At 41.7% G+C, this 112,548-nt stretch overlaps 3 protein-coding genes and 1 pseudogene across 3 annotated transcripts; 3 read left to right on the top strand and 1 right to left on the bottom strand.

Annotated features, from left to right (window-relative positions):
• Positions 1–10,686: 10,686 nt before the first annotated feature.
• On the top strand, positions 10,687–35,265 carry LOC139474197 (salivary glue protein Sgs-3-like). Its single transcript, XM_071257098.1, has 5 exons — positions 10,687–11,018; positions 27,612–27,968; positions 28,801–29,232; positions 31,042–31,126; positions 32,215–35,265. Exons 1-5 carry the CDS (start codon positions 10,952–10,954, stop codon positions 32,510–32,512), a joined length of 1,239 nt encoding a protein of 412 aa, XP_071113199.1. The 5' UTR covers positions 10,687–10,951; the 3' UTR covers positions 32,513–35,265.
• A 4,350-nt stretch (positions 35,266–39,615) lies between these two features.
• On the top strand, positions 39,616–64,128 carry LOC139473828 (uncharacterized). Its single transcript, XM_071256590.1, has 7 exons — positions 39,616–40,302; positions 42,290–42,667; positions 51,848–52,216; positions 53,049–53,231; positions 56,428–56,478; positions 58,818–58,914; positions 60,832–64,128. The coding sequence occupies exons 1-7, from the start codon at positions 40,251–40,253 to the stop codon at positions 61,121–61,123; spliced, it is 1,422 nt and encodes a 473-aa protein (XP_071112691.1). The 5' UTR covers positions 39,616–40,250; the 3' UTR covers positions 61,124–64,128.
• Positions 64,129–72,579: 8,451 nt separating this feature from the next.
• LOC139474449 (uro-adherence factor A-like) lies at positions 72,580–112,267 on the top strand. The gene is made up of 21 exons (XM_071257480.1): positions 72,580–72,658; positions 76,404–79,627; positions 81,044–81,309; positions 81,546–81,732; positions 82,289–82,438; positions 90,197–90,298; positions 90,720–90,843; positions 91,444–91,554; positions 92,572–92,616; positions 94,570–94,655; positions 99,632–99,679; positions 99,826–99,890; positions 101,181–101,235; positions 101,552–101,683; positions 103,061–103,133; positions 103,612–103,757; positions 106,006–106,099; positions 107,928–108,073; positions 110,614–110,699; positions 111,362–111,565; positions 112,111–112,267. The coding sequence occupies exons 1-21, from the start codon at positions 72,580–72,582 to the stop codon at positions 112,265–112,267; spliced, it is 5,580 nt and encodes a 1,859-aa protein (XP_071113581.1).
• LOC139473988 (uncharacterized) lies at positions 84,397–86,089 on the bottom strand (annotated as a pseudogene).
• Positions 112,268–112,548: the final 281 nt, after the last annotated feature.

Here is a 112,548-nt window from a genome sequence, read left to right as displayed (position 1 = left end):
GTTGATCTCCTCGAGAGGAGTCAATGTTACTCTCTTCAAGAAAGGCAAGCAGATCTCCTCAAGAGGAGGACATCTTACTCCCTTCAAGAAGTCAATTAGATCTCTGTGAGAGGAGGGCATCTTTCTCTTCAAGAAAGGCAAGTAGATCTCCTCTAGAGAAGGATATCTTACTCCCTTCTAGAAAGGCAAGTAGATCTCCTCAAGAGGACATCTTACTCCCTTCAAGAAGGTAATTAGATCTCCTCGAGAGGAGGCCATCTTTCTCTTCAAGAAAGCCAGTTGATCTCCTCGAGTCTTCAGAAAAGGCAAGTAGATCTCCTCAGGAGGAGTATATCTTACTCCCTTCAAGAAGGCAAGTAGATCTCCTCGAGAGGAGGACATCTTACTCCCTTCAAGAAGGCAAGTAGATCTCCTCGAGAGGAGGACATCTTACTCTCTTCAAGAAAGGCATTTAGATCTCCTAGAAGGAGTCCATCCAACTTCATTCATGAATGGAAAGTAGACCTCCTCGAGAGGGGGCCATCTTACTCCCGTGGTGAAAGGTCGATGGTCATGACCAGGGAATAGATGATCACGAGGTGCTTGTGGAAGGCCTTTACAATTACTCCTAATGGCATAGTTATATAAACACCTGTTGTTGATCAAGGTTAAAGCTGTATCTAAAATATTTTTGAGAATCATTATTGAATAATGCATGAGTTTTATGAGTGCCTCATGGTTTAGTTTCTTGTAGATACGAAGTGATAAACATGTTGAGCTTTATGTTCTTTCAATACAGAATATCAGTTTACCCGTACATGGTGTTATTCTCTAACACTGTATATGCTAGTTGTGACAATACATACCACTATAACTGAGTGAGTAGGGTTTTACACCACTTTTAGCAATATACAAGCAATGTCATGGCAGAGGACAGAAATGGGCCTTACACATTGTACCCATGCTGGGATTCGAACCAGGGCCTTCAGCGTAATAAGCAAACGCTTGAACCACTAGGCTAAACCACCACCCTTAATATAGATAAAATCAATTTGATTTCTATTTTTGTCCCCAATTACCCGTGTCCCACTCTGTGCACGGCATGCCTTATAGTGGTAGCTGTCTTTCAACGTCCAAGTTGGTTGACATAGGCTAGACATGCGGTTCTATTTTTCTACAGTCCATTATGTCCGTGGTAGTGCCCTGTGTTGTGATGTGACTTCTGTTGTCTCTGTACCAGCGTATGTCTTGCTGCTGAAGCACACAGCTAGCTTGGATGTCATATATTACAATTCTAAAAGTTAACAATATGTGCCATGTATTTATTATTGGTTAACCAAAGTATTGAGGCAAGTACAGGAGTGGGTGAGTGGCTGGTTGGCTGGCTGGCTGGCTGGGTGAGTGGGTGGTTGGCTGGTTGGCTGGCTGGCTGGGTGAGTTGCTGGTTGGCTGGCTGGCTGGCTGGGTGAGTGGGTGGTTGGCTGGCTGGCTGGTTCGCTGGTTGGCTGGATGGATGGGTGAGTTGCTGGTTGGCTGGCTGGTTGGCTGGGTGGGTGGGTGAGTTGGTGGGTAATGGGGTGTGTATGTGAGTGGGTGGGTGGATAAGTGGGTTGATGGATGAATGGATGGGCGGGTGAGTGGGTGAATTAGTGGGTTAGTGAGTGAGTTGGTGGGTGAGTGGGTGAGCATGAGGTGTAAGAGGGTACATGCAAAGATTGGAGGAGAGAGACACAGACAATGAAACAGTTCTACATACAGGGGGGCTCTGGGTCCTTCCTCAGCCTGGTAAGTACTTGTCAGTCTACATTTAAGTATCAGGCTTCTGACAGTCGTGGAACAAGGCCTGGCCACTATTTCTTTACATATGACATAAGCATGCATCTACTTCATGTGTACTGTGAGACTGAATGGGCAATGATGGATACAAGATTTAAGATTAATATATTCTACATATAGTGAGATGTATAGCAGTTACCCTCTAGACACCACTGCTCAATGGTGGAAGTAATGTATACATGTATACTACAAGTATAATTATAAGCATGTGTTTTGTACATCTGCATACTACCAACAGCATGTGAGACATTGTATTTGTGTAGTGCAATACCCACGGTGTACATATCTCCAAAGTCAACTCCCTTGTTGCTTCCACAGTGATTGGATTACCAACAGACCTTCCTTCCCTCTCCGATCATTTTAGTTTCTTTCCTCTCCTACACTCCCCATGCCCCACCTTCTTCTCCCCCTGTAACAGGTGTCCCTAACCGTCTCTCTCCTAGGTGTCCATACATACCCTCTCCAACACCACCACCTTACCAGGTGCCCCATCCATACCAAAACCCAACAACCACCCTCTCCACTATTTCTTTTCCCAATGTAACCAGATGTCCACCCATACCCCCTCCTCAGCACACAAATCCTTCTCCCCATGTAAACAGGTGCCCCTAACCCTTACCATCACCACCATCATAACTAGGTGCCCCACCCATGCCAATACCCAACAACCACCCTCTCCACATAGCACCCACTATTTCTTCTCCCATCATCACAAGATGTCCACCCATACCCCACACTTATTCTTCTCAAGAGCCCCATCAAAACCAGGTCCCCCACCCACACCTTTACCCAATAGGCACCCTCCCTACACTTGTTCTTCTCCCACCATCACAAGATGTCACCCCACGCCCCACACTAATTCTTCTCCCCATGTAACGTTCACCCCCACCCCCCACAATAATTCTTCTCCCACTGGAACTGTGTGTCCATCCTTCCCCTACCCTGTCAATGTGTATTTGTGAATGATGACCATCAACACCGCACTCTTCTTGTGCATTTGTGATATGTGTCTCCAGGATATACATATTATGTTGTTGCTTTCTATGTCCTCTGTCAACTCCAACTTTAGCGTACATAGTGCTCATATAGCTTCACGAGGCCAGGGATACCGGATAAAGACTCGACCGTTGATTTGAATCCCTACACATTCAATTCTAAACACCACTTTTTTGTCATAGAGCTGAAAACTTCTTGTACATACTTTCTTTGACCTTATTCTGTCTTTGAGATGACCAAGTCATAATTCCCCAGTAGCTGACCAATCAGCGATGTCTTCCACGACACAGAATCTTCCAGCAATGTGGACAATCTGGCACAGCAACTTCCATTATCCAGTGTAATTTATTTCATCATAGTTATTGTGATGTCTTTCTATATTGTTCTTACCATTTATCATATCCAACAAACAAGTTCAGCCTAACAGCTGAAACCTCCTATCAACAAGAACGCTTCCATAATCATCACGAATCTCTGAGTGATTCGTTCACCACATGCCTCAGATTTGGAAACCACGACATCTTGAACTTGCACACAACCATCTGTTTCATTTCGACAAATATGTAGTTGGTTGTGTTTGTGTGTTGGCTCCCCTTCTGACGACCTCAAAATGTCTTATCATTTAATTATTATTATTTTTCACAATTTTTGGATGTCTCTTCATGCCTCAACTACGCTCAAATCATTTTGTGTCATAGCTTAGTTTTGAATCTTGTAAGACAATAAGTTACAAATAGTCATCCAGTCAAGTTACGCTCATTCAAGAGAGGAATTCAGAATTCAGTGTGAGAGATGGTGATGTCGCTTTCCAAACTTAGCTATGGTAGTGAATGAGAACAGAGTATCTTTCATAATAGTATGGAGATGAAATACGTATACTGGATAACAGAGGATGCCTTCTCGGGACCACATATTAAACAGCAGAAATAGCTTGAGAAATAGTATTCAAACTTTACATTTTGTACTATAAAACTTAGCTCATGTATTGAATTCTGTGTAGTGCTCAAATACACCATTGCCAAAAACAATCAGATATTTTGCTGACCTGCATATGTTGTTAAGTATTAAAGGATCCTACCCCCTGACATTAGTTAAGGTTTCATGAAATGACTCATCCTTGAGTATCATGCTACAACAGTTTCTCCATTGTAAAATGCCTAGTGTAGCCGATAGTAGATGCAGTAGAGCTGTGCAGTATCTGCCCAGACTGAGACCAAAGGTAGATGCGGTAGATCTTAGCAGCATCTGTCCGGTCTGAGACCAATGCTAGATGCAGTAGAGCTCAACAGCATCTGTCCGGTCTGAGACCAATGCTAGATGCAGTAGAGCTGAACAGCATCTATCCGGTCTGAGACCAATGCTAGATGTGGTAGATCTGAGCAGCATCTGTCCGGTCTGAGACCAATGCTAGATGCAGTAGAGCTGAACAGCATCTATCCGGTCTGAGACCAATGGTAGATGCAGTAGAGCTGAACAGCATCTGTCCGGTCTGAGACCAATGGTAGATGCGGTAGAGCTGAACAGCATCTATCCGGTCTGAGACCAATGGTAGATGCAGTAGAGCTGAACAGCATCTGTCCGGTCTGAGACCAATGGTAGATGCGGTAGAGCTGAACAGCATCTATCCGGTCTGAGACCAATGGTAGATGCAGTAGAGCTGAACAGCATCTATCCGGTCTGAGACCAATGCTAGATGTGGTAGATCTGAGCAGCATCTGTCCGGTCTGAGACCAATGCTAGATGCAGTAGAGCTGAACAGCATCTATCCAGTCTGAGACCAATGGTAGATGCAGTAGAGCTGAACAGCATCTGTCCGGTCTGAGACCAATGGTAGATGCGGTAGAGCTGAACAGCATCTATCCGGTCTGAGACCAATGGTAGATGCAGTAGAGCTGAACAGCATCTGTCCGGTCTGAGACCAATGCTAGATCCGGTAGAACTGAACAGCATCTATCCAGTCTGAGACCAATGGTAGATACGGTTGAGATGAACAGCATCTGCCAAATCTGAGACCAATGGTAGATGCGGTAGATCTGAGCAGCATCTGTCCGGGCTGAGACCAATGCTAGATGTGGTAAAGCTGAACAGCATCTATCCGGTCTGAGACCAATGGTAGATACGGTTAAGATGAACAGCATCTGCCCAATCTGAGACCAATGGTAGAAGCTGATCAGCATCTATCCGGCCTGAGACCAACGGTACATGTGGTAGATCTGAAAATCACTTTTCAAGTCTGAGACCAGTGGTAGAAGCTGAACAGCATCTGCCCAGTCCGAGACCGACGGTAGATGCATTAGAGCTGAATAGCCTCTGCCCAATCTGAGACCAATGGTAGATGTGGAGCTGAAAATCACTTTCCCAGTCTGAGACCAATGGTAGAAGCTGAGCAGCATCTGCCCAGTCTGAGACCAATGGTAGATGCGGTAGAGTTGAGCAGCTCATTCCCAGTCTGAGACCAATGGTAGAGGCAGTAGAGTTGAGCAGCTCTTGCCCAGCCTCCGACCAATGGTAGATGTGGAGCTGAAAATCACTTTCCCAGTCTGAGACCAATGGTAGATGTGGAGCTGAAAATCACTTTCCCAGTCTGAGACCAATGGTAGATGTGGAGCTGAAAATCACTTTCCCCGTCTGAGACCAATGGTAGATGTGGAGCTGAAAATCACTTTCCCAGTCTGAGACCAATGGTAGATGCCGTAGAGTTGAGCAGCTCATTCCCAGTCTGAGACCAATGGTAGAAGCTGAGCAGCTCATTCCCAGTCTGAGACCAATGGTAGAGGCAGTAGAGTTGAGCAGCTCATTCCCAGTCTGAGACCAATGGTAGAGGCAGTAGAGTTGAGCAGCTCTTGCCCAGCCTCCGACCAATGGTAGATGCGGTAGAGTTGAGAAGCACTTGCCCAGACCGAGACCAATGGTAGATGCAGTAGAGCTGTCATATTTCTATGCAATGTCAACCTGTTGATTACCACATGTCAACATGGATGTTCTAGACTAATAGTAATTCTTTCATGTAAACAAGCTTTATTAAAAGTACATTTACCTGTTTCCAGTTTGGATCACATGACCAATACCATGACTCCCATCCTATGATCCGGAATGGTAATAGCTTAGTTCTTATAACATCATTGTCAATCACCTTTTTGATAAGCAAACTGCTAGCAATATAATCACCATGCTGTCAAACCTAGATGTAACTATTCTTGTAATGATGTGTCTGTGTGTACATCCCCTTGGGGAATTAGGTTGAGTTGCTTCTCTTCTGCTGCTGAATAGCTATGGACTATCTAATGTCTCAACCTGTGCCTCAACTTGCTGCTTGTTGTATTGGATACACATAGCTCAAAGCCTTCCGCCATGTTTGATACTATATTACCTGATGTTCAGTGTATTCATATAAACACAATAAACAAACTCAATTTACATTACACAGTGTGTCAGTCTTGTTTCATTCCACACTGAGGGGTATATGATAAAACACCTCATCAGCTAGGGAGAGTCAGTGAATAAATGATTTCACACCACATTTAGCAATGTTTCTGCAACAGCATGGTGGGGACACCAGAAATGTTGTTTGTTTGTTGTTTGATGATGCATGCCAGCTTTATTCCAGCTATGTGTTAGTTGCCTGTAAATAATTGAGTCTGAACCAGACAATACAGTTATTGATGTTGTGTTTGACAAAGCGTAACAATCCATGCCGTCGGAGTACAAGGACATGCTATGAACCAAGTCACTGAGCCTGAGGGGCGGTCGGTAGCCTAGTGGTTAAAGCGTTCGCTCGTCACGCCGAAGACCCGGGTTTGATTCCCGACATGGGTACAATGTGTGAAGCCCATTTCTGGTGTCCCCCGCCGTGATAATGCTGGAATATTGCTAAAAGCGGCGTAAAACCATACTCACTCACTCACTCACTGAGCCTGACCACCCGATCCCTTTGGTTACTTCCTAAGACCAGCATAGGTGGCTGGAAAACAATTCTAACCTGGAATCTCCATGGGCACAACTGAAATGGGCTTCACACATATTAAGTCTGGGGACCCATGAAGATCCGGGGTAGAATAGGTCTTCAGCAACCCCTGCTTGCAGTAAAAGGCGATTATGTTTGTTGTAAGAGGCGACTAACGGATCGGTTGGTCAGACTCACTGACTTCGTTCATGCACGTTATCATTTCCCAATTGCATGGATCGATGCTCATGTCAATCACTGGATTGTCTGGTCCAGACTTGATTATTCACAGACTGCTGTCATAAAGCTGGAATATTGATGAGTGCGGCGTTAAACAACAAACATCATCATCATCAGATGTTCTGTCTAAAAATGATTTGCCACTCTTGCTTTTGATATTCTAAGCTGGATCTTCACTGGTCGTACATCTAATGAACAAATAAGAGTACATTGTGAAAAATCAGTAAGATCAACACAGCACGACATTTGGCTTTACTCTATCACATACTGTGAGACCTACAGGGGCACAATGTACAGTTCACCCGTGAAGATCCGGGGTAGAATAGGTCTTCAGCTTCTTGCTGTAAAAGGTGACTATGCTTGTCATAAGAGGCGACTAACAGGATCGGGTGGTCAGGCTCGCTGACTTGGTTAATGCATGTCATCGATCCCAATTGCATGGACTGATGCTCATGATATCAATCACTGGATTGTCTGGTCCAGACTCGATTATTTGCAGACTGCCGTTATATAGATGGAATATTGCTGAATGTGGCGTTAAACAACAAACCTACCAACCAACCAATAATGTACAATTTGATATCATTTGTTTTGTTGTATTGTCAAGATATAATAACAATGTCCACACTCATGTAAGCTCAAAGCACAAAATCATTATGCCCCAGTGAATAAATCAGTGTAGACTCAATTTCATTCTCAGCTTCTTAGTGGGTATACAACCCAAGCTGCCTGTGAGAAACCAGTAGGTCAACCATCACATTACGATCACAACCTAATGGGTGATGGACCGGCTGTGTTTTCAATGTAGAGGTTTTCAACTCATGCAAACACATTCTGATTTATTTCACAAAAATGGCAACTCACTGCACACACCGATCTGTCACAGTTTCAGGCTCAGTCAGGTAGAGAATGTGACTGCCCTCCCCAGTGTTAACACCAGCCATCCTACACACACAGCACCCCAATCCCCCAATCCCAGTTAGAGTTGGGATGTCTGTGTGTGGAGTCCCAGCTCATCATAAAGCTCTGTTGATTGATGGTGGGACTGACAAATACCACAGACAATGCAACCCTCCTCATGTCCATGGCATAACCCAGGTCATGTGACCTGTTCACAGTGTGCAGGTCTGTCCTGTTAAACGTCGGCAGATTTACGAATCCCCGTGAAAATCTTTCATTAAGGCGCTGTCAGAGTTTAACTGAAGGAGATTAACAGCGGAGTGACGGCAGAGCTTTATTTTATCCAACAACATCCGCTTTGACTGAGCTAACCTTCAAATTCCCAAGTACAGAAATCAGCCTAATGCACTGGTCAGAACTGGTTACTGTTGACAGTAACATATACTGTAAACCTGCAAAAATTAAATTGGTATCAAAGAACCCACTACCATTCAGCTCAAAATGAAGATAATTAACATTTCTTAAAACCATCCAAAGCAAACCTGTTCTGAATACCTCTCTTGTAAAATCTGTCCTTCAAACCCACTCCCAACCCTGCCTGATTCAAACACCCAGCCTGCCCTTCCTACGCCTGATAACTGGCCATTGGCAGTCAGGCTACAGTCATCAAATTACTGATGGTCTGCAGAGGCCAGTGTATTGATGGTCTACAGTGGCCAATGTTTTGATGGTCTACACTGGCCAATGTATTGATGGTCTACACTGGCCAATGTATTGATGGTCTACAGTGGCCAATGTATTGATGGTCTACATTGGCCAATGTACTGATGGTCTACACTGGCCAATGTTTTGATGGTCTCCACTGGCCAATGTACTGATGCTCTACAGTGGCCAATATATTTATGGTCTACAGTGGCCAATGTTTTGATGGTCTCCACTGGCCAATGTACTGATGGTCTATAGTGTCCAATGTATTGATGGTCTACACTGGCCAATGTATTGATGGTCTACACTGGCCAATGTACTGATGGTCTCCACTGGCCAATGTATTGATGGTCTACACTGGCCAATGTACTGATGGTCTACACTGGCCAGTGTACTGATGGTCTACACTGGCCAATGTATTGATGGTCTACACTGGCCAATGAACTGATGGTCTACACTGGCCAATGTATTGATGCTCTACAGTGGCCAATATATTTATGGTCTATACTGGCCAATGTATTGATGATCTACACTGGCCAATGTACTGATGGTCTCCACTGGCCAATGTACTGATGGTCTATAGTGTCCAATGTATTGATGGTCTACACTGGCCAATGTATTGATGGTCTACACTGGCCAATGTACTGATGGTCTATACTGGCCAATGTATTGATGGTCTCCACTGGCCAATGTACTGATGGTCTATAGTGTCCAATGTATTGATGGTCTACACTGGCCAATGTATTGATGTCTACACTGGCCAATGTACTGATGGTCTATACTGGCCAATGTACTGATGGTCTCCACTGGCCAATGTACTGATGGTCTATAGAGTCCAGTGTATTGATGGTCTACACTGGCCAATGTACTGATGGTCTACATTGACAATGTATTGATGGTCTACAGTGGCCAATGTATTGATGGTCTACATTGGCCAATGTACTGATGGCCTACACTGGCCAATGTACTGATGGTCTATACTGGCCAATGTACTGATGGTCTATACTGGACCATGTATTTATGGTCTACAGTGTTCAATGTACTGATAGTCAACTGTGGCCAATGCATTTAAAATGTACACTGGCCAATGTATTGATGGTCTACACTGGCCAATGTATTGATGGTCAACTGTGGCCAATGTATTTATAATCTACACTGGCCAATGTATTGATGGTCTACAGTAGCCAATGAATTGATTTTCTACACTGGCCAGTGTATTGGTGTATTGACACAATGGCAAATGTGTTGATACAGGTCCACAGAAACTGAAAACACAGCTTAATAAGACAACAGAAGGTGAAGCAGGTTTAAGTTTTATCACACTGTCCCCACAGAAAGATAATGAGGCTACTGACAAGTTACAAATGGTTTGTTTCCAGACTTAAGAGATGTCTACCCTTTTAAGTAGTGCACCAGGTAAGTACTGGTTTAATTCAAGAAGATATCAACTTTACACCACGCTATGAAATGAGGAGAAACAAGGGTCTGAGCTACACCACTGAAGGTGTAAAGTGCTTCAAGTACCCTCGTCTCCAGAATGAAAGTCCTCTCAAGGAGAGTGGATGACCTGGGGTCATGGCACACCACACACACACAAACACACGTGTGACATCATGCACTGAGACGTCCAGACCGAAATCTTGGAGCTGTGATGGGGATGAGGCCTTAAGACAGCAGCAGTCAGTGCAGTCAGGCCAACTGCAGTCACGTGGGCCTGTTTGAAACAGATCAACAAATCCTTGGATACATGGAAAGATCTGAAACTGACAGGGCAGCCCTTTCAAGATACCGAGAGGCCCAGTAAAGTGTGTAAACATCTCAAATATTGTGTACATTCATTCAAATATCTGAAATATTGTCCCCTGTTGGAAGTGAACACAGGCATTCCTGTCCATGTTTGACTTTTCGTAATGCAAACACGAATCAGTTGAAAGGGAAGCAAGTTGTGAGAGGAACATAATAATATCCCAGTAATGTTGTCAGCTCCACCTTCTCCGTGCCCCAATGTGTAACGGAGGCAATCCCTCCCAGTGCCCTGAATGGCTGCTGTGGTAATGTAAACTCAGCACCATCCTTGTCAACACGTGATGTAGACACAGCACTGCTCAGTCTCAACAGGTAACCAGCAGGCCAAGTAAACGGACGAAAACGTCTCCTATTCATTTAATACAAGTACGATATTCCATAAAGGACTAATCAGTCTACTCAACAAGTGCCGGAAACAATGTGAATATTACAGTTGGAGGTGAATGTGATGACACCTATCGGGTGAAACAACAGTGACAAAATCAATGTGACAGTTCTGTGTTTCCGCCCGGCTATATATCCAACTGGACATCATCGGAAGCCAACATGGATCTGTGGGACTGCCTCCTAGCCTTTCTGGCCATATTCTCTGCACGTTTTTCCCAGGCCACAGGTAGGTGTCTTTTGGTGACAACTGATTTGTTACTAACCTGTTCTTAATGTGAATATCAAGAAATACTATACATGTATAGATGTACAGAGGAAACACAGAACTACACATGTAATGGAAACTTCACATATGATTTGTTTGTTTGTTTAACGACGCACTCAGCAATATTCCAGCCATATGACGGCAGTCTGTAAATAATCAATATGGACCAGAAAATCCAGTGATTGACATCATGAGCATAGATCTACACAATTGGGATACGATGACATGCATTAACGAAGTCAGCTAGCCTGACGACCTGATCCCTTTACGACAAGCATGGGGTTCTGAAGACTATTTCTACCCCCGATCTTCACGGGTACTTTACATGTGATGAGAACTTGATGTAAATGTCAGTGGAACTACACACACTTACTTGATTATTACTCAGAAGGGAAACAACTCACTTTGTAAAGCTTGGAAACACCACACAATAATAAACATCACTCACTTCATGGAAACTACACACACACATCAGAGAAATCACACAAACACATAATAGAAACTACACTAACAAGATTGAAACATCACACATATTGGAAACTACACTAACAAGATGGAAACTAAACAAACAAGACGGACACCACACACACATATTGGAAACTACACACACATACAGGAAACTAAACAATCAAGATGGAAACTAAACATACAAGATGGAAACTACACAAACAAGATGAAAACTACACACACATACAGGAAACTAAACAATCAAGATGGAAACTACACAAACAAGATGAAAACTACACACACATAAAGGAAACTAAACAATCAAGATGGAAACTACGCAAACAAGATGAAAACTACACACACATAAAGGAAACTAAACAATCAAGATGGAAACTACACAAACAAGATGAAAACTACACACACATACAGGAAACTAAACAATCAAGATGGAAACTACACAAACAAGATGAAAACCACACACACATACAGGAAACTAAACAATCAAGATGGAAACTACACAAACAAGATGAAAACTACACACACATACAGGAAACTAAACAATCAAGATGGAAACTACACAAACAAGATGAAAACTACACACTCATACAGGAAACTAAACAATCAAGATGGAAACTACACAAACAAGATGAAAACTACACACACATACAGGAACTAAACAATCAAGATGGAAACTACACAAACCAGATGAAAACTACACACATACAGGAAACTAAACATACAAGATGGAAACTACACAAACAAGATGAAAACTACACACACATACAGGAAACTAAACAATCAAGATGGAAACTACACAAACAAGATGAAAACTACACACACATACAGGAAACTAAACAATCAAGAAGGAAACTACACACACATATTGGAAACTACACACACATACAGGAAACTAAACAACCAAGATGGAAACTACACACACATATTGGAAACTACACACACATACAGGAAACTAAACAATCAAGATGGAAACTACACACACATATTGGAAACAACACACACATACAGGAAACTTAACAACCATGATGGAAACTACACAAACAAGATGGAAACAATACACATATTCGAAACTACACTAACAAGATGGAAACTACACACACATACAAGAAACTAAACACACATATTGGAAACTACACACACATACAGGAAACTAAACAAACAAGATGGAAACTAAACAACAAGATAGAAACTACACATATCATGGAAAGTATACATATTTAAGGAAAAAAGACTACACACTTCACAGAGATTACTAGCAAACATCATGGAAACAACACATACATCACAGAACTTACACACAGACCAGCGATACAAGACTAACATACAAGACTAACAGATTACACATAGACATTACAGAGACATGGAAGACATAATTGAAACAACAAAACCTTGAATTTACTGCATCCTACACTTGTGCCAACAGTGTGTGATGATTAACGTAACATGGCCATTATGGACATGTAACCAACTTGGATACTTGATCATGATACAGGCAACCATCACTAATTTGGACATTTTGTTTTTCACAACTAATCTGATTAATTATGGGATACTAGATACGAATATCATCATATGTGACCCACCAGGAGAAAAGGTTTGTTTGTTTGTTTGTTGTTTAGCAATATTCCAGCTGAATGACGGTTGTCTGTAAATAATCGAGTCTGGACCAGACAATCCAGTGATTGATATCATGAGCATCAATCCACGCAATTGGGATCGATGACATGCATCAACCAAGTCAGCAAGCCTGGCCACCCGATCCCGTTAGTTGCCACTTACGACAAGCATAGTCACCTTGTATGGCCAGCATGGGTTGCTGAAGACCTATTCTCTACCCGGGTCTTCACGGGTCACTAGGAGAAACGAGACCTTGTGGGTGCTGGGATACACTTGTGACGTCATAAAGAAAGACGTTTGACAGACTGTAAGGAAATAGCACTTTTTTCTCTTGTAATGTGGGTAATGTTATAAAAACATTATTTCAAAGCATTTCAGCATACAAGTCTACTTTCAATTAAACAAACATTATATGTAAAAACAGAAATTATTACATAAACAGTCATAAGTTCGAAAATGGGACTTTGCAGAAAATGAGTCCAAATGATTGATACCATGTATCTCTGTAACAAATATGAGTTGAAGCTCATGAATTGTATTTCTGTGGTCCTAAGATACTGAAGTTTCAAAATAAAATAAGAAGTCAAAATGTGATTTTTCACCCATAAGGTCCCTTATCTCAATGTTGGTCACATGTATTACAGGGAAATGTCTCCGTGATCTTGTGAATGTTGACACAAGCATCACAGAGTTGTATGCAGGAAAATGTCATCCTTTAATGACATGACACTTTTTAATGGATAACAACTTCTTTCATTCTTTGTAACAATGCTTCAGGGCTACTTCTTGCCCCGTCATCAGGTGAATACTCAGTAAGCATATGGGGGTCAATATATATAAGGCTTAAATAAATAAAAGAATTGGTTCTCAGGCAATGGCTTTTGAAAATATAGTGCTGGTGGACGATGTTTTTTGTGTTTTGTTGTTGTTGTTGGTGTTGTGAAGCTAGTATGTAACCAAATTTTTTTCACAATAATTTCGGCGAAATCATGTTGTTCTCTAGTATTGTAGCATTTCACTGCTGGGCTTGTGTGTTTGTGACGCAAATTATTTTAAGATTTTAAGGGGGAAAATGGACATAAAAAATGAAACATGCGGCAATGACTTTAAGACGATGCAGGTGGTGCCTGAGAACCAAGACTACGCGTATTATTTTTTTAACCTAAACATGAAGGTATGTTTACACAAGACAAAGCAGGATTAATGTCAAAGAATGATAACATAATGACGAAGCCAATAAGATTAAAGGGGGTTGGGGTATGGTGGGTGGGGGTGGGTGGGGGTGGGTGGAGGGTGGTGTGGGATGACAGGATAATGATTAAAGCACAGTGAAGTACACACTGGGGGTAGGTAGATGCCTTGCTCCATTGTTATTGGCTGGCTTCTTTCTTTGGATTTCAATAGTCATCCTTATATTTGATAAAATGATTCAAAGATGCTTGCTAAGAAACAAGAATACTCACATTTGATCAAATGGCTGAATTATTTACTCAAATAGCACTTCACGCATTCAACTCCAGACCATCAAATCAATGAAATTTTCACAACAGTTTAACCTTCAGGGATTTTTTATGCATAAAAATTTGAAGAGATTTTCACACCAAGTAGTTATTCCGTGTATGTGCACAGCGTGTATTGCTTGTGACGCACACACAGATGCAACACCCTCTAACACAATGGACACCGAAGTGCTCTAACAGCCTTCAATCAGGTTTTGTTTACTGTAGCCAGCATTCAGGCCAGTCTCCACATTTAAGTCGCGCCAGTATTGGGAGAGCCTTTACACTACAGGACAGGATGTTTAGAGGAGGGGATTGCTCAGGCAATAAAAACCTTCAGAAGTTACACGTATGTCAAATTGTGTAAGAGGGGTGTTCAGCTTTCAGAAAGATATTTGCTAAAAAAATAGAGATGATTTGTTGCCCATCTTTAGAGAGTGATTGGACGATGTTTAACACCTCAGTCAACACTACATCTATATGTCACCACATTCTGTATGTAACTTGATTTTGACTAGACACACCAGTTGATGATGACAGGATGACCAACCATCTACAATATTTGGGTACTAAGAGACACACACAAACCAGTGGTTGAGCAAGAGCAACCATCCATAGTGGAAGGGACAACACACACAAACCATTCCCAAATCCCTTGTTAACATTACCGATTCCCTGGGTCACATTATCAAATCTCCTGTCATCATTACCGTATCCCTGGGGAACATTAACTAATCCCCTGTCAACAATTCCGATTCCTTGGGTAACATTATCTAATCCCCTGTCAACATTACCGATTCTCTGGGTAACATTATCTAATCCCCTGTCAACATTACCGATTCCCCGGGTAACATTATCAAATCTCCTGTCAACATTACTGAATCCCAGGGTAACATTATCTAATCCCCTGTCAACATTACCAGAACCCTGGGTAACATTATCTAATCCCCTGTCAACATTACCTATTCCCTGGGTAACATTATCTAATCCCCTGTCAACATTACAGAACCCCTGGATAACATTACCAATTCCCTGGGTAACATTATCTAATCCCCTGTCAACATTACAGAACCCCTAGGTAACATTACTCATTCCCTGGGTAACATTCCTAATCTCCAGTCAGCATTACCGATTCCCTGGGTAACATTATCAAATCTCCTGTCAGCATTACCGATTCCCTGGGTAACATTACCGAATCCCCTGTCAACATTACCAAATCCCTGGGTAACATTACCGAATCCCTGAGTAACATTACCGAATCCCCTGTCAACATTACCGAATCCCAGGGTAACATCATCTAATCTCCTGTCAACATTACCGATTCCCTGGGTAACATTATTGAATCCCCTGTCAACATTACCGAATCCCTGGGTAACATTATCGAATCCCCTGTCAACATTACCGACATCCCTGGCTTATCAGGGGATTCGATAATGTTACCCAGGGAATCGGTAATGTTGACAGGGGATTAGATAATGTTACCCAGGGAATCGGTAATGTTACCCAGGGGTTCTGTAATGTTGACAGGGGATTAGATAATGTAACATTATCTAATTTCCTGTCAACATAACCGAATCCTTGGGCAACATTATCGAATCCCCTGTCAACATTACCGAATCCCTGGGTAACATTATCTAATTATTGGGCAACATCTAATCCCCTGTTAACATTACCGAATCCCTGGGTAAGATCATTGAATCCCCTGTCAACATTACCGATTCCCTGGGTAACATTATCGAATCCCCTGTCAACATTACCGATTCCCTGAGTAAAATTATCGAATCCTTGGGCAACATCTAATCCCCTGTTAACATTAACGTATCCTTATACAATATGAGGTGAGGGTGGTAGGTAGCCTAGTAGTTAAAGCATGCGCTCATTATGCTGAATGCCCAGGTGTGATTCCCCACATGACTATAGTGAGTGAAGCCCATTTCTGGTGTCCCGTCATGATATTGCTTGAATATTGCTAAAAGCAGCATAAACATACTCAAGCTCTCACTTACACAAGATGACCTTAAAGTTAATCTTACCACAGGCAACATGTTCAACACTGGAACAGTGACATAAAAGGCGACTAAACTTGTTGTAAGAGGAGACTAACAGTGAGTCTGGCTGACTTAGTTCATGCATGTCATCGATCCCGATTGCGTGGATCGATGCTCATGATGTTGATCACTGGATTGTCTGGTCCAGACTCAATTATTTACAGACCACCATCAAATAGCTTGAATATGGCTGAGTGGGGTGTTAAACAACAAACAAACAATCAAACAAACAAACATAACAGTGTGTAGTTTAATGTGTAAGGGAAAAAACCCATACTGTTACAGGTCATATAAGGTGCAACCCATACTGTTACAGGTCATATAAGGTGCAACCCATACTTACAGGTCATATACGGTGCAACCCATACTGTTACAGGTCATATAAGGTGCAACCCATACTGTTACAGGTCATATAAGGTGCAATCCATACTGTTACAGGTCATATACGGTGCAATCCATACTGTTACAGGTCATATAAGGTGCAAATCTAGGATTTGAAACCACAACCAATATATCATGGCATGACTATGACAAATCTCAGTAGTAGATAATGACTCACTGAGTGAGTGAGTGAGTGAGTAAATACATGCAACTGTCAGTGCTTGTACAAGCAAATCCAATAATCAATTGGTCCTACAACTGAACCCAATTCTGCTACACCATAAATAATAATAAAACAAAGGGGTGAGGTGAATTGGGGCTTAACGTCGTGTTCAAGATTACTGCACTTATACAGCGACGTATGCATGTGTGGTGCTTGCTCTAGTCTGGCCTAATGCCGGTTTTATAGCGCAAGAACACTGAGACACTATGCTGCAGTTTACAGACTACAAACCAACCAGTCCTTGTTTTTTTCACTTAATGCCAAGCACCAGGCAGGGTTACAGGTGAGTCGAGGTGAAATTGGGTTTAACATCGCATCCAAAATTATTGCACTTATATAGCGACGTGCATGCACGTGTGTGTGTGGCTGCTTGTACTAGTCTGGACTGATGCCGATTTATAGTGCTAGCACACTGAGATACCATGCCGCAGTTTAACATGAATACCCCACTCAGACACAGTATACTGACTCTGAGCCGACCAGTCCTTGTTTTAGACCCTTAATGCAGAGTGCCAGACAGGGTAACAACAAGTACCATCTTTTAACGTCTTTTGGTATGACGTGGCCAGGGATTGAACCCCAGACCTTCTGCTCTTCGGGCGGACGCTCTACCTCTAGACCATGGAGACGGTTAGGCAGGGTAACAACAGGTACCATTTTATAATGTTTTTTGGTCATCCGCTCTATGCACAGAGGCAAAATAATGACAGGATATCAGGCTCCACTGGAAACAACCTACTTTTCTTTCTTAAAAGAGGAAATTCAAATTAAACATTGTTAAAGCTTGTTCACATTTGCCCATCAAGGTCCGATGCTCTGTAACACAGATGGAGGACTCTTTGATCATCAGACTCCACCAGCATCTGCATCTTGGCAAGGAACAAATCCAAATTACCTTGTCTTTATACAGATTAATGAAGACAAGTACACATTAAACATTGCTGACATGTTCTTATACACAGACACAAACTACCTGGAACCATCCCCCAATAGATCAGGCATGCTCAATTCATTAAGGCAACATTTGTATGTAGTTCGTCATGTCAGATAATCAGCCAAGCACACACACTCAGGGGGATACGTCGGATGGCCCACGGAGCTTGCTTTGGAGGATCACATCGAGGCCAGTTCAAGTCAAATATCCTTAAGCTGTAAAACAACAACAGTCTGGCCTTGTGGGTAATCCAGTGCTGTCAGCCATTGGAAATACTGTACCCTGGCAATGGCCTGTGTTTGAAAGTATCCAAGTTTACCGACATATCCAAGGTGACCCAAGACAAATAACCAGTAGCATTCCCTTTCACATCTCAAATCAGCTCACATATACTCAGGAAAACAAATAATGGAACACATTGCAACATGAATGTTGAGTGTTAAAGAAATGCTTATGTCAACAACAAGAGTCGGTGAATAAGTTGTCAATATATCTTACGCATTCTTACAATGGAGAATAATCTCTTGCTATCACTGGGATCATACTATATTCTATCACATTGTAACATGTCCAAGGTCAGAAAATAATGTCTTGTTCCAAGAAAGGTCAAAATGAACACAACAGCTTAATAAACAAAATAACAAATACTGCCATACTGGGTTTTAGGTAAATATACAAAATAATATTTTAAAAGAAAAGAAAAAAACAAAAAATGCATATAAACAGATGTATAAAAAGAGCATATTTATTTATATATATAATTTAAAAAACACTGCAAACTTTAGTGTAACATCCAGTGTCCACTTGCACAAAGCGATCTTAGCGCTAAGATGATTGTAACTCCCATACTTTAACATTGGCTTATGATAGTCTTAGCACTAAGATGGCTTTGTGCAAGTGGGCACAGAACATTACAAAATAATCCTAAGTAACACTCCGATTAGAAATCATGTTTGTACATTATGTGATATGCAAGATGTTGGTGATGACACCATTACATTTTTAAATGTACGTATTTAAACAATGCTCGTAAATTGTACATCCGGTGTAAATATAGGAATCAACCAAATATGTTTACATTCATAAAATTGCTTAACGTCTCAAAAATCCCTGTCCAGAAGACTCTTTGTGATAATGGCATCACTGTTAAATCTCCTGGCTAATCCTCTGTCTGTTTCCCCATCCATGTTATCTATCATTGCACCTCAAAGACCGAGGTCCTCGACCTCAAAGAACAATGGTCCTGTACTGTTCTGACGTTAATGTCCAAAAGACACTTTTAAAATAAAAGTCAAAACAGAAAATACATACCATTTAACAAGCATATTTTCAATCAACCGCAACAGAAGTTAGTGCCAGTTCATCTTTAACATTAGATAATAGTTGGTCCAGCCCAAACAACTGCGTGCTCCTGTGTATACCGGAGGTGGTTGTTTCCGACAGTATATTTGAGCGTTGAATCGTCCATATTGGAGAGGCACAAACACGAGAACAGCCTTAATTACCTTGCCATATTGATCTTATATCAAATCAAATGAAAGACTTTTCTGAGACAACATTATTCTGTTTGACAATGCTAAATAACTAATCTGACAAGGCAGTTGTGACTGCTATCTTGGGAAGAACCCACAGCTGAGAAATATGGTTAATTTTTTGTTGCACACATGCATCATGGAACATTGAATTGCTAATCCTGCTAATCCTGCACCCAGGACACATGCAGTGGCCATCGTGGGCCTCTCATAATAAACTAACTAACTAAATAAATGTGACAACAAAGAATCAAGCGTCAATCACTAAAAGTATTGTGATATTATGTATTTCAGTGGATCACTGTTACCGCGGCCGTTTGCCTCCCATATGAATTTCCTCTAACAGCAAAGCTGACCTGCCATGATAAGACTGAATGCTTTAAAGTTATGTCAACCCCACACCTTCAATTCACATACTGTTTTTCATAATTTCCAAAAACATGCCTTACTTACTTCTACTGCTGTCAGAATTTAGACATATAATACATATAATTACCCCAGGCCATTTTTGAACATTCTTCAACAAGAACAGATCAAAATAAAACTTTAAGATGATTGAATAAATCATGTACAATTCATTTTATTGTTATTTTTTTCTGACCTTCCAACCAATTTTTCACTGTCAAGATCTGTAAAAAAAAAAGAAAAAAAAAGAAAAAAAAGGGATGGCCTAAACAAAATTCCACGTGAATCCCATACTTCTCATACAATATTTACCATGTGACATGCCCCCAGTCAAATCAGCAATTAATCTCTGTCCAACACAAAACATCGTCACGATGCTGTCAGCTTTAAGGGAGCGCTGCAAGGAGAAAGTGCAGCAACAAAGAGCTGGTCCAATTACTCCTACAGAATGTAGTATACAAACAAAGCATAAAAAGGAAAGCAATTGTATGACAAACATCAAAGTTTATGTCCTGGTAAAATACGTAAATGTACAACAAACATTGACACTACTTTCGTAATTTTACATAACTGTAAACGTATTTATTCGAAAATGCAGAATTAAAGTCAATTTCACATAGCTTACCTGACAGCCAAATGAAAGCCCTGCAAACTTTGATCTAGTTTTGGACAAAAGAGGAAAAGATGTAGAGATGTAGAAAAGTTGTGATATATTAAGCAATCCTGATGAGTTCATGAACAAAGTGGCATGTCCATTATGCAGTTCCGGGATGAAACAGTGTGGTCAGTTTGAGTTCCGCAAACTTGACCATATACACTGACACAACCCATCTGCATTGACGATGTTAAAAATGTTTCAATATAAGAGAAAATGGCAATGAAAACGCAGTGATGACAGCCACTGCATCTATTTATGCCAAATACTTCGTGGGAATGCAGTGAACCACGTCATGTATGTTCCAGTGAAGGGACCCAAGAAGATAGGGGTAGAATAGGTCTTCAGCAACCCATGCTTGCTGTAAAAGGCGACTATGCTTGCCGTAAAAGGCGACTATGCTTGTCGTAAGAGGCGACTAAGAGGATCGGGTGGTCAGGCTCACTGACTGGTTGGATGCATGTCATCATATCCCAATTGCATGGATCGATGCTCATGATGCCAATCACTGGTCCAGACTTGATTATTTACAGACCTCCGCCATATAGCTGGAATATTGCTGAGTGCTGCGTTAAACAACAAACAAAGAAATCAAATGAAGGAACAAAAATACTGCATAGTTCACAAGAGCAAAGGCTATCAGAATTCACAAGTCAACGTTGAAAGTTGGTGTCATCAAAGGCTTGGATATATATTAATATTTTAACACTGATGATTGAATAAAGACTTGATTCAAATAATTAAGACTTTCATATGTATAACAATCTATTTAACAAAAGGAATATACTAGCATTGACCTCGTGACTGATAAGTATGTACCACAAAACAAGGAAACAACCTTCTTGTCACCACATAGTTTTGTTTCTAATACATACCGACACATATAACAATGTCACAATGTGGTCACTGCGAATTGCAACATAGCACAATACAATTGTAAGAGGCAATACTCATCCCATGATGTGAAAAAAAGTATTTTTTTCACGTCAATTTTTGCAATATTCCAGTTTTATCACGGCATGGGACAACAGAAATGGTATATCCTCCCAAAATAACTACACTACAATCCAAAACAACAAAGTTGATGGCCCAGTGACAAGCTCATTCCCTGTCTGTCCCCTTTATCCTGAAGTGGACAAACTAGTCTTACAACATACAGGTACAAAAACACTGAATGATTAAAATAGAATTATTTTGTCATGCGTCAGAAGATATCTTAAATTTAACTGAATTTAAATGAGTATTTCTATTATCACAATAGTAAATCTAAAATTTGAAATAATTTACAGACTAAACAGAGTTTAACTTTGCAAAAATTAATAATGTATGTAAATAATTCTTGAAATCAAATTAGACATTACAAAAGGATTGTAATAGTATTGTGGAATCATGATGCACGGTAAGTTTAACACTGTTGCCATCCATTTTATCCAATTGATGACCTAACAATCAAAAAAGTTATTGTTTCTCACTAATTAACCCAAAATTGCGACCATTTAGAAATTAAGAAATTTGAGTGTTTTCTTTTCCAAGACCAAAAACTTATTATCAATTAAAAAAAATACTTTATAAAGAAAATAATTTACTGCCTTCCATACACTCAAATGATGCGTAAAGCATACTTGGTAAACAGTTATTGTGAGTTATAAAATTGTTGTTACCCCGGTACAATATGAATATAATTGATTGAACAAACCAACTTCTAGTTAACATGAGAGCATCCTTCTCAGCTTAATCTCTTAGCTTGTGCCCATCCATCCCGTCCCAACTCCTGGACTGATCCACGACATCAGTCGGTAATTTGCCTTTGTTGTTTTAACGGAGTGTAGTGATTTGGCCATAAAGTGATTATGGCATGTAGTTGTTTTGGCAGACAACTGCAGAAATGGACTTCACACATTGTTTCCATCTTTGGAGTCAAACCCAAATCATTGTTGCCACGAGTGAACACTTTAACCACAAGGCAACAAACAGCCCCTATGATGTGTATGATGCAAACAGCCAGGTCCAAACCTTGTTAGCATCAGATCTTCATTTTAGTTGACTCACACATCAAGTGTGGGGTGACTGTCCGGCCTGAATCCCATCTTCCCAAGCCTAGGGAGTTAACTGTCTATAAAAGTCCAGTTTCCACCCTTGCCGAACTAGCCTGCAATTATGGAGTTACATTTTGGCTGGACATAACGAGTTTGTGCATAGTCCAATTAAAATTGCGTAACGAAATAGACATCCAGGTCATAAACAACATGGATTTCAGTGTGCAGATTTTGGTCAACTGCAGGATTTGCAAAGCATGTGTACCCCCAACTGGGTGTCAACAGATATTTTGCAAATTCTTTCATAATTTTAATCAATGTGCTCACATGATTTGATGCACTTTGCAGGGTAAGACCCGTTTTATTACAACACAGATCTTGATTGAGACGATCGTCTTAAATTGGCGCCGCCATTTTGTTTGAAACAAATGCAGTGATTTGAGAGATGGAATCTGATTGGTCAATATAGGAACATAGAAGGCACATAACTCGTATTAGCCACTGGGGGTGCTACGATGGAGCCTGGAAATTCCAGCCTAGTTCCGGAAGGGTGGAAACTGGTCTTCCATAGTCATCTAACTCCCTTGCCTCGGGAAGAGGGAATCCCATAGTGGGTGTTCGTGGGGAATATGTGAGATTTATTTGAAGGTCATCAGAAACATACATTATGTAAGGTTGTGTAAAGGAGGACATTTCCTTTTTACAGACCAGGACTTTTTGTGAAAATTACATGCTGCACAACATGTGCAGCTGCCATGTTTAGCTAACAGTGCACCAACTAACTCCAGCACGCACCATCAACAGTATATAACTGTAGAGCTTAGCCACACCCACACAGATCTATACTAATGTAAAGTTTATCTGGGAGTGTTATGACATTCCTCCACAAACACCAGACCTGTTTTCAACAGTCACGTTCAAACAGCCACCAACACGTATAAGAAAACCAGCCATTATGAAAGGTTATGTTTGAAAATGGTGTTTGAAGACAACTTTGTCCAACACTGAAGTCGGGTCCCAGAAAAACTTGCAGGGTAATTAACCTTTTAATTCAACTCCAGATGTTGGGATGGGAGCATATGATATATACTGGAGTCAATGTGTATTCAGATAGAGTTAGGATCAAATATATCCTCTGTAGTTAGCAAGGCCAAGATGCATCAAACTCTATCCATGAAGCCCAACTTAACGGAAACTGTCACTAGTTTGTAGGTTTGGAGTCAAATAGTTATCTTAAAAAAATTCAGTTCAAGTTGTGCAGTGGAAGGCAACGATCACGTGTCCACCTTCTGTCCTGACTCCACTTGAAATTTTACAATTGATGGGAAACTAAACGTGATTCTCTTATGATCTGTATGGGGAACTAAACGTGATTTTCTTATGAGCTCTATGGGAAACTAAACATGATTCTCTTATGATCTCTATGGGGAACTAAACGTGATTTTCTTATGATCTCTATGGGGAACTAAACGTGATTTTCTTATGATCTCTATGGGGAACTAAATGTGATTCTCTTATGATCTCTATGGGGAACTAAACGTGATTCTCTTATGATCTCTATGGGGAACTAAATGTGATTCTCTTATGAGCTCTATGGGAAACTAAACATGATTCTCTTATGATCTCTATGGGGAACTTAACTTGATTCTCTTATGATCTCTATGGGGAACTAAACGTGATTCTCTTATGATCTCTATGGGGAACTAAATGTGATTCTCTTATGAGCTCTATGGGGAACTAAATGTGATTCTCTTATGATCTCTATGGGGAACTAAACGTGATTCTCTTAAGATCTCTATGGGGAACTAAACGTGATTCTCTTATGATATCTATGGGGAACTAAATGTGATCGTTTATTGAATAAATGCAAATAAAGAAGCTATGGTAGTTACATGACCAAGAATGTAGGAAAGAATAACTAGCTTCAGGAGCAAGTACACACTTTACATTTCTAAGGACCACGAATATTGGTTTAACTAGTAGTATCCATAAAGACCACAAATATTGGTCCAACTGGTATATGTAATGACCACAATATTGGCCTATGACCATGAAGGTTAAATGGTCTTGCTCCAACGAACGAAAAGCCTACACTGACGATTGCAATGCATCATGTGTCAGAATCTATTTTCTGCACGTGAAACGAATGTTAGATCTGATATCTGCGAAGCACGTGGCGTTTATTTGATTTGTTCATGTTATATGAACTCAAACTATTTTTTGCTTTGTTTTTTATTATCTCTCCTCAACAATTCATGTTCTCAAAAAATTTTACACATGTAAAATTCACATATTTGTATTTTTATCAGTATTTTTCCAAAATTACTATTTAAAACATATTTATTACATTTATCGGGGTAACTTTTGTAACACTACGGATTCTCATCAATTGGAGAATAATGCAAGATGAGTAAGGATAAGAATTTATGAATGAACAACTTCTTTATTACAATTAAGAGCGACGTTTCGGAAACTTCTTTATTGCAATTAAGAGCGACGTTTTGGTGTAGGTTCTAACACCGTTGTCAAGCACTTGCTTGATAACGGTGTTAGAACCTACACAGAAACGTACTTGCTTGATAACGGTGTTAGAACCTACACCCAAACGTCGCTCTTAATTATAATAAAGAAGTTGTTCATCCACAAATGCTTATCCTTTCTTAGTACTCCAACTTCTAAATGCCTATCAAAGAAATGCAAGATGAGTATTGTGTGAGGCAATACGACCCTGACGGCCAGTCCCACAAACAATCAGTCCCTTGAACGTACAACAGGAGGGATGTAGGTGGTGCTTCTCTACCTCTCTACTGCTCTACTTCCCATGTGTCCTTTTCCATGGACATTTCATCAAAGCCATGCATTCCAGCATCCATGAAATGTTGATTTGTTAAACTGTAAAGGAATTAAGTACCCTTGTGCTAAAATGGGGATATCTGTCGAGGATGTGTAACTCAGCTGATACTCTTGATGCATAAGAATCTCCCATACAAATGGGACCCGAATCAGTGGAAAAATAGCAACAAAGGCTGGCTAACACAACATCCTCTGAATGCCGTTATGGATTAACCACTTCAAATGTGCAACATGCCTGTTGTCAGATCTATTGTCAACAGGATATGTTCCCAACAATTCATGGACAAACAGAAAAGTGTCCGTCACTTTCATCGTGTTTTACAGCTAAGATGGCTGCCTTGTCGGTGCACAGCCGCTCAAGCCTTGAACAAGACTTACAGCCATACATGGACCATCACAGTGTCCCTTTTGTCTGGTTAAGACAAACAAATAAACATACGCATCAGTGCTTGGCAAATACATGTGTGTGTTGAGTAATATGTTAATGTTTAGCAAAGCAAGTGGTGTACAATGAGAATAACAGATTATTTATGATTAAGATGTTTTGGAAGTTCATTCTAAATATTAACCATATTTTGTTGTTTGAAACTTGTTTGCAGATTAATCAATCTGTTTTCAGACAGACAGAACACAAAATGTTCTGTGATGTCATCAATGAATAGCAAAACTGTACTGATATCACATTGCTCAGGGGAGCTTCGTAAACAAAGTTGGTTGGTTTGTTGTATGACGCCGCACTCAGCCATATTCCATCTATATGATGTTGGTCTGTACATAATCGAGTCTGGACCAGACAATCCAGTGATTAATATCATGAGCATTGATCCGTGCAATTGGGATCGATGACATGCATGAACCAAGTCAGCGGGCCTGACCACCCGATCCTGTTAGTCACCTCTTACAACATGCATAGTCGCTTTTTACGGCAAGCATTCGCAAACAAAGAAAACACAGGAAGACTATGCATAAAATATAGTAAGGAAATATTTCACAAATATTTCTCAATCTCCACCATAGCCGAATTTGTATGGCACCAAACTAAAAATAGCCATCCAATCAAATTACTCTCCTGAGCAAAAGAAATTCAGTTCTATGTAAGAGATAGGTGCGACAGAGTTGGTGATTTAAACTTTCATAAACAATTTAATAGTGGCAAATGATTCCAGGGAACTTATCTTCATGGAAGGGAGCGTCTGTGTGTATGTATCTGGTTTGATGACGGTCAATGGTCCACCCAGTACTCTGTTTTAATATGTCTGGTGTTTCAGCTCTGTGTGTGTGTGGTGTTTCAGCTGTGTGTGTGTGTGTGGTGTTTCAGCTCTGTGTGTGTGTGGTGTTTCAGCTGTGTGTGTGTGTGGTGTTTCAGCTGTGTGTGTGTGTGTGGTGTTTCAGCTCTGTGTGTGTGTGGTGTTTCAGCTCTGTGTGTGTGTGGTGTTTTAGCTCTTTGTGAGTGGTGTTTCAGCTCTGTATGTGTGTGGTGTTTCAGCTCTGTGTGTGTGTGTGTGTGTGTGGTGTTTTAGCTCTTTGTGTGTGGTGTTTCAGCTCTGTGTGTGTGTGGTGTTTCAGCTCTCTGTGTGTGTGGTGTTTCAGCTCTGTGTGTGTGTGTGTGGTGTTTTAGCTCTATGTGTGTGGTGTTTCAGCTTTGTGTGTGTGGTGTTTCAGCTCTGTGTGTGTGTGTGTGGTGTTTTAGCTCTATGTGTGTCTGGTGTTTTAGCTCTGTGTGTGTGTGGTGTTTCACCTCTGTGTGTGTGTGGTGTTTCACCTCTGTGTGTGTGTGGTGTTTCACCTCTGTGTGTGTGTGGTGTTTCACCTCTGTGTGTGTGTGGTGTTTCACCTCTGTGTGTGTGTGGTGTTTCACCTCTGTGTGTGTGTGTGGTGTTTCAGCTCTTTGTGTCTGATGTTTCAGCTCTGCAGTCATCGGCATGCTATGGAACCGCCAATAACTTCCTGGAAATGAACTGTGAAGTAGGGACGGTAATCAAGGTGACACAGGTCCTGTATGGAGCTAAGCTGAAGGCTGACAACTGCCCAGTCCCAACTGTCAACACAAACCACGACCCAGACTGCTGCCACCTCACAGACACGACCTGTGCCTTTTCTCTCCCAGGGGGCGTCGATGAACGGACTGACCCCTACAAGGCGGTGTGTGCTGGTCTGACATCCTGCTTCATGCAGACCCAATGGCTGGACACCACCGGACACTGTAGTGAGGACTACATGTCACACACAAACTTCATGCAACTCACTTACATCTGTCTGAAGGGTAAGTACAGTCAACCTTGATTCGAGCATCTTGACACACTCAGACACAGACACAACTGGACACAAACAAACACTGACACAACTAGATACTGACACAATCCTTCACCGACACAACCAGACACTGACACTTAACAGGAGGAACGCCTAAAGTGACTTGAGATATTTTACTGTTGTAAAACTCCTCAGCATTCGGCTTCACATGGTGTCAACAAACCATAGATCAGAACAAACATGGGTAGCCTAGTGGTTAAAGCTTTCACTCATCATGACAAAGACCCGGGTTTGATTCCCAGTAGGTACAGTATGTGCAGTCTATTTCTGGTGTTCCCCGCTGTGATATTCCTGGAATATTGCTAAAAGCGGCATAGAACCATACTTACTCACTCACTCAAAACTAAGACAACCAACTCTGCACAGCTAATTGCAACACCTTTCATGTTGTCAGAACAGTATATGCTTTTTGTATTTGTTCATGATAGAAACCCTTTGATTTGGTTTGGTTTGTTCGTTGACTTACGCTACACTCGGCAATATTTCAGCTATATGACGGCGGTCTGTACATAATCGAGTCTGGACCAGACAATCCAGGGACTGACATCATGAGCATTGATCCACGCAATTGGGATACGATGACACGCATAAACCAAGTCCGCGAGCCTGACCACCTGATCTCATTAGTCACCTCTTTCGACAAGCATAGTCACCTTTTACAGCAAGCTGGGTTGCTGAAGACCTATTCTACCCCAAATCTTCACGGGTCAAAACGCTTTGAACATGGTGAAAAAGCATCTATCATATTTGATTTTACAGTTGTTATTTGTTTGTGTTGCCAGGAAACACCAGTCAACCAAACAATGTAGCAGCATCGGGCAAGCCAGTGACAACAGCAACAACAACAGCAACTACAACAACAGCAACTACAACAACAACAACCACATCAACAACTACAACCCCACCAGCAAAAACAACAAGATCACCAAGTACACTGAAGGAGGGAGGATCCACTGTGACTGAGACACCAGACTATGAGCTGTATACAGGGACCTCTCCCATTCCTGAACCAACTACAGTTGTAAAGCTAAGGTCAGATGGAACCAATAGACCATGGTCTGGGCCTGGGTCTAACTTGTCAAACCCTGGGTCCCGATCGTCCCCCTACATGACCTCCTCCCCCTCCCCTGGGAAACATGTGGAGATGGATGTGACCTTCACAACCACAGCGGTAACGGTCAAGTCATCATCAGCATCAACGTCAAGCTTTGCATGTGAGTACATGCTACGAGGTTGTCCTCAGTGTGAATGACTACAAACCTATTCCTTTGAAAATGTATAGGGATGGTAAATAAAAATATGTGTAATCATGACACATTTTGAAATTGTGTGAGTTGGAATTTAAGCAGCTTTGAACAGTACATCAATTAACGGAATGCCAGTTTAAGCACAAAAATGTCTGAAACTGGATCAGGTTGTGGACATGACCTACTTTGGTGAAATCAGTGCCCATTGGTCCATTAGGCAGCTAAGGGAGGTAATTTTGCATATGGAGTTGACACTGGGTCTGCCATTTCGCCAAACTGAAATTAATATGAGACTTTGTCACATGTTTGTTTGTTTGTTTGTTTGTTGTTTAATGTCACACACTGCAATATTCCTGTGATATAAGTCAGCGGGTCTGACCACCCGATTGTGTCAGTTGCCTCTTACAACAAGCAGTTTCGCCTTTTACGGCAAGCATGGGTTGCTTAAGACCTATTCTTACCAGGATCTTCACCACTGCAGGGCCTCATTCCCCAAAGTGATCTTAGTGTCACGACTATCCCAAGTCAATGTGAAAGTGTGCTGTAAATATAAGCACAAATGTAGAATCGCTTTGTGGAAGCTAGAGGCCAGGTTCTTCTGGGTTTTCTAAAGCTACAGTCATCAATATTCTAGCAATATCACTTCCCAACAATAAAAAATTGTCAGTAATTTCGTTCACAAAAACATCCAACTTTCTCATATTCTGTCTGAAAAGATAAGGATCTAAATTCACAAACATATTATCGTGAAAGATTCCATGTGTGCATTGACGCACTAGTTACACAGCATAAAACACACTCCATTCAACTTAGTGACCCTTGCAAAATAATTCATCAAGTCATGCCTGATATCACAATGACTCAACATTTCACCACATAACTTCCTGATGTGCATCAGATGTATATATAGTCATGAATCTCTTCTCAGAACTGCTTTCATGGGAAGAGAGCAAGCAACAGAAATGTGTGTGTCACATCCCCTGTCAGAATAGCTTTACAACCATACTGTCATTCTTCCTTGTAGCAACACACATATCATCATCACACACACACATATCATCATCACACACACACATCTCATCAACACACACATCACCAACACACACACACACACACCACCAACATACAGATCACAAATACACACATTAACACACATAACATCAACACACACATCACAAATACACGCATCAACAGACACATCACCAACACACACACATCACCAACACACACATCACCAACACACACACATCACCAACACACAGATCACAAATCAACACACAGATCACAAATCAACACACATATCATCAACATACACATCACCAACACACACATCACAAATACACACATCAACAGACACATCACCAACACACACACATCACCAACACACAGATCACAAATCAACACAGATATCATCAACACACACATCAACACACACATCACCAACACACACACATCACCAACCACAAATACACACATCAACACAGATATCATCAACACACACATCACCAATAAACACACGTCACAAATACACACATCAACAGACACATCACCAACAGACACATCATCAACACACACATCACTGACACAATTGTCAATGACACGTTACTGGAAATACTATCTCTAAAATAGGTTAATTGTTGAAATAGGTGGCCAAGCACAAGCTTCTGCTGCCTCTTCACCATGAAGCCTCCGAAGGAACAGCCCCACACCATATCACCTACATTGTACTTCTCTTTATCAATTGAAAATAATGACCAGCTATGTCACTTTTTCCAGTCACAACCGGAATGATGGGAGGAATGACGGCAGCCATTGTTGGACTGATGCTGACCATCTTCGGCTTCATCTTCTACTGGGGAAGGTAAGTGTCGGCCATAGCACTACACTAACAGCCAAATTATTATCTCTATAAGGACAATAGTAACAAAGGAAGATTGAATATGATGTCAAGATACGTCCACAGTTCCAGGACTATTATTCAGAGACAAAATAATATGGTCATTCATCCTCAGAGAAACAGTTTTGGGGGTCACTATCCCTGAGAGAAACACTTCCATTGTTTATTATTTTTTCCAGACAAAAGTAAATCCTGGGCTTAATTTTCTTAATTGTCCCAGGGAAACAGTTCCATAGCATATTTTCAACAAACATAGTTCCTGGGTTCCTGGATTTCTCTGGTTTAATATTTTCACTTCCCAAACTCATTATCCCAACAAAAATAGTTCCAGGGATTAATATCTTTATGAGAAACAGTTCTTGGGTTTATTTATTCTCAGGGAAAGAGTTTTAAGGATCATTATGCCCTTTGAGAAAACTTCCATAAGTTGTTATTCCAAAAACAGAAGTACATCCTTAAGATTTAATTTTCTCCTGGCTCACTTTACCCCAGAGAAGCAGTTCTCAGCCTTGGTATTAACTAATTTTACAACAACAGTTACCTTAGGCATCCATCCATTCATAATGAATTTTCACTTTCTAAATTTCAGCAATAGCACAATTAGCAAAGTATTTGCTTGTTGTTGAACAAAACATTGGCGATATTCAATTAAGTATATATTTCGAATGAAGTCAGCTAGTCTGTAGCAATTTAGTCTTGAAATATTCATGCAAAAATAGAGAAAATTGTGACCGACCCTTGTGTGAATGACGTGTTGATCGAAATAAGTTACTTCAGGGATGACATCATTGCAATCAAGATGTTGAAAAAATTAAAACCATGTAATTTTCATACGTTTTTATTTGCTGGAAGTTGGGACTGACAAAAATTAGGGGGACTGGTAATTTTTAGTTTCAAGTTTCAGTTTCAAGTTTCAGTTTCAAATTTCAGTTTCAAGTTTCAGTTTTAAGTTTCAGTTTCAAAAGCCAGCGGGAACACTGGTGTTATGTTAAGAAATCGAAATTGATACAGCTACTACACATCTGTCATTGATCTATTCACATCTCTTACAGGAGGAGAAGGAAGCTGTCCACCACCAAGGCCAACAATAGCAGCACCGTCTGGGACTTCCTTCTGGCTCACACTGTGGCTGCTCGCACATTCCGACGAGGCTACGACAACTTTAGCAACAACCGAGAGTCTGTTAGTTCAGAGACAGATGCAACAACAGGAAAAACAACATGGCTGCCCAACATACGCGTGGAACCAAGCCTTGACACACAATCTGTGACATCGGATGACAACTGCAGCATCGTGAACATCAACACCCTCGGCACGATCAGCAGCAGACATGACCGCTCTGAGGCATAGACCTCCAGAGACTGGTAGTTCTTGTGGGCAGAAGAACTACCAATGTCTGATGTCATCTCCACATAAAGAATCAGAACCAGATGCAGGAAAGTCTTGTTATTAACATGATTAACACTTTAAACCAAGGACAGATTGTGATGGGCAACAACTGTTGACAAAAATAGAAACTTTCTGTTGTGAGAACCGTGGATGGTTGTGAGTTTCTTCACTGACTTGACCCCACATGTAGCTCATCAAAGGTAGCTGTGAGGAGTTCCTACCCTCAAGGACAGGGGAGATCCTACCCTAAAGTACAGGGGAGATCCTACCCTAAAGGACTGGGGAGTTCCTACCCTAAAGGACAGGGGAGTTCCTACCCTCAAGGACAGGGGAGTTCCTACCCTCAAGGACAGGGGAGTTCCTACCCTCAAGGAATGAGGGGTTAGGAGCTCAATTATCCTCCATTACCCAGTGTATTATATCTCCCTTCTTTTTTGCTAAATACCCTGGACACATATGCCTCCACAGCTTCATTTTGAGCATGAGCTTCACTGATTCGAATGGCATGACTCTATAATTAGTCACCCAATCAAATTACTCTCATGCGTGAGAGAAATTCGGTGCAAAATAAGATAGGAGATAGGAGTTATCAAGATGGTGATGTCAATTCTGAAACAAGGCTATCGCTCTACATGTTATAGTAGTGCTGATAAAGCTTTTTAATTATTGAGCACATCCATGCACATTACAAATGACATCTAAGCACATCCAAATGACACACATGCGCATCCAAATGACACCATGCACATTCAAATGACATCTAAGCACATCCAAATGACACCCATGCACATCCAAATGACATCCATGCACATCCAAATGACATATAAGCACATCCAAATGACACCATCCACATTCAAATGACATCTAAGCACATCCAAATGACATCCATGCACTTCCAAATGACATATAAGCACATCCAAATGACACCATCCACATTAAAATGGCATCTAAGCACATCCAAATGACATCCATGCACTTCCAAATGACATATAAGCACATCCAAATGACACCATCCACATTAAAATGGCATCTAAGCACATCCAAATGACACCATGCACATTCAAATGACACCATCCACATTCAAATGACATCTACATACAAATGTTTACAAGAATTTCCATATTACATGGTTTACAAGGTGTACAGGTATTTTCATAAAATACATGTTTAAAAATTACAATGCAAAATTATATATTTCAGAGTAAGCTTAATTAAGCAAATTAAGAAAATGTAATGAAAGAAACTGAGCTTGGGGTGATTCTTTAAAAGATGAGTGTCAATGATGTTTGTCACTTTCCAGACTCATCTGCTTCAAAATGTTGTTTCTATTTCTAAAAAATTGTTGACAGATTCAGCATCAGTAAAAAATATTCAAATCTCAAAATGTTAAATTTGTTTTTTGATCCGTTAAAAACAAAATGAAGAAAATGCCTTAAAGGTCATCACCCACATTTGTCTGTGTATATATGTTTTACTCCTGTTTTTTGTTGTATATATTGTTGACATTGGGAGACCAAGTCTCATAACATGTTGGTATTGACTGTAAATACATCTGTCCAACAGATTGCTTTGTGCATACAGCTTATGAAAAGGTTAAGGTTTCAGATGGGCCTGATACACAGCAACTCGGAAAACTTCATTCACTGCCTAATATGTAATCAGTAAAATCTACAGAGACTGTCTCATGGCAGACCTGATCGAAATGAAGAAATATTCTACTTTGCTGTGTCAGGAGGACTAAATGGCAACATCTTGTATTTCATTTTTGTTAAAGAACTTGTTAACTGTGAATATGATATCTCATACATTATCACTGATTCTCAACATCGTTCGAGTGAGTTTGGCCTGATGCTAATGTGAACAGTATTTTAGAGACATCACTGCATGTTGCCTCATGAAAACCACAAGCCTGGATAGGATGCTGTCATACCAAGGATCATTAAAACCTAAACATATCATCCAGTGCATCCTGGCACAGCTATTGTGACAGTCCACAGTGAGTCGCAGTGACTTGGACTGCTGGGCCACCAATGCCTTCCCCACAACCAGTATCCTGGCACAGCTATTGTGATTGTCTACAGTGAGTTGCAGTGGCTTGGACTGCTGGGCCACCAATGCCTTCCCCACAACCAGTATCCTGGCACAGCTATTGTGACTGTCTACAGTGAGTTGCAGTGGCTTGGACTGCTGGGCCACCAATGCCTTCCCCACAACCAGTATCCTGGCACAGCTATTGTGACTGTCTACAGTGAGTTGCAGTGGCTTGGACTGCTGGGCCACCAATGCCTTCCTCACAACCAGTATCCTGGCATAGCTATTGTGACTGTCCACAGTGAGTTGCAGTGGCTTGGACTGCTGGGCCACCAATGCCTTCCCCACAACCAGTATCCTGGCACAGCTATTGTGATTGTCCACAGTGAGTCGCAGTGGCTTGGACTGCTGGGCCACCAATGCCTTCCCCACAACCAGTATCCTGGCATAGCTATTGTGACTGTCCACAGTGAGTCGCAGTGGCTTGGACTGCTGGGCCACCAATGCCTTCCTCACAACCAGTATCCTGGCATAGCTATTGTGACTGTCTACAGTGAGTTGCAGTGGCTTGGACTGCTGGGCCACCAATGCCTTCCCCACAACCAGTATCCTGGCACAGCTATTGTGACTGTCTACTGCCTTCCATCCTCTCTTTGAGACAGTTCATAAACCCTAGACAAATTGTTATACATATGGACACCAGAAATGGGCTTCACACATTGTACCCATGTCGGGAATCAAACCCTGGTCTTTGGCGTGACGAGCGAACGCTTTGACCACTAGGCTACCCGACTGCCCTGTGACATGCATGAGGTGATATATAAACATGTTTGTGTGTATCAGGCTGATCACAAACTCATTATTACATATGCAGAGAATGAAGTTTCTTATATGGAATAAACATGTTAATGCTGAATTACCTGAGTTTTCTTTCTTCTAATACATTGTGCATGCGTGAGTGTGAATGAGTCTGTGGGTTTGACGCAGATTTTAACAGTATTTCAGTTATATCACGTCACGGCATGTCACCTTAATTTGGGAGGCAAGCCCCAAGAGATGTGCTTACTACTTTGGTGAAACCCACGACAGGCCTGGAAAAATTATTTGGGTGAACTAGGATTGGAACCCACAATCATAGGAACAATAGACATCATTGTGTGCCTTAATAGCCCTAAGTGCAACAATCTCATTAAAATCAGATCTTAGTTCTCTCTAACGCTAAACAAAGATCTAAGGACACCCTATTACACCCAGAACGACCTTTCATGAACTTTAACTGACCAATGGAATAACTGACAAGAAGTCGACATTGGTCAATCAGAAGGCAGCTTTCTCGTGCTTTACGGCACTAATTTCAAATTGGCGACTACGCTTCGAAACATCTTTTGACAAATTCTAGATTAAAAATTTGAAACCTGAACAAAAGAACATTCTCGAATGGCTAATAGATGGTCTAGATTGTATGGATTCAGTCGTTAAGCCCGTAACTATCGTTCAGAATACCCCGTGTTTAGCAATCACATTCCAACTGTCACTTTCATGATCTGGTAAGCGACGCTCTGATTGGTCGGATGACACGTCGTTCTGACGTGACCCCTAATAGGATGTTCTCAGATCTTTGTTTTGCGGCAGTGAGAACTAAGATCTGATTTTAATGAGATTGTAAGTGCAAGAGATTAAACTCAGTTGATAAGCTGATGTTGACTCTAAAGCACTCACCGGAAAGAAGTGAGGCTCTCACAAATTGGCAAGGTAAAGAGCTGGATGCTGACTGGTGGTTCTATTGTCAACTAGTTGTGTGCAGTTGACAGTGAAGAGGACTTCTGTTGAAAATTCTGAAGATTAGTTTCGTGTGATTGCAACCAAAATACAGGATTTATGGCAAAGATGAAAAAGAGGTAGAGGCGAATTGCAACACCTTATATGAAGGGCTTGGACGAGTCCAAATTTATTACCCAGGTACCCACCCCCCTATTACCAGACCCGACCTGGATATCCGATGTAGGTCTCAAGAGATGGGTACAAAATGTCCCATAGGGAATAGTTTGACCGTAGCCCTGGACAAACATATAAAAGTCAAAAGGAATGGGTGCATAGTCAGAAAGAAATGTGAACATTAGTGACTTGTAGTGTAACCATATAGTTCTAGATCATTTTTGTCATTAAACAATATATCACTATACTGACCACTGGTCCGGCTAGTCCTGTAGGTACCCAGGTCCTTCTCAGTACCCACCCGACCCGAGTACCCGAGTTACCCATCCCAGCTGTACTTAGATGACTGGGCAGCCCGTGAGTGCAAGTGAGGGATGAGAGTGTGTCAATAAGTCCACCCATCTCAGAGGGTAGACCTCTGATTTACACATCGAGATCCTAATTACATTGTGACCAGCATCTGGATTCAAGCTGGACAAAGCAGCTGAATGGGACTCTAAAATGTTATAGAAATATGGAGGTTGCAAAGTGATTACATTCTGGGAACAGTTACAATCAACACCACTTAAAAAATCAATTCTCTATTCACCATTAATTCACACCCTTTTAAAAGTAAAATTCTTGAAATGTTATACTTGGATATTCATTTAACAGTAAAGTGTTAAGTGTCAGTTCCAATGGATGGGTATACCCAGGGTTATACGTATACCGAGGATAGCAAGGTGGTCTGGTGCAGTGTCTATAAAATACCTTGTACCACTGATCCCTTAGGGTACCCATTCCAGAACCATGCATATGGAGCCCTAGACTGCAATCAGTTTAATTAGTCCTTCTGGGTATTCATTCTACAGCTAGATGAGTAAGGTTCAATTTTAAACTATCTAAGAATAATGCACACAATGTCTCTAATGTAGAAAAAAATCAATAAACATCATAAAAGATGCATTTAAGCGATACCTACCATCATAGGTACACATCTCAGCCATTTACTAGGACGCTCATAAACACTTGTCTAAGTAGTAAAGTACAGATTCTCGTACTTTTTTTCGAATCCCGGACGGGACTCAGCCCCCCCAAAAGTACAAGAATCTGTACTTTACTAAGAAAGTGTTATCCCAAATATAACATTTGTTACATTTTACCACTTTCTAAATGGCATTGTGTGTTCATAGCTTTCGGCCATGGGAGCGACGTGCCAAATTACACTTGTCAGAGGGGTACACAAAGTATGTGATCTAGACTACCAGTTGTCATACTTTCATTATTGTGGAAGCCTCTGTGGCTGAGTGGGTGAGATCGCTGACTTTGTGTGCTGGCGATTAGTTGCCTCACTCTGGCAGTGTGGGTTTGAATCCCGGACGGGACTCAACCCCCCAAAAAGTATGAGAATCTGTACTTTACTAAGAAAGTGTTATCCCAAATATAACATTTGTCACCTTTTACTAAGCCTGGGAATTTACATGACAGTTTGTATTTTCATTTTTCATGTTTTACAGGAAGTAGCAGCATAGGGGCTTACCATTTCCTTCTAATATTGAAAAAATATTCGTTTCATCAATGTCTGAACACTATTTGTTACTACTGCTCAGTCTCTGACAACAAATTTATCTGGTTGTGTATAATGGTGCTTATTACAGTAAATATGGTACCTCAGATCCTACATTTGCATATTTTTAACAATGTGGATTCATGCCTACACACCTTCAGGCCTGTACTTAATTAATGATTGTCAGTTAAACAGACTATACTGCTACCTCTCAACAGGCACATCAATATTTTACATGGTTTTTTTTCTATTTGACTTCTCATCAATCACTGCAACCATTTATTTTTTTATCATTAATTTTCACCAGCTCACACTAATGATCTGTTAGATCAGCTGCCATCAAACCTGGTAGTCCACAAGGCAATGCTGCTATCCTTCCTGAAATTAACTGGTCTCAGATGAGCAGGCTTATTTCAAAGCACGTAATGCCTCCTACTTGAGAATCTTAATCCTGCATCAGGGCTGCAGAATATCTGCATGTAATTTAATAAAAAGCACTTTAGATGATTAAAACAGGGAAAATCCATCTAGCTATATTCCACATGATATCAGCAGTTGCAAAAATTAAGAGAGAAATTGATTGTATAATACAAACTTTCATAGACAATGTGTTGGTCTAAGAAAAACTTTAAACCAAGTACAACAATGATAACAATTGTTGATTTGACGAGTGAGTTGGGTTTAACGCTGCTTTTAACAGTATTACAGTTATATTGTGGCGTGTCAGCTTTATGTGTGAGGAAAGCCCGAAGTCATGCAGGATATGGTGCTGACAAACCTAGAAACATAATCGGGGCAAACCGGGATTCGAACCCACAATCATAGGCTTCTGGCGTGCCCAAGAGACGCAACAGTGAATCGCGGCGCCTTAGACTACTGGGCCACCCGTGTCCCCATATTGCTTTGATTTACTGAGTGTTCTCTTGAAACATTACAGCCCTTCCATCAGCACATACTGTTGGTTTTAATCAGTCTGTAAACAGATATATTCTATGTAAACAACAGAGGCAAATATCTCAAATTACTTGTTTGATAGGCATTTCTTAGAAGTTGACGGGATGACAAAGCAGACACAATTTATGGATAACACTTTTATATTTTACTGTAATGGGGATGTTTCGGTATAGACCCATTGTCTTGCTTGACAATGCTACAAGGATCTATACCGAAAAGTCGCCATTACAGTAAAATAAAAAAGTTGTTATCCATAGATAGTGTCTACTTTGTTATCACAAATTATCTAAAAAATATACACCACAGACTTAGAAACCAACAGATATCCGATAATTCGTAGTGAATCTTTCAAGCAGAAGAGTGTCAGGGATCACACAATACCAACAAGCCAAGACAGGCTAATTGTCTGAGAATCATAAGCTAGACAGGTGACCCACTTCCCCGTTGAAATAAGTCAGGTGTCCACTGAATCGTGACCCACACAGCCATGGAGAGACTGTACCAACACTTCGACTGAAAGACACCATCAGCCAGCCTTTTACAGTCAGTATCATACATGGTACTCTATTCATCGAGCGTGCACAGTTCTCCAAACTATAAATACCCCACAAACTTGTTGGGTAGCATGACAAGGCTGTATGCTTTCACAACAAAACAGGCGGACAGGGAGACCTTGTGTCCAACACTGAACCTCCAGCACAACATGACAGTTTGATGGTGTGTTTATACACCACAACACAATACTGCTGTGATATTGCATGGTTCTGTACTGCAAGTGTCAAGCGGAGCTGCAAATCTGGACAGGATAACAGTGTGGAGACAGACCAGGTCATGACAAGTTATTGTACCCTCCTATTGTACGCGACCAGACCCGATCTAATGTAAGAAACGTGACTGATATAAGGCAGATTGCTTTCTCTGATCCCTGATCCACTACCTCTGGCCTACAGCATCTACAGCATCTACATAGCATCCTCATCATTCCAACCAGGAACCGGAGAATAAGTTCATCGTATTTCTCCACTGGAGCTGAGATGAGCTGAGATGAGCTGAGATGAACATTGTTGTTTTTCGTAACCACTTGATTCTGAAACCATCGTTTCATGTTAAGTGTACTGGAAACATTTATGGTGCATGTTGTATGAACTGAGTTTGTAGTATCTTCCTGATTTATCCGAGATATACATGACTGGACAGATTTAATGACCGACCTCTCTCACCGCCCGGGACAAGATGACACACACTGTGTTGGTGACATTCTGTCTTCTCCTCATCGTACAGTGTGGTAAGTTGATGAATATAGGAGTTTGGGTGGTTCCTGGTATTTTCTCTATATAGTATACTCTGTAGGTAGAATATAACACGAGCTTAACAACTCTATTTTACCTTAGTAAAGACAAGGTTTTCCAATGTTAGCAATATTACAGTCATAACCACTCTCAACTTTGTACAAAACATCAACATACTGTTTCAGTGATGACAACTATGTACAACACATCTACATAATGTTTCAGTGATAAGAACTATGTTGAAACATCTACATAATGTTTCAGTGATGACATCTAAGTACAACACATCTACATAATGTTTCAGTGATGACAACTATGCTGAACACATCTACATAATGTTTCAGTGATAACAACTATGTACAACACATCTACATAATGTTTCAGTGATGACAACTATGTACAAATCATCTATTTCATGTTTCAGTGATGACAACTATGTACAACACATCTACATAATGTTTCAGTGATGACAACTATGTACAAATCATCTATTTCATGTTTCAGTGATGACAACTATGTACAACACATATACATAATGTTTCAGTGATAACAACTATGTACAACACATCTACATAGTGTTTCAGTGATGACAACTATGTACAACACATCTACATAATGTTTCAGTGATGACAACTATGTACAAATCATCTATTTCATGTTTCCGTGATGACAACTCTGTACAACACATCTACATAATGTTTCAGTGATAACAACTATGTACAACACATCTACATAATGTTTCAGTGATGACAACTATGTACAACACATCTACATAATGTTTCAGTGATGACAACTATGTACAAATCATCTATTTCATGTTTCAGTGATGACAACTCTGTACAACACATCTACATAATGTTTCAGTGATGACAACTATGTACAGCACATCTACATAATGTTTCAGTGATGACAACTATGTACAAATCATCTATTTCATGTTTCAGTGATGACAACTCTGTACAACACATCTACATAATGTTTCAGTGATGACAACTATGTACAACACATCTACATACTGTTTCAGTGATGACAACTATGTACAACACATCTACATAATGTTTCAGTGATAAGAACTATGTTGAAACATCTACATAATGTTTCAGTGATGACATCTAAGTACAACACATCTACATAATGTTTCAGTGATGACAACTATGCTGAACACATCTACATAATGTTTCAGTGATAACAACTATGTACAACACATCTACATAGTGTTTCAGTGATGACAACTATGTACAACACATCTACATAATGTTTCAGTGATGACAACTATGTACAAATCATCTATTTCATGTTTCCGTGATGACAACTCTGTACAACACATCTACATAATGTTTCAGTGATAACAACTATGTACAACACATCTACATAATGTTTCAGTGATGACAACTATGTACAACACATCTACATAATGTTTCAGTGATGACAATTATGTACAAATCATCTATTTCATGTTTCAGTGATGACAACTCTGTACAACACATCTACATAATGTTTCAGTGATGACAACTATGTACAGCACATCTACATAATGTTTCAGTGATGACAACTATGTACAAATCATCTATTTCATGTTTCAGTGATGACAACTCTGTACAACACATCTACATAATGTTTCAGTGATGACAACTATGTACAACACATCTACATAATGTTTCAGTGATGACAACTATGTACAAATCATCTATTTCATGTTTCAGCGATGACAACTCTGTACAACACATCTACATAATGTTTCAGTGATGACAACTATGTACAAATCATCTATTTCATGTTTCAGTGATGACAACTCTGTACAACACATCTACATAATGTTTCAGTGATGACAACTATGTACAGCACATCTACATAATGTTTCAGTGATGACAACTATGTACAAATCATCTATTTCATGTTTCAGCGATGACAACTCTGTACAACACATCTACATAATGTTTCAGTGATGACAACTATGTACAAATCATCTATTTCATGTTTCAGTGATGACAACTCTGTACAACACATCTACATCATGCTTCAGTGGTAGTGAAAGGAATGAACAGATAACTGCCAGCTGTCGGCTCAACACAACCACTGAGGTTGGGATCATTGCTGTTCACAGACAGTTTTTTGGAGTCAAACCAAAAAGCAATATGTGCCAGAGTACAGACAATGCCTCTGTGTGCTGCAGCCACAATGACGCAGACTGTGTCCTGGTCTCTGTCCCTGGACAGCTCCCAGATGCGACCATCGCAGGATGCTCCGGCCAGAGGGAATGTCTGATCCAGGCCAAGAGGAGGTTTACTGGCTCCTGTTCCCAGAACAACCTCTTCCCTAGCTTTACTTCATATGGCCACATGGAGTACGAGTGTATCAATGGTAAGTGGTTCTACACATGGAGTACGAGTGTATCAATGGTAAGTGGTTCAACACATGGAGTACGAGTGTATCAATGGTAAGTGGTTCAACACATGGAGTATGAGTGTATCAATGGTAAGTGGTTCAACACATGGAGTACGAGTGTATCAATGGTAAGTGGTACAACACATGGAGTACGAGTGTATCAATGGTAAGTGGTACAACACATGGAGTACGAGTGTATCAATGGTAAGTGGTTCAACACATGGAGTACGAGTGTATCAATGGTAAGTGGTACAACACATGGAGTACGAGTGTATCAATGGTAAGTGGTACAACACATGGAGTATGAGTGTATCAATGGTAAGTGGTTCAACACATGGAGTACGAGTGTATCAATGGTAAGTGGTTCAACACATGGAGGGGCGGTCAGGTAGCCTAGTGGTTAAAGCGTTCGCTCGTCACGTCGAAGACCCGGGTTCGATTCCCAACATGGGTACAATGTGTGAAGCCCATTTCTGGTGTCCCCCACCGTGATATTGCTGGAATATTGCTAAAAGTGGCGTAAAACCATACTCACTCACTCACTCAACACATGGAGTACGAGTGTATCAATGTTAAATGGTTCAACTCATGGAGTACGAGTGTATCAATGGTGAGTGGTTCTACATGGAGTACGAGTGCATCAATGGTAAGTGGTTCAACACATGGAGTACGAGTGTATCAATGGTAAGTGGTTCAACACATGGAGTACGAGTGTATCAATGGTAAGTGGTTCAACACATGGAGTATGAGTGTATCAATGGTAAGTGGTTCAACACATGGAGTATGAGTGTATCAATGGTAAGTGGTTCAACACATGGAGTACGAGTGTATCAATGGTAAGTGGTTCAACACATGGAGTACGAATGCATCAATGGTAAGTGGTTCAACACATGGAGTACGAGTGTATCAATGGTAAGTGGTTCAACACATGGAGTACGAGTGTATCAATGGTAAGTGGTTCAACACATGGAGTATGAGTGTATCAATGGTAAGTGGTTCAACACATGGAGTACGAGTGTATCAATGGTAAGTGGTTCAACACATGGAGTATGAGTGTATCAATGGTAAGTGGTTCAACACATGGAGTATGAGTGTATCAATGGTAAGTGGTTCAACACATGGAGTATGAGTGTATCAATGGTAAGTGGTTCAACACATGGAGTACGAGTGTATCAATTTTGTAAGTGGTTCAACACATGGAGTACGAGTGCATCAATGGTAGTGGTTCAACACATGGAGTATGAGTGTATCAATGGTAAGTGGTTCAACACATGGAGTACGAGTGTATCAATAGTAAGTGGTTCAACACATGGAGTACGAGTGTATCAATTTTGTAAGTGGTTCAACACATGGAGTACGAGTGTATCAATGGTAGTGGTTCAACACATGGAGTACGAGTATATCAATGGTAAGTGGTTCTACATGGAGTACGAGTGCATCAATGGTAAGTGGTTCAACACATGGAGTACGAGTGTATCAATGGTAGTGGTTCAACACATGGAGTACGAGTATATCAATGGTAAGTGGTTCAACACATGGAGTACGAGTGTATCAATAGTAAGTGGTTCAACACATGGAGTACGAATGCATCAATGGTAAGTGGTTCAACACATGGAGTACGAGTGCATCAATGGTAAGTGGTTCAACACATGGAGTATGAGTGTATCAATGGTAAGTGGTTCAACACATGGAGTATGAGTGCATCAATGGTAAGTTGTTCAACACATGGAGTACGAATGCATCAATGGTAAGTGGTTCAACACATGGAGTACGAAACCATCAATGGTAAGTGGTTCAACACATGGAGTACGAATGCATCAATGGTAAGTGGTTCAACACATACTTCAAGCATGACAAAGTAAACACAACACAGGGATTATTGATGCAGAGTGGTAAATAGAGCTCAATAAAGTTAGTGAATGTGTTCAAAGATGATGAGTGGACACATAAGGATAAAGCACAAATTTGCATTTGTTTCACATGCACTTGGTGCATGTAGTCACACATACTGGGTTGCATTTTTCAATAATAGGTTGCACTGATGCATGTTCTATACAGCTTAATCAAGCACTGACATCGCTTTGCACTTCACATCAGAAAGACCTTTCACGACCTTTGACCGAATATGAGGTGAGGTGAGGTGAAATAGGGTTTAACGTCGCGTCCAAGATTATTGCACTTATATCGACGTGCATGCATGTGTATGTGTGTGTGTGTGTGTGTGTGGCTGCTTGTACTAGTCTGGACTGATGCCGATTTATAGTGCTAGCACACTGAGATACCATGCCGCAGTTTAACATGAATACCCCACTCAGACACAGTATACTGACTCTGAGCCAACCAGTCCTCGTTTTATCCCCTTAATGCTGAGCGCCAGACAGGGTAACAACAAGTACCATGTTTTAACGTCTTTTGGCATGACGCGGCCCGGGATCGAACCCCGGACCTTTCGCTCTCTGGGCAGACGCTCTACCATTAGACCACCGAGGCGGTCTGACCGAATATGAAATGACTAACAGGAAGTTGACATCAGCCAAATTGAAAGCAGTTTTCTTGAGCTACACGGCAGTGTCAAACTGGCACTTTGAAAACTATTTTGACAAAGTTCTTCATATTGAACTTGAAAACTTACACGGCACTAGTGTCAAACTGGCACTTTGAAAACTATTTTGACAAAGTTCTTCATATTGAACTTGAAAACTGAACAAAAGATAATTCTGGAAATTCTGATAGATGGCAGTACTTCCCAAAGGATAAGAAAAGTCTCTCCCGTTTCAATTGTTTACTCGAAGCGAGAGATAGAAGATGATTTTATCAGAATCAGTCATACAGCCCGTAACTGTCACTCGGAATACCCATGTTGATCTTTTTGAGCTTGAATGATTAGATACCACATTCTGACTGTCACTATCCTAATCTGGTAAGCAACATTTTTATTGGTCAGATGAAAGGTCATTCTGGTGTGACTTGTCATGGGATGTCCTCAGATCTTTGTTTAGCGGTAACGAGAACTAAGATCTGACTTCCATGAGATTGACAATTGTATCAGTGGCAAGTGGCTCTTCATAGCATCCTAGACATGTTTGGGGCTGGCATCTGAGTCTAAACACTGAACAGTGTCACCTGACATGTATGAGCATGTGTTAGTGCTAAAGAAGGAGAAATTTACCCTGGGAGTCAGGAAGATATAACAACGCGTGTCGGTCCGCCGTTGTTTAATGAACAATTTGCATACTCGTATATGCAAGGGGCCAACGTATGGTTCCTGTAGGAAGTGACAACTTGGAGACGATGGCTTGCGGTATATACAGTTTTACTTTATACATGTAGATATAAACATACAGAAGACACTACGTGCCAAGTCAGTACATGGTGGTAGTGGTTGTTGTCTAGGTGCCCCAGAGCACCAAGCCTAACCCTAGCTAGGCTAAGGGTAAGACCTTTCTTTTTTTTCCTCTCTGGACCAAGGCTTATATAGCCAAGGTCTCCTGACATTTAGTAAGCAATAAATATAAATGTAAACAGTAAATCATCAATGACATACTTGCACATCCTGTTCAGGATGGCAGACGGTCGATGTACACAAAAATGGGGATTAACAAATAGGATTAGCATCCAATAAATAACAGCAATTAAGTGTTTCAAGGCATATAGATGTCATGGCTCCAGGGTAATGAGCCTTTGCAATCAAATGTTCTTCAGACAATGGATGTCGTAAATCAGTCGCTATGACAACTTCCCTCCGTTACGTGAAGCTTGGACCCCAAGCTTACATGAGTCCAAATTGATATGTGTGAACTTTTTCACCAAGGAAAACAACAATGCAAATGTGATCAAAATCAGTTATATGAAATCCTTATGCAACAAATATATCTATGTAATGACGGTATGAAAGTGATCATCTAGCCAATTTGAATTAGTGCCAGTTTGAAAACTAACCAAGTGATCTTTATAATGTGCAATTTCACTACATGGTAATTACTGCTTTGCACAGATTCAATAAATATATCACTGAAGGTTCTTTGAATTCAGGAGTCTGGCTTGGCGGTGCGAATCAGTACCGAATAGTGATAATGAGTAATGTCATCAAAAGTACAAATTAAACATCTCAGCTAATATTTCGCATAAAGAAATTTGAAATCAGGAGTCTAGCTTTACCGTGTGACTCAAACGGTACTTGTGGGTACTATTGCCCTTTTAAGTACAATGGGTGCTCTTCCCGTGTCTTTGACGGAGCTTGCCCATATATTGTGGGTGCGATGCCCAAGAAAAAAATCCTTAATTCCGACATCAAAATTCTGAAATGCTGAATACTGCTGTGCTGTTAATTACTTAATACTGACATACAATAAACATATGTGTAGGGGTGGCTCACCCAAGAATATCCCTAATCTGAATTCAAAGTCCTAGACAATACATTCAATTTTGTACCAAACTGTGCACATTAATTACTTGTAACAATTGACAAATTTTATCGCTTAGATTTTTGAAATTACGAGTCGAGCTTAGAGGTGTGACTCGATAACCCTACAGCTTAGGTTTGTCTGGGCCGTAGCTGCAACTATATGTCTGGCGTGGCCTGGAGACATTTCAAAGATTCCCTACACAATAACTTCAAAGATCTAGCTGACTAAAAATGTAATTTGGAGTATATTGCACACATACAAAACTGAATTTTGGAAAGACACATTTTGGCATTAATATACTGGCTTTGATTAAACATACCTGGTTGCACTATTCAACAGTCACACAATATATATCCTTGATTGAGTCCATGTAAGTAAACACAAATTAGTAAGTCCAAATGAGATATCTTGTACACAGTGTCCATCTTGTAGGTGCCCGTGAGGCGGTTTCTGTATTGTGCAGGGTCTGCATGAAGATGGCTGTGGTCGGGTCTCTGTGGGATAGGCGTGTATACTTCTTTTCTTAGGTCATGTGCAGGAACGACATCTTGAAGGGGAAGTCTTAGCAGTGTTGCTAAGACATTCGAGCACGGAAGGTTTGGGATCGGAGAACTTGTTCTTGATCGGAGAGGTTCTTGTTCTTTCTTCAATCTTGTTAAAGGCCATTTCTTCGTTCTTGGTTATCGGCCTCCAGGTAGTATATCCTTTTTATAAGAGACTGTCACTTTCCTACAGTTTTGTGAACCATATGCCATGCTGCAAAGAGGTACAGGAAAGGACAGACTAAGAAGTCTGTCATACCCCGCATCTCCACCAAATTATCAACGCACGTCGTCCGCCGTTGTTTAATGAACAATTTGCATACTCGTATATGCAAGGGGCCAACGTATGGTTCCTGTAGGAAGTGACAACTTGGAGACGATGGCTTGCGGTATATACAGTTTTACTTTATACATGTAGATATAAACATACAGAAGACACTACGTGCCAAGTCAGTACATGGTGGTAGTGGTTGTTGTCTAGGTGCCCCAGAGCACCAAGCCTAACCCTAGCTAGGCTAAGGGTAAGACCTTTCTTTTTTTTCCTCTCTGGACCAAGGCTTATATAGCCAAGGTCTCCTGACATTTAGTAAGCAATAAATATAAATGTAAACAGTAAATCATCAATGACATACTTGCACATCCTGTTCAGGATGGCAGACGGTCGATGTACACAAAAATGGGGATTAACAAATAGGATTAGCATCCAATAAATAACAGCAATTAAGTGTTTCAAGGCATATAGATGTCATGGCTCCAGGGTAATGAGCCTTTGCAATCAAATGTTCTTCAGACAATGGATGTCGTAAATCAGTCGCTATGACAGATACATCAACATGGTCATAGACCCTAAGAAAACTTAGACAGCTGTGGATACAATCTGAAAGACCCCAACCACCTAAGAAATTGAATGAAGAGTTGCATTCATTAGCCATGCCACAATCCTGCATATCAGGGTGAGTGAGTATGGTTTTACACCGCTTTTAGTAATATTACAGCAATATCACGGCAGGATACCAGAAATGGGCTTCACACATTGTACCCATGTCGGGAATCGAACCCGGTGTAAGGTGCCAAAATCTACCCCCCTTCAGAGTATACCCGGGTAGATTCTGGGAGCTCCCAGAATCTACCCCGGGGTAGATTTTGAGGACTTCCCAGAATCTACCCCCTTTCCCAGAATCTACCCCCAGGGGGTATAATCTTGGGAGTTCCCAGAATCTACCCCGGGGTATAATCTGGGAGCTCCTCCCAGAATCTACCCCGGGTTATAGCTATAATCTAGGAGCTCCAAGAATCTACTGCAGCCCTGTTTGATTTAAACATTTTTATTTCATGAATGTACTTGAAGTTTTCTTTTGGGGGATGCATCTAACTCAGTCTTGATCTCTCCTGGTCAATTGCTGTAACAACATTGTCATCTGATCAAGTTTACATAAATGCCTATTCAGTACACATCAAATTAGTTTTAAAACATTCATATTCCAGAATCTACCCCCCTTTCCCAGAATCTAACCCCAGGGGATATAATCTGGGAGTTCCCAAAATCTATCCTGGTGAAGATAATACCGGTAATAAATTGTTATCGAATCCAAAAATTCAAAATGTTGTTTTATACATGCAAAGAAGAAATAATTATTGTTTAAACTAATAAAAAATATTTTACAAATCACATTGACTTTAACTCATTGTAGTCATCATCAACTTGTAAGTTCGAAAGTTGGTGTTGAGAATTGTGTGAGGAAATGTCTCACACTTATGTTATTGAATAAGCTTTAATATGCTTTGTGAATAGACCTACCTACTTTTGATTGCATATAAAAATGTGTCTGTAAGTACCTTTGTTTGGGGAGGCATGTATCACAGTATAAAGAATATATTCTGACTATAGAAGACATCACATCATTAAAACCATCTAATTATTTGTCCATTTACATTCTAATTCTTCTAAATAGTCAGATGGGGGAATTTCACGAAGCAATTGTCATTGTTTTAGTTTTTATATTATTATCAATAACAAAAAGAGAAAACTAACATAAAATATGAGAGCAGTTTATTCTGAAAACCAATATCCATTGATTCCTTGAATTATTTCAATGTCACTGGACATTTATTACAACGTCAAAGTCTTCATGGAGGCTGGTCAGATACACTGCACCAATGGACAGCTTCTCAAGTGTGAATGATGCTGGGTAGCATAGCCATTTCAGCTCCTTTCCATAATGCGTATAGACAACAATGACAGTTTGCAGAGGAGAAGCAGTGGCCATAATCTCTGCATCTGTTGCCCAGACACCATTTTCGGCCATTCTTGACGAATTTAAGTATTTCGTCACATTCTGCTGAAGGTAGTTTTCCAGCTTTTCCCCTTTCTCACTCATGTGTTGTACAACAGCATCTCTCAGGCGTAAGTGGGACGTCTCCTGACCAGTTAGGAAATAACTAATGGCACAGAAGAAGCAGTTGCCATCACCCTTGGTCTTGTGTTGTCCTTTTGGTGCCTCAAATTCTTTCTCTCTTCCAAAATAAACAGACTTAAATGAAGGTAAATGTAACTGTTTAGAAAGTTCTCTTCTTCTTTGAATGGTCATTGGCTGGAAGCTGTAATGTGGCCTCTTGGCCCCTGGTTGTGGTGCTGGGGTTCTTGGACTCGAGGGGACCGGTACGGCTGGTAGAATTCATAAACGTAGTGTGGTGTGGTACAGTAGGGCTGACAGAGCGTTTTGAACTGGTGTGGCTGGTGCGACAGCTAGGACTGGTTGAACTGGTAGTCTTGGTAGATCGACAGAGTAATCACTAAACTCCAAACAGGACACACCAACCTAAATAACCACCTAAAAAAAATAAAAAAACACACTACAGGTAACTGCCCACACTGCAAACAACTAGAAACCCCAGAACACGCACTTATCCACTGCACACACTACCTAACACATCGAACCGCATTACAAACCACCCTCAATCTAAACAAGGCTCTCACTCTAGAAGCAATACTAAACCCACAAAATAAACTAGAAAACTTCAAGGCCTTAGGCGTATTCTTAATCAAAACGGAACTAATAAAACGCATCTTAAAACACAATAATCTACCAAATCAAAATCACATAAACAAACATCCACCATACCCAGCTCCCTTAGCTCTCCTCCCCAACCCCATCGGCATCTATTCCAAATCTCAAAATTCCCAAATTCTATATAAGCAACCCCTAAAACCCCCTCTTGCGTTGCACACACCACTTTCGCCCCTTTTGGAAACACATTAAATGGCCTGGCCGGGCCTGTGTGCGAAATACGCATCAGTCGGAAAGTGCACGTTAAATCTCCAAAGTAAGTAAGTAAGTAAGGGGTGCAGTAGATTCTTGGAGCTCCTAGATTATAGTTATAACCAGGGGTAGATTCTGGGGAAGGCCCCAGAATCTACCTGGGTATACTTTGAAGGGGGTGTATACTTTCAGACTTTACACCGGGTCTTCGGCGTGACGAGCAAACGCTTTAACCACTAGGCTACCCGACCGCCCCTCCTGCAAATCAGTTTGCCCTTATAATCTTTCTAGGTTTGTCAGCACCATACCTGAGATTGTGGGTTGCACTAAAGTGGTAAACATCTAAGATCTGCATCCCTTCAGGCTTTCCTCACACATCAAGCAGACACACTGTAAAAGAACTGAAATACTGTTCAAAGGGAGGGAAACCCAACTCACTCACTCGCTCACTCTTGTGACCTAGTGCTATCAAATTGAAAGCCATTAATCTAACAAAATCACCTCAAAGGCGCAAATATCATAAGTTGTAGCAGGATCACGAGGGTTACATGGGGTTTTATGTTTCCAGCGTTAGGTTTTAAAACCCCGAGTGATCCTGCTGCAACAACTTCATCTTACCAACATGTTTTTATATGACATTGAAAAAGAATTTTTAAAAACTTAAAATTGACAGAAAAGAGCTGAGGTTAACTTACACTATGTCACGTGACTTCCACTGACTTGGAAAAGCATGCAGCTTTTGGCTTTGATGCTGGGTATAAGGGATTTATTCTGCCTCACAGAAATCCACTAGCAGCCTGACTTCCTCATGGTGGGGAATAAGGGATTTATTTGCCCGCTGAGAAATTTATTCCCCTCCAAGGCGGGATACATCATATCTTATCAAGATCGCGTGGACCAATCAGATCTCATCATTCTGACATGGAGGTATGATAATCTTTGTTTTAGTGGGACTCCTGATAGACATGTGCCATGGCGGCATCATCAAGATCAACAAGAACCTGTACCTGGCCAGCAACATCTTCCACCTAAACACAGAGCACCAAGACAGGACCTGCTCCTGCACCGTGACCACAACGTGTGGGGAGACTATAGACGTAGAGGCTGTTGACATCCGGCTGCACCGAACCGCGAGCTCCTGCACGGAGAACCTCCTCATCCTGGACAACCGCAACACCACCCACAACAACACCATCACATGTTACAACACAAGCCTCAACGGGCTTGTCAACATTTTCACAAGCCAATCAAACAGTCTCACCTTGAACTTGACTATCAATGGCAATCATACAGGAAAAGTCTGGATAAAAATAAAAGGTGAAGTTTTCAGCTGTTGCCTGATTCCCTGAAATTGAACCATCTTTACTACTGAAATTGTTTTCACAGGGTTTTATCTAGGATTCTAAACTAAGTGCCTTTGGCAAACAAAATGGGAAAAGATAATTATTTTCTTAACATTGCAATAATTGTAAAAATCAGTGATGAACTGTTACCTCTATCCATCACCTAAAAAAAATACCCGTGAAGATTCGGGGTCGAATAGGTCTTCAGCAAACCATGCTTGCTGTAAAAGGCGACTATATTTGTCGGAAAAGGCGACTAACTGGACAGGGTGGTCAGACTCGCTGACTTGGTTGTTACATGTCATCGTATCCAAATTGCGTGGATCAATGCTCATGATGTCAATCACTTGACAGTCTCGTCCAGATGCGATATGGTCATATAGCTGGAATATTGCAGAGTGTGGCATTAAACAAACAAACCTATAAAAATCCATGACTTTAGTTAAAACTACATAACCATGAACTGAGAAAACTTTAAAAAACTTATATTCAAAATTGTTTTCATTATTTTTGTACCTACCTACAACCGATATCAATCAAACTATTTGAAACATAAGATTTGCCTCCTCCTATTATCATTCCTTGCCAGTATTGCAAAATGATCCAGGGAATTGTTACATGGTGCCTTGCAAAAAAATAACTCAACCAATTAGTCAAATTTTGTCTTATTTTGCTTCATTGTCTTGAAAATAGTAGGCAAAGTAGTCCAATGCTGAGAATGCCCAAAGTTCACTGATGGGGATTTTCCTTATTACCTATAATGCCCACATTGTCTTTCAACCTCCATGACATGACTGTTCTGGCAGGGACATCACCAAACACCACTGTGGCTCTCAAGTGTGGAGCAACTAGCCAAATCACCACTGACACCAGCCACCTCTGTCCAGGGGACTTGACAACAACGCCACCAACAACAACAACAACACCTACAACAACAACAACAACAACACCTACAACAACAACAACAACAACACCTACTACAACGACAAGTAAGTCACACTCACTAAGTACATTTTAAGACCATGGGGTTAGGGCTAGCTGCAATGAAGGTTATCTTTAAAATGAAAATATTTGAAGAGTTTGTTGTTAAATTGACTTTTAATTTAGAACGGAAAGGAGCCCAGACAGTAAGGCTGGGATGAGTAGTCCAAATTTACTACCTGGGTACCCACCACCCTATCACCCGAACATACCTGGGTACCCACCACCCTATTACCCGACCATACCCGGGTACCCACCAACCTATTACCAGACCCTACCCAGGTACCCACCACCCTATTAACCGACCCTATCCGCGTACCCACCATCCTATTACCCGACCCTACCTGGGTACCCACCACCCTATTGCCCAACCCTACCCGGGTACCCACCACCCTATTACCCGACCCTACCCGGGTACCCACCACCCTATTACCCGATCCTACCTGGGTACCCACCACCCTATTACCCGACCCTACCTGGGTACCCACCACCCTATTACCTGACTCTACCCAGGTACCCACCACCCTATTGCCCGACCCTACCCGGGTATCCACCACCCTATTACCCGACCCTACCCGGGTATCCACCACCCTATTACCCGACCCTACCCGGGTACCCACCATCCTATTACCCGACCCTACCTGGGTACCCACCACCCTATTACCTGACCCTACCCGGGTACCCACCACCCAATTACCCGACACTACCTGGGTACCCACCACCCTATTACCTGACCCTACCTGGGTACCCATCACCCTATTTCCTGACCCTACCCGGGTACCCAGCACCCTATTACCCGACCCTACCCGGGTACCCACCACCCTATTACCCCACCCTACCCGGGTACTCACCACCCTATTACCCGACCCTACCCGGGTACCCACCACCCTATTACCCGACCCTACCCGGGTACCCACCATCCTATTACCCGACCCTACCTGGGTACCCACCACCCTATTACCTGACCCTACCCGGGTACCCACCACCCAATTACCCGACACTACCCGGGTACCCATCACCCTATTACCTGACCCTACCTGGGTACCCATCACCCTATTTCCTGACCCTACCCGGGTACCCAGCAGCCTATTACCCGACCCTACCCGGGTACCCACCACCCTATTACCCCACCCTACCCGGGTACTCACCACCCTATTACCCGGGTACCCACCACCCTATTACCCGACCCTACCTGGGTACCCACCACCCTATTACCTGACCCTACCCGGGTACCCACCATCCTATTACCCGACCCTACCTGGGTACCCACCACCCTATTACCCCACCCTACCCGGGTACTCACCACCCTATTACCCGACCCTACCCGGGTACCCACCGACCTATTACCTGACCCTACCTGGGTACCCATCACCCTATTTCCTGACCCTACCCGGGTACCCAGCACCCTATTACCCGACCCTACCCGGGTACCCACCACCCTATTACCCCACCCTACCCGGGTACTCACCACCCTATTACCCGACCCTACCCGGGTACCCACCACCCTATTACCCGACCCTACCCGGGTACCCACCACCCTATTACCCGACCCTACCTGGGTACCCACCACCCTATTACCTGACCCTACCTGGGTACCCACCACCCTATTACCCGACCTTACCTGGGTACCCACCACCCTATTACCTGACCCTACCCAGGTACCCACCACCCAGTTACACGACACTACCCAGGTACCCACTGTAGATATTTAGAGATAGGTATAAACTGTCAGGTTTGGAAAAGTTTGACGTTAGCCCTGGCAAACTGTATTTAGATACATGTGTGAAACGAGTTGGCCATGGATACACTGATGTTTATTGCATGAAGTTTTATCTTTATTCAAACATATAAAAGTCAGAAGGAATGGGTACATTGTCAGGAAGAAAAGGGAACATTAGAACATTAGTGACTTATAGTGTAACCATAGAGTTCTAGATCATTTTTGTCATTAAAAAATATATCATGTGACTAAATACGGATCTGGGTAGTCCTGTGGGTACCTGGGTCCTACTCGGGACCCTCGGGACCCACAGGACCCGAGTACCCAAGTAACCCGTCCCAGCCTTACCAGACAGTCTCTTCATTTTCAGAAACTGAAGAAATCTAGACAAAGTTTTGAAGACTTGACAATTTTCAGATATTTCGGGATTAAGGGACAGTAATTTGAGCATTTTCATGCCTAGCAGTGTTACACTGATGAACAGCAATTGATGTAATAAATTCAGACACTGTAAGACACATGACATTCCTTGTTGTAAGAAAAGACTTGTGTCTTTTCGGGCTGGGACGAGTCCAAATTTACTCCCCATTACCCGACCCAACCTGGGTACCCGCAGAGGGTTTTATGAGTTGGGTGTATCGAATGTCCAATTGGGAATTGTTTTACCAGAGCGCTGGCAAAAACTATTTGGATACACAAATGAAAAGATCTGATCATGCATGCACTGAAGATTTATCTTTTAAACTCAAACATTTAAACGTCAGAAGGAATGCATGCATAGTCAGAAAGAAATGCGAACATTAACGACCTGTAGTTTAACCTTGGAGTTTTAGGCCTATTGTTACTGTTGTTAAACAATATATCACATGACTAATCACGGGTGTGGGGAGCACTGTAGGTACCCAGGTCCTACTCAGGACCCACCCGACCCGAGTTCCCGAGCTCCTTGTCCCTGTCCTAGTGTCTTTGCCTGCTCAAAGATAATGGTTTTCTGGTACCAGGGTCCTACTCAGGACCCACCCGACCCGAGTACCCGAGCCCCCTGTCCCAGCCCTAGTGTCTCTGCCTGCTCACAGATGATGGTTTTCTGGTACCAGGGTCCTACTCAGGACCCACCCGACCCGAGTACCCGAGCCCCCTGTCCCAGCCCTAGTGTCTCTGCCTGCTCACAGATGATGGTTTTCTGGTACCAGGGTCCTACTCAGGACCCACCCGACCCGAGTTCTCAAGCTCCTTGTCCCTGTCCTAGTGTCTTTGCCTGCTCAAAGATGATGGTTTTCTGGTACCAGGGTCCTACTCAGGACCCACCCGACCCGAGTACCCGAGCCCCCTGTCCCAGCCCTAGTGTCTCTGCCTGCTCACAGATGATGGTTTTCTGGTACCAGGGTCCTACTCAGGACCCACCCGACCCGAGTACTCGAGCCCCCTGACCCAGCCCTTGTGTCTTTGCCTGCTCACAGATGATGGTTTTCTGTACATTTCAGCTGAGACGAAGTGTGGGTCTGAAGAGGTCTGTGAGGGGACAGCCGCAACAGGTACAGGGGGTGCTAATAGGGGGCCTATGTTACCATGGATACTAGAGCAGTAGCATATCTCAATTGTAAGGTCAAGACACAATGTCAAATATAACATGATACATAAACCTGTATTCCATAGTTAAAGTTATTGATGAGCCCCAACTGAGCCATACTTAGCAAATTTGAATAAAATCAAACAAACAAAATCCACAGTCTTAAATCCAAGCATCAGAAAATTGAAGTTTACAGTTATTTTTCTACTATATATATCATACAAAATATTCTCCAAACAATTTTACATCAAAGACTTCATGGTATGATACTGATGTCTAGGAACAAAGAATCACCCTGTGCCGATACTATGGTGTATTGACACAACCCAACGATACGGCAGCAGTGAAGAAGTCACTGTGCCAACTGCAGTCCGTTTGGCGCCACACGAGAACGATGAATTGCAAAAAAAAAAAGACTCAAAATCCGGAATAGTCTACTAAAGTCAATACAGTACACAGCAATGAATACCCCGTACCCAACAATATCTGCTGTTATTTTTATTCCCATCACTGGAAGAAGTTGTTTAAGGAACTATTATGTTGTTATGTGGTACAAGTTGACATCTTAAACAGAGGGGGCACAACGGCAGGAGGAACAGCGCAAACACGTACTGCATGTATACATAGTATACATCTTTATTGCCTGACAAGATGTGCTACTCAGTAGATGTGAGACAGTTGATATTTGAGGTGTAACAGAGCTCCAGATAAGCTTTTAGTGTTGTGGGTATTTTATCCATGCATTTTAAAATCATTGGGTATCAGTAATTCTATCTGGGTATTCAAATTTCTGTTACCCACTAGTTTTTACACATGTGGGTATTTAAGTTAAATATTTAAAAACACTATTCATCTAGTCCCTGCAAACTGGTGTCGTGTGGGTTCGAGAGCTTTATAGGACTCAAAAATACCACGATACTTCCATAAGAAAGTGTGAAGGCAAATGATCATGATGTAACGGTCATCGTGGAGTTTGGCAAGGTTGACGGAATGCCTGTTTATAATTTCAAAATAAGTTGCTAAATTGCTAATGGAATACGCAGGGTTACTTCACAATATTTTGATGATACACACAAGTTTTAATTTTGTAGCGTATCTGTAATGTTTGTTGCGTATTTGATACACTTGGATTTGATTTTACTGCATATTTCTGCATATCTGATGCGTATTTTACGCAGATACGCAGCTTATCTGGAGCTCTGTGTAAGATTTCTTGTGATGCAGAAAGAGGACTGTAGCTGTTAGTGGAGTGGCACGGGGCACTACAGACCACAAGTTTGGGTCATAAATCTGTGTAGGGCGTGTGCAAGTTAACAATGCTGACATGTGATTGTGTGTAGCCCTTTCCAGTTGTTTTCATAACTCCTGAAGCCATTTGGTTTGTACAGTAGTGGTAAGGAAGAAACTGTTTCATCCTGGTGTTTGCGGAGTGCACGGGTCATCACAGACCACATGCGTTAAAAACAAGCCAAAAGTGAAGTTAATGTGTGCATGCCTGCGTGTCTGTGTCTTACATTAATCACTGAGTTGGTGATTGAGAATGGTTGGCATGTAGGAGTGCCTGTGTGGTGGTGTTGTGTGCGTGGCGTGGCGTGGCGTGGCATGGCATGGCATGGCATGGCATGGCATGGCAAGGCAAGGCATGGCGCGATGTGGCATTGTATAGGTTGTACACTTTCCAGCTTACACAATACTTGCATGGGTGATGGCACGGGAGACATTTCAGCCCGTGAATGTTAATGCATTCAACCACTTGTTCACGCACTCAACAACCGGTTCACTCCCACACTCTCTCACCAAACAACACAAAGTTCTTACACAAGAACAGTAAAAACATTTTTCTTTTAAATGAGCAGCCATTTTACGAATGTATCAGCTTCAGCATTTAATGACATTTAGCTGCAGCATTCCCATTTAATGACATTTAGCTGCAGCATTCCCATTTAATAACATTTAGCTGCAGCATTCCCATTTAATGACTTTCAGCTGCTGCATTCCCATTTAATGACATTTAGCTGCAGTATTCCCATTTAATAACATTTAGCTGCAGCATTCTCATTTAATGACATTTAGCTGCAACACTCCTATCTAATGACATTTCTCTGCAGCATTCCTATGTGACCCATTGTATCAACCCTAACCATGCTAATTGTAACTGTTTAGGTAATGATCAATTCAAGTGCTGACAAATATTTTCTAACTGATTGTGACTTCATTGTGAGCATATATATATGTACACTGTCAACCCACCCAGTGGACTGGAACTGCTTGTACTGACTCTACCATGTCTGCCTTATCTTACAGCGGCAGCGTTATCCATAGGTGCCATCGCCGGCATCATCATCGCTGGTGTCGTCATTCTTCTTGTCATCATCCTCATCCTCGTCCTCATCTTCCGCAGGTAAGGGTTGACATTGCATCTGTGGAACATAGAGATGCCTATTTGGAGCACCCTTTATTTTTTACACAGTACTTGCCCGAAACAGTGATAAAAGTAAATCCTACTTTTACAAAACAACATACCGTATTCGAAGTAATAAGCGCCCAGGGCGCACTCAAAATTAGAAATAGGGGGCTCTTATTAGAATATTATTTTGGTGGAAAAAAGAGAGTTGAAAGATAAATTTCATGGTTTATGCTGACACACTGAAATGTTTATATGTGACAGATACATTTTTCCAGAATTTAATTGCCCATAATAAGGATGCATATAACACACGAGTGGGTATTATACGCAAAAAAATAAATCTTGTGTACATTGATCAATCGGAAGGGGTGCTAATTGGGATTGTTCACTAGCCAGTATATTAGCAAATATCGCCGTGGGCGCTTATTAAAGCAGGGCGCTTATTACGTCGAATACGGTACATGTATTTCAAAATGAAAGAGCCTGACATTATTTAAAGGAATTTGACAGAGACAACTGTTCACGGAAGCATAAAATAAAGATTTAAAATGGCCCAGATTTGATTCCCATATTTAATTGAAATATGTTCTGCTATTGTCATCCAAGAATTGACACAACCCTATATTTACCCTGAAACATCTTTTTTATCATGTCTATTTCTTACTGTTTCTGGTCAAGGGTCATTGTATTAAAAGAACCCACTGCCCCTGAATGCACACACACAATAGAAAATACTTCCCTGAATGTTAAAAAGGTTGCCATGGCAAAATACCACTATTTATTAATCAGCTGTCGGTAATAAGCCATGATCGGCCAACATCATACATTGAGTGGGCCAAGTCTAAACGAGGGAACCAATACGGGATTATCAGACCAATATAGGATACATAGCTCCAGATAACTTTTTAAGAAATTGAGTTTTTACTCTAGGGTTTCTATCTTAATTGGGTTATTACATTTTTCATTGGGTAACCAATATTTTTTTTACTCATCTATTCATCACCCTATTAGGTTTTTTAGGATTTAAAAAAAAAGTGAAATAATGTTTTAGATGTATATAACTGTTCTAAATATATAGGCTTGACTCGGAAAGTAAATTAGCTCATAATTGTGTTTCGGAAATTAGCTCCTTTGTACGCATGCTGAAAAAGCTTCATTGGGTATTTACGCATGCTGCTTTTATACATTTGAGTTAACTGAAAGTAATTGGGTTTTGTATATTTTTTGGGGGTATTTTACGCAAATACGCTTTTTATCTGTAGCTCTGGGATAAGCGGGCCAGAACAAGATTAGCAGACCAATTCAGGATTAGCGGGCCAATACAGGATTAGCAGACCAATATGGGATGAGCAGCCCCAATACTGAATTAGTGGCCCTATACGAGATTAGCAGGCCCATATGGGATAAGCCAAACAATATGGGATTAGTGGACCAATACAGGATTAGCTGGCCAATACAGAATTAGTAGGCAAATACGGGCGAGTACGAGATTAGTGGCCCAATACGGGATTAGCATACCAATATAGGAACATCAGACACATATGGGATTAGTTAACCAATATGGGATTAGCAGGCCAATACAGGTATGAAGAAGGCCATATATGGGTTTCACGGGCCAATACGGCTTTCTACACTGTAATGGAGAAACACTAACAGCCCATCAAAGTGCTGTCATCATGTTTCATCTGATCAACATTTATTAGTGCTTGAGTGAGTGAGTTTGATTTTACGCCGCTTTTAGCAATATTCCAGCAATATCACGGCGGGGGACACCCAAAAATGGGCTTCACACATTGTACCCATGTCAGGAAGCGAACCTTGGTCTTCGGCGTGACGAGCGAACGCTTTACCCACTAGGCTACCCGACTGCCCCTATTAGATTTTTATCCAATTTGTATGTTTGTCCTTCAGGAGTACACCCCCAGACACTGATCCCAATTATATGACACCATCATATCACACACCTGACTACGAGACGCTGAGGAACTACGTACCACATGAGAGAGCCATGGCGGCCTACGACAACCAAGTCTACTTACATGACAAGATGGAGTCCCCAGACGCCAACCATGACTATGAAGAACTACAGGAGAAGATGGACCCAGGAGCCTGCAGCTATGACAATGCTGCTGTGCAAATCCACCCTCCACAATATGACAATAACGAATCAGTGATGGTCATGCCCAAAGGAGCAGTTGGTTAGTTATAGCATTGGAGAACAGACTCAAGGTTTGGTTTGGCTTGGTTTGTTGTTTTTTACGCCGCACTCAGCAATATTCCAGCTATATGACGGCGTTCTGTAAATAATCGAGTCTGGACCAGACAATCCAGTGATTTACATCATGAACATCGATCCACGCAATTGGGATTGATGACATGCATCAACCAAGTGAGTGAGTCTGACCACCCGATCCGGTTAGTCGCCTTTAACGACAAGCATAGTTGCCTTTTACGGCAAGCATGGGTTGCTGAAGACCTATTCTACCCCGGATCTTTACAGACCCAAGGACTCATCATCTCACATGCTGATAATAATCCGAGTGAACACTTTGAATGAGCAGGATGCCATTGTACAAACAACCTTAGTGCTACGACTGCATGTCTATGTTAAGGTATCGGAGCTACGACCACCTTAGCGCAAAGATCAATTTGTACAACGGCACCGTGATCCTATATATTTCCTATATATATTTAGATAAACCTTACAGAGCTGTAGATAAGCTTTTGCTTATTTGGGTATTTTACCAAGAAGTTTGATTTTGATTGCATGGGTATCCACAATTCTCACAGGATATTTAATTTTTTTTACCCAACTGTTTCTTGACATTTGGGTTTTTTAACATGGTTCATAACAAATCCTGTAAATCATTTTAAACTAAATGAATAGGAGTATACCTGTCTGCTTCCGGGAAGCCATTTTTGTTTGCAAATCCTAGTATTGCAAGAAAGGCACTATATTTTAAATTACCAATCAGCGACTGTTTAAGATATGTTGACTGGTCACAATGTACTTTCCAAATCGAATATATCTGTTTTCGAGTTTGGTTGTCGCACAAGTCAATTTTGCAATTGGCTGATACACAATGATATTATCTAACAGTTGTAATATATCCATTCGTTATTTTACAGTTATATTTACAGTTTTTGTCACATATTTGCTGAGCCGGAAATTGATTTGTCTTCTTATAACAGTTAAAGGGGCACTGATCTAACGCAATTCCCGGGACTGGTTGTTGCCGTTGTTATTGGTTTTTCCCCGTGAGTACCCGGATGATACGCAACGCAACTGAGCGTGACCAGAGACTGGGCTACCGTCTGCAAGGACAGCTAAATAAACTTGGAGGCTGGAGGCAATATTTGTTTACGAATTTTTGTATAAACACTGATTGGTTAACTGTGATCTATAAAGATTTCGACAAAGGGCGCATGTTAATTAATTTCTTCAGCCTAAACAAACAGACAAAAGAACGGCGGAGCTCATCGGATGTCCTCGTTTGGAAATACCCCAAATGGTTATAGTTTAATACTAAAAAAGTATCTATGTGGGAGAATTTTCGGATTTCGGATTGCGTCGATAATACGATTACCAATCCCTTGTTGTCATCCACGTTTTCTGGTATAACCCTACACTTGTGTATTTGTCGTCATTCACTTGATGCTCAGTTAATGAATTTATTACAGGTACAATTAGTGGTAGCACCACTTAGATTACCTGACAAAGGTTCCCATTTGGCATTTATTGTGTCTGGGGTAATTATTCAATCTAAATCCAGGTTTGAAGTGAGGTGAAATGTGTGTTATGTAATATGCACGTGGCAGACCAGCAAGAGGTGAATGATCAGTTGATTACTTTTTTTGTAAATCAACAGATCGTTCCTAGTCATCAAAGGATTAACCGAAAATACGTTGATTGATTAATCACTGTTATCTTGCACAGTGGATATGTCAAAAGTAAGTGTTTACATGTCTAGGTGTACTAAAACAATGGGAATACACTCATATCATGGCGTGAGTGCCGATGTAAAAACAACATACTTTGTTCAAAGGGTTAACTAATAATACGTTGCTTGATTGCTCATTGTTATCTATCACTTAATGGATTTTTAGGAACCGTGGATGTTATGAAAATAGTTGTCACGTGGGCTTTCTCAGCCGACCCTTGAGACTTGACACCTATGTGAAACACCTGAAACAATCCAAGTGATCACTTGATAAACGAACACGGGTTATAATATCCCGAAACGATATATATCTTTTAAAATATTTGATTGTTACAGAGACAGGTGACATCAAATAAGTTTCTTTGTACAGCTGCAGACGAGTGGGATATTGTTCCTTTGTGTGGATATTCACGGATACATTCCTCGAACAAGGAAGCTCCTAAAATGTATACACATAAATTTGGTAGGTTGCAATTATGGTATTTGCATTTTGTTTTCCTTCATTTGAACCGATTCGGTCTTGTTTCTCTACGTCTTGGTTGGGAAATTCTTCAATGCGCGATAGACGTTGTTTTCACAGGTCTTTTCCTTTGTAAGCGTGTATATATTACCGTCAATTTGTAAAATGTGATTCTCTCAGGCAATTTATAAAATGTGTAAATATTTCAGTCATTTTGACTAAAAAATCTGTCCAGATTGATTAATATGATCAAAATGGCCTACAAACATCACAACAGATTATTATGTAGGATTAGAAGCCAAACAACATAGACATGTACTTTTAAACGTAACATTTTCAGTCTCTTGGTGATGACATTAAACATCAAAATGTTTGGAATTCGTTATCATAATAATACAGATGGGAATGTTTTTCAGTCACTTTGTAAAATAACTCAATATTTAGACTTTAAATTAATTTGAAAATGTTACACATTATGACAGTAAAAAAATATACACACTATAAAAAAGCAATGCTCAGGTGAAATATTTACTTTGTGTTGCAAGTCAAAATAGTGTTAACGAAAATCGCAAAATTACCAAGCAAGTGACCTATCAAAACTTCGTCACCATTACCGATGCTACCCACAAAGATACCTACATTTCCTTATTATCTCGAAAACTGTATTTCATTTTGTTGATCAATGTGACCATACGCCCTTATTACTACCCATAAAAGTGACTGATGCGCTTACGAATTGCGCAGCAGAGGTCGCGAACTAGTCTAGATTTCTGCTATACATCCGGGTACTCACTGGGAAAAAACAATAACAAAGGCAACAACCAGTCCCGGGGAATTGCGTTAGATCAGTGCCCCTTTAACTTCTGCCTTAGTATTGAATTTAACTTGGAGGTATGTTTTTTAAATTAGGACAAAATAATTGTGCACTTTGAACATGTCATTAAGCATCTTCAAGATGCAGATTTTGAACAAGGTAATGGCCAATCTCATTAAAATAAGATCTTAGTTCTCGCTACCGCGAAACAAAGATCTGAGGACATCCCATTACGGGACCTTGTGCGAACTTTGAATGACCAATTGAATGACCAATCAGAAGGCAGCTTTCTTGTGCTTTACGGCACTAATTTCAAATTGGTGACTGCGCTTCGAAACATATTTTGACAAATTCTCTATTAAAAAATTGAAACCTGAACAAAAACACATTCTGGAATGGCTAATAGATGGTCTAGATTGGATGGCTACAGTCGTTAAATCGTAACTATCGTTCGGAGTTAAAGTTTTTGAGGCTGCATGATCAGAAATCACATTCTGACTGTCACTTTCATAATCTGGTAAGCGATGCTCTGATTGGTCGGATAAAAGGTCGTTCTGACATGACACCTAATGGGATGTCCTCAGATCTTTGTTTAGTGGTAGCGAGAACTGAGGTCTGATTTTAATGAGATTGGATAAAGGCCTGCATATACTTACCTATGTGCAAACCCTGCAACAATATGGAAGAAACAATCAACCCTGTAATTACCTGCACACGTATGACAAGAACTGTTTTTTGAGGCTAATCGTGAGATGATTCAGATATTCAGTCTAAACTTCCCATGGACATTCTTCATGTCTAACATGTTTACTATTGAGAAATAAATGTCGACACATGCCTGTATACAATTGTACATAATGTACATATGCATTTTTATATTTCTTATACTTTTTTATAATTTAACCGGTGTCACCGTTGAGGCTCCCACGCACGTGATCGTGAGAACTACAAACTACAACAAATATGACTTTCAACAAGTCAAAATATGGCATTTATTATATATTATCCATTCTCTGTCAACTAAAGTTCATTTCAAGGCATCAATAGAGGTAATTTGACCATGGTTGCTGTTAATAACGATGAGTTGTGCGATCTTCTGATCACTTCACACACGATTTTGCCAAAATTAATTAAACAATATTAAAAGGACTTTTGAATAAATTTAATAAAATAAGTTACTAACATAAGTCCAGATATACAATGAACACTTTTTATAACCAGACCGTGTAATTACATGATTTATTTGCATACTTCAGTATGGGTTTGTTGACATGGTATTTCCGGTGTTACACACTCATGGTAAAGTCTTTCGGTTTGGGGGAAAAAACATCAAAACTCATTATGGCGCGTTGTTTGGAAAAAAAGTGTGCACTATACTCAAGAAAATACATATACAGGCCAGAAACATTGAAAAAACTAAACTATCTTCATCATGCAGATGGCAGTAAGCATGCATGCATATTTTGAAAAGGGTTACAATTATATAAACATAAAAAAAGGGTACACTAACATATACTTCTCAAAATATGTGAAGGACCACCGGATTCTTAACAAGAAATATTTTGGGAATTAGGGTCGTATCTGTAATACCCTAAAGATATATAAAATGTAATTGTAACTTTGAGAAAGTTTCCGTGCACATTTTTGCCAGTTTAAATGTATGCGCATGTCCTTCCTTTATTTATTTGAAACTTCCTCCCATTTCTTCCTCTTAGTCTTTCTTTGTCTGTATTGAGATTACTGCCCATCGTCTGCTCTTTCCACAAGAAACCATACTGTTAGGGGTTGTCCACATTCGCCTTAAAGTACAGAGTTCCGTCGTTATTGCACCCTTCGGTACAGCGCTAACTCGGTTAGAGCGCGTGGTAAAGCATGGCTCCCAAAATTTACTAACATTTTCAATAAACTCAAGTTTTCCAATGACACGATGTTTTCCCCATCTCAGAAAACATTATCAGCTGATCACCGCGATCACGTAACACCGGAAATACCAGTCAACAAATCCAAACTGAAGTACGCAATTTAATCGTATTATAATAATATCAGGTAATATAAAAAAATGTTTATTGTTTATCTGGACTAATGTTTGCAATATATTTTTTTAAATCATATTCAAAATTTCATTCAATAATTTTTACAATAATTTCAGCGAAATGTTTTTTCGAAACTCTGAAATGTGCAATGTAGATCGTGTTAGGTAGGCAGAGCATGTATACTGTTTTGTTGGTCATCTACCACCTACGACTCGACCTTCGTTAAACCTCTGATCATCTATAACGCTCATCAATTGTTTGGATCCCAGAGGTAGCGTTGTAGCGAGGGATCACTGTATATGGGGGCAATGATACACAGCCAAATATCTCTGAAACATTAGTCTTTCTTTATAACTTCAAAAGGCTATAAAGTCATTGTTTGGGTAGATTTGATTTATTTTAGTGACAATGTTGAATGTACATTTCCAAGAGCTTTTCATATATCTATAACACATGGTATGGTTTCCAGAAGGGGTCACATGACCAGCCCTTAATGCATTATGGTAACAAATTACTTTTGAACCCGATTTGGACGTGCAGAGGATACTACCATAGTTAATGTATCATGCCATGACAGATTAACTGTAGTAATATGAAAGAATCAGTTTGTCCTCAACTTCTTTCGAGAATTGCTGTGTAGAATTTCATCCCTTTCGCCAGAAACCTATGATTGTGGGTTCGAATCCCGGTTCGCCCTGTTTATGTTTCTAGGTTTGTCAGCACCATCCCCATACATATTGATGCAAATGCTTAGTAAATGTCATGAATGAGCAGGTGCAATGATGTGGATTTATTTATCTATGTACATATACACATATATAAGAACTATGCTCCACTATGCTGTGATGCACTTCACCTGAAACATACTATTTGGAAAAGTGGTAATGTACAAACGATGGTCCCTTCAAAAGCCTGAAAAATTTTACTAGACCTTAGGATATTAGATATCAAAACATCTCCAGTCCATTTGTAACCTTCTCTAAGAGAGAGAGAGAGAGAGAGAGAGAGAGAGAGAGGAGAGGAGAGAGAGAGAGAGAGAGAGAGAGAGAGAGAGAGAGAGAGAGAGAGAGAGAGAGAGAGAGAGAGAGAGAGAGAGAGAGAGAGAGAGAGAGAGAGAGAGAGAGAGAGAGAGAGAGAGAGAGAGAGAGAGAGAGGTGATACGCGCACAGGCAGATGCATGGTGCTGACCAACCAAGAATCCTCTATCGGGCAAATCAGGGGATAAGAACCTACAATCATAAGATCCTTGCACACCCAAGGGACACAACTATGTGGTACCTTAGATGACTAGGTTACCCTGGGTATCCAAACAGAAACAGAAGTATTTCCTTGTAATCAAATCACTTTTATATCTGTTGTCATGATCAAGAAATAAAACACATCTTTCTCATTCCTGAAAATTATTTCATTCAATATTCAACTTGAACATGCTGGAAAGACCCCAAAAGGGCGCAATACATACTAGTGGTTGACAAATTGTTTCTTTCAGTTTACACAACTCAGGGAGAGACAGGAAGTCATTTTCATGTGTGTCAACATGGCTTTATCTGTGCCTCTACCGAGACCGATATTTGGCCCCAAGTTTGCAGCAAATATCAGTAAGGCTAAAAAAAAATAGTCTTGGTTCTCAGGCACCGCCCGCATTATCGGAAAGTGTGGCACACGTTTCGCTTTTATTTCCATTTTGAAAAAAACAAAAACAACTCCTAATACTTAAAAACAGTGCGATCCAATATAGCACACAGTTACTTCCCCTTATATGCGCACTGCTTTACTGCGCATTTCGTGTTATGGCAATGGCGGCAATAGGAGTTTGCATGCTTGTTTATGTAGGGAGGCCCTTTCCCAGGCATCTTACCAAGGCAAGAGAGTTAACTGACTTTAAAAGTCCAGTTTCCACCCTTGCCCAACCAGGCTGGAATTCCTGGGCTCGATCGTAGCGCCACCTGTGGCTATTATGAGTTATGTCCCTTCTAAGCCTCTCCTATGGACCAATCAGATTCCATCTTTTGTATCACTTGCATCTGCTTCAAACAAAATGGCGGCGCCGAGTCAAGACGATCTGTTCGAAACTTGAGATCTATATTGTGATAAAACGGGTCTTACATCGTGAAGGACATCAAATCACGTGAGCACCTTGATTAAAAGCATGAAAAGATTTGTAAAATATCTGTTGACAACGAGTTGTCTGTGGAATACAGCTTCCAGAAAGCCATCACATAAGTTATGACAGTACAGTATATGCAGAATAAAATTGAAATTTCTTAATTCTTAATTTGAGAATTTTACTGACATTTGCTGCAGACTTTGGTCTGAATATCAATCTCTTAACAGGTCTAGCTAAATCCCTGTAATAAGAGATGTGTATGCCTATCCAACACAATTCCTAATTGGTTGGGGCGGTCGGGTAGCCAAGTGGTTAAAGCGTTCGCTTGTCATGGTGGCACATATGCCTTGCAAATCCTGCAATCGACCGAAGTCTGCAAAATAGTTAACAAACCGGATTGCAATTTCATTGCACGATTTTGATTGGACTATGCATAGACTCATAAGTCCAGCCAGAATGTAACTCCATAATACCAGCCTAGTTCGGCAAGGGTGGAAAATGGACTTTGATAGTCAGTTAACTCACTTGCCTCGGGAAGATGTTTCCCAGGTTGATAGCACACAACTATTTATTTGGTCACATACTAGTTTGAACAAGCAAAAAAACAAAAAAACACTGCCTGTGAGCACTATATCTTCAAAAGTCATTGCCTGAGAACCAATTCTTTTATTTTCTTAACCCTAACAATTCCTGAATTGGAATTAAAAACCATCCATAGTCATGAGAACATAATAACTAATTTTATGGTCTTGAAGATGAAGAGGTAACATGGCTTAGTTTCAGATTATTGCATTGAATGCAATGCAACAAATATACAATGTTAAACTCTTAAACCTGCTAAATTTATAATGATATTTTCCAAATTTGCTTGCCTGGGGCACTCAGCTTGGAATCCTAGATAAATCCCTTATCAAAGATGTTCAGGTACACATGTCTTTTATATCATAAGTGTACTCAAGTTAAACTCTGCACTGAATTTGCCTGCTGCAACAAAATTAATAACCAATTAGGAGTGAGTGAGTGAGTGAGTATGGTTTTACGCCACTTTAGCAATATTCCAGCAATATCACGGCGGGGGACACCAGAAATGGGCTTCACACAATGTACCCATGTCGGGAATCGAACCCGGGACTTAGGCATGACAAGAGAACGCTTTAACCACTAGGCTACCCGACCGCCCCCAACCAATTAGGAATTGTGTTGGATAGGCATACACATCTCTTATTACAGGGATTTAGCTAGACCTGTTAAGAGATTGATATTCAGACCAAAGTCTGCAGCAAATGTCAGTAAAATTCCCAAATTAAGAATTAAGAAATTTCACTTTTATTCTGCATATACTGTACTGTCATAACTCATGTGATGGCTCTGGAGAGGCTGTATTCCACGGACACTGGGCCAATACAGAAGAAGAGGCTTTCATGGTTTTTAAAAGTAGTTAACAGTGGTTGTCAAATATTAGGCCATTTCAATGCATTTTATTAAGACAGGTTCAAGGCAGTTTTGAGCCTGTGCTGACCTCAGTATTCCCAAACAAGGCACGACTTCTTACAAAGGACAGAATCAGATATTTTATGAATGCTTCAATATCCTTTTCCAGGTTTAAACATGAGCTGAACTAAATAGGGCCACTGAAAAGTGGATTGATGAGCTGGATTGCACAAGTTTGTCTTTAGGGTTTATAGATTTTTGGCCCAAACATTTCAGCCAGCAGGTCTGAAAACAATATATTCTAATTTCAATGTATTTTTTTCTTTTGTGTTTTGAAGTTTTAAATGTAAATAAACAGGTTTTAATTATAGTAATTTAAATATTTAATATCTATTGATTATATATATTGACTGTGACAGTAATTGAGTTGATTTTTAACCCTTTACTTGTTTTTGGTCCGTAGAATATAAAAAAATCTGCTTTTCCATTTTAAAAAGAAAATCACATTAAAAGTCTGGGAGAGTTTGTTAACAATGTTTATACAGAAATGTCTGTTCTAGTGCCGCTTTGATAAGTATTTCAGTTATATCATGGTGTGTCTGCCTAATCATTTTTTTCTAATGTTGGAGGAAAGCCCAAAGTGACGAATGTTTGTTTGTTGTTTAACGCTGCACTCAACAATATTCCAGCTATATGACGGCGGTCTGTAAATAATTGAGTCTGGACAAGACAATCCAGTGACTGACATCATGAGCATCGATCCACGCAATTGGGACAACATGACATGCATCAAACAAGTCAGCGAGCCTGACCACCTGTTCCAGGTCTTCACGGGTCTTATATCAGGTTACCACCTTGGTGAAGGTCTTATATCAGGTTACCACCTTGGTGAAGGTCATTAGACCAGGAATCATATTCAGCTATTTCAGGATTCAACTACAATGAGTGAAACCTGGCATCAATAAGGAGTGCAACTCTGGATCTGTAAAGTGTATTGTGACACCTTGGTCGACTGGGCCAACCATGCCAGATACCAAGAAACAACTGACTGATTAGATCAGGCCCATAGAACAACCGAGCACTTGTCTCCGAATAAGATGTCATAAAATATATATATAACTAGGTCTCCTCACCAGGATGGCAACCGAAATTATATATACAGATGGTGTATAAACATGTTATATTATATTTGCATTTAACCTATACCATTACCACTTTGACTTGAAGAATAAATCTACCAATCTTCTTGTATCTTTAAAAGGGAAAATTGTGAATCTCAGTCACTGGACTGATTATAAGCAACTGATTATGCTTTTCAAAATTCCTTCTCCACTTTGTGCCAACAGAATGACCATGATTACACATAAAGGATGTGTTTGTCAGTAATATCTTATGTTCCTACGAGAAACATCACCCATTTAACATTCTCAGAGTGACAACAGAGAGCCCCTTGCAAAAACCTCTCATGCAAATGGTTACAAGTCTATTCCTAGATAGTACAACCGACACTTAATACAACTATAATTTGAGATTTTCTTATTCAGGATATGGATATTCCTACATTGCCTGATACGTTGGATGGTAGTTATTGAAAAATATTATTGTTTGATTTCTTTTCCTGTTGAACGTACTTGTTTGTATCTGGTAGGCGAATCTCAATGTATCACAGAGCCCAACGGTTCAACTTCGTGCTCAGTGGTAGTGAACTTTGCGCATCACCGACAATATATTACGTCATGGATTCGGCCCTGTGAGGAGCACGTCTCAAAATATTTTTAATCACGTGACGATCAGCCAATCAGCGCGTGTGAAAGTTTTCTGCCATAATTATTACCGGGGATGTGATAACAGAAAACAAGGATAAAATCTCTGTTATTCAGCGGGTACGTGCGTGACGGAAAGGTAAACTGTCGTTAAATAACTGCATGCATGTCTTATGTCGTTACGTAAACAAACGTCAATGATATATTTTCAAATCATATAATGCTTGACGCAAATAAGTAAAAATATATATCAGATGCCACGCCCTTGATGAATGATCTTCGGCAGTATTATTAATTACATATTGTTTTGTAGTCTAGAAACGCAAAGGAAACAATTTCTTCTCGGAATTACGTTACACATTAATTAGTGGGCTTACAAATTGTCACGCTAGTTGTCACACACCATAGGTCACATACAAATTGTCACACTCATTTTCACACACATATTCCGTGCCACCTGTCACCCGTTGTAACACATGCAAAGGCAAGTCAGTTGATCACCTTAAAAAACAGGGAACATCAAACATCACCTCAGTCCAATATGTGTCAAATCTGGAAATGTGCCCCACATGTCTACACAACTCCAGATAAGCTGCGTATTTGCGTAAAATACCCCAAAAATATTCAAAGCCAAAGACTTTCAATTAACTTTCCTACAGAAATGCATGCATGAAATGGAAATCTCGATTGTTTCAAAACAGCACGCGTCAATACCCAATAAAACTTCTTCAGCATGGGTACAACGGAGCTACTTTCCGAAACACAGTTACGAGATGATTTACTCTCCGATTCAAGCATACATTTAGAACCGTTATATTACATCTAAAACATTATTTCATTTGTTATAATCACAAAATGTTTACTCATTTTGGACAAACCCAATACAAATAGAATAGAATAGAGTCATGAATAGATGAGTGAAAAATGATATTGGTTACCCATTGAAAAATGTAATAACCCAATTAAAATTGCTAAAAACATTATCTGGAGCTCTGTGTCTACCTTAAACTCTCCGTATGAACTTGTCCTTATTTATCGCACCTACTTCTAACACACCAGCAGTAAGATCAGCTTGTGCAAGTCCATGTATGTTGTAGGTGCTACTGAAACATGGGGAAGCCAAAGATAAAGGTTCAGAGAAGCCAGCGGAAGCAGAGATTTTCACCCAGGAAAATCACCAGCAGACAAGGTACAGGAGTCCCACATGCAATGATCAGTGTTTCAGTTAATTGGCCAACAACTCTAACAAATGTTGATAATACTTATGAGGTACCTCTGCGTTTCCATCTGCTATACTTTAAACTATAGAGTAGTACTTGTTTGATTAGCCCATGTAATTGAAACACCATTATTCAATTGTTTGTCCTATGTGAATGTTTCCCAGGTTCATGCTTGGTTCAGTGAAGGGACTTATGGTTTGTATATTCCTGAACTTACAGGGGTTTGGGTTTGTTTATGGGATTCAAATTGAATATTTGCTAATTTCATTCTTAACAAACCAGGGGCGGTCGGGTAGCCTAATGGTTAAAGTTTTCGCTAGTCAATCAAAAGACCCGGGTTCGATTCCCGAGATGGGTACAATGTGTAAAGCCCATTTCTGATGTCCCCTGCCGTGATATTGCTAGAATATTGCTAAAAGCAGTGTAAAACCTCATTCACTCACTTAACAAACCAACCAACCAAATAAGCTGGAACATGAAACATTTGATTTTGTACATGGCCCTCAATGAACAGTTTTGAAAGTGAGTTTTGATTCAGATGCTGTAAATTTTGAAATAAACGCGAGCGTGAATTAAATGCGAAAAATGTAAGTGGTCTTTGCTCGCATGATTAAACATCGCATTCATATCAACAATAAGACATTTTGGATAGCAGGGTACTTTGTTATACCATATAAGTATACTGTAAATCTTGACATAAATGCATCTTCAAATTAATACGACTGCTGACCTCAAGCTAAAATGGGACTCAATATCAGTGCAACTCCCCCCAACCCATCCCCAGTGGAATGATACACATCCTAACCTTAATCCAATCAAACAGCAAATAGCATGGCTTATAATTAGTGCTGAGTAGAGCTCTTCCATAACAATAAACAGTGTTTTCCTTATATGTTTATTCTGTTGACTGGCATTAAGGAAATTCAAATGCAATAAAATAATTGAACTAACAACAGTTCACTGATTGGATTGCGGAGATGGTGTCAACAAACTTGAAGGCAGATGACAAGAAAAGTGTGATGAAGCCTATTGGTGCACCTTGGGTCATGTCAGCCATTGGCGAAGTGTTTCATGGGTGGCATCTGTCTGGACTGCTGGGGTACTCAATGATGCCTAGTTTGACACGAGTGTGTATAACTCTTGACCCCAGCAGTGATAACTCAGCAGATGCCTGCTGTGTAATTCCTATTCTTTGAATGATTTTGTTATATACTGCTGCTCAATAACCCATGTTTGTGTTTATATTCAAGTTGGTATTTCCTCTATTCAAAGTGTGCAGTGAAGTTGTCTTATTGTTGATAGTCATTTTGGAGACATAAATGCAAAGTTTCATATATGTGAACAAAGACAACTTGCATTTTTCACATTTAATTCATGCTAGTGTTAATTTCAAGATTTACAGTATATTGTTACTGGTCTTAATTCACATGAGTATTTGGTTGTGGTTTGGTGTATATTTTATTCCCTACAACCCTTCATGATGGTGTCCTCTCCCTCTCAATCAGCCTGTCACAAGTGTGGCAGGTTCAAGATTTCCGGCAACCCTCGTCACAAGTGTTGGAAATGCAGAGAGCCTTCTTGTACTGAAGACGATCATTGCACTATTTGGCTCCCACTCTCCAAGAAGGCATTCTACAAGTTCACCGATGCTCTCACCAAAGCCAAGAGAAAAGATGCAGCCAAGAATAAGGTGGATGACATCATGTCGCAGTCTGACAAGCTGACCCCTCCCCCCCAAATATCTGACATTTCCGATCGCCTGAGATTTGAACTCTATTTGAATCTCGTTTGCTATCACTAGACTTTCGGTTCTGTCACTAGAGGTAGAACGGCTGAAATGACTTGGTTCCGACCAGACACTGAAGAATCCATCAGACAAGAGACCGTGTGGGGGAACGTCTATGGTAAGCTCAACCATCTGTATTCCATTAGCCATCCACCTTACCCTCACGGGAGGTGGGACTGTCAAGGTCCCTGCATGGATCTACTGTTAAGGAAGCCACACAATCACAGAAACTGCAAACGTTTTATTGACTCACAGTATACCGTTAATGACAAGACTCAGCCACCGTAGGTACCCACATGGGTCGCACGGACCCCGGGGATCGTCTGCCGAGCATGGAGCCGGCATCTCAACATCATGAACCCCGTAACGTTACCCCACAGCTGTCCGGTAAACAGCTCTTACCAGAATCATGGACGCTGTTAGATGACAAGCCACACGGACACCACACGGATCTATTTACCCACCCATAGCCACACTATTTTGATGAGACTCCCCCAGCGGCCTCCCATACTCAGTCAGACACTGAGGATGATTACCAGGAGGAACAGACTCAACCCCCAGGGGAGTTTGGCCCTTCCTTATCCTCTGTGGATTTATTGGAAACTTTGTATCAGTTTATGCCTAATGTGACTCCCTGCATGGACCAGTTCAGCCCATCGTTGATGCCAGAGTATGCAGGTTGCCAATGCCCCTGTATTATCCCTCAACGCTTCGGATATCCAGGTATAGGGATACTTCTGATTGAAATTTCCGCAATATAACGGTAGTTCTAGTGAAAGTATCACATATTGAATGATGATTTCACTATACAATTTTCAAGTCTTCTGGAAATGGTTTGGACACTACATCTCTCGGGGATTTGGATCACTTATACGATGGAAGCACAAGGATTTTATCCTTTTCTTAACAACTTAATCCCTCGAAGTAAGCGGGGGGAAAAGTCACTTTCGGTTAGTGAACTTTACAAGATCCACAGAAGTCTAACAGATTAACTCCTCTATTTCACAAGAAGGAGTGGGTACCCTGTTTGATATGATGAAGAAATTAAGAAAACCATCACATTCCTAGGGATTATGGAACATATCTCGATCTGAAACACTAACAGGTGGAACCCGCCACCAACCGTGGGATTTAAGCAATTATTATGAGTCAAGAGAAGATAACATATGGATTTTTAGGGTAAAAAATTATTTATAAATACTTATCCTGTCTCATATACTAAAGCGGTCACACCAGCTGTAACCCCTTCCCCTGTTTCGATCAAACTAAGTATGGTAAAGGTAAGAGTGATGAGTAACTGGTCTTGGTCACTTGCTCCATATGGAGTCCAGGGGTGCGTTTTGGTGAGATGTTTTCTGTTCTCCAGGAAACACAGAGTTGTTTCCACTACCTCTGAAATGAGTAGAGATAAGTATGAGTCAGGATACATATAAATAATAATATAACCCTAAAAAATACATTTTAAACAGTGTAATCAATATTTTCATGTGTGATGTTCTCTTCTGACATTGTCTGATAACCAGGAAAAGGCAAACACATTAACATGTGTTTTACTTCTGCTCCCATGCACTACTGTGACTTAGTAAAGAATTACCACCATCATTACAAAGATCAAAATAAAGTAAGCTGCAACCATTGTTGTACCGAGTCTTTGATAGACATTTTGAAATTAAAAGAACATGAACACATGACACTTTCTTATGGGTAACAACTTCTTTTATTCTTTGTAACAAAGTTTCAGGTCCAGAGATACTTCTTGCCCCATGATCTGGTGATGAGTAAAAAGAAAAGAAGAAAACAAAGTATGAAAGAAGTTGTTATCCATAAAAAAGTTTTATGTATTCATTATGGTACCACTCATGAAACTCATGAAAATTTTATTCAATTTGCCTTTCTGGTAGAAATATCCATGATATTTTATGTTGTAGATGATGTCGTTAACATAACGATACACAGTCTGAGAGAGAGGGAACCATCAATATCTGAAGATGGATCTAAACGCCACAGTGGAGTATCTAACCAGCCTCATAAATGTCCACAAGGGAAAGGGAATACAAAAGTAGAACGCAAGGAGCTCCCAGGACAGCAAAGATGTAAAGATGTCAAAGTGAAATTGATCACCACTTCCTCCAGTCTTACTTCTGCCCAAAGCTCATCCAGGTCCTTCAATGACACCTACAAGGAGTATGTGCAAAAGCTCAGACATGTCAGACCAATGAAGTCCGAGGAGGGTTCATCCATGAGTTTCAGCTCAGGGTCAAACTGTGTCCATTTAATGACTTCAGATGCTGTGTCAGGAAAGAGGAGTTCAGATGACAGAGATGTGGAGGTTGAGGAGGAGGTGTCTTCACCATCACATGCCATGGAAGATATGGAAACAACGCCTGCATCTCCCACAAACACACAGCATAAAATGTGTAAGAATGTTCCTGTATCAAGGCAGAAGAAACAAAGTAAGAAAAAACCTATAATCAGCTCAAAAGCACAGAACAAGAGCAGTTCAAAACAATCAAGAACAACTACAAGGGTTCAGAATAAGAATGTTAAGGAGTATTCAAGATATTGCCAGCAGCTGCCAGGTATCTCAACTGTGTCCTCCTCATACACCACTGATCAGTCGCTTTGCAGACTTGCTAGAGTAGATGTTTTGTCAGAACATTCATCAGACAGAATACTTCCTGCACGTGCACCACAGCAAGGATGTGATAGTGGGGTCAGCTTGCCAGAGAGTGTCATTTCGGCCCGTGAACCAGCTCGAATTCTGCTCAACAGGGGAAGGGTTCCGGTTGCTGATGCAGGTGTGCAAGTTCAGTTTGACCACATGTCTCCAGACTTTCAGGTTTGTGTTGATGTGGAGTCCAGTAAAAGATTTATTATTGAAAATGGAGCAATAGAAATATCCTCAGACAAAGATTTAGGTGGGTGTAAGAATAGTCATTTGTCAGATTTAGTCATTTTGGAATTAGAGAAGCAGAAACGAAATGATGTTGAAAAAGACAGACAACCTTCAGGATCAAATTATGTTTCCAATGCCTGGCAACCTTCAGAACACATGCACACTGACAGGAGTCCTGCAGGATCAGGAGAAAACATGGACACAGACAGGAGACCGACAAAATCAGAAGACAACCTGTTCATTGACAGCAGACCTACAGGGTCAGAAGAACTTGTGTCCAGTGTGGGGAAGATATTGCCATGTGATCTTGATTCCTTCTTGTTTTCTAGTTCAGAATTTGGGTCTGATGTTGAAGCAGTGGACGAACCTGCCTCAAAACTGACCTTGCCAGTTCTTCGCTCTTTACACACAGAGGAAAGATCGATTTGTGTACAGACAAGACTGAAAGCAAGGAACAAGAGAAGAAGTAGTGTCACAAATATTGATCAGAACCTTCTGAACCAACAATCGAGAATGAAGAAACCTACTCGCAGTGCAACAGGAAGTTCAGAATTTCAGGCACCATCTGTTTCTAAAAGAAGACGGCAATCTCAGAAGCCTGGTACTAGTCCTTTAGAACTCAGTCTGGAGACTGAGCAGAAGGCAACTTCCTTTGAAGCATCTTGTGATAAAAGTGAGAATATATCTCGTAGACTGGAGTCCAGTTGTTGTAGTTCTTCTGTAGCACCAGTGGATGAGAACACAAGTGAAGTGGAATCATCAAGTTCATGTAACAGCATCCTGGAGTTAACATCAAAATCGCTGAAGGGAAAAAAAGACGTACCAGATATCAAATCGAAAGGACTGTTGAGTACAAAGCACATTACTGAAACATGCTCTGTTTCTGCAGTAGAGGCTGAGGAGGCAGAGGCAACCAGTGCATCTACAGAGTCTGTTGTTCCTCCCTTAGCCTCCCCCTCTAACTCAACTTTGTCAGAGGGTATGGCAAGTGGCCTGACTGAACTCACTGGTTTGGACAGTCTCCCAAGGACAGAGGGGTCAAACTCTGGGTGTGAAGGAAAAGGATGCTCAGAGTCTGCTCTAAGTTGCCGTGCTCATCAATCTGGGAGAAAAAATCAAAAGCAAAAGGTGAAAAAACAAAGAGCATGGAGGAGAAGTAAATCTGTCTTCAATGTTTGTAAGCTCTCAGATCAGTTGGATGAATGCTTCAGCTGGAGTGAGAACTCACCTGAGGTGTCAACGTCATCTTGCAAAACCCTGAAACTCATTAAAAACACATCTACCATTGAGATGGATGAAACAGAATGTAAAATAAGCCAGAATTGCACAGAATGGTACAGTTCAGGAGACGAACTTTTTCTTGCAGAAACTCACCTCAGAAACAGGGAGAGTCATGACCGGAAGTCTGTCTTGCAGCCTGTAGATGATTCAGCCTTGACCAAGGATACAGATGACAGAGCTGTGGAGGTAGAGGAGGTGTCTTCACCATCACATGCCATGGAAGATATGGAAACAAAGCCGGCATCTAGTACAAAAACAGAGCATAATATGTGTAAGAATGTTTCTGTGTCAAGGCAGAAGAAACAAAGTAAGAAAAATCCGATAATCAGTTCAAAAGCAAAGAACAAGAGTACTTCCAAACGAATTCAGAATAAGAATATCAAGGAGTGTTTAAAATATTGCCAGAACACATCTACCATTGAGATGGATGAAACAGAATGTAAAATTAGCCAGAATTGCAAAGAAAGGTACAGTTCAGAAGACGAACTTTTCCTTGCAGAAACTCACCTCAGAAACAGGGAGAGTCATGACCGGAAGTCTGTCTTGCATTGCAAGCCTGCAGTTGATTCAGTCTTGACCAAGGATGCAGATGATCTTGATACTGTGGTTTCTTGTCAGGAGAGCTTTGATTGTGATTTAAGAGATAGAAATGGCCAAGATAACAAGCGAGATCTGAATACTGATGAAACTGTAACTGACATTGACATCATGCCTTTCAACATTCTTAATGATACATCTGATAGAATGACAGTGGACTCAGCAACAGGAAATAATGATAGATGTGACTTGAGAGAAGATGTCACCAAGGAGATGGCTGAACCTCAGGACTCCAACTCCAGTCCAAGCGCCATTGTGTCCCCGAAGATACCACCGTTGAACTTGAACACTGCGTCCCAAATGCGGGTGGTGCAGTACAGCAGCAGTAGCTCAGAGGAAGGAGGTGACATGCTTCACAAAACAGTGGAGACAAAAAAGGTATGTGATCAAGTGTTTAAATGGCATGTCGAAGTGATACACATAAGGGAACGACCACTTGATATTGTGGGGGAAGGGAGGAGCATCTGGGATTTTGTATAGAGATAGGTGTTTTTTTCAGCTACGTCTACAAAATCATATATATTATTGTTTACAACTATGAGCCTGAGATTATTTTTTAGGAAAACACCTTGCAACAATGTCATTTTTCTGGCAGGCAATTTCTTTATATTTCAATAGTCTGAAGCATAATCATTTTTTTCAAGAATTTTCAGGGACAATTTATTTTTATCCATAAAATCACTGGCACCCGTCAGAATATCAAATGATCGGTCCCTACGAGAGAAAAAGGGTTTAGTGTTGTTGTTATTCCTCAAGATAAGGTACAGTGTTGTCAGTCCTCTAGGAGTGTTCAACGTTGTTCTCAGTCCTCAAGATAGAGTTCAGCCTTGTTCTCAGTCCTCAAGATAGGGTTCAGCGTTGTTGTCAGTCCTCAAGATAGGGTTCAGCCTTGTTCTCAGTTCTCAAGATTGGATTCAGCCTTGTTCTCAGTTCTCAAGATAGGGTTCAGCCTTCTCAGTTCTCAAGATAGGGTTCAGAGTTGTTGTCAGTCCTCAAGATAGGGAGCAGCATTGTTGTCAGTCCCTAAGATAATGTTCAGCGTTGTTGTTAGTCCCTAAGATAATGTTCAGCATTGTTGTCAATCCTCAAGATAGGGTGCAGCGTTGTTCTCAGTTCTCAAGATAGGGAGCAGCGTTGTTGTCAGTCCTCAAGGTACGGGGTTCAGCGTTGTTGTCAGTCCTCAAGATAGGGTTCAGCATTGTTGTCAGTCCCTAAGATAATGTTCAGCTTTGTTGTCAATCCTCAAAGGGTTCAGCGTTGTTGTTGGTCCTCAAGATAGGGTGCTGCGTTGTTCTCAGTTCTAAAGATAGAGTTCAGCGTTGTTCTCAGTCCTCAAGATAGGGTTCAGCGTTGTTGTCAGTCCTCAAGATAGGGTGCAGAGTTGTTGTCAGTCCTCAAAATAGGGTTCAGCATTGTTGTCATTCCTAAGAAAGGGTTCAGCATTGTTGTCAGTCCCAAAGATAATGTTCAGCGTTGTTGTCAATCCTCAAAGGGTTCAGCGTTGTTGTTGGTCCTCAAGATAGGGTGCAGCGTTGTTCTCAGTTCTCAAGATAGGGTTCAGTGTTGTCAGTCCTCAAGATAGGGAGCAGCGTTGTTGTCAGTCCTCAAGATAGGGTTCAGCGTTGTTGTCAGTCCTCAAGATAGGGTTCACATATTACATCTCATCAATGCCAGACCGCCTGGAAAAGCCGCAATGACGTGTTTAAATAATTTAGTAAATTGTTAATTTAATGCTTGCTGACATGATAACCTGGAATACAGGTAATAGAACCTACTTATGTTTTCGACTGCTAGAAATGCTTCCAGCTGTGTCGGCGTGGGCGTAGTGGGTGGGAGGACAGTCTGCGACAGCGCCCAGCAAAGACCCAGCGATACCAGGTGGGCCAGGAGAAGGTGAAGGCTTCAGAGATGGTGTCTCACACCACCAGGTTGGCTGAGAAGAAGGGATGTAGCTCCAGTGACTGCTCAGATCAGAAGACAAACGAACTGATTGAAGTCACCGAATCCAATCAAGGAAAGAAAATGGATGACCAACCCAACAATACTAAAGCACCATCAAAGCAAGTCTTGTCTTACCTGTGTATTAAGTAGGTCTGTGATTTGAACAAAACTATAGATAAGTGGTTTGGGGATAGCATGACTGTTAAACATATATACAGATAACTGTGTTCAAAGCCTTAAGCAACCATTTTCCCATCCATACATTTTTGTATTGACACGCACATTCAGCCAGAGCAAACTCTGATGCAGAGCTAGGTGATATGTTAATACAGTGCATGACTTGGCATTATTCTAGGGTAAAACAAGATGATGTGAAGGAGGCGGAACCCAAAGACCTACCTCCTCCCAAGAAACGTCATAGCAGCAGTAAGGGCAGCAGCCAGGACTCGCCCAGTAAGAAGTGCAACGACAGTCCCAAGAACAAGGGTCCGGAGGCAGTTGTGCTGGAGACTGATGAGGAGCTGGCACAAGTTGTGGAAATCGTAAGTGTTCGCAGTGCAAACCCCTAGTGAAGATCAGGGTTAGAATTGGTCTAGAGACAGTACCTGAAAAGTATCAAGTGCACAGAGCCTTGTTTTCTCAAACTATTGGTGACCAGAGAAATAGTTTGACTTACCTGAGGTTCAACACATCCAACTTGATCTTATTGCAGACTGACTCAGCTATCATACAACAGAGTGCAAACATACTTCATTGTGCATGTTGTGTAAATTACATTTAAATGATAAGGACTAAAAACAGAAGCCAATCAAGTGATTCCTAGCTTTGTGTTTCACGCTGTATCATGTTCAGGCCATTATTCTTGATAGAAATTCTAACTTTTGCTAAGCTTCACAAGTGTTCAGCTCAACATAGCAGGGTAAGTTTTATTTATTCTTAATACTTGGGACGGGTTTGAGACAACCTGTTTGACACATCTAGGTTAAAATAGTGATAAATAAAGTGGGAGATTGTAACACAGTCTCAGACCTCGATACAACTAGGTACAACACATCCCACATCAAGACCATGGGTTTCCACTGTATGTTCCTGACCTAGGAACCTGACTATGGCAAGCTGGTGTGGGCTCGGTTGTCTGGTGAACGATGGTGGCCAGGAACCGTTGTCAAGGGAACCCTGATTTACCTCCAGTCTCAGAAGTCTGCTTCATCGTGGGTGTACTGGTTTGGTGATCACAAAGTTTCTCAGGTAGGTGGCCACGTTATCTTCCTGTCTGGACCCAGGTCTGAATAGGCCCCCAGCAAGAGGTGAAACGATACATTGGTGCACCGGTGCATCATGAGTTTTCATGCCACAAAATGATACATGATAGGTTTTATTTCTGCATCGATACAAGATGATACACTTGCAAAAGGAAATGGCTTGCTACTCATTTATATAAGGACATGGCTCCATTATGACAGGCTCCGCCATCATGCATGATAGCGGAGCTTCAAATTAAGACAAGAGATATTATTGGATGAAATGGCCGCGGATGTGGAGGTACTGGTGGACTACGGCAATGAGCTTAACCCCTGTTAAGCAACCCCAACTGCAGCAACCGCTGCCCTGCAACAACCATTGCAAAGCAACCCATGTTGCTTACCGATGCAGCATCTGCTGCCCCGCAACTACCGTTGCCAAGCAACCCATGTTGCTTACCAATGCAGCGCCTGCTGCCCTGCAACTACCGTTGCCAAGCAACCCATGCTGCTTACCAATGCAGCGCCTGCTGCCCTGCAACTACCGTTGCCAAGCAACCCATGTTGCTATGCAGCTATCGCTGCCAGGCAAGTACCATTGCCAAACCATGAGCGAGGGCAACTATTGTTGCCAAGCTGACCATCTGCTGTAAAGCAGAATGGATAAATTGCTTCCTGCTGTAAAGCGGGTAACCCTATCCTAAATAATTTATAATTTGGGATGTATCCCAAGACGCCAAATGTAACTTGTAATGCAGTCCACCAGCACCCCGCCACAAGCACCAAGGTGCTTCCCCACAACCACGACCATTCGCGCTCATGTACACCCACCGTGTTATCCTATACTGAAAATGTTTCCTACAAGCATACTGCGGAAAAGGAGCTGCCAATGTTTTGTGTGAAAAGATCAAGTCCGGCCGGTGACAAATGAACCCCGTCACGCAGGTACAGTTGCTGCTCCTGCCGGTTGAACACTGTGTGGGGAACCCGTATCCCCCCAAGCTCACGGGCTTGATATAGCTGACACGTGGTTACCTTACCCAGGTTGTTCGAACCAAGGTGAATCACCACCGCCTTTGGTGGTGTCTGCATTGCTTTGACCTGGGCATCTATCAGCTCGGTCAGCTCCTCCCACCTCATGCCGCCCCTTGCCAACCAGAGACATCCCCCTGGAATACCGAAGTCACTGTCCTGTAGGTGCTCTCTCGCCCGGGTCAGGAAGCTGGACCCAATCAACCATACTGAAAACATGGATCAATAGGAAAAAAATTTGTTCTTGTATGGTTGGCGATTTAAATGTTTGCAGGTATGCGTATATAGCTTTTATAACATTCTGACCCCCACCTACCAAAGTGCTGTATCAAATCTGAACTCACTCCGTTACCGGCTGCTGTCGTTGCTGCGCCAATCCTGAAGGAATGCGAAGAGTATGCTGCTGTGCAGATGCCGCTATGCGCCAGTGCTCTTTTTAGCACGGCCTGAAATTGATACCTGGTCAGGGGAGATTTATCAAAGTGTACGAAAGCTTGAGTCTGACCCTGTGATCGAACTGTTAGGTATGCTTTAACTGCAGCCACTGGACACAGATTGTGGCCAGGTATGGCGGAAATGGAAACAACTATGCCATGTGAGTGCCTGTCCTTTTTTGAATGCCTTAGAGCGACTGTTACTGTCTTAGTCGTGTCTTGGACTTCTAGGTCCAAGAAAGCGCACCCTGGCTGAGAAAGTTTGGTTTGCACGATTTCACTCACCCGAAAGAAACCAAAGAAGGCCAAGCAATATACTGCTTTGAACAATCTTACTTCATAGGTAGAAGAGCAGACAAATTGCAGGTTGTTTACAATTACTTTGAGCAGGTCTATTGTTATTGGTTTTCTGTGATCCTGCCTCCCCTGACACTTTTGCATCCCCGTAATCATTTTAGTAATAACAAAGTGGCCGGTGCGGTCTTCCATGCTGTGTAGCCTATGGTACGTTGAGATACCGGCCATATACGTTCTTACCGTACTCGGTGCATGTCCTGACACTGACAGGTGAGCAATGAAATGTACCAGATGAGTTATTGGAACCGGCCAGACATCTCCCAGGTTTTGTGATGCCCTGAATGCTTGCAATGCTTGGGTTCCTGCCTGGTAAGTTGCCCACGTGTTTGCCGCCAATGATCGCTGAAGGAGCCTCTCTGCCTCGATTGTTAGCCCTGCCAGAGATTGTCTGGAAGTGGTGTGGGATGCAGATTGGCTGATGGAGCTGCATTGCGGAATCGTTCCCACTGAAATCTCGACAGTGCATCTGCGATAATATTGTCGTGTGTTGTTATATATCTGGCCTTGAACAAAATGATGTGTTTGAGGCACTGCAGCACTAGCTGCCTAATCAGTGACATGATTCTGGGTGCCTTTGAAGACTGTATATTTATTGTTGACACTACAGCTTGGTTATCACAAAAGAAAAGTACTTTCCTGTTAGCAAAGGCTGTCCCCCACAGACAAACTGACAGCACAATCGGAAACAACTCCAGCAGTGTCATGTCACGAGTCGAACCATCCTCCACCCACTCACGGGGCCAGAGCCCGTTTGCCCAGTTCCCGTTATAGTATGCGCCGAACCCCACAGTGCTGGCTGCGTCAGTAAACAGCTGCAGACATGTATTGTCAGCCCACTCTTTATTCTGAAAAACCGACACACCGTTAAATTCCCCCAAGAACCCGAGCCAAACCTCTAGGTCCTCCCGAACTCCCCGCGTGATGCGAACACGGTGTGCTTGATGACTTACCTTTGTATAGGCGTCAATCAGTCTGCGGCAAAACGGTCTACCCATGGGTATTGCCCGGCACATGAAATTTAGCTTACCCACCAGAGACTGCAAAGCTTTACGGGTCACTTTGTGCTTACCTGAGGCCAGCATATCGTGTATGATGGCGTTGATATTTACAATCTTTTCCTGTGGTATTCTAACCTGCATCCTGACTGTGTCGATTTCAAGACCTAGGAATTTTAAGCAGGATGCAGGACCTACTGTCTTCTCATGTGCTACGGGTACGCCCAGCTCCTGGAAAGTACTGAGACATGTATCAAGGTTGTCACCACAGTCTTTCGTTCCTGCAGTTCCGCCTGTGAGAAAATCATCAAGGTAATGCATGAGTTGGCCGTTAGGCAACTTTTGCTGGACACACCATTGCAAAAAGGTGCTGAATTTTTCAAACACTGAGCATGATATGGAACAGCCAAACGGCAAGCATTTATCAAAGTAGTATTTACCTTGAAAGCACAAGCCTAGCAACTCAAAGTCCTGAGGGTGTACCGGCATAATCCTGAAAGCCGATTTCACATCAAATTTTGCAAGTAGAGCATTTGGACCAAGTTGCTGTACCATACTGACAGCCTCGTCGAACCGTGCATATGACACGGAGCATGCTTCGCTGTCTATGTTGTCGTTGATTGATCTGCCTTGAGGATAAGAAAGGTGGTGTATTAAACGAAAATCGTCTGTCCCCAGCAAGGACTGACTCTTACCCGTTTGCTTTTTGGGTACGAGACCGATGGGTGAAACTTGTAGGTTCAGCAGGGGCGGCGTTTCAAAAGGACCTGCCACCCTACCTAATTTTACTTCCTTTTTCAATTTGGCAGCTACTATCTCTTGTAAAATGACATCCAGCATTTTTCAAAATTAGGATTTCAAGTTCACTGCTAAAAATAGTCACTATGAACATGTGTCTACAGCTAGCTTTACGTTTATATTTTGAAATATTTCTAGTCAAAACGTTTCCACGTATTATTTACGTAAATATGCATATTGCAATATGTATCGTACCGTGACGTATGTATTGTGATACATATCGTATCATGACCTTGCTGCATCGTTTCAAGCCTACCCCCAGCACACCATTGCTGCTTGTGAAAGGCGACTCACTTGGACCTGGTTGAGTGACTTGCCCGATTACATGCCATTGTGCTCTGATGGCACGGTTAGCTGCCCATGCTTTCAGTCACTGGTTTTACTGGTCCAGTCTTGATTATTAACTGCTGTTACATAGCGGAAATAATCATAAAAATGCTAACTTCCTCCTAATTTAGTGGCTAATACGAATGATTATTCATGAATGCCATATTTTCTTTCATATAATTTAATGTACATTTTATTCCACAAAATATACAACTGTGCAAACAGGGTGTACATTTTACACACAAAATGAGTTTTTGATACTTTTTCTTTAAAACAAATACAATACGGGAATATCGTAGAACCGAAAATAGCCTATTAATGTTAGTTCTGTTTTAACCCTGTTTAGTTATAAAAAGTGTTCATACTATAGTGAATAGCAATATATTGCCATAGATACGAGAACACACTAATAATCTTCTTTTATGTATTTAATCTAGTTTCTTAATTTTATTCAAAATTTTGTTCATTATCCTTTACGACAGACCAAACCAACTCACCGTTATTTAAAGCAAATAAAAAAAATTACAACTTTTGACGCCTTGCAGCAAACTTTGTTTGTCACAGAATAGATACATATATCATAAATGCCATATTTTGGCTCATAAACATCCCATCTCACGCTATGCATTTCTTCCTTCTTCTTTCGATCCTGGTGTCAAAACGTCCTCAACGTCACTGTCACAGTTGTAGTAGTTTATCTTTTAGGGCTGGGACGGGTCACTCGGGTACTCAAGTCGGATGGGTACTGAGTAGGACCTGGGTAGCCACAGGACTACCCGGACCCATGGTAAGTCAGGTGACATATTGTTTAATGACAAAAAATATAAAAAACTCTATGGTTACACTACAAGTCACTAATGTTCACATTTTTTTCTGACTATGCAGTCAACTTCAGTGTATGCATGACCAGATCAATTTATATGTGTATCTAAATACATTTTACCAGGGCCATGGTTAAACTATTCCCAGTCAGACATTTTACACCAAAGTCTTGAGACACATAGCTGGTACCCGGGTAGGGTCGGGTAATAGCGTGGTGGGTACCCGGGTAGTAAATTTGGATTCTTCCCAGCCCTAATACCTATATGATTATGCAAAACAATATGTTAAGTGCACAAAGTGAATTGCATTGGGCCAGTCTGTTTTGATTTCAGACTAAGTGTGTTTGTTTAAATACAAGAGAAAAGTCCGGTACTGCTTCCAGCTCCCAAACACATCCCAGCATCACCATGGTTACCAGACATCGCTGTCACATCATTCTCTTGTTGCCACGTGTGGGTATGTGTTTTCAGTTTACAGAGAAATAATTTTTTAATTTGAAGTTTACACGATGTACTGCTTTTCCATTGGACGAGAGGTCGTTCACATGACCGCAAAATTGGTGTTCATAAGTGTATGAACGACACAATTTGACGTTCATACGTTTTTCACGAGACTGTGTTCTTGAAATGACGTTAACACTGACGGACTACTTCCACATTCCTGGGGAAACCCCTGGGAATTCCCTAGCACGAAAACATACATCAGCGTTCTTTCTAATCATTTAGAACCTTTATTCTTGGTCTCAGCGTTTCAGTATACATTGCAAGCTCCGATGTTCATATCAGTCAGTGTAACATGACTCATATCTTTTCGTTAGTAGACCCTCTCTCCAATTGCTGCAATTGTTGTGGAAAATGCAATTTGTCTGCCAGATGTTTGCCATGCAAACAACTATCAGGGGAATATTCTCATAATTATCTTCGCAAGTGTCACAAGCGCACCATTGACCTGCGATCAAAATCTGTACCTAAGGCCTAGGAGCACAGGCCTTCCACTACGCAGAAACGTAAACGTGTCACTCAAGTATCTGTCAGATCGTCTGTTCATGAGATAAAGCCTGCTAAATCAGTGACCATCACATCAGGATTTGTTGAGGATTTAGTCTCAGATTGTTTTGGTAGAGGACAAACAAGCCTCACAGTGTGACCAGATGCTTCACAGAGATTTGACTTTCATTCTCCGTATCCAATTGGAATGAACAACGTGAGGATGGGACTGATGACCCCTCACGGGATTTAGTTTTTCTGCCCAGGAATCACAGCGATGCTCACCGGCAACTAAGAAGTGAGTTTATTTTCCCCTTCACTTTCTCCAGGAGGCAGACAGTGTCGGGAACGGAGCACTTTTCCTCACTTGATCGAACATTATCGTTCTGTAGATTCAGATCGACATCAACAGGCAGATCAACATCGGCAAGCAGATTGATATCGGTCTGATGATCCTAATTGATTATGGGTTCGACATTATTGTATGGATTGACGTCGATACACCCATCCAGTGGATAGATATCGACATAGGAACTTATGCTTTGTGTCTTATGCTTCCCCAGGACGTTTTTTTTTACACCTCACTTGAGGATCAACATCCAGATAGACATCAATACCTGCCCCCTGTGAATCAACACTGCGATCGACATCAACCCTAGGGTCAATATCAACTAGGGGATTGTCATCAATATGCCTCTTCTAGGAGATGACATGAAGATTAACATTGATACACATTCCAGCAGATAGACATCGACAAGAGTAATTCAAATTGTCAACATCACCCTCATTCATTACTCCTATCAGTTGGTGGGGGACAGTTGGGTAGCCTAGTGGTTAAAGCATTCGCTTGTCATGCCAAAGATCCAGGTTCGATTCCCGACATGGGTACAATGTGTGAAGCCCATTTCTGGTGTCCCCCGCCGTGATGTTGCTGGAATATTGCTAAAAGCGGCGTAAAACGCCGTGTATCTTTCAGCCTGCAATAACTCTACACCAACCAGACAGGAAGGATCGACAGGAGCGTTCGTCAAACCCTCACCATGACCTCTGGTGGAGAAGCAATTTTTATGGATAGGATCGCCACCTGTCTCAAGATTGATACCCTCGTGTCAACGTGGAATATCATGACAACACTCGTTTAGAGGATTGATAGAGCCATCATGTGCTGCCTATGTCAATGGAATCATCGATCACAGCCATCTTTATTTTTCACCTATGGATCCTGACCCTGGCTATTATTATCATTCGGTGTATTTGTACCTAGAGGATTGATTATTGTTTGACGATCAGGATAGGGAATGTTACCCTTCTCAGGAGTGACATCATAGAGTGAGTGAGGACCGACTGTATTCATCGATCTGTCATGAGTATGATCGGCAGTGCTTAGACGAATGTTGATTTTTTCCAAGCATCATATATTACAGAGTTCAAATTGTAAGTGCACTGGTATCGTCCTACATTCTACAAGGCAACACGTTGCCTATGTTGCATTATTCTTTGGAACGTGTTCATCTGTCTACCATGCAGTTAATGCAGGATTGTCACGTGATAGTTTTTTGTGCGTGTGTGGAGCTTTGACCATAGATTTGGCAACACACTCAGGTGCAATGAGGACTTAATAGCATAACACCACTGCCACAGGCTAATTTGCATATCACCTGACCGGACTTCTCTCTTGTTTGTAGACAAACACACTTGTTCTGAAATCAGGACAGACAGGCCTAATACAATTCACTGTGTGCACTTTACATATTTTTTGCATAATTATGTAGATATGCCACTACAACTGCTGATTCCACACCAGGATCGAAAGAAGAAATGCATATTTAAGTGAATTGTAACACCATGATTAGCCACTCAGTTTGACCATACAAATCATTCACTCAAGGACACATTTTTTGACTGCACCTTGTACACAAGATGGCATTTATTCCCTTCACCTGTACCCCACAATAGTGTGGTGTTTATTATACTCAAGTCCATTCTTTACACAAGAAAATATGGCACTTTGCAGGTCTCTCGTGACAAGATCATACCTTTCTCTGAGAACTACAAGGCCAAAGTGGGCAACTTCAAGAGCAAGATGTATCGCAAGGCTGTTCTAGAGGCACTAGCAGTAAGTTTGGCTGTAGGTTTTGTAACTAAACACATGATGTGAATAATCTCACGATAAAATGATGAGTCGGGAATACAGAACTAGGGGACCCTTATCACACATGGAAGATCATTTGATTTTTTTGCAAAGTCAGTGACGTGAGCCCTCTAGCAATTTGTAGCACAGATATATATGCATATATATATATTTCTTTTTTCATTTATCAAAGGTTCACCAAATACCAGGTTTTGTCCTCCTGTTCTTTGTAAAACTAGTGCTTCATCTTCTTCACTCAAACATTGATTGCCTGTGCTTAGAAGCATCTCTGAAGTTTTGTTCCTGACAGTGTGAAGTTGGTCAAGATGATGGACAGGCCCTTTTCATAGTAAGTCTGTCAGTAACCTCAAAGTGATACTTGAAATGTACACTACCTTCTTTGTAGGAATGCTGTCGCCGAGGAGGTCCACATGTCAGCAACAACAATGACACCCAGATGCTGCAGTGGGCAGAAGCAGGCTTCCCTGACAGTACAACGGGCAGACAGGTGTCTCTGGACCCCCCTGAAGGTAACCTAGATTCCCCTCAAGGTACCCCTGGACACCCCACAAAGTACCCTGGATCATCTTTCAAGGTCACTATTTAACCTTTTCAAGGTACCCCGAGATTCTCTAGATCTATCTCACCTAAAACCCCCCAATGCTGCCCCTGGACCCCCCTCATAGTATGGGGATCCTCCTTCATGGTCACTATCTAACCCAGAGATTCTCTCGATCCTTTACTTTTTCTCCTAGATTCCCCTAAAGGTACCCGTTATTCCCCACAAATACCCCCTAGATTCCTCCCAAGTACCTGTACATTCACCCCCCAATATATCCACAAGTATCCAGGATCCTCCTTCAAGGTCACTATTTACACCTCACAAGGTACCCTAGATACCCCAAAGGTACCCCGAGATTCTCTAGAACTCCCCCCATACCACCAGTACCCCCTGAATCTACTGCCACCACAGGGTAACCAAGACACTTGCATCCCCCGAGTACCTCTAGATGTCTCTCAGTACTCATAAGACTTATATGCATTAAAGACTTCTCAAACTAGCGAACTTACACTATTCCCGTGTATCTGAGACCTCCATACTGTTGTAAACTATGATGTGCATGTTTCAGACTGTCCTTTGCCTGAATCGATGATGGGCTGCCTCAGTGAGATCGGGAAGGACATCAGAAGGAAGGTGGCCAGTATGTCTGTCAGCAGCAAGCAGCCAGATGACAACAGAGGTTGGTGCAGTGTGTTGGCACAGATAGTGGCAGGGTGGTGGTCTAGTTTGTCCTGTCATGGTGGTGGTGTAGCAGGGTGGTGCATGGTTTGCTGTAGTGTGGTATGGCATTGCTTGGGTGTGGACTGGTATGACAGTGTAAGGTGGGTTGTGTGTGGCAGGGGTCTAATGAGTGAGAATGGAGATCACCATTCTGAGGTTTCAATAAGATATAGTTAAGGACCTCTGATTCTTACATATTACTTCAGTTAAAATGTCATGCCAGGACAGATTGACTATTTTGAGTAATATGGAAAAAGTTGGTGGTCCTTAACTTTTTTTAGTAGTATATTGAGATAATAACATACATATTCAACATCCAAAGGTAGTTTTTTTCAAATTAGGCTAATATCACTTGATCCAAGTAGCTTTTTTTTTTAATGTAAAAAATGTCCATATCATTACATATTGTTCCTTGCTCATTTGATTTTTTAAAAGTTTGGAAGAGGACTTTGTTGGGTTATTCAGTTTGTTGAAAAAACTTTCTACTCTGAAACCTTTAGACATTAAGATGTCCAGCAGCTTGTGCAAGGTATTCATTCCACAATGGCAGTACTGAGAGAATGAGTTTGGTTTAACTCCTCTGTGAACAGTATCACAGTGTGTAAGCTTGAAGTGGAAGGATAGCTCCATGTGATGCAGGTCTCACCACAAGCACAGGTATGGTGCTGACAAACCTGAAAACATGATCAGGATTTGAATCAGGATGAGAACCAGGATTTGATCCCACAATCATTTTTTTCTAGCATGTCCAAGGGATGCAACTCTGCACAGCGAATTGGGTCACTAAGACACCTAGGCCGTCTGTGCCCCCACTATGGCAATAAAGTAGCCATGCTTTCTCAAAAATGGTACTGGGACATGAAGTACATCATATGACAACACATTATTGACTGACCTTTGAACTGAATGTTCTAGACCATAATTATCTAGTAAGAATTAACGTGGTGTGAGGTGAAAGAAAGATTATGTTTTGCAGATAATGCCGTGGAAGCTGTAAGAAAGGGGCAGAAACAACTGAAAGGTAAGTCACGTATTGGTACAGGACAACTCGCAGGGAAGCCATGGAACAGGAACTTCATTTTACCTGAGCAGAGTTGGTTCCACATTGGGATCTTCTCACTGCAAAAGGGACCAGCTGCATGGTCTAGGGGATAGAGAGAGTGCCCAGATCACCTTCATGGTCTATCTGTTAGAGAGTCTGCCCAGATCACCTTCATTGTCTAGGGGTTAGAGAGTCTGCCCAGACCACCTTCATTGTCTAGGGGATAGAGAGAGTGCCCAGATCACCTTCATGGTCTAGTGGAAAGAGTGTCTGCCCAGATCACCTTCATGGTCTAGTGGAAAGAGTGTCTGCCCAGACCACCTTCATTGTCTAGGGGATAGAGAGAGTGCCCAGATCACCTTCATGGTCTAGTGGAAAGAGAGTCTGCCCAGATCACCTTCATGGTCTAGTGGAAAGGTGTCTGCCCAGATCACCTTCATGGTCTAGGGGATAGAGAGAGTGCCCAGATCAGCTTCATGGTCTAGTGGAAAGAGTGTCTGCCCAGATCACCTTCATGGTCTAGTGGAAAGAGTGTCTCCCCAGACCACCTTCATGGTCTAGTGGAAAGAGTGTCTCCCCAGACCACCTTCCTGGTCTAGTGGATAGAGCGTCTTCCTGGAGAGCAGAAGTTTGGTGGTTCAATCGCCTGACCGCGTCATACCAAAAGAATGTACTTGTTGTTACCCTACCTTAGTCCCGGCATTAAGAGCACTATACCCGTGCTCGTGGGTTTCACCGAAGTGGTAAACGTCTGAGACCTGCATCACTTCAGGCTTTCCTCCCACATTTAGCTGACACACCGTGATATAACTGGAATAATGTTAAAAGCGGCGTTAAACCCAACTCACTCACTCACTCACTCACTCACTCACTCACTCAAGATGTAAAGGGAGAAATAACAGTGGTTGGTCTTAATGTTCATGCATGTGAAATTGTATGCAAAAGCACTGTGTACTTGTGGATGGGATTTTATGAATGCTTCTATCAGAAAAAGACCTTTCAGGGGCATTTAGATATTGGGTATGTAACTCCAGGAAAAGAAACTGGGGATAATCAACTTCTTTATTTCCAGAAAGTCTGTTGCCATTAAAATGAAACGTTTTTAAGATACTGATTTTACTCAAAGTACTTGTGTTGTCTGTTAAAAAAATAGATTCCATGTAAATTATAATGTGAGTAAAGTATCTGTCAAATACAATTACCACCACCACCAATTACCACCTCCTTTATAACATGGATCACATATTTCTTAAGATACTGTTTGATACGTATATGCAGATACTTATTGAGTGCTTCAAAGTAAGTTGTACAGCCTACTGAAAGAAATCATTTTGTCCAAAATGGGATAGTTTTGTTTTCCTGAATTCAAAGGCATTTTAAAACTGAATTAATACAAGAATGTGAAACTAGGTATGAGATCACTGTCCTCCATTTTGTTTGTTCTGTTATCGGTGAAATACAAATGAAACGTGCACAGCTTTATAACATTAGTTGTTATACCCTGCCACGAAGTGGGGCGAGAGATGTAGGAACGGAGTTCGTCCGTCCGTCCAACCGTGTTGTTATCTATCAAGTTAGCTTATCTTAGAGATACTTATCAAGACTGAGTTATTTTTTCCAGACAAGTGGCCTTTTGTATGTATTAATTTCACATTTAATCAATTTTTCTGATGACATGAAGCAGCCTAAGTGGTTATCTCTTTCTAAGGCTTTATTGTACTTTTTATAGTTTATATTCACTACTATATGACAAACAAAATTCTTGTGTACCCCATGACAGGGGATAGTGATGATGCTGTTTTCGTGTTATCACAGTAGCATGAATGGGAATGTGGAAGTTTCAGATGGGACATTTTCACCGACAAATGCTGGAGACTTGGTGCTGAAAATGGATGTCTAAGAAGGCGTAGATAAGTTTGTGGTTTGTTGTAGATATCTGCATCAGCTGTTCGGACCTGGAACAGCAGGTGGTGTGTGGACATCCATTGTTTGAAGGAGGCCTTTGTCCTGGATGCAAGGTAGGAGGCACCATGTGAATGTTTGCAAATTAGCTTTTACCTTGACCAGGTTTTTGTGACATTTTGTCATGTTACATTCATTAATTGATTAATTTTTTAACTTATCCTGCATTACTCTGTATTGCATTTACTACTGTCTTTGACAGAGTGACGAACTGTGTGAGATCCAGCTGCTGAAGAAAGTTGTCCCAACCAGCTCAGGAGGCAGCGCCCTCTCACAGTCGGCACGGGACCCGGAAGTCATGACGTCACACAAAAACACATAACTGCTTTGTCACCTCCACGGACGGACGTACTTTGTATCCCTTGTGGAAATTAAAGCTTATTATTTGTTTTTTATATTTTGCGTGTTTCTACATTCATTATATGCTGCTACATTGTTACCTGTTATGGGCCGTGACCTTAGGGTCTTCCCATTCGTAAATTGTAACGTTTATCGCTCGTCTGTGGCTCACGTCACAGTAATTTACGGGCGCAATGTTGTTCCGCCATTTTGTTTTCTTTCCCGCCATTTTGGCCATTCACCACGTGGCCACGTAATGTCGTGTTCTGCGTTTTGAATTCTCTCTTTGGCTTGGGAAATACATTACATTTATGTATGTTGTTTTGGTGTGCTTAAAGTCTTGCCTTTTCGCTACCTCTCAGCGTAATTGTTTCTTCTCATAAACTTCAATATAATACGAAGTTTTTGAGTTACATTATGTCTCCCGTACTCTGTGGTTTTGCCACATGGTTACGTGTTTGCACATGGTTATGTGTTTGCTTAAAGCTATGCTTTTTCGCTACCATTTAGCGTCATTGTTTGATCTCATAAACTTCATTGAAATACAAAGTTTCTGAATCACATTATGCTTCCCATACTTTGTGATTGGCCACATGGTTATGTGTTTGCTTAAAGCTATGCTTTTTCGCTACCTTTTAGCGTCATTGTTTGATCTCATAAACTTCATTGAAATACAAAGTTTCTGAATCACATTATGCTTCCCGCACTTTGTGGCTTTGCCACATAGTTATGTTTTGCTTAAATTCCAGATTTTCTGCCTCGCTGCACTTGTTGCCGCGGGAACAAATCTGGTCGGGGCCGCCCCTTTCTGCCGTGATTGTACGACGCCCTGTACTTTCACAAGGCAGTGCCGATGTTGCAGTCATTCGTCGCTGTGATCCTTCAGCTCATGCGAGTATCCAGGACACACCTCGCTCAACGTGCTCGTCGACCCCCACCTACGTTGACGGCAGCAGCGCTCAACGGAGCTTCGCAGTGCTCCCAGCACCAACGGTGGCTCCCAACGTAGAGTCTGCCTCCCATGGCACGACATACGACCGTTCACGGTCTCCTACTCCACCGGCGGCTCCAGCGCTCCCAACGTAGAGTCTGCCTCCCCTGGCACGACATACGACCGTTTACGGTCTCCAACACCACCACATCAACGCTGATGTCTCCGGCGCCCCCGGCGCCTCCGATGTCTCGGCGCCTCTGATGTCCCTGCGCTCCCGGCGCTCCCGGTGCCTCCGATGTCCCGGCGCTCCCGGCGCCTCTGATGTCCCGGCAGTCCCGGCGCCTCCGATGTCTCGGCGCCTCGTGCGCTCCCGGCGCCTCCGGCGCCTCTGATGTCTCCGCGCTCCGGCGCCTCCGCATCCTCTGATGTCTTCGGCGCTCCCGGCGCCTCTGAGGTCTTTGATCTCATGATCTTCGACGCCTCTAATGTCTCTGGCGCCTCTGACTACTCCGGCGCCTGAAGAGTTACGGAAGAAGCGCCTATGATGTATCCGGCGCCTAAGATGACCTCCGGCGCCCAGATCAACAAGCTTTATCAAGCTCAGATCAACGAGCTGACTATCCGATCTTCTACTGCGGCTTAAGGGGCACCATCGGCAATCGCCTCCCCGGCGCCACTGCCCTCTTCTCTTGCTGCCCTCTTCTCTTGCTCCCGTCTCATAACTCGTCACACGGAGAAGCATGGTGAAACAACTGTCGCCGCTCCTGTCGCTACTCTCCCGTCGGTCTTCGAGATCGTGACTATCGTTCTACTTCCTGGGTGGAATCTTTTCAACCAATAGACAGTTGGTCTGTTTCAACTTGCCCACTGAGACGTTATCCATAATCCCGTCGTTTAAAGCGCTATGATTCCGGAGAGATGACCTGCGGGTTTCCATCGAAACAGAGCGTCATGTGAACAGCGTCTGTATCAGATTCGACGACGACATCCACTTACAAAGAGTTTACTTCGTCGACATCGCCGACACCAACGCTGTTCTACCCTACCCTAGCGCCAGCGTTCCTGAAAGAGACTCTTCCTCGGCGCTCACCGGGTTTTCCACGATGCCCATGGGGTTCCGTGTTTTATCGCAAAACTCGGGTACACCACTTGATCGTCTCTCACACAGTTCATTGAGGATTGTCTGTGTGTGGAGTTTGCACCTCAGTTCCGACTCCAAGGCGGTTTTCTCGGCTACTGCGCAGAGTGATTTACATGTCACGTGTCAAGTAGTCGGACTGTCAACAACTCCGACCGGAATTAGGTCAACTTACCATGGCAAGGGGTGCCATGTATTTCTACAGATTGGTTTCCATGTCTACCTGTCCGCTTGGTGCTACCACTCAACCAGGCGCATGTCGCAGTCCATCCATGCACGGATTTTGGAAACAATAGACCTCCTCTACCAACACGGCTGTCACGAGGAACCTTGTTTCATCAACCCTTCGCTATAAGAACGATAGCGCCTATAGGCGTTCAAGGGATGGAAAAGATCGCCTTCCTTCGTCCGGTTTGATCTTTTCGACTACGACACCTTCCTATCTTCCGCCTTGACTACGGGACACAGTGTCGATTTAATACTTAAAGTCCCTCGGCCGTCCCACTGACCCCTGTTGCATACCTGCACCTGCATCGTATCGTGTTGTCGTCCTCCATCGTCACCTCGATATAAGAACAGGAGTACTTATACGCCGCTTCAGGGATGAAAACGATCTCATTACTTCGTGCAATGGCCATATTCCACTTCCTACTACCCGGTTACGTCGATGCCCCGGCGGTCGATTGTGAAGCTGATTACTTCGTCTACTTGAGGTTGGCTCGCAGGCGATCACACCTTTTTGCGAATCGTAGAACCTTAAGGGCGCCGTTCATCATGGACCGTACTGGGACGTCAGCGTAAAGACTCAACTCCCAGGACAGCCTGATAGATCATTCCTTGTCCCCTCCCCCCTCGTCCAGTGTGGGTGCCGAGGATGAGGATGAGCGTCATTATGCCCAGTAAGGGCACTGAAGGTTATTCTACGATCTAAAGACTGCCGCAAGTCTAGGAAACACCTTTTTCTGCCGGTCTCCCCTTCGTCGCAGTCGTTGGTCAGCCGGAATACTTTTCCCTGTGGCTCCGGACGGTCATCCTTAAAGCTTATGAGCCGCCGGATTGGACCCTCCCCCCAAAGGCTATCACCTGAAATAAAATGAGATCAGGGCGATCGTATTTACACTGGTTCTTCACGGTATACTGTTCCATCCAGTCGTTCAGAGAAGCCTGTTCGTGGCGATCGGACACCGCCTTCACCAACCACTACTTCCGTGATGTAGCCTTGAAAGTTGTCGCCGGCGTTCACAGTTTTGGTCCCTGGTTGTAGCCCAACAGGTCATCTATCTCCGACGCCACTGATTCCCCGATACCCTGAGCGGGGCCCGTCGACCTCTCTGGTGTTTATCACCCCAGACGAGACGGATCTCTTGCGTTCCGCATTCGCTCTTAGGTCAGTTTTAGTTTTGGGTTACCCGACTCATTCTATTGCTGTCACCTATCCGGGTTTTACTTTTTGCATCAACTCTCGTTTCCTGACGACAGGAATGGTAGTAGATGTGGACACCGGCGCCGACGCCAACGCCGCTGCTTCTCTGATACCTGAGCGGTGCCCGTCGACCTCACCGGTGTTCCTTGCCTCCAGCCTAGAGGGCTCTCCTGCGTTTCGCATTCGCTCTTGGGATTGGTCGTAGATTTTGCCGCCAACGCCGCTGATTCTTCGATTCCCCGAGCGGGGCCCGTCGAACTCTCTGGTGTTTATCGCCTCAGATTAGAGGGCTCTACTGCGTTTCGCTTTCGCTCTTCGGTAAGTTATATATTTTGGCTACACGCCTCATTGTATTTCGGTTACCTATTCGGGCGTTTCGTTTTTGCATCGACTCTTGTTTCCTGAAGACAGGAATGGTCGTAGATGTTCCGGTCATCACTTGTATGCGGTGCGGATTCATCGGACCTTGACGAGGGTTTAATATGGTTCACATCTGCAGGTATGCCCACCGGCCATGCTGTCTGATAAAGATGCAATACGGAGTAATGCAGGATAAGTTAAAAAATTTAGTAAAATCTAAATATTTTTTACATTAGTATACTTATCCTGCATTACGAAGTCTAAGTGCCCTCCCTTTCGCTACGCTACCTCCCCACGAAGTTTCAGATGTTATGTTTAAAGCAGTTATGTGTTTTTGTGTGACGTCATGACTTCCGGGTCCCGTACCGACTGTGAGAGGGCGCTGCCTCCTGAGCTGGTTGGGACAACTTTCTTCAGCAGCTGGATCTCACACAGTTCGTCACTCTGTCAAAGACAGCAGTAAATGCAATACAGAGTAATGCAGGATAAGTATACAAATGTAAAAAATATTTAGATTTTACTACATTTCTTTAACCTTAAAGAATTTGTATTCTCGAAATCAAATTGGCGTACCAGTAATTTATTTCCACAGTATGCAGTATACATGCTATGCATGTATTTGGCTTCTATAGTGTTAGTTATTGTATTGTGTTAAATTAAAGTAAGATGGCAGATACAGAATTAAATATATGCCCGAGAGAGAGAGAGAGAGAGAGAGAGAGAGAGAGAGAGAGAGAGAGAGAGAGAGAGAGAGAGAGAGAGAGAGAGAGAGAGAGAGAGAGAGAGAGAGAGAGAGAGATGTACATGAACAAGGTTTTTCATATCCTTGTTTCTGCAGACGGAGGTAACAGACACGATGTACGCCGTTGGGGATGACGGACTTCACGTGAGTTCCTGTTATGGATATGCATATGTTTTTTGATGTGACAACTTTTATGAGATTTGAGATAAAAACTTACTGGTGTTGAAAAATAAGTTGACATATATCACAACAGGATGTCATCAGCGTCTGTATTGATATGTTTGTTTCAGAGCTTCTGTGCTGTCTGTGGAGCCGGGGGAGACCTGTTTGTTTGTGATTCTCCTGAGTGTAAAAGGTTGGTACATTAGACCAAGGGAATTGGAAATTCTGGAAGTTGGTGTATGGGTTCATGCTTCAGAGTGTACTGGTTAATGTTTCAGGGTTTAATGGCTAATGTTTCAGGGTGTAGAAGTTATTGTTTCAGTGTGTACTGGTTAATGTTTCAGGGTTTAATGGCTAATGTTTCAGGGTGTACTGGTTAATGCTTCAGGGTGTACTGGTTAATGTTTCAGGGTTTAATGGCTAATGTTTCAGGGTGTAGAAGTTATTGTTTCAGAGTGTACAGGTTAATGTTTCAGGGTGTACTGGCTAATGTTTCAGGGTGTAGAAGTTATTGTTTCAGAGTGTACAGGTTAATGTTTCAGGGTGTACTGGCTAATGTTTCAGGGTGTACTGGCTAATGTTTCAGGGTGTACTGGTTCATGTTTCGGGGTGTACTGGTTAATGTTTCAGGGTGTACTGGCTAATGTTTCAGGGTGTACTGGTTCATGTTTCAGGGTTTAATGGCTAATGTTTCAGGTTGTAGAAGTTATTGTTTCAGGGTGTACTGGTTGGTTGATTGGTTTGTTGTTTAACGCCACACTCAGCAAGATTCCAGCTATAGGAAGGCGGTCTGTACATAATCGAGTCTGGGCCAGACAATCCAGTGATTGATATCATGAGCATGGATCCAGGCAATTGGGATCAATGACATGCTTCATCCATGTCAGCGAGCCTGACCACCCGATCCTGCAAAGTCTCCTTTTACAGCAAGCATGGGTTGCTGAAAACCTATTCTACCCCAGATCTTCATGGGTATTAGGGTGTACTGGTTCATGTGTCAGGTTGTACTGGTTCATGTTTCAGGGTGTAGAAGTTAATGTTTCAGGGTGTAGAAGTTATTGTTTCAGGGTGTAGAAGTTATTGTTTCAGGGTGTAGAAGTTAATGTTTCAGGGTGTACTGGTTCATGTTTCAGGGTGTAGAAGTTATTGTTTCAGGATGTAGAAGTTAATGTTTCAGGGTGTACTGGTTCATGTTTCAGGGTGTACTGGTTAATGTTTCAGGGTGTAGAAGTTAATGTTTCAGGTTGTACTGGTTCATGTTTCAGGGTGTAGAAGTTAATGTTTCAGGGTGTACTGGTTCATGTTTCAGGGTGTAAAAGTTAATTTTTCAGGGTGTACTGGTTCATGTTTCAGGGTGTACTGGTTCATGTTCATGTTTCAGGGTGTACTGGTTCATGTTTCAGGGTGTACTGGTTCATGTTTCAGGGTGTACTGGTTCATGTTTCAGGGTACATGCTTCAGTTTACATGTTTTCATGTTTCAGGGTGTACTGCAGGCCATGTGTCGAGGAACTAGGAGGGGAAGATATGCTGCAACAGGTATCTCCCACAGTTGCAGTCAGACTTGGCTGTGTTTTCCAAAAGAATTAATTAGGCATGACATGACCTTAGATTCATACTCCTATTTATTTTCAGACCTGATCTGCATGTCGAACAGATTTATATTATAACAGAACCTTTTCATCTAATAGACATTACCATTTGCCCATTTCAACTCCTATAGCTTGTGGTATAAGGTACTTAATTGCTACTTTATCAGTAGTTCCAGAGAGGATTATCAACTTCATTCTTGTACACTGTGTATCAGACCTGGCACTTCATGCTCTGCAGTGGAAACAACCTTCTCTTCTTGCAGGTGATAGCGGCCAGCAGGTGGCACTGCTTCCTGTGTTCCTCGTGTACCAACCAGCCTGACTGTCTCCTCCGTCCTCGTCCCAACTCACAGGAGATGATCATTAGGTTTTTTGACACAGGGTACCGGGTACAGGTAAGGGACTGTACTGATGTATCATGCAGGTTTCGGGGAAGGGGGTGTCACTGATGTATCATGCAGGTTTCGGGGAAGGGGGTGTCACTGATGTATCATGCAGGTGAGGGGGGGCAGGGGGAGGTGTCACTGATGTATCATGCGGGAGAGGGAGGTGTTACTGATGTATCATGCAGGTGAAGGGGAAGGGGGAGTCACTGATGTATCATGCGGAAGAGGGAGTCACTGATGTGTCATGCAGGTGAGGGGGAAGGGGGTGTCACTGATGTATCATGCAGGAGAGGGAGGTGTCACTGATGTATCATGCAGGTGAGGGGGAAGGGGGTGTCACTGATGTATCATGCAGGTGAGGGGGGGAGGTGTCACTGATGTATCATGCAGGTGAGGGGGGGAGGTGTCACTGATGTATCATGCAGGTGAGGGGGAAGGGGGTGTCACTGATGTATCATGCAGGTGAGGGGGAAGGGGGTGTCACTGATGTATCGGGCAGGTAAGGGGTGAGTCACTGATATATCGTGCAGGTGAGGGTGAGTCACTGGTGTATCATGCAGGTGAGGGGTGAGTCACTGGTGTATCATGCAGCTGAGGGTGAGTCACTGATATATCATGCAGGTTACGAGTGCAGGTGAGGGGGAGTCACTGATATATCATGCAGGTGAGGGGTGAGTCACTGATATATCATGCAGGTTACGAGTGCAGGTGAGGGGGAGTCACTGATATATCATGCAGGTGAGGGGTGAGTCACTGATATATCATGCAGGTTACGAGTGCAGGTGAGGGGGAGTCACTGATATATCATGCAGGTGAGGGGTGAGTCACTGATACATCATGCAGGTAACGAGTGCAGGTAAGGGGTGAGTCACTGATATATCATGCAGGTAACGAGTGCAGGTGAGGGTGAGTCACTGATATATCATGCAGGTAATAAGTGTCGGTGAGGGGGAGTCACTTATATATCATGCAGGTAATGAGTGCAGGTGAGGGTGAGTCACTGATATATCATGCAGGTAATGAGGTTTCAATGAGGGGGAGTCACTGATATATCATGCAGGTAACGAGTGCAGGTGAGAAGGAGTCACTGATGTATCATGCAGGTAACGAGTGCAGGTGAGGGGGAGTCACTGATATATCATGCAGGTAACAGGTTTAGGGGGAGTCATTGAGGAGCCAAGGAGATACTCAATTACTCATACTTGGCACAGGTACATGGGTTCAAGTGAAGATGGAGCAGGTAGTGATATGACACAGGTACAGGTATGCAGGTAATGTACTTGACACAAGTTGAATGAGAGGGGTGGGCAGAGGTGTACTGTCACAATACATAATTCATCTTCTTATAACCAGGATTTTGATTTTTGCTCTGTGTCTCTTCCACAGATGCCCAGCCTAGCCTACTTCCGCACGAAGAGACCACTCCGGGTCCTCAGTCTGTTTGACGGCATTGGCAGTGGTGAGTAACATAGACAGATCACCAAATGCAGATCAAGAAGAGGTGCAGGGATGGGCACCACCCATTTTGAAGCACACTATACATCTATGCATTCAGGGATTTAATAAGGAACATGGTATAGTAAGAGTAACTACATCACTAAAGCGACCAACTCTTTCGGTGATATATTTTTAAACAGATTCACGATTACTGACCGGGGAACACAAATTGAAGCCCTGGGCCCCATTCCACAGAGCGATCATAGGCCTACGACTACCATAGGCCAGTGTTAAAGTATGGGAGTTACGATCATCTTAGCGCTAAGATCGCTTTGTGGAACAGGGCCCTGGTTGTATCCATGTTTAAAAAACAGTTGTGTTGTCAGCATTGAAGCATAACAGATTACAATATCAATAGAAACAACGACTGACTGGCAACAGTTATCCATGCACTCCTTCACCTCACCTCTGATGTACTACATACATTTCCTTCTTGCCAGGGAAATTAACACTTGACCAGCTTGGCTTCAGTGTTGATGCCTACTACGCCAGTGAGATTGATGCTGATGCCATCATTGTTACCAGATGTAACCATGGCAACTCGGTGGTCCATGTGGGAGATGTCACACGGCTGGATCACGAGAAGGTTGGTGCAGGTGCCCTTGGTGAACATTTGTTAATGTGTCCACTGAATCCTGATCCTGCACTTACTTGACAACATGAGAATTCCGGGGCGGACATACCCAACTCCCAGTACTTGTTGTATTTACTAGCTCTTCGCAAGCATCTGGCCCCTCTCCCACTAACTGACTGACTGACTGATATAGGAGATTTAATGTGCGCTTTCCGACTGTAGCATATTTCGCAAAAGGGCCTGGCCAGACCATTTATTGTTTTCCAAAAGGGTGAAAGTGGTGTGTGCAACCCAAGTGGGGGCTTTTTACTGGTTGCTTACATTGAATTTTTGGAATTTTTAAAGGGGTGTAGGATTTTAGGTTTGGCTAGTGGTTTTCTGAGCACTTTTTTGTTTTGGCTATTTGAGTTTTGATATTGATTATGCCATTTTTTGGTTATTTTTTGTTTGTTTACACTTTCAATTTCTGATTTTGAGATGGGTATCTCCCACTAAGCAAATTTAATGCTTATATACTGTAAACCTGGAACTTAAAACATCTCCAAATTAATACAACTGCTGACCCCTAGTAGCCAAAAATGTGAATCAATATCAATGCTAATCTCTCCCTCTTCCCCCCCCCCCCCCATCATATCCTTACCTAAATACAATGAAAGTTCAAATAGCATCGCTTATTAGCGCTGAGTAGTGCACTTCCGTCAAAAACAATAAACAGTGTTTTCCTAAAAGCAACACACTGTTCATATGTTTACTCTGTTGACTGGCATTGAGGAAGTTCAAAGGCAATAAGATAATTGAACCAACAACAGTTCACTGATTGGTGTGCGGAGGTGTTAACAAGCTTGTGGCTAGAACTCTTGACCCTGGCAGTGATAACTCACCGGATGCCCATTGTGTAATACCTATTCTTTGAATGACATTGTTATATACTTGCAAATAGATTTCCTCCTCAATGGTATAATATGTTAAAAGCCTTGGATGAAAAGGGTAAATATTGTTTATGGGTGTCTGAGATCAGGAATATTCTTTGTATGTCTGTTTTTTCTCTTGCATGGATATCTCACGATGTTGGAAATGATAAATTATTTATCTTCATGATTAAGAAAAGATAAGTTGATATATTTTCACAAGATTGGCACTGTCAAATATCATCCTCAAGGTTTTTATACGAATATAAAATCATAACTTGTTCCTGAAAAATATGTATCTGTACTTCAGGATAGAACTTTGAGAAGATCTTTTTGTAAATTACGTATATCATTACATAATTTTAATGTTAATAATCTCAGAAAGAAAAATGTACAAGATAAAGAAAGTAGTTTATGCCGTTATTTTAATGAAGGCAATGTTGAGGATGAGTTTCATGTACTTCTCATTAGTAAATATTATCAGTTTCTTAGAAATATATAGCTCCCAATGATTTCAACTATGTACAAAGATGAACAACTGATGAAAAATTTGTTGAACTCCCGCAATGCTAATACAATATCATCTCTGTCAATATTCCTGAAGAAGATTTTTGAAATTAGACGTTAATATTTTATGTAAACTTATTATTACCTACAGGTGACAGTACAATGTTGATACAAAAAAAACTCTTCTGTACTATAGGTCATATGGCCTAAAATATTGAATAAACTTCTGTTTGTCTGTATATACTTGCAACAACTGCTGCTCAATAAGCTGTGTTTGTGTTTATATCCAAGTTGGTATTTCTGCTATCCTAAGTATACAGTGAGGTCGTCTTATTGCTGATAGTCATTTTTGAGACAGTGCAGTCAATTAATGAGAGCAAACACCATTCACATTTTTTTATATTTAATTCACGCTTGCGTTTATTTAAAGATTTACAGTTTAAAGACGACCTTAACTCTGTAACATAGACTTAAACAATTGTCGCCTTCAGATTGCTTTGTCTTCTGAAAGATTTAGTGTATCGTTGCTCATGGTATCCCGCTCTCTTCTGCCAGCCCATGCGAGCACAATTATTTTCAGGCCTTCATGGTGTACGTGGAATATTGCTGACTTCAGCATAAAACAACATTCACTCATTTCCCCTATCCATGCATTTCAGATCAGAAATCCCGAGCTCATCTGGATCAAGGGCCTTATGAGCTGAATCTGACAGGTATAGAGAACTTGGTCAGAAATGTATATACGTAATAGTGAGCTACAGAACTTTGCAGTTTCCCTTCACAGTGCATGCATATTTGCACATATACATGTTGATTGGTTGATGTTGTTGGCAATTACTTTTCAGTTGGCCGAGTTGTCTCCCATAGATCTTCTAATTGGTGGCTCCCCTTGCAATGATGTTTCTCTTGCAAATCCTGCAAGGAGAGGTTTCCAGTCCGGTTAGTGGATTATGTTTCATTAATAAGAATCAGGCTACTGTTCTATCAGACCTTGTATTTTCTTTGATTAAAATATGAAAATGTTGCACCCTGGAGTCATGGGATTGCCAGAATCTGTTTGGTTACCACTGCATGTTTGACCATTGCTTGTTTGACCATTGCTTGTTTGACCATTGCTTGTTTGATCAGTGCTTGGGGTAGTACTTTACACAGTAGACCTATGTGGGGATTCCTGAGCAGAACATTCTCCTTCTGACACTGTAGACTTTCTTGTTGACATTACATCATATGCTAAGTCTTCTATATTCTATGGTGAAGAGAACTTGTTGAGTGAGTGAGTGAGTTGGGTTTTATCACTTGTTTGAACAGTATTCCAGTTAGGTCACAGTGTGTCGGCTTAATGTGGGAGGAAAGCCTGAAGTGATGCAGGTCTCAGACGTTTACTACTCTGATGAAACCCATGAGCGCCAAGAAACTTAATTGTGGGAAACTGGGACTCGAACCCACAATCATATGTTTCTGGCATGCCTCAGGGAAGCAACTTTGTACTGTGAATTACGGCCACTGGGCCACCTAGCCCAAAATTTGTGAAAAGAAAACATCTTATTGTATGAATTCATGAAGGGACTCTGAAAGAATACTTACTGATGAATCTGTGTTGAACAAATTTTGTTTGTGTTAAAGTCATTTTGAAATGTTGCTTTTTAACGGTATGTTTTTCAGTTTATTACATCTGTTAAAACAATGGATCATGTTGTATTCTATACATAGGAACTATTGATGGTTTAATGTATTACCAGAAGCCAGGGACTGCTGCAAGTCTTCCATAGTTTCAACCAATTGTAACACCCTTTATGATTCAGCAACCCACGGCCTTGCTTGTCGCAAGAGGCGACAAACAGTATCAGGTGGTCAGGCTTGCTGACTTGGTTGATGCATGTCATTGTATTCCAAATGCATAAATAGATGCTCGTGATGTGAATCACTGGATTGTCTGGTCCATATTTGATTATTTACAGACCACTGTCATTGAGTGTGGCATTAAACCTTCCTGCTTACCTTGGAGACCTAACTTATTGTATGTCATGATGCCAAGATTGCCTGGTTTGTTGCGCACAGCATTATATCACAGGTTTTCCTGGCCTAGACTTGATTATTTGCTGATTAATTGTGATATAACTGGAAAATTGCTGACTTTACCTAAGCATAAAAAATTGTAAATTGAAGCTGAAATATGAAATGGCCCAGGTAAATCTAAGTGATTATGTTTGCTACAAGTCCAAGATTTACTACTGACTGAGTTGAGTGCATGCGTCTCTTGTCCCCCAAAATCTGAGCTTTGGGGTTAGAATTCAAGAATTACCCCCAGGACTACCCAAACCCATGGTTAGTCACGTGATATATTGTTTAATGGCAAAAAGTGTCTAGAACTTCCACGGTTACACTATAAGTGACTAATTTTCGAATTTCTTTCTGACTATGCACCCATTCCTTCTGACTTTTTATGTTTGAATAGATATAAAACTTCAGTCAACTTCAATGTATGCATGACCAGATAGTCTCATACGTGTATCTAAGTACATTTTGCCAGGACTATGGTCAAACTATTCCCTAAAGGACACTTGTACCTATCTCATGAGACCTACAGTGGGTCCCCGGGTAGGGTCGGGTAATAGTGGGGTGGGTACCCGGGTAGTAAATTTTGACTCGTCCCAGCCCTAACTGACAAGTTTGTCTTGTCCAGATTCATTTATACACAGGCCATCATCATGAAGTTAGAATATTGCAGAGTGTGGTGTATACAACAAACAAAACTATCTACCTGCAGGGAGCACTGCCCTGCTGTTCTTCGAGTATGTGCGCGTCCGTGACAAGCTGCAGCAACTCAACAGCAACACGCATCTGTTCTGGCTGTATGAGAATGTGGCGTCCATGAAGACCGAGTTCAAGAATACCATGTCACGCTTCCTAGAGGTAGGAGGTCATGCTTCACATCATTATGAATCATGCAGCATGACAATGAGATTTCAAGTTACAAAGTTTACCTTATCCTGACTCTTACTAATTTGCTTATCTCTTCTTTTTCCCAAAATGTAGTTGGAATTTCCTGTGCTGTGTTCCCAGTGAACAGAAAACATATACCATATACTGCAGAACAGTGAATTTGAATTCTGCTCCCAAATGGTTGATGAAGAATTTGCTGAACATATTTTAGAGGAGAGGAAGAAAATATAGAGAGGAAGAGATTCTTCAGGATCTACTTCATCGTCTGATACCATCAAAAAGAAGAAGACAGTCGAGTGTGAGACTACACCATGCCCCCCTTCAGATGAAGAGATGGGTTCGACATTGAAGACGATATTCAGATTGATCTTATATCGCCGCAGACTGCTCCGATTTCTTCCCATCAGTTGGAGCATTGATTCCTGACTGAAGGGCACCTTAAAGTCGAAAAAAGTCTGCAGCTTAATCTTAGGACCCTGGCAAGAAATCTTCGTCTGCCTCAAAGCTGTCACCCTCTGCGAAGGCCATCACTTCCATTCAGACAATGTCATCGTCCTCCTTGAATTGGTCCACAAATCCTCCCACCTCCACTCAGTGAAATGATAAGAGAAAGTAAACAGTGATGTGTCAAATGGTTCCGGTGCACCTCTTCTTGAGATGGGTGCATTTGGGGGAGATGTTTCCTGTTCACTGGCAACCCAGCACAGAAAGTTTTCACAACCTTTCAGGAATACGAAGAGATAAGCAAATTAGTTTGAGTCAGGATAAGTATGAATGATATTTTCATCATGAAATATTCAGTTTTATTATTTGTCTTGTGGATTTTCATATATCAATGTTATGTGACATTTCTGAAACATTTTTTGGGTTTTTTTTTATGGTTCAGTTACTACTGTATGCATACATTATTCATCACTTGTCAGCCCCATGTGATGGGGATCTTTTTATGTTTTGGCAGAATTTGAAACTATGCAACACTTGAAATTTTCAAGGATATTATTAATTGCACAAGGAAGGTTTTACTGATGTCAAGGATCAAGGTCATCCTCTTCATATACCCGGTACTCGTAAAGGTTTGTGTACCACCTGACTCAAGATACATTTACTGTAGGTCCATTAAACTTGTAACATGCCATCCCTTGGTGGGTCTGCAATCTGAAAATTTCATGAGTCACCTACATGCAAGGTCATTGTGACAGTGAAGGTCATTTGTAAAGTTTGATAGCTACTACCAGGTGCACACATATTTTCTACGAGAAATGATCAAACAGGGATTTATCTAGGATTCCAAACAAAATGCCCTTGGCAGGCAAATTAGGAGAATATTGTTATTATTTATCAAAATTGGATATACAGTGATCCATCGCTACAACGCTACCTTTGGGGTCCAAATAATTGATGAACGTTATAGACGATTGGAGGTTTAACCGAGGTGAGGTCGTAGGGGTAGATGACCAACACAACAGTACATGCTCTGCCTACCAAACACAATCTATGCTGCTTGTTCAGTGTTTGAAAAAAGATTAGAATAGTAGTTGTCTTTGATTCATAGTGTAAAAAAAAAATATATCTTGTGTTATGCACAGTGAAAAAACACATCTTGTCCCTTCAGCAAATTAAAGTGAATAAACAGGTACAACAAACTTGGTCAATAAAATATGGCATTTGATATGAAACATCACAAGACATGATGACTTACTATTTAAATTGTATTTCCTGCTCTTCAAGGCATTGATTTATATGCAGAGATTAAGATTACCATGTTTATCTTCTTGGAAACTAAGCTGGAAATAGCAATCAATTGTTCACTCATTTTCTCCCAATCTATTGGTCGTTCACTTTAAAAGTACCCAGCTTTAAAGAATTTAGATGCAATGGTCAGAAGAAATCATATCTGAAATAATTATTTTATCAGGAATTATATATTTCAATATAGAGTTATTTTAGTTTCAGCTTATATATATATATATATATATTAAAATTTATATATTCCAACAGCATAGCATTTTGGTACAGAAGATTGCTATTGCAGGATATATTGTATATATGGAACATAGTTCCCGCACTACATGTATTTTGATTGCAAAAACATTATGTTGACATATCATTGTCAAATTGCCACAAATATAACTTTTTAGGAGTCAAAGTATGGCATTTATGATATGTGTATCCATTCGCTGTCAACTAAAGTTCATTTCAAGGCATCAATAGCGGTAGTCTGACTGGTTGCTGCTTAGAGCAATCACTTAACACACAATTTCACCAAAATTAATGTAAACAATATTGAATGGAATTTGGAATAAAATTAATGAAACAAATAGAATATATTACCGGCATAAGTCCAAATATACAGTAGACACATTTTTGTAACCAGAAAGTATTATTATACTTCAGGAAATGGTGGTGAATGTTTTGTTTTTATTTAATACAAGTAGTAGTTGTGAACTCTTTTCCATTTTTGATGCCACCATTTCATGTTTCTATTATACTCAGTGTATTTTGTCTTTTAGTGCCAGCCAGCCCTGTGGGACTCCAAGTACATGTCAGCTCAGCGCAGGGGAAGGTTTTTTTGGGGCAACATCCCCGGCATGTACAGGTAGGTCTGTGACAGGTGAGAGGAAGAGTGTTATGGGGAAACATCCCCGGCATGTACAGCTGTGACAGGTGAGAGGAAGAGTGTTATTAGGAAACATCCCCAGCATGTAAGGTAGGTCTGTGACAGGTGAGAGGAAGAATGTTATTGGGAAACATCCCCGGCATGTACAGCTGTGACAGGTGAGAGGAAGAGTGTTATGGGGAAACATCCCCGGCATGTACAGGTAGGTCTGTGACAGGTGAGAGGAAGAATGTTATTGGGAAACATCCCCGGCATGTACAGCTGTGACAGGTGAGAGGAAGAGTGTTATTAGGAAACATCCCCGGCATGTACAGGTAGGTCTGTGACAGGTGAGAGGAAGAATGTTATTGGGAAACATCCCCGGCATGTACAGATAGGTCTGTGACGGGAGAGGAAGAATGTTATTGGAAAACATCCCCGGCATGTACAGGTAGGTCTGTGACAGGGGAGAGGAAGACTGTTCTGGGCAATATCCTCAACATGTCTTTGATTGGTGAAGAGTTTTGTGGGTAAATTTCAAGGAGAAGTAACACTCCATTATCTATGCTCTTCTGCATGATTTGTAATAGTTAATTCATAATGAACTTTCAACAACTGAGGGCCTGCAGTAACAGTAGCTGTACCTTGCTTGTTGTCCCCAGCACACCAGCTATCTCCACCTTCATGCATGAGAATGTGGATCTGAACAGTGTCCTGGAACGCAACTGCAACCGCCGAGCCACCATCACCAAGATGGGTTGTGTCACCACACGCACCAATAGCCTGAAGCATGGCAAACATGATGAGCTGTTTCCCATCGAGATGGAAGGAGAGACAACTGGGATTTGGATTCCAGAGGTTGAGAGGTAGATGACCATAGCACATTTCTACTGTGTCAGTCCTGTCTTAGAAGACACATGTATTGGAATAACATTTCAGAATTGTTTTGAACATACTTTCTTAGCTGGTAACTAATCTAAGGTACTGAATCTCAATGTGCAGTTTCCTATGCTGTAATGAATTGTGGGTTCAAATCCAAGATGGGGGCAAGGGTGTCCCAGTTGTCTAAGGCGCCGCGATTCGCTGTGCAGAGTTGCATCCCTTGGGCATGCCAGAAACCTATGATTGTGGGTTCGAATCCCGGTTCGCCCCGATTATGTTTCTAGGTTTGTCAGCACCATACCCGTGCTTGTTGGTTTCACCGAAGTGGTAAATGTCTGAGACCTGCATCACTTCGGGCTTTCTTCCCACATTAAGCTGACACGCCGTGATATAACTGGAATAATGTTAAATGGCGTTAAACCCAACTCACACACTCACTCAAATCCAAGATTCACTCTGGTTATGATTCTTGAATGTCAGTACCATACAGGTGACAAGTTGTAGGCTGATTGCCATCTTCTTGTTGCAGGCTGTTTGGGTACCCACCTCATTATACGGATGTTGGAAATCTGCCTGCAACACGCCGTCAGAAGCTGCTGGGCAAGTCCTGGAGTATCCCCATCATGAGAAACCTCCTCACCCCACTGAGGCAGTACTTCACAACCACAACCACCACTACTGAGTAAAGCTTTAACCGCCACCATTCATGAAGATAGCAGCTGTGTTTCTTGTTGCCACAGTACTTCACCACTACCACAGCTCCCTCCGTAAACTTCTGACCTCAACATACTGTCACCACAACTCCCTCCATAACCTTCTGACCTCAACATACTGTCACCACAACTCCCTCAATAACCATCTGACCTCAACATACTGTCACCACAACTCCCTCCATATGGAACCTTCTGTCCTCAACATACTGTCACCACAACTCCCTCAATAACCTTCTGTCCTCAACATACTGTCA

This window comes from Haliotis cracherodii, unplaced genomic scaffold, assembly GCF_022045235.1.
Source record: "Haliotis cracherodii isolate W230 unplaced genomic scaffold, xgHalCrac1.p SCAF_3, whole genome shotgun sequence".
NCBI lineage: Eukaryota > Metazoa > Mollusca > Gastropoda > Lepetellida > Haliotidae > Haliotis > Haliotis cracherodii.
The sequence above is the reverse complement of the archived record's forward strand: the minus strand, read 5'-3'. Positions and strand labels throughout refer to the sequence as shown.

Excerpts from the sequence above, each read along its gene's own strand:
- LOC139474197 (XM_071257098.1), top strand. The coding sequence starts at position 10,952 with ATGGATCTGTGGGACTGCCTCCTAGCCTTTCTGGCCATATTCTCTGCA. Across the intron at positions 11,019-27,611 it reads ACGTTTTTCCCAGGCCACAG|CTCTGCAGTCATCGGCATGC; the intron begins GTAGGTGTCTTT and ends CTGATGTTTCAG. Across the intron at positions 31,127-32,214 it reads TTCATCTTCTACTGGGGAAG|GAGGAGAAGGAAGCTGTCCA; the intron begins GTAAGTGTCGGC and ends CATCTCTTACAG.
- LOC139473828 (XM_071256590.1), top strand. The coding sequence starts at position 40,251 with ATGACACACACTGTGTTGGTGACATTCTGTCTTCTCCTCATCGTACAG. Across the intron at positions 42,668-51,847 it reads GGAGTACGAGTGTATCAATG|TGGGACTCCTGATAGACATG; the intron begins GTAAGTGGTTCT and ends TCTTTGTTTTAG. Across the intron at positions 53,232-56,427 it reads AACACCTACTACAACGACAA|CTGAGACGAAGTGTGGGTCT; the intron begins GTAAGTCACACT and ends TGTACATTTCAG.
- LOC139474449 (XM_071257480.1), top strand. The coding sequence starts at position 72,580 with ATGGGGAAGCCAAAGATAAAGGTTCAGAGAAGCCAGCGGAAGCAGAGA. Across the intron at positions 81,310-81,545 it reads AATACTAAAGCACCATCAAA|GGTAAAACAAGATGATGTGA; the intron begins GCAAGTCTTGTC and ends GCATTATTCTAG. Across the intron at positions 81,733-82,288 it reads TGGCACAAGTTGTGGAAATC|GAACCTGACTATGGCAAGCT; the intron begins GTAAGTGTTCGC and ends TTCCTGACCTAG.